The sequence below is a fragment of the Pezoporus occidentalis genome, unplaced genomic scaffold (genome assembly GCF_034315485.1).
Source record: "Pezoporus occidentalis ecotype Australia unplaced genomic scaffold, CSIRO_AGI_Poc_V1 ctg16, whole genome shotgun sequence".
Lineage (NCBI taxonomy): Eukaryota > Metazoa > Chordata > Aves > Psittaciformes > Psittacidae > Pezoporus > Pezoporus occidentalis.
Genome location: NW_026913425.1, coordinates 5,917,070 through 6,033,335, shown reverse-complemented (window position 1 = coordinate 6,033,335; position 116,266 = coordinate 5,917,070). Strand labels below are relative to the sequence as shown.

The following is a 116,266-nucleotide window of genomic DNA, read 5'->3' as shown; positions in this document are numbered from 1 at the left end:
AGTTCCAATATTTAACAGTTGGTCAGTAGCATGTAGACAATTCAGACAATTGCAAGTGTCTAGCACAGCTTCCATAGTGTAATTATTAAATTCATTAAAATGCATCTTTATAATTACATGTTAATAAAATAGAAAAATTAATTGCTGCATACTCAGCTGAAACTCTGCTTAATGAAGGACTTTGATTTCTGCCTCTGGAAAGGGAAGAAGGCTATGGGATATCTGTTAACAGCAGTGCAGGTGTGTAGAGACCAAGTTGATTAGCAGGAGAGCTCCTGTTGGCTGAGTGTACCAGCGGCTGTGTGGGAGGGCATGGGGTTACATTTTATTTTGCTTCCACTAGCCCTCACCAGTCCTGTGGGATACTGAGGATAGAACATCTTGCTGTCCAATGTTTTGTTCAAGTCTCCAGCTATCAGCTTATGGACTGATCTTAAGCTATGGCCTCTAATTTTGAGTCTGAGCATCTTGAATAAGTGAAATGAATGTTAGTGACTAAGTTTGTGGTCAGATTGCAATAGTGCAAAGCCCTGTACTTTCAAAATGGGTCATGCTATTTCTTTAATAAAAAAAATACATCTAATTTAAAGACAAATGAAAAAGTATTTCAGTAGGAATATTGTATAAAATATTTCATATATGTCAAGAGTAGATTTTAGTAGCTTTTGTTATCCCAGAATGACTTGCAATGAAATATACTGTTACATAAATAAATATGTAAAGTGCATTTCTTTCAGAGGTATTTACCCTTGGTTTGTATATGTGCAGTATATACCAAAAGACACCCAAATGTTAGTAACAGCAGGCTTAAAGTGATGTTGTTTCCAATACTCAGTCCACTTTTGAAGGAAAGTGTGGCGTATGAGGCACGGAATCCAGCTGTGGTGCAACTAAAGACGTTTACTGAGTGAGCTTACAGGCTTTTATAGTACTCTGCCTAGTGGTTAGTAGCGGTTAGCTCCTTCAGTACTTTTCCATCACGAAACAATGATCCTTCTCCATCGCACACCGTGTGTGTCTCCAGCCAATGGATCACGTGCCCTTTCAGCCAGTCGCATTAGTGTCCATGCTTCTTTGCTTAAGCAACTTTTTTTAACCAGATGCATGAACATGTTTCTCTGCTACCACTTCTTGCTACATTGTTACTTCCCATTCTTCTTGAGCACACCTTCTTTGTCCCCTTGGCCCACGGGAAAGCAAACCCAGTTATGCTGCACATACATGTAAGTGCAAGGTCCTGCACTTGGGTCAGGACAGTCTCAGGCACAGCTACAGGTTGGGCAGAGAAGAGATTCAGAGCAGCCCTGTGGAGAAGGACTTGGGGGTGTTGGTTGATGAGAAAATGAACATGAGCTGGCTTCAGTGTGTGCTCGCAGCCCAGAAAGCCAACTGTATCCTGGGCTGCATCAAAAGGAGCATGACCAGCAGGTCGAAGGAGGTGATCCTGCCCCTCTACTCTGCTCTCGTGAGACCTCACTTGGAGTATTGTGTGCAGTTCTGGTGTCCTCAACATAAAAAGGACATGGAACTGTTGGAACAAGTCCAGAGGAGGGCCACGAGGATGATCAGGGGACTGGAGCACCTCCCGTATGAAGACAGGCTGAGGAAGTTGGGGCTGTTCAGGCTGGAGAAGAGAAGGCTGCGTGGAGACCTCATAGCAGCCTTCCAGTATCTGAAGGGGGCCTATAGGGATGCTGGAGAGGGACACTTCATGAGGGACTGTAGTGATAGGACAAGGGGTAAAAGGTTTAAACTTAAGCAAGGGAAGTTCAGGTGAGATATAAGGAAGAAGTTCTTTACTGTAAGGGTGGTGAGGCACTGGAATGGGTTGCCCAAAGTGGTAAATGCTCCATCCCTGCCAGTGTTCAAGGCTGGGTTGGGCAGAGCCTTGGGTGACATGTTTTGGTGTGAGGTGTCCCTGCCCATGGCAGGGGGGTTGGAACGTGATGATCTTCAGGTCCTTTCCAACCCTAACTATTCTATGATTCTATGAAGCGATGGCATATAAGGAATTCCTTTTTGAAACATAGTTTTTAAGGGGGCTTTTGTGACAGCAATTCTTTTCTGCCAGACTTTTTTTTTTTTTGTAGCTTCAGGTATAAATCGTTTTTATTGAACCTTAATTTATATTTAAAATATGGAAATAAAACATGTCAAATACAACATTTTATGCCGACAGTTTTACCCAGTTTAACTTTTCTTATTGCCTCTTGGTAAAACGGATAGTCATACATTTCCTTTATTAAACATACAGGGGAACGTAAAGTCTTTCCCTGTGTTAACAGCGTACAAGTTAATTTGGGTGTGTAACTACTGCAGTATTAATATAATTGATATCAATATTTTAAATTTTTCTATGATTTCTCTCTGCACCCCCTGTGCTTAACCCAAATGCCAAATAGAGTTTTGTTTCTCTGGTAAAGCACTGTGTGCAATGAGAAATGATGTTAATTTGCCAGACCTTGAAATGACTGTCAAGGAATGCACTTACATGTATAGCATATTTAATCTGCAGTTTTCTCGGAATATCTTTCAGTTTTACATTCACACGGATTTGGTTAGGGGTGGCTTGTAGGTATTGAAACTGAAGGATTCCATTGTTACATTGAAATGTAATTGAAAAATGTAACATAGTGAATGTAATTGAAAATGTAACATAGTGAATGAGACCATAAAAAGATGGATGGCTTTTGACACTAACAACAGCAACAAAAAAAAAAAAAGGCAAATTGTTTTAAAACTAAATTCTGAGGTGATATTTTTCTTCCCACAATTGCATCTTGACCCAAGGCATCTTTCAGTGTCTTCCTTCAACTTTGTCATTATCTCAAAAGGAAATTTTGAGTCCTCTTACATGGTGATGGGTTTTTTTCTCCTTAACAAATTGATAGTCATTGTCTTACATACATATTTTTCATTCTGAAATGTACATGCTCAAATAAATATTTTGGAACCATGTCCCAACTAACCCTAGGCATGTATATACGTGCACATTTTCCTTCTAGTGGTAGTAAATACTTTGGAAAAACAGATTAATCACATGAAAAAGTAAGAATTCAAGTATTCATTTTCTTTAATTCTTTACAGACCTTAGCATAAGTGAGTAAGATAGTTGCATCCTTTTCTCAGTATTGTCCCATAGGAAGATTTACCTGATTTTATTTTTACTTATCCCCATTCTCCTTATTAAGCACTAAAACTGTTGTCACCTTTGGGCCAAAATGAGATGGAAGCTAGCTGGAACCTTAGACTGAAACTCTTGTTTGTTGCAAGCATTCACTCATCCGTCTGTTTCTCAGTCCATAAAATGGCAGTGATTAACAGGGCCCAACTCTGTTGGGCAAAGAACTGTCTAATGTAACAACTTAATATTTTAGTTTGTCTGATTAAGAACCATAGGCAGGTTTCTACTTTTTCTTTTTTTTTTTTCTCTCTCCAAAAAAAACCACCTGAATCTCAATATCTTAATTTCAAATTTGGCATAAATAACAAGATGTTAATTGATGTGTGTGAAGACAGGAAGCCCTCTATATTGCTACTAATACAAGTTTGCATATCTTCGTAAGCACTTAGGCTTTAAGACTTTTATCAAGGTGATAAGGACATTATGAAGTTCACGACTTTCTTCCAGCCACTCAAGCTGCTGGCTGCCATTAGTAAGCACAACCTAATCTATATATGGATGCAGTGAAGAATCAAAGGTAAGAATTATATATATTATAGCATGACTTCTGCCCCAATGCAAACCATTCACTGCCCATCCTGTTCATACTGCCATTCTGATTTTTAATATGCAATCCTAATTAAGTACCTGTATAATCAAATAATTTCAAACAGCTGCTTCTTGCCTAGGCAGCTAAATAAATCTGTGCAGACTAATACCTCTTTTTTGTTACTTCATTTACTATCTTTCAGAAATTTATTCTCAAACCTTTGCACTTCTTTGTTAGTATAGTAAATTATAAGTTGTATTTGATTTAATTAAGAACACAAGTGCCATTTATTCCACTATACTGTACTCAGTATAGTGTTTCTATAGTAATGCAACTTCTGAATATATTAGAAATCTCCCAGGATTTTTCTCATAGGCCTGGAGTGTGACTAGCAAAAGTCAAAATGCAAACTACAGCCATTAAAGTATTCCAGTTTGTCGTTACTAATGTTCACCAATGCTTTTTAATCCTTTTATATGACTGAAGGCTAATTAGACAAAACATACTTTTGGAAGCAACACAGCAGAAAAGTAATAAAGGTGGAGTACTGGCTCCAAGTGACTCATTGTGAAACAATCCTGTTGGGTTCATAATTCAAGTAACCAAAGTAATGAATGGGATGCAATATAGCTTGGTGACTAGATCAGTAGAATTGTGCATTTAAATATATAGTGAGTCAGATAAAGCAGCCTAATGGCATACATTGTTCCAGGGATTTTGAAAATTGTCATTAAAAATTGCTGTCAATCTTCAACAGAACACAGAAATCATCACTAACTTTGACAGAACTTTGATGAAGTATTGCACCAAGTTGAAAAAAAATCAGCTGATCTATTACTGCAATAAATATGGCTACCTGTAACTCTGTGCACAAGTATTTTTGCTTATCTAAAACTCAGAGAAGACTTTAGAAACATCCATCCTACCCAGAAGATATATATAACGTAGTCCATATATAATTATAAATCCATTTATATAAATATAAATCCAAAATAAATAAGATATATATAATGTAGTCCATAATCTCAACAGTGTTGTCTTGTCAGACAATTTGAGTTTTTACATGTACTTAAAGTGCTTAGCCTGCCTTAAGATTGTGATGGAGAACTGTCAGTACCCTTTGAATAAATATTTCAAGTTAGCTGCATTTACTGCTAATTTCATAATCTCTTTCTCCTACTCAAATATATCTTTCCCCTAAACTATTATAGCTTCAACTTCTGTCTGTAGGAGTTCATTACACTTTTTGTACAAAAAGGCTGCAATAAATGTCCAGTCATGAAGGTAACGTGTAGGTCATGAGCAAGTAAATTATTAAACTTCTGGGTAGTGCCTGCATGTGTTCACGTACAATTGCTTGGTTAGAACATAATGCTTTTTAAAATATGCTTTAAATCCTAAAAAGTAACCTGACTACATACCAAAGTTAAACAACTCTTGAAAGGGACTTTGCTAACAATTCACTTATCTTCCTTTTCCTCATCCCCATTTGTAAAAATCTCTGGATTTTTTAATTTCCTTTTGGTGCTCATAATCTTCAGAACATACCTCAATTGGCAGTAAAAATTCCTGTTTACCAATCAAGCTTCTTTGGGTAGTTAGTTTAACAAGGACAGTAAAGAAAGAAAATGCATTTTCCACGACATCCTCAATCCGATATATGAAATACATATATGGTGTATAAAATGGCCCCACCTCCATTTGCTTCTTTAGGTTCTCTTTAAAAATAAAGTGCAATGTTAAATTATCTATCTTACTTGAATCAGTTTCTTACTCAAGTTTAATTAATTAAGAGCTTTAAATATCAACTGGCTTTTTGGCAGTTCATTATAACATTAAGTAATGTCATTATCTAAATTATTTTTGGCAATTATTTGGATTCTTTATTCTTTTGTTCACCTTAAAATATTTAGTGTATTTAGTTGTAGGCTCATGTATCAAGTGCTTTACTAATAACTAAATTCAGTTCTTTTACCTAGAGTTCATAATAGATTTTTGAATGTCTAAGACAGAAGGAAAATTGACTTAGCTACTACAAGTAAAAATAAAATATACAATCTTTATTTGTCAATCATATTAATGCCTGTAGTCTAGACGCAATGTAGACTACATATATTTCATAGTATAAGCATCGTATTTGTCAAGTTAGTGTACATATAGCCTCATATTTGTCACACAACAACTTAGTGTACATATAGCCTCATATTTGTCAAGTTAACAACTTAGTGTATATAACGCCACATCTCAGATGATCTACACCCTTTAAAAGAACTTAACTTTTAAAGAACACCCTTTTGAAGACTGCTGAAAATAAGTTAATATTAACACTTATAAAACCAGAAGCTGGAAACATGGGAGGATGGATACATTGAGGAATCAGGAACGCTTTTCTGAAAGGGAAACCCTGAACTGAATAACTCCTTTCACATGTATGCAACCCACACTAATGACAATTGGCATAATTTTTCAAAAATTAGGATAATATTTGTGAAATATAACTGTTAACCTGTATGGCCAAAAAGTCTCTTTAAGTTCTTCAAACCCTTCCGGTGAGGTTTGTTGTTGTGGTTCTTCATCTACAGCCATGTAGATGACAAAAACAGGAGAGGAATTGCTTTTTCTTAACTCTCCACTAAAAAAAAATCAGTAATCCAGAAAACTACATGGGTCTTCCATGAACACTGCAGAAAATAGTCAATGGTAATGCTTGTTCTATTATACAGGATTAAATGTGAGGTTATGGCTATCAAAATACTGTTCCTTTCTGTTCACCCCCATTGCACCAGGAGAACAATGGAACAATTTTACTAAGACAAACAGTCTACCTAACCCAGTATCCTGTCCTTGGCAGCCAATACCCAAGAAAGAGGATAAGCTTAAAGTATATAAATGATACTATTGCAAAGTATTCTCACAGGCTTCACTAACTTGCAGACCAAGGGGCTTCCAATATGAGTGCTATTCCATTGATTTTGTATTTAGTGATCCTTTAACAATTTCTAGGGAAGCCTAGAAAATTTGTCCAGTTTCCCCTTTGTTCTAGCTTGACTGAATTCTCAGCTTGGGCTTTCACTAGGAGGTATTTTTAATTTTTAACTCACCTCTTCTAGTCTTACTTGTGAGTTCGCTACCTCATATTCTTTCTCAGTCATCTTTCCAGGCTGAAGAATTCTGGTTTACTTGGAGGCTGTTAGTTCCTACATCTTGGATTCTTTTTTTGTGGCTTTTATCTCAGTCTTCTGAGGGGCTTGGTTTTTATTGGTGGTGTTGGGCCTTTTTTGTGCTGTTGGGGTTTTGTTTGGTTTGTGGTTTTGGTTTGGTTTGGGGTGTTGGATTTGGTTTGGGTTTTTTTTTTGGTGGGGGGATGTTGGAGATTTTGGGGGTTTGTTTGGGGTTCTTGTTTGTGCGTTTGTTTTAGATAAGGGGTACTGGCACTGTGCGCAGCATTCATGGTACAGATGCCCATACACACAGGTTTACGCACTGGATGCAGTTCTCTCTTCCTTTCCTAATATGTGTAACAATTTGTTTTGAATATGACTGAGCTTCAATCCCTGCCTTTAAGTACTGTATATAGCTGGTCCCATAACCTCAAGACCTCATGTGAATGTTGTTTAGAGTATGTCAGCTTCTAGAATAAACTGGCTCAATATTGACACAGCATATAAAATCACCTCCTCATCACAACTCCATGTACTTACACTGAATTTTAAATTAAAACGTGAGATGCTGTGTGCTGGTATCTGCTAAAAGCTGCTGCTGGGTATTATGCAAGAAGCATGACTAAAAATATGTGGAAACACTGACTTGATGTTGCCATGGCACTGGCAAAGTGCATGGACTGATTCATTCTTCATTCATGATCATTACATAATGTCCAGCAGCACATAAAGCAAGGTGATCAGTAATCTAGGATTTTCTTACCAAGGCCAGTTTCCAAAGAAGCATGGGTTAACAAAGCTGCCCTTGGTAAGTATATGCTACTTTGGTGGGTAAGAGACAAGATTGCCATGAAGCAGGATAGGAAAGTTTAAAAACAGTCCTTTGGTGCTGGTAGCGCTCATTTTATGACAGCATGTGGAGTTAAAGTTCACTCCTTAGAAGTTAATTCTGTTGTGGGGAATTCCAGTGTGCCTTAAGAACACAGCTACTGATCCTGATCATCATCCCTATCAAAGTGGATTTCTATATAACTGTACCTATGCTGCACGATGCCGTGTTCTGCTCTATGCCTTCCCAGTGTCTTAGAGAATGAAGGCCAAACGACATTGGTATTAAGGCAGGCAAGATTTTCCAAATCAGAAATGATAGGGTTTCAATGAGTGGGAAGGGAAGACCTTGAACATCCAGAACAGAATATCAGCTTCTTACTTTTTGTATCTTCGATAAAGCTTTGTGCTGACAAAGCCATGATAAAGTGCTTACCACATGTTTGCAAAGGATGACAAGCTGCAGTCCTTCACATCACTGCTGAAACCTGGCCCTCTGGTTTTAGGCCATTATGAAAACCTAACTACTGTGCTGTGTTGGCCAACAAATCATCCCACCAAGGTAGAACAGGAACTCTTGGGGAGCCCAGAAAGAGCCCAGTGGTGCCAACTCTGCCATGAGGAGTGTATGGAGATCCTGTCACTGAAAAGCAGCACGTCAGGTACAAACTGGCCATAGACGGCACTTGAGCAGCTCTGTGTTCTGGTCCAGCCATCAGCATCATCCCAAAGGCTAATACATCAAGCAAATGAGGGTCTGGAAACTGAACTTCAGCTGAAGAGGAATGCTTGAAGCAAAGAGTTTCTCCAGGCTCTCTGGCTTCAGGTGAAGAGCATCGTTTTTTTTAGGAGCACGCCACAGGGACTGTAAAGCCCTGTGAGAGGAGGCAGCTGGGAGGATATGATGCAGTTTACCCACAAGGCTCCCAGCAGGACTGTTCTCGCACCCCGCGTCACCGAACACGATTTTACTACAGGTCCTTGGCCCAACGACGGCCGTGCTCCTGCAGAGCGCGGTGTCCCCCCTCAGCGGGTGACACTCCGCCCTTCCCAGCGGGCCGCCCGCGCCGCCACCACAGCGCCTCAATGCGCATGCGCTTCTGTGTGTTTGGGCGCTCACACGCGCACACACACGCCGTGCGCCTGCGCAGGCGGCTGGGGCCTGGCGGCGGTTGTGCGCACGCGCGGGCCGCGGGTGGCGGTCCCGTGTAGAAGGCGGCGGCTGCCCCGTCACGGGAAGGGCGGCGCGCCGCGGAGGCGCCCCTTTCCTCCGTCGCGTTTCCGCGCCTGCGGCGGCCGGGGCTGGGCCGGGCTCACCGGCTGCGGGCTGATGATGGCGTACTTCGTGGAGAGCTTCTGGGTAGGGAAGCGCTGCGGGATGTTCCGCCGCGCCGCGGGTGGAACGGGCAGGGCACTGCTCGGTTTGGTGCAGCTGGGGTGTCCGCCTGCGGGAGCAGCCTCGGCTCTTACGCCACCCCCGGGCCTGGGCCGGGGCCTTGCCGCGGGGCGTGCGGCGGGCAGCGTTGGCCGCCAGGGCTCGCTTCGGGCGGGTTGACCCGTGGGTGAAGCGGGGTACCTGTCTGCGCTGGCGCTGACCTCGCCCGAGTAGCTCGCGCGGGGGGACCGCCGCCCTCTGGCCCCGGCCGGGCCCAGCTCCGGTGCTCGGTGTGCGCGGGGGAGGGCCGGCGGGGGCCGCGAGGAGCCGGGCAGGGGATGCTCGGGGTCTCGCCGTCGCAGCAGCGCGGTGCGCAGATGTGGCTTGGGCTGCGGTCCGGTCTCTCCCCGTTAAGCCTCCCGAACAATGCGGTTGTCTAGGGGAACAGCATCGACTGTAGCAACTTAACAGTGGTATCACGCAAACTCCAAGCTGCGGCTCGGAGCTCTGTGCTTTTGTACCGGTGGGCTTGTCTGTATGTCAGAAGGTACAGCCTGAACCGGAGCCAGCTAGGGAAACAACAGGCGTTACAGTCTGCTTTAGAAACACCGTCTGTCAATCATTTCTGCACACAGGGATGTTTTTCCAGTGGGCAGAGATATATGGAGAAAATAGAAAATATGGATTTGGATTATTATTAACACTGACGTGGAATGGCAACTTGTTTTCATTGTTACTGTAGCTTGTCTGACGCGTTAAAGTAAGCGTTCTTGTAATCATCGGGCTGTTTACAATGTTGCTATTTCTTTGCGTATTTAAGCTTCAGCGTGCATCTCTACCAATAGGTGAAACACCAACATGGTATTTGTTGAGCCTGAAACAAAATGGAAGCAACAGTTGTCCTTAATGCTTCAGGAAAACTAATTTCGTGAATACAGTGTACTATTCTTGACTTTAAAGCATAGCTCAAGCCGGGTTTCATGTTCTGTTTGCAGCGTTGTGTTTAATTTTGACTGAGTTTTGCTTTCAACAATATTAAAAGCTAATGAAACAAGATATTAGATTTGCTCTTTTGGCATAGAGATCCACTTAATTTGAAGCCCCAGGGTGGGAGATCACTATTAAATTAATATATGGAATTTTTTTATCTTTCATAAAAATAAAATGGAAATTAATCCTAAAGATTAAAGCAGAACTGAAGGTTTTTATTCAACTGCCACAACTGAATTCAAAGACTTTTCTGAGAAAAAGTTAATATGGAAGTCAGTAGATTGCTGTTAAAATGTACTGAATGCATAATAACTAAAAATAATGAAAAGAAGTCCATAAGGAGAAAGAAAGGCAGTATTGTGTGAAACTTCGGAATAATTATCTTCTATTTCTTGATTTTTTGCCTTGCCCTTCTACATAACATCAGTCATAATATATTTATCACCTATGGGATGGGATGCTCATACTTTCTATGATGTGAAAATTATTCCAAAGCATAACTAATAGTGAATAATTTGAGGTACATGCTTCCACCAATTTGCCTCTGAAATTGTGCATTGGAAATGGAAGTCTGTATCTTGAGCTCTAAGATGCTCCCTTGATTTGATTATTTGCTGTAATTGATAAGACATCCAAAACTTGAAAGACTTAACTGATTTCTTTAGAAGAGGGGAGTGACATGTGAATGTGTATCAATTTCTTGCACACTGTTGGGGCTTAAGGACTTCACAAAAGTGTTTGTGTAAACAAGACAAATCTTAGCTTCTTTGTTGTAATAGTTTTCAAGCTTATATTTCAAGCTTACAATGAGACCTTCATCTTTTACTGCTTTTAGAAGTGTATTAGTAGTTGCAGTTTGTTGTCATTGTTGTTAGATGTAAGGAATCTGGATGCTTTATGGACCTGCCATTTGTTGGCTGCTTGTAAGAGGTCACAAACAAGACTGATTTCAGGATTTGTAAATTTGAAGTACAGAGACCTGTCGCTCAAAATTTTTTTTCTGTTGCTTTAAAACGGTAGGGGCCTGCTAATAGAGCACAGCAATCCAGAGGGGTAATTTTCAAAGTTGGTAGAATACAGTTAATTTTTTGTGGTATCAAAAATTGTGAACTAGTAGCACAGCCTATAAATGGCTTTGATTCTTGTGGCTGAGTTTTAGGCATTCAAGTCAGGTGGCCAAACATTCCTAACTCCTACTTAAGATGTTGTCATAAAACATTGGGTGCTTGCTGCTATGTATGTGCTACATCAAAACAGTGATGCAATTGAAAGGGAGCACTGACTGGTGCAGGTGATATATTTGTTCATTGTAAGTCTGTTAAAACTATGTCAAGTGAACAAAAAATAGCCCCTTCTAAGCCAGTCAGCATTAACTCATTGAGTGTTTTAAATTAATTTGATTAAACTATTGGAAATTTCATGTCTAGCTGGAGCTGGTCTCTGTGTAATCCTGTGCTTAGTAACTCTGGTAGTCCTGGCGTATAAAAATATGTGTTTAAATTTGCTTGGTGAATTCCTCTTATTTTATCTTTTTAATTGCTTGTGTTACAGCTTTTGAGAAAGGAATCCTCCTCACAGCCAGTCTTTTCATGAGCTTTTGTAACATGTAAAGGCTGCTGATATCTAGGATTAATAATATTAGTTTTGTGAAAGGCTTTCTCTAGTAAGTGTAAGACGTATTGTGTTATGCACTTACATGATATGAGTGACACTGAGACTTGTCAAGCATCCATCTGGAGTTCCATTCATGTTTACAAAGTGCTATTTTTCTGCTTGGCATAGAGGTGGATGTTCAGTTTCTGGGAGCTGTTGTGCAGTATTTGTTTAATCTCCTCCCTGTGCCTGTGTGCATCTAGCATGAGTTGGTGACTTTCCATCTTTATGTTCAAAAAATATTTTTAATTATCTAGTCATCGAGGAAAATATGTGCCCTTCATATATGTAGAGCTTTCCTGGAGCTGATATTTAATTTATTGAAGCCGGAAGAAGGAAATTGAAATTGCTGCATTCTTTTGTGTTCAAAAATTGCAGAACTTCCAGTACTGAAGAAGATACTGTGTCTGTGTAAACATTAGGTGACTGTATTTTCCCATGTTTCAATACTCTCAATATTCAGTAGCTCTTTCAGACACACGGAAATTGAAGTTTACTAATAGCTAGCTTTCAAAAATATAACAATATAATATTAATCACAGAAGTACTTTCATGGGTATGGGGCCCATAAAATTAAATAATTGCCTAAGTGGAATGGATGAAGCACATGCTGTTTATTTGAAACTGCATTACAGAACAGCAGTACAAAGAATGTTTTTCAGAGCATTGAAAATGAGTTTATACATCTGTCTTGGTTTCACCTGTAACCGTAATTTTTCTCCTTCCTAGTAGCTGGTGCAGTGCTGTGTTTCAGCTTTAGTCTGAGAACAGTGCTGGTAACACACCAATATTTTAGTTGTTGCTAGGCAATGCTTACCCTGATCAAGAACTTTTCAGTCTCTCATGCTCTGCCAGTAAGGAGGGACATGTTAAGCCAGGAGGCAGCAGACACAGGACACCTGACCCAAACTAGCCAAAGGAGTGTTCCATACCACAGCACATCGTGCCCAGTATATAAATGGGAGTGTCACCCGAAAGGCCCAGTTCGCTGCTGGTATCAGTTGATAGGTGGGGAAATTGTATTGTGCTTGTGTTTATTGATTTTTATTCCTTTCACCTTTTAGTTTTATATCTCTCCCCTTGTTATTTCCCTTATCATTATTATTAATAGTAGTGGTTTTATATTATACTTCAGTTACTGGGCTGTTCTTATCTCAACCCATGGGGTTTACATTCTTTCGATTCTCCTCCCCATCCTGCCTGGAGGTGGGAGGTGGGGAGGTTGAAGGGAAGAAAGGGGTGAGCAAGTGGTTGTGTGGTGCTAAGTTAGCAGCTGGGCTTAAACGATGACCAGCATCCCTGGATTTAGGAGAATTCCTAGTGCTTCATTTCTTTAAAGTGTTATTCTCTTGAGTGAATGAAAAGATGTTGACAGTACAGATGGACAAGCCATAATGAAGAGTGCACGTCTTCCTAAGTTTGTGAGGATTTGTTTCGGTTAATATTTGGAACTTACATTTTTAGAGTTGCAGGAATTAACAGTCTCTTCTTGTTCTGTTGCACTAATATCTGTGCATTAATTGTTAAAATAGGGTATCTTTCAAGCTGCATAAATCTTGCAGTTGCTGAACAGTTATACCTAGTTTCAGCAAATACTGAATCTTACCTGTATGAGGAAATTGTGCTCCCCTGGCTCACCTTGATGGATTGTCTACAGTTATTACCTGGCATATTGCTGCAACAGTAATTAAAGGGTAAAACTAGCTATAGGACAACTTCTCTGGACCTGACCAAAACAAGAGGCAAAGGATACAGTTTTTTCTAATGCTAAAAATTTAAGCAATTTGATCTCCCACATTTATTATTTTCTAGGCTTTTCTATTTAGCATTTATCTAACCAGATGGGAGGGGTGTTGGTCATATTTCATTGATATATCATGTTTGCCAAAGGCAGTTCTAAGGTTTAACTAGGATTTGGAAATTTAATTTGGAGATTTTCCAGTTTTCATTTTATGACAATTTGAAGTAAATTAGGAACCTAAATTTTCTTATAATTAAAAAGAAACCCTGTGATTAAGTTGCAGTACCACTTCCAAATACTTCAGTTTGAATATACGTCTGCCTGTTTCCTGGAGAAAAAGTTGTGGTTTGGTAGGTGATATGGTCATGTTTAAAGGGTTGAAGGAATGCTTGTGCATGCTTAACCACTGCTAATATGTATTCTAAAAGCATAGTTTGAAATGCCAGTAATTCACTTATTGTCAATGTTTCTTTACTTGCTGAATTTAGACAACATCAAACTTCTTTCATCAAACTTAAACATTTGACCAAAACAAGAATGTATTAAGATCTGCGTGTGCCTTTTATTGTGTCATATACTTAATTTTGCTGTGAAAACAGTATTTGCAGCTGTCCTTTTCTTGCTTCTAATGCTCTTGAAACAAGTAGTACATATCTGACCGATAATGGAAACTTTAGAATCACTTTAAAATTGAGAAACATTTGTTTATACTGGGTAAAAAGGCACTGCTATAATAGAGGCTATTCACTTTTTATACTATTAGACATTAATTTTGAATGGTTTTAGTCCAAAGTGACAGAGCTGGCACTCATACATTTTGGCAGAAACATAGGAAATACGTACTCCTTCTGATTGCCTGGAAGTTGCTACTTTACCAAATGTAGCCTTTAAATTCAGAATCATCTCTATATACAACACACAAATTTATTTTTAAGAATTTTCAAGGTCTGTTAAGTAGCTCAATGAAACAGGGTTCCTGTAATCTGCTTCCTGTTATGCACAAGTCATGGAAATGCTGAATTCTGACTTCACATTTGCTGACATTGTTACTTTCATTTCCATGAGGAGATCATTGCAGTTAGTTCTTATGACTGTCTGCCCATGCTTTCTGTGATTTTATTTTGTATTCAAGGTTGGCCAGTAATGCCTCACTATAGGGTTATTTAGTGAAGTGTTTACTTGTATTTGAAGTCCTGTTTCCTCTTATGACTTGCTGTCAGGGTCATAGACAAAATATCTCCCTTATGGCAGTACAAAATGGGAAAACTCAGCAAGAACACCAGCTTCTGAAGAGAGAGTTTTGTTAACTTTAGGGCAAAAGGAGAAAACTGCTAATGAACTTAAGTAATTAAATTGAGCCTATCTGGAGACGGGACCACTTATGTTTCGCATTCTCCTGCACAGTTTTACAGTTTTTTTTCTGTGGAGTGGTAACAGGATCATCCTTAACAGTGTTTTACCTCCAAAATGACATTCATAATAGCCTTTCAAGCTTACCTGGAAGTCTTTTGCATAGAACCTGATGTTACGCATCACAACAGAGGTTCCACTTTCTCAAAGATGCAACTTCTAGAAGAATCTGCATCTGACTTCACTGTCATAGCAGTGCTTCTGAATTGGAGTGGAAGGTCTTATCAATTCCCTCTGCCACATGCAGCATTTATTTGGTTTTGAGTGGGCTGGTACTGGGCTTTTAGTGATCCCAGTTGTTACTGTTGCCACCAGGAAGGAGCAGGTAAAAACACTTCATGAGGAAAAATTGGCTTGACACACAATTTCCATGTATAGAATTTTATACAATGTGTGGGGGAGGGGCAGTGTAGAGGAAAAGCAATCAAAACACAAATAAAATAGTGTTGATGGCCTATGTGTATATAAGAGAATACATACTTATTTTGTAAATTGAGCTACTTTTTCTCTTAGCCGCAGCATACATTTCTGTGTTTATCCTAAATACAGAGCCTTAACTTTGGAGCTTATTACATGAACTTTTTGAGCTACTCTTCAGGAACATAACTATTGTATGTTCTGTCCACAACCCCTTCATTCAGCTTTCCTAAGAAGAAAAACGTCTGCTCTCTGCACTGAGATTTCGTACTTAATTTGACATGAATATACATACGTATCCAAACACAAGTAGAAAATAACATAATTTATAGAATTCAAAGTAGGTTAATCATCAGAACTCTTGATCATGTAAATTATTGAACGGTTTTGAAGTCTAGATATTTGTTCTTATAGGTAGAGCCTGATATTGGTAAGAGAAGCTGCATTTGACAATATATTCACAAGTGAAAAAATGCCTTTTACTTCTGCCAGGCTTAAACCATATAGGCCCTCCAATCTCAGAGCCTGCTTTGGACTTGCTGCTTTGCTTAAACCTAAATATTTTTCTTACATAGCCTCTTAGCCTCTGATAACTACTGAAAATGTATAAAAGATGTGGCTTTCAGGGGACTTTTTTTTAATTGAGAAAAGTATTTGTTCTGTTTTTCTGTTGTGCTTTTTGCTATTCAGTGTGAAGTTAGGAAGAAGAGTAGGGCTGATTAATTTTTCCACTTAATTTAAGTTTTCTAGTTCATTTGCAGTAACCTTCAGTTACAGATAGGGAACAAGGTCACAATGGGAATTCGTTGTTCTGGCTCATTTCATTCTCCAAAGGTCTGCAAAGTTACATTTCTGACAGATTATCAGCTATCAGGAAGGCAGCAGCCAGAGGCTGGGTCATGCTATGCTGCTCTTCCTGTGTTTCTAAAGTGACAGGAAATTTATGGAGCTCTGGTATAGAAAAGTCCTCATTAAAGCTCCCATTATGAAAAGTTCAGAAGCAATCTCTGTTCAGCACTATTTTGATAGATGTGTTGATTTAGCTAGAAGAAGCACCTGAAGGGAAAGAACATTTCTTAAAGGAGAGTTTTCTATTAGTTATCTGGAAGAAGAACCTAACACTTGTAAACGTTTATCTCCAAATTTCGGTACTGTAAGAACTTTGGAGTAGTTAAATAGGAACTTTTTTTTTATTCAGTATTCTTATTGAAAATATTAGTGAAGTCTTAATTACAGATTATCCTGGTGTTTTTGTAATGTGGTGGCATTCAGGTTTTATACGGAATAAATACAGGAAGATAATAAGCTACTTATTAGTGCACCAATGGGTAAAATTATTGTGGGTTTCAGACTACAAGGAAAAATAGATGGGAATTAAACTGTTTAAACTGGTTCTTGAAAGTGTAAGACAACATTAAAAAAAAATTACATTTCTTACTAATTGGTGTTCTTATCCTTCTATTTTTCTAATTTATAAAAGATTTGCTCAGGGGGCGGTCCTCTTAGTTTGCTGTACTTTCATGTATTCAATTTAGTTCTGCTTGTAGTTTTAGGAGACCTTTCTGTAATTGCATTTATGCCAAACTGATCTGCATTTTGATGAACTTTTTCAGGTTAGAATTTGCTGCAGCCTTAGGAACTGTGATTTTATAGGTGTTTTTTTTTTGCTTGTTTGGTTTTGTGTTCCCTGATGCTTGAAAGAAGTAAAACGATTAATCTTGGCTAGTAATGTGAATCAAATTGCCTTCCATTATCTGTTATTTGTAAATTCATGTGTCTGTGCATGGTGCCTTTTAAGGCAACTTGCTGTATTATTGACTGTTGTATTATCTAGTGCTGTTAACACTTCAAAGGAGTGTGCCTGCTACAGTGGCTCCTACGAAGTTCTTCTGTCCACCCATGGCTGCTTCCACTTAAATAAACTGGCATATCACTGCCTGCCGCCTGCTCTTTGCTCCCACCTCTTCTGCTAAGCAATGCAGCTGTTTGTGTCCTCATAGTGATCTGGATCACCGATCTTTGTTCTTATTTGCCTTTCTTATACAGCTTTATTTTTCAGCTGTATAATTTCTCTAATCAGGTACACCTCATGGCTGCACAAACAAATTTTTCTGGAAAAGAAAGGACAGAAATACTTCTAGGGGTGTGTGAGCAAATTCTCAGGCTTCTCTCACTGGAGATGTAGAACTGCTCCTGTGAGAAGTCCAGGATTTTAAGAAGTATGTGAAGGTCCTTGAGTGCATCCAGAGGAAGGCAACAAAGCTGGTGAAAGGGCTGGAAGATATGTTCTGTGAGGAATGGCTGAGGGCTCTGATCTTGTCTAGTTTGGAGAAAGGAGGCTGAGGGGTAACCTCATTGCTCTTTGCAGTTTCCTGAGGAGGGCAAGTGGAGAGAGGTGCTGAGCTCTTCTCCTGAGATCCAGTGGCAGGAGGAAGTTTAGGCTGCACATTAGGGAGCATTTGTTTACCAGGAAGATGATCAAACACTGGAACAGGCTTCCTAGAGAGGTGGTTGATGCCTAAAGCCTGTCAAGTGTTTAATGGGCATTTGGACAATGCCCTTAACAACATGCTTTAACTTTTGGTGTGCCCTGAGGTGGTCAGGCAGTTGGACTAGATGACCATTGTAGGTTCCTTCCACTGAACTATTCTATCCTATTCCCTCTTCTTTCCCTTGTACTCTGAACATGCATGCAGTTTTCCTGAGGGCATACTTCTGTGTCTTTTGTAGCAGCTAGGTGGAGGGAAATGGATAGCTTGACAGGAAGACTTTTCTAGGAGCAGTGCTGTGTGCTGTGCCATGCCTTGCTTTCCTTTAATTTCTATTGTTGGTTTCTTGTGCTTGGAAGAAGTTCACCACAGTGCCAGAGGTGATAAGATGGCTGAATTTATCAGTGATGAGGGCAATGTCTCCGTTTTAATGGTGAGGCACACCTTACTGAAAAATACTTGTTTTAAAACTGGCCTCAAGAATGCACAAAGGGAAGATACTTGTGAGAAGGATGAGATTATTTTTTGGGTTTTTGTTGTTGGGTTTTCTGTTTTTTTTTTTTGACCAATTTTCGAAAAACAAGGTGATACATGAAGTGTGAGGAACTGGGGAAGTGGGATATCCAGTGATCTCAAAGTATGAATACTAATTGATAGAAAATAATGAAAGATACGAGAGAATGAAGAGAGAGTACAATATTTAATATGTGTTAAATAACATGGGAAGTTAAAGAATACAAGAACTGTAGAAATCTAAAAAAGAAATGGGTTTGAATATAGCCTAGAAATATGTAGTAGAAGAGTTGTCCCTGAAAGGGTAGTGGTAGCTGCTGAGATGGTTTTATTTTGTTTTACATATAGAGGATTGAAGTGAACTAATGGCATCTGGTAAAGTGGTGAAGCATTAGAAATCACTCAGGTCATATAAGTTGATCAATTACTGAAGTGCATAGCTTCTATATTTTGTTTTGTAATTGCTTTGGCATGTTGTGTTTCTTAGTTATACTTCCTTTTTATTTATCTTTAGGGGGAAAGGAACAATGGCTTTGATGTCCTCTATCACAACATGAAACATGGACATTTGTCAACAAAAGACTTAGCAGACTTTATAAGAGAAAGGTGAGCATTCATCCTTGGTAATCTTGGCTCTTTAATATGCTGGTTTTGTTTTTTATCTAAGTTTATTATCATGTTTAGCAGTAACATGCAAAATACATAAAAATCAATGAGCATTTTAAAATATGTCTTACATCCTATAAGAATATGTAGGTTTATTACATTCACTTTGAACTGAACAGTGACTCTTACGGATCAATTAATAATAAACTTCTAATTTTTCAGGTTTGAATTAAAAAACAAGTAAAAGCCTAGAATTGTCACATAGGTGTCCAACACTTTATTTAAATGAATCCCAAGTTTTCTTCATGTTTGGAAGAAAAGCTGTAATTCAAAGTAGCAGACTTTAGCAGGCTTTTTAGCAGTTTTTGTCTGTAGATGTAAAATAAAGGTGTTAGCAAGTGCGAGTATGATCTTAAAAATTATACTGTAAGATGATGAGAAACTAAGTTTTTGAAAGAAAAAGGAGTGATACACAGGGACAAGAAAATAATATGCAGAAAATAACACAAGTTCTTCTCTATGGGATTGAAAAGACAGAACCAAAATCTGCAAATGTCACAACTTCCAAAACAGATGACTTAGTGCTGGGTTTAGTTGTTTTGTGGAAGAAGACTGCTCTTGCTGCTACATTGAACGAAACAATTTTCATTCTGGACAAAATCAGTTGTATGTCTGCTTCAGAATTTTGTCTTAATTCAGTTACTCTCACCAGATGACACAAGGAGAAGTCTTGCAAGAGACTGATTGAAGACCTATTTCAGTGAAGGTTTCTTGCAGTAAAAGCTGTCCCACAAACCAGCTTTTTTTTCCTGGAATTTTTCATCAAATTTTAGTTTTGGTCTCAAATAGATCTTAAGAGAGTTTATTTTAAGTTTCCACAAAATTTAACAACCACAACAGGTACTCTGATGCACTGATATTTGCACAGTTTCAAAGTGAATTGGAGAAAATGACAAATCTTTCAACTAAGCCAGAAACAGGTGAGTTCGAGTGCATGTGTGATGGGCAGTCTTCTGTTAGAAGGACTACACAACACAAGGAATTTTGTGTTTCAAGAATTCCTGATTCCAGAGAGCACATTATGATGCTATATCTGGCTTGGATTCTTTGCTTGATTGTAGTGAATAAATAAAACTTAACAGTTAATTCTACACAAAATTCTTAGCAAAAAATAATGTGGTATTCTAGGGTTTTTTCACTCTGTAATTTTTTCCAAATGAAATTTTAAATGAGATGTGCCTTTGCAATCAATATATAAAATATTTAGACCTTTCCCCACATTTTAAAAGTGTTTCAGCTGAAGTTTCTGCTAAGTAATTCTAGTGGTTTGTAAATGAGACCTTTATTTTTCACCAGCTAAACAAGTTTAAATAACATTTAAGACGAAAGATATTCAAGACTAAAGACGTGAGGATCCATATGGGCATGTTATCCTCAGAGATCAAGAAATTTCTTTTCTGTTCTTGTGCACGAATAGGATGTGCCAAAGATAGATGCAGCCTTTTAACAGCATTTTTGGTAAAATATGTGGAAAATTTCATTTCTCATTAACAGACTGAAATTCACTAGACTCTTGGTGCTAAATTTTAATTTATTTGACAAGGCTTCAGTATCATTCCTTAAAAGTGGCTTGCCCTGAGTGAAAACTGAAAACTGCTGGATAGGTAGAGACAGGTCTGAGTGGGTGATAATACTTTCAACAAGTTAGAGTGCTCAATCTTTTATGTACTGTTTGACAGTAGTCACCTGGTTGGTCAGGATTGCTGGATCTCCAGACAAGGCACAGAATCTGGGTTTTTTTTGTGGAGCAGTCTCAGAGAGAAAGGGAAGGTGGTGGAGTGTATCTGGATGTGCAGACTGCATAGGGCACAAAAGACACATGTCTGTATGAAGCCAGTCTCTGTCACTTGCAGTGTTGAGAGTAGTGTTTTGGTTGTGTGCAGCCTATTTGGGGAAAAGTATTGTTCTCTTTTCTCCAGCCTTAGAAATAGTAATGAAAACAGAAAAACTGTATAGAATGTGGGAAAACTTTATTATAGTCAGCCTGAGAATTTTTTTTAAATATTTTTCTTTCAAATCTTCTGTAAGAACCTTCTAAAATTGCAGAATTTTTCATCTAAAAAAAAAAGTTTGAAATGTGTTTGTAATAATATTTCTATAGTATATCTGCTGTTCCAACTGGATATCCTTAGAAGGAGCAGAAGTTTTCCTTCTTGGCTGTGTCCATTTAGTCGATACCAATTCAATTTTCAACAGTGTTGTTTTACTTTTCATTTTGAGTATCTCTTAATGGTCAAGTACTAAGAGAACTGAGACGGTTGCGTCTGTGGTTCAGAAATATGTTGTCTGAAAGAGTGAATTTTGTGGCAGACAATCTGCTCAGTATTGGTAAGTCTTGAATGGAGCATGTTATCTGCTGTAAGATAGGTATCTTTGTTATGTTCTTGATAAAGCATGTAGGTTTGTTTTTTTTAAAGACGAGAAAATATAAGAAGTCTGGGCTGCCCCCTTTTATTGTTATATTTATTTAAATACTGGGAAGTTAGTGTCTTAATACTGTCAACTACTTTGAGGTGTTAAATACATGCAAACAATTCTTTACGTGTAAGAAACCACTCTTCACAGGTGGGAAGTTAATAGGTATTGTGTTGGCTTTTCTCCGCAGGTTTTTCAAATGTTTTTCCACACCACTTGTCTGAAAGTATCATAAAAAGATCAGAAGAAACTGTCAATGCATATATAGTGCCATTTAACTAAATGGGGGATGGTGAAGCACAGACCTTTGAAATGTAGAACACATTGATAGAAGTTACTGATAATTAACCAAAATACATTTTTCATCATAATAATTAAAAAAAATCACTCTGTCTTCTGGGTGTCTGTGCATATATGCGAGTTCCTATGCAGTGAGCAAGAATTCCAAGCCTTGGAAACTTGAACTTTTTCTTATTATTAAAATATATACAAATATAGAAGGAGGGTAAAGTTAATTGACTTTTTTTTGTGGCAAATAACTTCACAGTTATTTGTAGATGACCTTTAAAATGTAATTCAGTTGCTGCATTTTACAGTTTAATCTCCAAGTTGATTGTCCAACTGACTGGATAATTATTTTCAAATATCAGTAGGTTTAAATACATCTCCTTCTGTTTCAGGTGACTACTGCTGCTTTGTTTCATATTTTCATGAGAAAACTCTTTTTGGTTGCAAAATGTTGCTGTGAAGGAAAAATAAAAACTTCTGCCTTAGCCATAAGTGGTCAAGTTAGAACTTGAGAAAGGCATGAATTCTTAATCTCCTCTTTTTCCCTCTCTCTTTTTCCCTCGAATAGAGTAATTGCATAGCAGGAAAGAAACTGCTGCAAGCTTTTGCATTTTCAGGAAAAAACAATTACAGTATTCGTTCAAATCCAGGATGCTTCTAAATCTAAGTTGACACTACATATTGAATGTTGATTAAGGATAGAAAATTAAAAAAGTGTGTGTCTTTACTTCAGCAATAGCAGAATAAGCAAGATTGATGGGGGAAGAACTTGCAGGGAGTCACTCCTGTAACACTTTGTGTGTGACTGCTGTTCCCTGGTGCTTGCCCCAGCTGAGGTTCTAAGGAAGACATATATGCTGATCTTTGGATTTTGAATCTGCAAAGAGACAAGTAAAATTGTGGGTTTGAGTGTAGGAAAATATCATAAAACTTTATGGAGGAAGAGGTTTTCCAGAATAGATTGGAATGTATTGAGACAACCCTCTTTAAAAATGAATATAAACGGTAGAACACAGTATTTTATACTGCATGTTAATTTCAGTTTTACAGACTCAAATACCTTTATGCAAAGAACTTTAGTAAACAAAAAAACAGTTTGTTTATTTAAATTGTTTGTTTATGTAAATGTTTTAGTTACAAATGTATTTGATTTTGTTGTTCTGTGTATCTCTGGTGTTTAGACAGTGCTAGGCAGTTAATTGTTATGTCACTTTATTGTGACTGTTGCTAAATAGTGTTAACGGCAGAGAGGAAGAGCAAAGAGTATAGGAAGGAAGGAATCATCTTTTTCAAGTCTTGAATTCCTGGGTTTTACTTGTTTCTGTTCCCTGCAATATTTTATCACTGGGTTCTTAGATTTCTTTTTATTTTAATATACTTCTGATTTTGTATATAGTTTTTGAGGGGTCATTAAGTAAAAAGTCCTTTGTTTTGCACCTTTATGATGCATATTTATCTGTCTTCAAATATCTTCAAAATTTTGATTTTGCTTTTAATGTTTTTCTTTGACAGAGCTACAATAGAAGAGGCATATTCAAGGTCAATGGCAAAACTAGCCAAATCAGCAAGCAATTACACACAGCTTGGGTGAGTAGGTGTATATAAGAGATAAATAAATAACTACATACATGTTATCAATCAAGTTTGATTCTGAGTATTTTATTAATGAAGTTGAAGGTAGTACAACCTTACCACCTTTAACAATGTTTGTTAGTTCTTCAGTAACCATGCAAGTATTGTATAACTATATACACAACAAAGACAGTGCAGTTCTTTATTCAGAGTTCAAAACAAAAACCAACAAAGCCCAAACATGGAGGAACTGTTTCTCTGTCTAAGGTTGAGTTCCTTTCAGCATAATAAAGGACATGACTTTCTGTTCTGTCCTTCCAAGCCTATGATAGAGAGAACGTATGGTCTGCAAATGTGGCAGTAAATTTATTTATTTCTATTATTTCTGCTTTCTGGAGAGTTATTTCTGTCTTCAGAGATACTGAGAATGAGACTTCTCAATAGATTTATTCCACAGTTTAATGAAAGTCTTACCCATGGGGTCATGTTTTTAAAAACTGGAATGATTAGTGAGTGTTTTTTCATTAGAAAGATTATACCAACAAGAACTCGGACTTCTTAGATAAGATTTTTTTATTTGTAGCAATAGCAGCTAGAATTGTGGGCAGCTTTTGTCAGTGGATAATTTGATACCAGTTGTTGCTGCTCTTCAGAGGTTATCTATCAGTATCACTGATGTTAGTTTGAACATCAGTGCTTTAAAGTTTTAAACATGGAAAAAATCAGTAGATAAGATTCTAAGTACATCTGAAACATGAAATAAGGTTTTATAGCAGTTGTTAGGGGTTTTGTTTATTTCTGGTTTAGGAACAGAAGTGAACTTGTGGAAACTTATCAATTATACTTTACCACTATTAAAAAAATATATTTCATATTTTTTCAATCTAGGACATTTGCACCGGTTTGGGATGTTTTCAAAACTTCAACAGAAAAACTAGCAAGCTGCCACTTGGATCTTGTGCGGAGATTACAAGAGCTAATAAAAGAAGTTCACAAATACGGTGATGAACAAATCAAAGCTTATAAAAAGGTTATTAGTTTTTTCTTATGCATGTCCAATGACTTGTTAATGTTAAAATGGTTTGATTTTGACGACCATGTGATATTTGGCAGACTAAAGAAGACGTTTCAGGAACACTGGAAGCAGTGCAAAATATTCAAAGTATCACTCAGGCCTTACAGAAATCAAAGGAGAACTACAATGCCAAGTGTGTTGAACATGAACGTTTGAAAAAGGAAGGAGCAACACAGAGAGAAGTTGATAAGGTAGTGCTGTGGCATCTTAATTTAATTCATTGTGTTGTCAATCAGTAACACATTCACTACCTCATATTAGCTCACAGAGGGCTGAAAATAGTTAAAAGTGGTAGTTGTGGCTATTTTATAATGTGCATGATGTTTTGTTTTTTTCACAGTTCCTTATCTGTTCAAACTGCGCTGCAGTTTTAATTATTTTGTATATACCTGCATCATATGGTAATTTTGTTTATTGGCTTTTACAGAAGTTGTGTATAATTGTTTCAGCATCTGTTATGGTTTTGGATAAATTTCCTTGGGTAAATATGGAAGTACTCAGTCCTCTTCTTATTGAATTAAAGAGTAGAGGGATGTTCTCCCTTCAGTGAGACATAGTAGCTAATTATACAGTATCTGAAGTCTGTCCCATTAAGAAGAAAACCAAATTAACATTGCTTCCGGTGCTAATTTAAAAGATTCCAATTTCATGGACTAGAAACCTAAGGATGAGTATCTTACTGTTGTATTTAGTGCTGTGCTGGCTTATCAGGGAATTTGATCTATTCACAGAATCACAAAATTGTTCGAGGTTGGAAGGCACCTCTGGTCCAACCCGGCTGCTCAAGCAGGGCCACCTACAGCCAGTTGCCCACATCCAGATGACTTTTGAGTGTCTTCAAGAATGGAGAGTTTACCACCCCTCTGGGCAACCTATTCCATTGCTCACTCACCCTCGCAGGAAAAAAATGTTTCCTGATGATCAGAGGGAACCTTCTGTGTTTCTGTTTGTGCCCATTGCCTCTGGTCCTGTCACTGAAAAAAGCCAGTCTCTGTCTTCTATGTACCCTCGTGTCAGTTCTTTGTACTACTGATAAGATCCCCTGTAAGCCTTCCCTTCTCCAGTCTGAACAGTTCCAGCTCTCTCAGCCTTCTTCATAGGAGGGGTGCTCTAGCCTCTTTATCATCTTAGTGGTCTTTTACTGAACATTCTCAAGTATGTCCATGCCATTCTTGCAATGGACCACCCAGAACTGGACACAATACTCCAGGTGTGGCCTCACCAGTGCAGAGTAGAAGGGAAGGATCACTTCCCTTGACCTTTCCTGTTTCCAGGAGACTAGTAGAGGAAATAGGTCATGCTTCCCTGTCTCTGTGTCTTCTCATTTTAAATCTTGGTGCCTCTGCCTGTTCCCATTTCAATTACATGATTTTCGTAGGACTCTGTTCATGTGAGAATGATCTTGGTGCCTTTTATAATCCTATCTTGAAGGACCAGATAGAGCTGTTTATTGTCTTCACTGATAAAAAAAGTGATCTTGTTGACCATGTTCCGATTGTTTTATTTTTGATGTAAAGCTAGATTATTTTTTTTCTAGCTTCTGTCTCCAATGACAGTCAATGTTGGATTCTAGACATGAATCAGAAATATGTGGGTTGGCGGAAGTTTTCCTGCCAGTATGTTCGAAGTATAATTTTTCTGAATTCTTGTAAATAGAATGAAAGTTTTCAGTAGGAAAAGTTGACTTGATGGCAGGCATGTTATCAAGATCTAACATTATCCTTATTCAGCTGGATAAAAAAAAAGTTTCAGTCTGATGTCTGTGTGAGAAGGGAGAAAGAGGAAGCACTGGTGGGTGAAGGCCATTTTTTTCTATATGATGTCTTCCCTAGTTTGAACGATTAGTCCGTATTTGAATGCTCTGAAAGTACTTGACCAATGCTTCCAGCGGGAGCAAGTAACCATGACCGTCACCTCTTTCAATCTGAATCTTTCAATCCAGATTTACACTTGTAATTTCAGAAATGTGGTGGCAAAGTTTGTATTCATTTATTGTAACTTTGGCAGAGAATAGATTTGTTAATTTTTTTTATCAAAATCACAATAATTATCAGAAAGCAGGGAATCTGCACCAATATGCTAAGAGCTAATCATAAGGCGAAATATGTAGTGAAATACTTCATTGAAGAATCTGAGGAGGTATCTGAGTCCTTGCAATTTTCATTGCAACGGAAAGGTAGTGTTAACCTGTAATAATTTCCTGTTGTTCTTTTACATGTGAACTTCTCTATTTATAGTGACTTGACAAAAAATTGTTGACTGATCCTTATGTTCTCTTACAGTGAATTGCTAGAGTTCTAGCAATTGCTGCATCCAATTGAGAATAAACACATCCTGTTTTCAGAAGAGATTAGTAGTTAATCATACAATGTTCATGTGTTTCATCATTTTGTCTGGTCTGCTGTGTAGTTGTTTTTTGTAGATGCTCTTCAGAACATAACACTCACATTTTGCTTATCTTAAACATTATAAGAGACAGAATTTTTTGTTGTTTTTTTGTTGTTTGTTTTTTTTTTCAAAATCCATGCACTTGGGGTTAAGTAATGGTTTATGAAGAAACTTACTTTTGAAGTCTTTTAACTGGTCATTTCCTTCCTTTTTAATGTTTAAGGTTGGAATCATTTTATTGTAAAACAGATTCAATTATTTTAATTATTTTTTTAAAAAAGCAGGTGTTCAGAGAACGCCTTGTAATTTCAGCATACTAAATGGCATTTGGGAAACTAATTATGACCATTTTCTTCTTAGTAATTCCCTTGTGTGAATGCGCAAGAGTGAGAATCATGAAGTAAAATTCAGGAAAAGTAACTGATGGGAGTAATACAACCTGTCATGCTCTCCTTTTTTAATGCCTGAAGGATCCATATTCTTCAAACAGTGAAGCACTTTCAGGCTCTGTTATTCTGGGTGTATTTTTAAGAGAACTGTGCCTTCCTGATTTTTTATTTTTTTTTTTTTTTTAACCACTGACTCTCTCAGAATTCCACAAATAACTCTGCTCTGTATTCTGGTTTGGCTTTCTTCCTGTTTTCTGTTGCAGATCTAAATACTTGAAAAGAACTAGTTAGTTAACGTCAGCAGTACAGTTTTGATTTCAAAATAAGTATACTATAAATTCATTATTTCTGATAAGGGGAGGTGATTTAAATCAGGTAGGTGCCTTGTTACCATTTTATGTGGTTTATGTATAGCTTGAATAGAAATCTATAATGGCTTGAATCTGAGTTATTTGGTGGTGAAATTTTGTTACAACATTTCACTGTTTTAATATGCCCCTTGTAGATCACCCTAGGCTTTCTTTTAATGGTGTCTTTAAAAACCTTGGATCAGATTATATGTGTGACATTTGATACTTTTTTTGCACTGATCTGCAGGCAGCAGTTAAATCAAAAAAAGCTACAGATACCTATAAACTGTATGTGGAGAAATATGCTGCGTTTAAATCTGATTTTGAACAAAAAATGACAGAAACTGCACAGGTAAGTGCTATGTCAAATGAGTTACTTTTAAAATAACAGATGCTATTTTATGTCTGAACCCTTGATATCAAAGCTTTTGAAAAATTGATTCAAGATAGAATGATCTCCTTTGGAAACCAATATGAACAATAACATTAGAAGTAATACATTTGAAGGTAAACATTGACTGTGTATGTTGTGATGGCACTCTCCTTGAATGACACAATTGAATACTTAGATTTTAATTTTTTTTTTTTTTTTAAGAAATTTTTAGGAAGACAACAAAGTGAACTTCTGGAAGTATTGTAGGTGCATTGATGCACCTGCATACGTGATTATGTGGGAAGTCTTGTATCACTTATTTGTAAGTGTTCTAATATTGGGATCCATCATGGATTTCTTAGTGTCCTTCCAGCAAAACACTTCAGTTACAGCTTGTTAGAATGTCTTCCTTGGGTTTACTTGAGATTGTGAAAAGCACCTGCATCTGTTCAAATTTCTGGGGTTTGTTTGGCTTTTTGAAGACTTTTAGTCTGTGTTCCAGAGGATACCAAGTTCTCTGTATCATTGCATATGCTGCTTCTTGTTATGTTGTAAAGTTTCTTTTTCAAATCTGTTGATAACAGACTTTTTACCACTACTCCAGATTTCAAAAAGGAAACTTTATCATTTCTGTTTTTAGTAGTAATAGTTGAGAACTGTTTGGCATATTTATTTTTAGTTCTTGGTTTAGTAAAGCTTTTACAAGGTAGGAACTTTCTTTTTGTCTGAACATTCTTTTGATCTTTCCATTAGTGTCGAAGATTAATTTTCAGGTGGAGATGGAATTATTGGGGAGATTCATTCATACTCATGTTTTTAACATTTAAGTGGGAAAGTGTTAGGGTTTTCGGTAACTCCTTAGAAACTGAGATTTCACAGCTTGGAGATGTGTAGGCTGACATGTAAAAAGCTTGCCTGTCCTCCACTGTAAACTACTTTGTTACTTTGAGACCTTCATTAGAATTTGATCTAGTTAATCTCCAAATAGATACTCAACACAGCTGTTAGAGAAAGGATACCACATATATCACATACCAGAACTTTTCCCTCCCACTGCCCAGTCCAGGCATTTGCAACAAAGAAGTGCTCTACTGCAGAATTCTGATTGTAACACAACTGTTACTTTAGGAGTCTTGACAACCTTTCCATGAACAGTTGCAAAAAGCATGTTTTTGTGCACATCCTGACTTGGTTCTCGTTGAAGAAGCTGTGCTCCCGATGCTTTATACTGAGTTAAATTTGATTATGTACATTATGTTTCTCTCCTTTCTTTCAACAAGAAAATTCATGGGTACTGGTCTGTACCCCTGGCCTGTTGTACTTCTCAGCTGAACCCAGGACACGTGGAAATAGGACAACTGATAATTTTGGCAGCAAGCTAACTTGAAACATATGTTGAAAACACAGCTTCACACATCAGAGATGGAGAAGTACATGCTTCTTCCTTTGTCAAGTAATTGTGCAAGGAGTACGTTGTAGAACTAATCCAGCTAAAACTTTAAACCAGAAGAGACCTACAGGCTGGTTTGTTAAGAGATCACATAAGCATTTTTGCTGGCACAAAGGCAGTCAGCGTGGTACCAAGCTAGTTTAAACTGGTTTAACATGCGACACTGGCCTGGGCTCACTTGCATGTATGTCCACCATACACATTTACATCTGTTGCCTTAGCATTGTATGTCTCTTACTGTAACTTAAAATATTTGCATATCAGTTATCCCCAGGCAATTTGAGTGGGATAAGGATCGGAATTGGTATGCGTGATTACAATCGTTTGAGAATTTTGGGACTAGGCAACCTTTTTAAACTTTAAACTAGTATGTATCTTAATACAGTTCTTGGAAACAAGTATAATAAAAGGGTAACAAAAGAATCATTGAAGTGTACCATTACTCCTGGGGAGACAGGCATGGGACACATACTGCTGCTACTCAAAATGGTAACTTTTTTATACTGTTCCTGTTAATGTAATTATTATATTTCCTTAGTAAGCATTCCAGTAACTCCATTTTTGTGTGGTTTTGTATAAATTGCAATGCGCCCTGACTTTTTGCTGTAGACCTCACCTTCTGCTACAAAACAATCAAGTAATACCGGAAAAAAATACCGAACTGTTCCATTTATTTGTCTCAAATCGTATGCAAATGTGGCTTTTCTGGATCAAGAAGTTCATACCCTGTTTGTTATTTAGCTTGCTTTGGAAGTTACTGAACCCCCCACCAAAACAGATCTTGTGAATGCTTTTAATCCACTGCACAGCAAGTTCGGGCAGGTTGATTTAAATCTTTATTTAGTCTCACAAAAACTTCATGCTGCCCATTCCTTACCTTACAAGAAAGAGACTATGTTTATAGTAATTGTCTTGTTACTCTCTGAAACAATAAGAAAAAGCTTAAGTATGACTTCAATAAGCCGGCTTTGCTAAACTGCATTAAAAACTTGTCCCCAGTGAGCAAAAGTGTTGTGAATAATGAAAACGAGTTCTTTAAAATTGACAGAAGGTAAACATGAAATGGATTTTATCATCAGTGAATTAGTGAAGAAAAATGTAAGGGCTTTCAGCGAGCAAATTTGTTGGGCTTTTCATCATGTACTAAAAAAAATCCATTTAAATAATCCACTACAACAAAAGAATGAGAAAACTGACAGCTTATTTTTGTATTTAGAGACAGAATATGAAGATGCTCTTTGTTAATCTTTATTTGTATTATTGGGTAGGTATTGCATGTCTAAACCAGGCTGAGATGTAGAGAGGTGGGGGAACAAAAAAACCTTCCACCACACATTTTTGCTATAAGGGATGTTACAGATGGGAAAATCTCACCATGAGTTTGGGCTGCTTTGTATTTCTGTGTTTGGGGGTGGGAGGGCTGGAGATTTAGGATCATTTGGTTCATTCAGGTTTTTTTCCCCAATACAAAAACGGTACAAAGTTACCTCTCACCACAAACCACACTTGTTTAAATGTCCTTGGTTTCTTAATTGCAACTACCTTTTTGATTAATATTTAAATTTTTACCTTATGTGATAATAGACACCTGGAAATTCTCCACACGTGACCACTCTAGAAATACTGCCATTCTGCCAGTATGTCATATTTTGGAAATTTGTTTTTAGTGTAGTAGTGTAGCTGCATCTACAATTTGGGTGCAGAAGACCTACTTTAAAGATGACCTGATAGGAAAAATAACATGTACGAATATGTGGAAGCCTACTTTTGTATGAAGCACACCCTGTATTATCTTAATTTAGAGTACATTTCACTTGAAATATATTCATTTGGAAAACAGTCAATGGGGAGTGTAAGCATTCTCAACTGTTTCAGTGCAAAATCAGTTGTCTTAGCTTAAATATATTTTATACTGTTTGCATACTATTTTTCTGAGGATAAACATTTTTAATTGCTGTGGTATTCAAGGTACTAATGTAATAATGTAATTACCTACATTACTAATGTAGTAACGTGAGTAACGTACTCACTTAGCTGTACTTTTTTCTTAGTCAGACTCCACTGAGGTTTTTTTACCTGTTTTTCCTCTTTTGTCATTTTACCTGCAGTTATCAAAGTGACTTGTGATACATGACTTTGAGAGGCTGAATTTTAAAACATAGAGTCTTTCTAATCTTGAATTGCAAGTTACGGTTTTTGCTGTGATAAACACGGAAGGTTTCATTTTGATTAAAGAAGCAGGAAAATACAGTTCGCTGTTGTTTAGAAATGGGATTTAATAGAAATTCCTCATTGATTTTTCTGAGTAAAGCTGTCGGTTTTTTAGCAATTGCATAGGATTTCATAGTACAACATGATGTCTTATTTGCCAGATTTTTACCTTGTGAGAAGCTTTTTTTTTTAATTATTATTTTTGACTGCACAGCACAGTCAATTATTGGAACCCATGAAATAGCTGAAAGTGCTAAATTATTATTTCAAAGTTAGAACTGAGTAGAGTTGTGTTGATTTTGCGTTTGAGCAGCCTGCATATAAATAATGTTCAGGAATGAATAATAGTTCATTTAAAAAAAAAAATTAAAACTTACAGGAAAATACATGTTTATAAAAAGGAGTAATGTTTTTCTTAAACTCTGTATACCAAGTTGGACAGCTAATGATCCTGTCTAGTGATTTTTCATCATTATTTTAGCTTAAAATGCTAAAAAGTGGCTTGCAATTGTTGGGTCATTAACATTACAGATTCATTTCAGTAAATCTTTTAAAAATGGACTGATCTTTCAAAAGGGAAAGTAAACAAGTTGGTTAATGATTATGTCTGTGATATGAACTATGTGGTTGTATCATAGTACCTAGCTTTATTCTTTGATCAGAACCTCTTTGTATTATGTACTGTACAAGGCCAAGAGAGCTCTACTTCAAAGGCTTCACATCTTAAGTATAAAACAATAAAAAAACAAGGAAACAATTGGAGGACGGGAATGCTTTCCACTGAGTTAAAAAAAAAAAAAAAAGTCTCTAAATGGCAAACTTTTTGATAGTCATTGTAGAGCAGAGTTTAAAGGAGACTGGTACCTCTGTTTTGCGGAGTTTTACGGGGATCTCAAACCAAACATGAGGGAAACATTGGCATAATTTCAAAAGTTGACTTTGTGTTTAGGTTAAAATCAGGTAGTGGAAAAAGGCACACATTGGAAGGACACATTGTGCACGTGTGTTGACACCCTGATAGCAAGTGACTGTAGAGATGGAACATAGATAGTTTTGAAAGCAGATAATGCAGTTTATATAATAAGGCAACGAATACAAGAAGTAATGTCATAGAGTACGCTACGGAGGATGACCATATCCTTTGTTATTAAAGAGTAAGGCTGCTGGAAAAAAAAAAGTAAAATCTGATTGATGGCTGCAGAGTTATATCAATATGGCAAAAGAAAAACTGAGATTTTTAGAGGTTAGATACTTGTCTGTATGGAGATGTTTTTGGGAATCAGAGTAGCAGGAGGTGTGAAATGTGAAGGTATGATCTTCAGAGAACCTTGTACAAATTGAAGAGAGGATTAAGTGGTGCTCTAAAGTTTGGACACACTTGAAAGGACAGTTACAGAAATAGGAAGAGAAGTAAGAGCAGGAGTGAACAAATATTTCAAGACAATTATGGTTGATTGTTGGGGAGGGTGGAACATTCTGATCTCTGGCTAGGGAAGGGTCATTAAAAACATTGGAAGTGCTTTTAAAATGGCTGTTACCTGGAAGTGTAAAATGGAGCAAACCTGAAAGATTATATGCAGTGAGTTTAAAGATCAAAGAAATTAATCATGATTGAAGAATCAAAGGATATAGGTTTAGCTAGAAAAAGAGAAAGCATGTGTATATTTTGACCAGAAGGAGAGAGTGCTAAGAAGGAAGTGCAAAACAGATTAAGAAATAAGATTTCTGGGTTTAGATGGAAAAACGAAGCTTCAGTAATGGAGAAAAGAGGGTTTGGTTTGTTTTTTTTTTAACACTTTCTAACACTATTTGGTAGAAATACTGAAGATATATAAAAATTTAAAGAGCAAGTAAAAAAATTTGTAGTGATTCTAAAAGAATATATTGTAATTTAATGTACATTATTTCATAACTGAATTCTGCACCTTTCTTTCATTAACATTGTAATTACCCAAAACAAAACCAAGCAAGCAAGCAAACAAGAAAATAAATGGGTGGGTTTTTGGGGGGTGGGAGGGTATTTTTGCTTGTTTTGAGGTTTTTTAGTTTGGTTGGTTTGGTTTTGTTTTTTTCCTTAATTATGTAATTGTTAATTATGTGTACTTATTAAAATTTAAGGTTTAGTCTTTCAAGAAATCTTTTCAGTATGATTTCATTACAGTTTCTTGTATTTGTTTACAGAAATTTCAAGACATTGAGGAAACACATCTTCTTCGTATGAAAGAGATTATAGAATCATTGTCAAACACCATAAAAGAAGTTCATTTACAAATAGGAGAGGTAAAATGTTTTTTGGGTTTTTTTTTATGCTATATATTTTTTTTAACTATTAAGTGGAAGATTTCTTACTGTGTTTATAGTAATTACAAGGTCACTGCTTTCAAATGATGGTAAATTGAATATAAGCTCAAATTTGTATGGCTTCCCATTGCATTTATAAGTTTAGCATCACAAAATTTACAGAATAAGCCTAAAAAACTTTAGTCTCAACAGAACAAAATATTTTGACAATATGAAGAATTTTTAGGATCTTTCAAATTTCTGTTCTCTAGGTATTATATTAGCACTCATTTCACACATAATTGTGCTATTCTTTGTTTAAAACCTGAAACTATCAGTCTGAAGTTTCCAGGTTTTTGTCAGTAATGGAAGATTTTGTTATTTCTTTAGTTGGTTTAATTAATAATCCTTAGAAATAATTCTTAATTTTTGGATTTTTTGAAATGGAGTTTTTATTTGCATGCTGTTAGAGTCACTATATTTTTCAGTTTAGAGGTTTTCTGCTAGTGAATAGTGGTCACAAGGGTCATACTATTTATTTCTAAAGCGTATACATATAGTGTTGTTGGAAAAGCTTCTTAAGAGTAGGTGGTTGTTCCTTTGTCATACCAAAAACGTTACAACAGTAATGGTTTCACTCGAGCAGGTGGGAGTTGTGATAATACAGTAGTAGGAGTTCACGCCCTTAACTTGTACTGGCTTAGGAGACTACTTGTCTTGCTGACATTGTAATGGGTCATGCTGCTGACAAATTCAGAAAGTTATGCACACAAGTCATTTTAGATGGAGGAAACGGAAGTAAATTCTAGACCCTTCATCAAACTCTATTCTTTCATTCTTAATTTGTATCTGCATTGTACAAACACTTGCTAATACTGAAATGCCTGTTCATTTCTCGAAGCTCTGTAATATATTTTAGAGGCAAGTATTTTGAACTCCAGCTCTAGAGAAAACTACTTCTTACTTACATTCCTTCAATTACTGTTTTTTAAATTCCTTTTGTGTGTGGTGTGGTTTTTCTGAAGGTGCATGAAGAGTTTATCATTAACATGACAAATACTACAGTTGAGAGTTTGATCCAGAAATTTGCTGAGTCAAAAGGAACTGGCAAGGAAAGACCTGGTAAGAGATTAAAAGTAACAGAGTAGGAAATGTTAATTTTAAAACTTTAGGTTTCCACTCTTAATAAAAGGTTAAACCCCTGTTTGTTAGTGTGCTGTATTTTTAAGGTACTTAGACAAAATCATGTGTTATCAAGTTCTATGAATAATTTTATATCAAAACTAGTGAATTCTGAGAATTTGAAATTGTATGTGTAGTATTTGTGTTCATAAAGCATGGCATTTTTTTAGTTCCTCTACGTAGATCTTCAAGGAAACTTTTCAACTATGTTGTTCCTTAGTACGTCAGTGAAATTTGTCAAGAAACGAAGTTCCTTGCACAAACTATGTGTTGTTTTCTGTGTGTTTCTGCATAAATTATATTTCAGAACTCAAATATAGATTTATAAAAAAATTTATATTCAGAGCAGATGTCTATAAAGCTGCTTATCAAACTTTTGTAAGAGTTGCATCAGTTTATTTGATTAGTTTACAAAACTGTCCATTTGAATAAATTGTATATAGATTGTTTCTTCACTAAGCAGCAAACTGACTAGTGCTTTCTGAATTTACTGTTTGTTGGGTGTGGTGTATAGGACTTCCTTAAAAAAAACATCTCACAGTACTGTTTTTCTACCATTATAGGAAGAATGAAGTGTTTAGTATTTGGGCATGAATACGCAGTCGCTAGGTGTATGAATACAGGAATTCAGTAGTATTGTTTTCTGTTTTCTTCAGCGCTGAGAGTCCTGACTAGCATCTCTCTCCTCCAGTATAGAAACACAAATGTCTTTTTGAGACCAAGGATGTGCATAACACAGTAGATCTTAAGAATTTGTATTAAATTATTAAATATTACTATTAGGTATCTGTTAGGTGTTTTTAATATAACATTGTTTCATATTCTCTCTGTGATTCCCCCAATGCTGGTATCCATGTGGGCTGAGATCAGACAGTATATGGAACAATTTTCAAATCTTTCCTGCATATTTTGCAATTTTTCAATAAACGAAGAAAAAGTATGAACTTAACAGATTGAAGTTACATGAGTCTGAAATCTGGAAATTTAGTGGTTTTACCTGTGTTTAGACTAGCTATCGTGCGCTGTCAGTCACTAGGGATCTCCATCTTGCATTTACGATTCTGATTACCTGGGTTACAAAGACACTTCTTAATGTATGCTAGAGCACTCTGTACTTCAAGTCATCCATGTTGTGACGGTAGGTGTTTTTTGCTAGAAAACCCAATAATAGCACGAAAGGTTAATACTTCACTTTTTAATGGGAGAAGTTATACATGGTCTGTACTTGCTGTTTTAAGGAGTTCTTCGAAAGGCATTTGTATTCTCTGGGGCCAAATAAAAGTTTTGGCAAATTACATTTCTTCCTTTTATAAGCAAAGTATTCTAAGGAAAGATAGCATGTTTAGTCTGGAGATGTATGCATTCTGAATTTTCAGTGTTAAATTATTTTATTGATACCAACTTTCTAAAGCAGTCACGGTGCAGAGGGAAAGCACATGCAAATTCAGCAGTATAAGAATACAAATTCACAAGAAGTTGTGAAGTGTCAAAGACTAGAAACACCAACTGCCAGTGATGTTAATTATGGTTACTGTTTCTATTATATTTGTGTATCAAGTTATAATCATGCAGCTTTGACAGTTACAAAGATTTGGAAGTCAAAGTGAGGTATCAGCCATCTAAGAATGAAGTGGAAGCATTCAGTGTCATAAGGTCTGCTTTTTCTTGATTAAAAATATTCTGCCTTTGAGGATTGTTCTTAATGGAAAGGTAACTTGTGCACCAAATGTTGGAAGTTCTTGTGCATGATATAATTGTTAATTAGACTGGAGAAAGAGATGCCTTCTCAGATAAATCTAAATATTCAATGTAAAAATTATACTGACTTGGCATACAAAACAAATGTAGAAAAGATGTCTTACATACTTAACTGTTGCTTAAGATTCCAGTCCTAAATCTGTTTGAAGAAAATGCATAAAAATCCCTTAGGACTATGTAGGCCTTCTCCCATACTGTTTATGGGCTACTATACCAAGATAGATGATAGGCTGCTTTCTGAAATACTGAATTTTGAGAACAAAGTAAACTAAAAAGGTAATGCATAACAAAGTATGTTGATTTACTTCAGTATATTCTAGCTTTAGTTGTAGTTCTTCATAGCAGAGTTCACTTGCTTTTTCTTATATCTATAAAAATAAGAATTAATCTGAAATGAAGTACTGAAGAGGGCTGTTTTATTGTGTGTACTATAAAAAGTTTCAGTAAAGTTTTCTAGATATAGGCAATTATTTTGTTAAACTTTGACCTGCATATCTAAATTTTCCCTTTGTACATTGGTGTCCTTTGGACTAGATTACGTGGGCTCCCTCTGGCGGCTAATTTCTGTCACCTGTAATCATAACATATAGGGACTTCTAGAGTTATAAGGCTGGTTTGGCTAATACAGGCAACATTTCTTTCAAGCCATAATGCTTTGTGAGACTTTTAAATTGACCTGTGGATTTCTTTTAAATGGCTGGTTTTTAACTGCTACCTAAATAACTTACCTGGTCAGCTGTATCACCTGCTTCTTACTGAATTTATTTTAAATATTTATTTAAATTTTAGTTTAGCTTTTAGTTTATAATTTTTAGTAATACAGTATTTGAAGAAATTGTATTCATTATTTGTTTCTTCCATTCAGTGTAATTAATACAGCCATGTCCACTTGCAGGTATTTTAACTGATCTAAAAAAAACAAATAATAAAAAAAAAAATCACTATAAAATAATGAAAAACAGAAAGAGAGCTGGCAGGACTTGCAATAAGCAATGAAGCTTCAGGTCAGAATTTAGTGTGCTCTGAACAGTTTCTAAAACCCAGAGGGACCTGAACAAGCTTGAGAAGTGGGCCTCTGCAAACCTTGTGAGGTTCAGCAAGACCAAGTGCACCTGGGTTGGTGAACATGAGCCAGCAGTGTGTGATTGTAGCCCAGAAAACCACATCCTCACTCCAAAGACAGAGTGACCAGCAGGTCGAAGGAGGTGATTCTGCCCCTCTGCTCTGCTCTGGTGAGAGCCCACTTGGAGTGCTGCATTTAGCTGTAGGGCCCCAGCATAGGAAGGACATGGACCTGTTGGAGCAGGTCCAGAGGAGGTCATGAAGGATGATCAGAGGGCTGGAGCACTTCTCCTGTGAAGGCAGGCTGAGAGAGCTGGGGTTGTTCCACCTGGAGAAGGCTCCAGGAAGACCTTATTATGTCTTTTCAGTACTTAGAGATAAAAGTATAAAATATGTATGATAAAAATATAAGAAAGATGGGGACAGACTTTTTATCAGGGCTTATAGTGACAGAACAAGGGTCAATGGTTTTAACTGAAAGCAGATAGTTTTAGGTTAGGTGTTAGTAAGAAATATGTTACAATGAGGGTGGTGAAACACTGGATGGAAGAGGTTCCCAGAGAACTTATGGGTGCCCATCTCTGGAAACATCCAAGATAGGCTGGACAGGGCTCTCAGCAACCTGATCTACTTGAACATGGCCTTGCTTATTGTAGGAGGGATTGGAACTAGATGACTTTTAAAAATCCCTTCCAACTCAGGCTGTTATATCATTCTATGATATGTTCCTGCTGTTAGATCTAATAGCAGGTTTGATACCATCAGTGGAAGATGCTTTTATGATTCACATGATCCTGCAGTGTTCATCAAAACTTGTTGGCCACTTCTGATGAATCAGTTTTCTGTTTGTGATAGGCTATTGCTCCTTGTTCCTCAGAAAATTCATTTATTGCATGGCAGAAAATGTCCTTTTCTTCTACTTAAAGCATAGGTTAAATCAATAACTGAAATGATGTCTATTCAAGGTTAATGACTTATCAATAAGTTCTAGCTATATTTACTTAATCTTCTAATAATCTATTAAAAATTAGTTTGTTCCAGTATGTGTTTGTCCATGTATTAGTTTTTGCCCACTACACAGTTTACCAAGAAAGTACCTTGAAGGCCAAATAAGACTCAGCTGTGATACATTGTCCAAAAAAAAGAAAAAGCAACCCAGTAACAAAATCAAATCTAGATGATTTGGTTTCATTAATTTGCTCTGGTATCAGTGTTAGTGGCTGTTGGTAATTAAGTTGTTTCTCTTGTTTTTGCATGTTTTTCTTAAAAATCTAGTGAAGAAGAAAACAAAACTTTTTGTAATGCAGACAAAAAAATGAAAAGACGTAATCTTTACTGGCTCCTTGGGCATCCAATAAAACAGTGATCTGCAGATGGCTGTTATTATATATCCTGTGCCATTAATCAGTGTGAGAGAGGCACTGGGTCATCTATTCACTATAATTAAAAATAATTCATTGGTTTGTGGAAGATGGATCAAGCAAGCACAAATCTGAATAAGCCAGAACATGATTTGAAGTTGCAACACACTAGTAGGCAGTGGAAATCTGGCAAAAAAGGACAGACACGTACAACTTGTGTTTACCAGTAAAAACGTCTAGAATTTGAGCTGTGGAAAACACAAGCCTGTAAAAATACTTCTTGTCTCCTGTCATTAACTATCCAACAAATCTGAACTTTATGGAGGGACTAGAAGTAGTTTGCATATTTTAAAATGTTGTAAAATTAGTTACTGCAATACATCAGCTCTTTGGATTAAATATTAACATTACTTTACAGTATTTATTGTCCGTGATTGCTGTCAATCAGCCATCAGTGGCTCTTGCACGTATAGTAAGGTGTTTGACTGCTGTTCCTTTTATCCTTTTAGATATTAGGAATAATAGTGTAAGTCCTTTTAAGCAAATGGTGTGTCCACAGATAACAAGATTCAGAACAGGGCAGATGTAAGATTCCTACTCTGTTTCTTCTTTCACCAAATCCAGAAATTAGTAATTTGGTCACTAATTAAGCAGTAATGCTGGTTAAAAAACGGTTTGGCCTGTTGCTTTTGGAACTGCTGAAACCTATTTCTTTGCCCATACCGAAACAATTATCTCGAGGCTCCTGGTAACTCCAGCCATCAGAAAGTTTAAGGTCATGGGTGTCAAATGGAGACATTAATTCAGGACTTTTTTTTTCTTTAATCATTCTGAAATTCTTTCTGGCGAGACCATCAAACAGTCTAGAGTTAGTAGGTATATCAGTGACTTAGGACAGCTATAATCATAGAAACAACTCAGTTGGAAAAGACCTTTAAGATCATCAAAGTCCAACCTCTACCCCAGGAGTGCCAAGACCACCACTAAACCATGTCACCGGGGGCCTCATCTACACAGTTTTTGAACACTTCCAGGGACGGTGGCTCCACCACTTCCCTGGGCTGCCTGTTCCAATGCCTGAGCACCCTCTCTGTGAAGAAATTCTTCCTAATATCCAGTCTAAACCTCCCGTGGTGCAGCTTGAGGCTGTTACCTCTTGTCCTGTCACTTGTTACTTGAGAGAAGAGACTGACCCACATCTCACTCCATCTTCTTTTCAGGTAGTTGTAGAGAGCAGTATGGTTTCCCCTGAGCCTTCTCTTCTATAGACTAAACAAACCCAGTTCCCTCAGCAGTTCCTCATCACACTTGTGCTCCAGACCCTTCACCACCTTTATTGCTTTCTCTGAACCTGCTCCAGTGACTGAATATCACTGTAGTTAGGGACCCAGAACTGAACACAGTATTTGAGGTGCAGCCTTACCTGTGCCCAGTACAGGGGGGTGATCACTTCCCTGTCCCTGCTGGACACATTATTTCTGATACAGGCCAGGATGCCATTGGCCTGGTTGGCTGCCAGTTTTTAATTCAGAGAAGTACATGCCTTTCCAGGCCATGACCAGCCAGTTTCTCCAGGAGTATGCTGTGGGAGATAGTTACGATTGCATTATAAGGTTCAGATAGACAATGTCCACAGCCTTTCATCAACCAGGTGGGTCACCTTGTCATATAGAATGAGATCAGATTGTTCGAGCCCTTCATGAACCCATGCTGACTGATCCTGATATCTCTTTTTTTCCCTGCACTTGCTGTGTGATCTCATTCAGGATGATCTGCTCCATGGCCTTCCCAAGCCCTGAGGTCATGCTGACAGGCCTGTAGTTTCTGGGGTCAAGATGTCCACTACCTCACAAAGGAGCGTGTAACAAAAAAATACCCTGGCATCCTTGTCAGTGTGCTAGTGATCCTTGTCTGTTCTGAGTGAATACATTTAAGAGCTCAGTTCCTGAGAAGCAAACACATGTATTTTGAAGTCTTAAAAAATAACGGTTATTTAGCAATGTGGACTTTTCACAGGCTTCAAAACTGACCGTGATGTTTACTATTTGAATGGCAAGCAAAGCAGTTTAATCTGGATTATTTACAAATTCATTAATGCTGCTGACATTGAGTATTACCAGAATCATAAATCATGAAAGCTTCAATTTAGTAAATATTTTAAAAATTAGTTTTACATAGGCTTTAATTCAGCTGATTTCTGATTCTGTGAATTCAACTGAGTTATTATTCGATTAGAATAATGTTTCATGTTGCTGTTTAGCAGTGGTGGGGGCTTAGTGCAAAGTTTGGTGTGAGTTTATGACTTACTATCTGGTCTGTTCTAATTGTTTATGTGGGCATTTTAGTCCTAAATGCCTATTTAGCAGCATACTGCTTATGTTTTTTTCCAAAGTGAATACGAAGGCAATAAAGTGAACTGCACCGCAATTGGGAAGCTAATGCAAATACTGTAAGTGCACAGTCTTATTCCATGTTAATATTCCTATTTAGTTAGTGTGTTGTGTTAAACTACATGTTTTCTGTCTAATGCAGAAATATACAAGATGAACAGGATAAATTAAAAAAATAATAATTAAAAAAGGTTTTAGATAACTGTATTAATAACTCCTAAGAAATTTTAGAAACAAATTAGTCCTTTGCAGAGATTGAGATGCCAAACAAGGGCCATAGAGTATTGAAGCTTGCTTTGATTCAAGCTACTAGCTTTTTATGTGCGTAAATAATGAACTCTGGTTTGAAGGAAAAGATTTGAAACAGTGCTGGGTGTGGCATTTATTTTTTTGAAGGGTTTGGAAACCTATTTATGAACATCTGTACATGTAGTTTATTTGTCGTAGACTGCAGTGTTAGAGAAGAGCAATGGCCTGAGTCCTGTAACCCAAGCTTTTTGAGGAAAACTGTACCTTAGAAAGGCAAACACAGGAAGCTAAAGTTGGACTTAAAAGAAAACCCGAAACCACCTATGTTACCTACTTTTCTAATAAAATTGAAATAAAGCCTAAACTGTACTTATAATAGTCTATCTAGTATTAGTGGTCACTAAGTTGTGTTGCACAGCATCCCGCTTCTAATTAATTCATAATTTAGTAAACAATGATAGCAACATGATATTACACTATACCACCACAAGCTACCACTGGAAAATTCTGTGTCGGATTGACTGTCTGGTCAACTAGGTCTCTACGCCATACTCTCTTGAACACAAATATTTATTCTGGCATTTAAAAGCGACTTCTCACTTGGCTTGTATTTGACCTTGTGTGTTCATAGTGGTTCACAGGAAGTTGAAAATCTCTTCTGCTTTGTCTTCATTATCATTTTTATTATTGTCCTAATTGTTACAGATCACCTGGGTGGCCTTCTGTGTCAGTAATTCATTTTTAGATTATGGATATTAATTTGTCTTCATTTTGGCAGTGTAAGATACGGTGGGGTACCCTTTGACCTGTTGTCTGCGTAGTATGAGGGTAGGAAAAAGGAAGGTGTCCAAGCACTAGCTAATCCAGCTAGCTGTGCAGACCTAAGCCCAGGTTTAGCCATAACAATAAAATTTCAAGTTTGTATCTTTTTTGATAGTGTCTATAATTTTAATTATTTATTTAATAATGAAATTTTGTTTTGAAGATTTGCTCTCTCAGGGGAAAGGGGATATCTAGATAAACAGTATAAGGAATGCTGTTACTGTCATTAAACTTCTTCCTCAGCCTTGGATATTTAGCTTCAGGAAGTCCCTCTCTGTTTCACTATCATAGTGGATACAATCCTTCAGAGGATTGTGTAGTTCTGCATAATTTTGGATAGCCTGGTTCAGGAAGAACAGACAGGAGTAGAAAGTTGGGGTCTTGTCACATGCGTTTCTCCTCTTTGCAAGCAGTGATTTGCAAATTATCCATATTTTATGGACAATATTGGATAATAGTATGCATATTTTGTGTCTTTAAATGCTGAGATATGTTTCAAGGTCAGAGCTACCCTGTTTTGGGCTCCAAGTAGCTCTTTGGGCATAACTAGGAAAGGTAGATTTTTATAGTAATCTTTAATAACACGTCTCTCAATGTTTTCCTGTAGTTTCAGTTTTTTTCCCCCACAAAGAAGTGTCTCAAACTCGCCATAAGCTGCAGAAAAAGCGCACCATGAAGAAGTTCACATTGACTTTATTTGCTTATTGATGGTACCTGTGTGGAAACTGTTACAAGCTGATTAATACTTCCCATTTTACAGCTGGGGTGAAGAGATGGTTAAGCATGTATACTTTTTCTTTCTTTCCCCCACAAAATATATTTTCTGTACAAATAAGTAGGAAAGTCACTTTAAAAGCACTACTAAGCAGGAAAACGTTCCCATGGAAAGGATTTTGTCTTACTGAAAAAGACTTTCCTATCTGAAAAAAAAAAGAAGTCCGAATATTGAAAAATGCATTATCCACTTCTTTCTGTTTAGGAAACGGTCCCATTAAATGCCTTAACCTCTGATGATTTCATGGGCTTAAGTTTAGTAAGAATCCATACCCATCTTGGATTACAGGGACAGTAGGTGATTTACAGAGGTGTGGTTCTTTGAAGCAGTCTTTAAAGATGAGGCCTAGAATTTAGTAGGTTCATGATATCTCGTATTGATAGACTTGATAAAAATGAGGAGTCAGAGAAGGACCCAACCTAGTCATGCTATATAAGGAAAAAGCAGTCTTAACAATTATAAATTTGGAGAGTCAGCAGAGAGCTGTGTGTATTTGTATCTATGTGTTATCCAGTCAGTTAACCTGTGTATAGTTCAAAACTAGCCACAGCTCACATCCTGTTGTTTATGCAGCCAGAGAGGAAATATGGGGTGAATATATATATTTTTATAAATATATATAATGTGAAAAGCAGGAGAAGAGTAGAAAAGGATAAAAAAATGTGGATGACAAGAGTTGGGGAATGTAGTGTTCTGCAGATTGATGTCTTAGCTGACATTAATTTTGCTTCTCACAGATACCATGCTTTCATAAATTGTGGCTGAAAGTTCCAGCATTTATTTTCCTATTTCGGTGCCTGTAAGCTAGTTGGATTTCTAAGTTGAAATGTTGCCTTGGGTATGTGTTCAGTGTCTCTTGCTGAAAATTTTGTGTTGTCTGAGCAATAAGCATTACTTTCTTTTGTAATTAAAGATGTTTGCCAACTTTTTGCTTAGAAAAAAAAAAATCTTCTCTCTTCTTCTGATAAACATAGTAATTGATAGTAACTATTTTAAAGCTACTCAGATAACGATCCTCTTCTGCTTTGATTTTGCTCTGTAAGCCACATAGGAAATCTTGCCTCTTGAGAGTAGGAGAGTAGTGCTTGCTGTATTCATGAGCTTGTACCGATAGAACCAGAAGAGCCTGAGATGAATGTTTCCTTTGATCCCGTGAACTGACTGCAGGGCTGGAAGCCTAGTAGCAGAATGAGGGTTAGAACTGATTGCTTGTTTAGTAGATACTCTCCTTGTATGTAATATCTTCATCTAAAAAAGAGACTTTGCTTGGCAGATCTACACATGTTACTAGTTAAGCTGATATATATGCTCTGTATTTGTAGAAGTAGATTAAAGCATACAGTTTTACCAGGATTGTTTCAGTATTTTCCCTCAGATTGTTAATAGGCCAGTTATGTTTTCTGCCCTTTAGCCTCTTTTTGGCAAAGTAGGCCTGACCAAATACACAAACTGACATTTGCTGCGACAGTCTGGTACTAGCATGATAAATATATCACAAGTATGTTTTTTACCTCAAAGATGGTAACAGCCATTCATCTTTAGTCTTTATTCCTACAAATAAGATACACCAGAATAAGAAGTACTTTTGCAGGGAAAAATGAAATTCTCCTTACTTTTTATAAAATCACTTCTCTGCTTTGGACAGGCAATAAAAAGAAGTTAGTGTTAAAAAAAGTAGTGTTCAGAAAATGTATTTTGTCTTCCTGGCTTCTAAATCTGAAAGCCTGAAATCTTTTGATAAACGTGTCACAGGATAAGTTGATAGCAAGAAAGATTGCTTATATGTTTGTGTACATATAAAATTGACCTTTGTGATGCAGCTTGACATCTAAACACTAAAAGCAGTCATTTGTTTTGACAGCAGAATTAATTGAGGCTAAAATATCGAAATTCCACTTGTATCAAGCTGTTCATTAGGAGTTGCTGTCTGGCTTTAGCGCTGTCAGAAAAATAACCTATTCTGCTATGATTAAATAGCAGAATGATGGTCGGTCCACTGAATTTGAGAGAGAGGTTGAATAAACTTTCTACTGCGGAAACAATTCAGAAGTGACACGCTGCAAGGGGGGTCAGAATGTGCATTGATATCCAGCTGAGCTGTCAGCTGGCACTGAGCCAGGCACGCAAAGCTTTACCATTTGAACCAGCATGTGAAGCATATGCAGTTAAAAAAAAATTGTCCTCCTTTCATGCATGATTTACTCTGAGAAAACTTTTGTTTTTATCAAAACCAAGAATATGTTTTGTTATCATATTTGTGACTACAAGTACAGATCTACAGAGTCCTTTTTGAAAGCTTTTGCTTGGAACAGATATGTTAATGTTTCCAGTTACTTGGGAATTAAGTGTAGCTGATAAAAATTTATGTTTGGGAGGGATAAAGTTTCTTTCTGTCATGCATATTCCCCTTAAACTAGAAAGGAGACAGTCTGCAAAAGCAGATGCATTCTTAGTTGATTTGTTGACTTCTTGATTTGTTTACCTTTTTAGCTCTGCAGGACTTTCCAATTAATTGACACACTTACTGGGGACTCTTTTACAGCTTGTGATATATTATTATGTTGTTTTCCTTCCTAGTAATAGTGGTTGGCTTTTGTATTTGCCTCGTTTGTTTAAGAATACAAACAGAAAAATTCTGGTCCCCCTCCAGCACACACACACACACACACTGAGGAAAGTGTGAATTATTTTATTATTTTTACCTTAGCAAAAGTTTCTCCCAACGTCTTCCTCACAGAGATTTTGTGTAAGAGATACACAGATAGCTTAGAAAACGTAGCTCTAGGATTTTGTGGAGGTAGGTTTTATAATTCTTTTCAAGGCTGTTGACAACATGCTTAACTGTCTTCAAGATAATTAGTGTCACTGTAGATGAATTAAGTAGCAGGTGTAAGGTTGCTATTTATAAACTCTTTTTCTGTAGTTGCTTTGTGTATGCTCTGAAAATGCTGTTCCGATAGATGTGAGCTAAATATGTAGTGGATACTACTATAGCAGTAGATAAATATGTAGTGACATAATTTACAGAGTAATTACATTTTCTTCATTTCATATTTCGTCTTTAGAGAAGATCAGTATCTCCTTAGCCATCCACTTTACCTCTTAGTGTATGAAAGCCCACATATTCACATGCATCTTGTATCAAGCAAAACAGTACTTGAGTTTTCCGAACAGCCTGGGAGGTGCATCCCAAGCTGCAGACTTGCTGGTGCTTAATTTATGCCTGTGCCACTTATTGTAAGTTATTAAATTAATTAAAATATTTCCATTTATTCAAATTATTTGAATAATTTGGCTTTTCTGTTCTAGCAAACCAAAACTTTCTCATTTTCAAGAGTAAGAACTTACCTGTTCTTGATTTATTTGCTTAAGTCTCATGTCAAATAACAGATACCTGCTTGCATGTGTCTGTAAAACCACCATCCATTTGCTTTTCTTCATGTTCATATCTGTCCTGACTGGTAGAATTCTGTGAGCTGCAGCAGCTTGCCTTGGAAAATGCTTTAGGATGATGCTTGGTGGGAATGTTTACATACAATTAGAGGAGCTTACCGATTTTTGCAGAATGCTAAGTTCTCATTATGTATGTATCCTTAAGTGACTGAAACAGCACTTGATACTCGTATCTTTTTCTGCTATAAAGGCTAACTGCTATAAAGGTCATTTCATTTATGCACTGTATTATTTTTGTCTGTTCTGTGTGTGTACAGTAACAAATACTTTCAAGTCAATGTATGGCTACTTGTGATGCCTAAGCCACAGTTACCATTCTGTGGATCAATGTAGTAATAGGCAGACAAGACTGTAAAAATGCTATCTTGAGCCTGAAGCTATCCGTGCTTAAACCAACAGAACACTAATTCAGACAGTTTCGCAAGGGTTGAACTAGATCTCAGCTATAGCTTTTCACTTACTCTGGCAGGTGTCTTAAAATGCTTTTTTTTTTTTTTTTTCTTATATGGTGCTGCTTTAGTTCTAATATTTTATTTTGTATCCATATGAATGCTTGAGAATAGGCTTCCTTCTTGGTTCGCATTGTTGTCTTGTCATAAGAAAAAGAGCAAAGGAAACCTTGATGCTTTGACTGTAATACTGCAGACTATCATTATGATCATCATTACTGCAGTATGGCAGCATCTAGATGGTCCTTTTCAGTGCTTTGGGCTACCATTTGGCGGGGCTCTGGAGACTGCTTCGAGGATTACTTCAGTCCCCAACATTCACAACATTTCTTAAATGTGAAACAGCTGCTTTTCTCACCTTGGATGTTGCAACAAACAGCGAATCTGTGTGTACTTGCTTCAGAAATTTTGGCCATGATAATCTTCCAGATTTTGAGCTGAAATCCTTGTTGGTATTAAGCCTTTGTCTATACTTCAATTATTGGGCACAAGTCTGTTAAAAAAACTTTCCTGCCTTGCACAGGCCTGTTTAAAAAGCTTTTCTGTCTCATAGAGAAGAGGTAATGCATTCACCTTAAAATCTTTGTATAGCTATTACAAAAGTGATACCTGAACATGAGTTAGTATTCTTTGACTGCATGTCTATATTAATACCTGCCTGGCCGTCTCCATTAACACCAACACACTGGGAGTTTGGGAATTGGAAAGATAGCTGTTAATGGTAGTTCAGAGAAGAAACATTTTGAGGATTTTTTGTAGTGATAGTGCAGATGCTTTTGTTTCCATATACAGAGATACAACGGACAATGCAGGGGAACTAGGTCAGAAAGCATCCAAATTCCATATAGTTCCATATAGATGCTGTGCTTCCATAGCAGTATGTGGTCACAGTACACACTTCTGGCTTGAATACAGTAGTATTACCTCTTGGGCACAAAGACATCTGCCCACAGGAGACTCCAGCTGTTACGTAGGCTACCAAAAGCTCGTCACAGCTATCCTGTTTTCTAAATTGGTTCACCACACAATGCCACAAAAAATGTCTATTTCTGTAATGTTATTTTTATTTTAAAATACTGCTCCCCAGGCAAAACATGGTATTCTTTAGAGCAAGCATGTAGAGAACATATGTTACAAAACAAAAGTGTAAGAAAATTAAAAACTGCTACAAATGTGAATGTACTTCCACTCAAAAAGGCAAAATGTATGAATTTGCCTTTGCTGCAAGCAAATAATGCAACATGTGTTATATTGGTGGGGGTGAGTTATGTGGAAATTTAACAAAACCAGCAAACATCTTCAGGCTTTGGAGGAAAATGCTGAACTTGATTTTTTTTTTTCTTTTTTTTTTAATGTTTCCAGATTCATTAGGGACAGCCACTGGTGTCTTGAACTTCTGAGATTCCAAAGGGTGAAGGGCCTTATAGAAATACGAGCTAAGTTAGGAAAAACAAGATAGGATCAAGTGATGCTTTTGAACTACAACAGATTCGCAAAATTTATTGTAAGAAATTGCTGTTTTCATGATTGTAGTTTATCTTTCCTGCTGTAAAGCAGCTAATAGATGCTGGGGGAGAAAAAGGTGTATTGTGGGAGGAGAAAGTACTCCAATGATAACTGCTCTTTTTGGTGAAGGATAAAATAAGCTACTAGGTATCATTAAGAAGAAAGTGTATTTAACATTTCCAAGTCAACTTCATATACCTTAGTGAAAAGTGGAACCTGGCTTACTGAAATTTTTGCACGGCTTCCACCACATTACTATCTCAGGTAATTCTTGAGTAACTGAGATTTTTCAGATTGCATTTTATAGTCTTCCCTATGAAAAAGAATAGATTGTTGCCACAGTGAAGTAAACCCTTTTGGAGGCAAACAAGCCTTTGTTAAACCTAATTGATAATGCTAATCTGATCTTCATGTCTCTGTATCTGTTTCCTAAGCATGAATGTTTGTATCTTCAAATAGAAAGCTTATCAAGCTATTTAAAAAAAAAAAAAAGAAAAGGACCTTCAAAGACAAGTGTTAGAGTGTTAGGCAAACATAATGGACAAAATAGAGAAACTTGGATGTGGTGTTAAAATCTCTGCTTTCTGATTGTGTTAGAATTGAAAGTTGGAGATACTGATCTGAAATGAGGAGGAATATTTATTTTAATCATTAGTATAAAAGTTTTAAAAGTGTGAGGATCAGTCTTAGTAGCTGGAAAGGGTAAAAAACCCATTGTATTCTGCAAAAGCTCGAGTGTTGTTTTTCTCTAAAAATATGTTTAAGTCTCTTGTTTATAATTTTTTCCTCCTGTTTTTGTTTTGGAGATGACTACTTGTGGTTGGTTTGGCTTTTGTGTTTTTTTCTTGCCCAAATGGGAATATGTATAGAAGCAAGAAACAGAAGTAGTTGAATCCTCAGCAAAGTGATGAAAAATGTATTGTCCTGAAGTGTAGTGATGAAGAGGTAATGGATTTGTTCTTCAGCTTCTGTGTTTTATGGTGATTTTCTTGCTCAATGTATTTTGAACAATAGACTTTAAATTCCTAAAACGTTGAGGAAATCAGTGTGGCGATATAGACATACACAGTTCTCTAAATCCATTTTTCTGGATTCTTTGTGCTGGTTTGTGTTTCGTGAATTAGCAAAATTTGCTGATCTTTTTTGGACCATCCTGACTTTATTTTACTGTGAATTTAGTGGAGAGCAAAGAAGAAAGGATTTTAAGACCAGCTTAAAACACCCATGTATTGGCAGTATTTAGTAGCGTGCGTAACTTGTTAGGAATTTGTATTTTGTCTTTTTATAGTGAATAATTAGACTTGGTTTTGGAAAGCAGTTTTTACTAGCAGGTGTGTTTGGGTGCATGAATGAAAGCAATTTCTGCATTTGAGGTTTGCACAATTGTTTTGCTTCCAGTTTATTTTAATTGAAGTTTTCAAGATTTTAAACTGTCACGTGAAGTAGCTGCATAAGGAGTGGAAGGACAGATTTTGGCTGCCTTGGAGTATTTTTTTTCCCGCTATCTGTAATGTGCTTATATATAACTCCCTAAAAATGATTATGGAAACCATGCTAAGACACATGAAAAACAATGAGGTGGTTGATGGCAGCCAGCATGGCTTCACTAAGGGCAAACCATGCCTGATGAATTTGGTGGCCTTCTATGATGGGGCTACAGAATCGATGGACAGGGGCAGAGCAGTTGACATCATTACCTGGCCTTGTGCAAAGCATTTGACACTGTCCTACACAGCATTCTTGTCTCTAAATTAGAGAGACATCAATTTGATGGATAGACCACTCAGTGGATAAAGAATTGGCTGGATGGCCACACGCAAAGAGTCGTAGTCAATGGCTGAGTGTCCAACTGGAGATCAGTAACGAGCGGTGTCTCTTAGGGCTCAGTGTTGGGGTCGACCCTGTTCAGCATCTTCATTGGTGACGTGGGATTGATGTGCCCTCAGCAAGTTTGCTGATGACACCAAGCTGTGTGATTTGGTTGATACGCTGGAGGGAAAGAATGCCATCCAGAGGGACCTTGACATGCTTGTGAGGTGGGCTGATGTCAACGTTATGAAGTTTAACCATGCCAAGTGCAAGGTCCTACACCTGGGTCAGAGCAATCCCAGGCACAGCCGCAGGTTGGGCAGAAGTGATTCAGAGCAGCCCTGCAGAGAAGAGCTTGGCGTGTCAGTCAATGAGAAACTTAACATGAGCCAATTTCAGTGTGCGCTCGCAGCCAAGAAAACCAACCATATCCTGGGCTGCATCAAAAGGAGCATGACCAGCAGGTCAAAGGAGGTGATCCTGCCCTTCTACTCTGCTCTCATGACACCCCACTTGGAGTGCCATGTATAGAGTTCTGGTGTCCTTAATATAAGAACAACATGGAGCAAGTCCAGAGGAGCGCCATGAGGATGATCAGGGGTCTGGAGCACCTTCCGTATGAAGACAGGCTGAGGAAGTTGGGGCTGTTCAGCCTGGAGAAGAGATGCTGTGTGGAGACCTTCCAGTATCTGAAGGGGGCCTATAGGGATGCTGGAGAGGGACTCTTCATTAGGGACTATAGCAATAGGACAAGGGGTAATGGGTTTACATTTAAACAGGGGAAGTTTAGGTGAGATACAAGGAAGAAGTTCTTTTCTGTGAGACTGGTGAAACACTGGAACAGGTTGCCCAAAGTGGTAAATGCCCCACCCCTGGCAGTGTTCAAGGCCAGATTGGACAGAGCCTTGGGTGACATGGACTAGTGTGAGGTGTCCCTGCCAATGGCAGGGGGGTTGGAGCTAGATGATCTTCAGGTCCTTTCCAATGCTAAGCATTCCATGAATCTATGAGTAATAAGTGCTCTGTCACAGTGGTGGCATGCTAAACTTTGGGTTTTGTTCTGTGGATACTGTTGCAAGCAAACAGGGCAAAATGGTTATTCTTTTAGTGTGGGCTGAAGTAATGGCACCTGCATGCATGTGCTCTCAGTTTTCTTTGTATTTGCACAAGTGCTGGTCTGATTCTGCCATTCCCTGAACAAGGTTGTACAGAAAATAATTGTTTTCTGCAAGTTTGCTCCTTAAAATGGCTCATAATGGCTTAAACAAATTCTAGACCTGGGCAGATTGAAGAAATATTAGAACTTCACTTTGCAATGACCGTTGACTGTCATCTTCTGTAAACTGTGGTGGGAAGCCGTAATAATGCATTTATTTAGATACAGTACTTAACTATTATTCTCTGTTTGTTTGTTCTGTTTAGTCTTAATGATTTCTTAAGATTTTTTTCTTTTAACCTTCATATTGCTGTGTTAAAGATTCTGCATGCCACTTTTAAATGGCTATGAAGAAGAAACAGAAGAACTGACAATAGAGTTAGCGAAAGTGCGGATCTGAAAGTTAGGGCCATAGCTGTGCTTTTTTCCTTTTTTATTTTTTCTTTATATAGCTCTTGTTCATAAAAAGATAAATTGAAAGCTTTAATTTAAAGATACTATACAATGTTTGCAATTTTGAATGAGGACACCAATTAGGTGTTTCGTGTGGTTACAGTAACATAGGTAACTGAGTAGTATTTGGACAGTGTGCACTAGTACTTTGTTTTTTCAGTATAAAAGAATGAAAATATTTAATGATTTGTTGTACATGTATGATTTTGCAATCTGTTTTACCATTGGCAGGGTTAATTGTGCCTTTCAGATACCACCTAAAGATTTATAATTACGTTATCTAGTATTTTCAAGAAATATTGATAGCTTATCTTCATTGTAATTTCTTTAAGGCCCTATTGAATTTGAAGAATGTGACACATCCAGTGCTGTTGAAGGTGAGTTGTTGTAGCATAGTTATTTATGTAAGGATGCTGTGGGTAAGGACCTAAAACTGTGGAGTGAGGGGCATTGAGTATTTTTTAAAGTAGAACTTTAAAGTACTCCAGTAGACTAAAAAGCAGTTTTCCTTTTGAGAAACTTCAACAAAAATAAGACTTTATGCTCAATAAGCCTAATGGAAAAGGTCAGGAAATTTCAATGTTTCTTACAGAATATACTTTGGCTAGGACCCTGTCTTTGCAGAGGTTTGGATTTGATTCACTTACGACTGTACTGTAACTTAATTTGCAAGTGTCTAAACATGGCCTAGTCTCTTTCCATTGTTACCATGTTTTTATACCAAGTTTAATGCAGTGTTATGGTCACAGAGCCTTTCTTTCCTGGCATAGCTTATTTTGCTTAGGGATTGTTTTAAGTGGTTAAGAACTGCTCTATATGCATAAGCTATGTATTTACTTTTAGGACAGAGGAGCTGACAATATAGCTATAGCAGCCGACAACTGTTGTCAACATTGCATCTTAGACGTAAAATTTTCTTTGACTGAAGCAGAGAGGATCCATTTTCAGAAACTATTTTTGTACTCCATTTGTCATTGTTTTGGGCTACATAAGTCCCAGAAAGAAAATAAATCCCAGACTAGCATTTAAAAATAATTTTAGAATATTATTTAGACAATATAATATATGGATGAGTTTAAAAATACCTGTTTTGAAAAGTTTTTCAGTTATTTAATATGTAAGAGTGTGCTGCATAATGTATTTCTGTAAAGGGGAATATAATTATTTTTATTTTTTAATGATGTGCTTGAATTGTCAACTTCAGGTTGTTAAATTTTTGAAACCAAATTATTTCCACTATTTTGCTCGAAAGCATGCTGTCAGGAGTATCATGCATCAAAATGAAATTGTAGACTAGTTGGATCAGTCACTTGCACTTAGTCATTTTAGTCTGGCAGTCTACTTTGCTTCAGCAAAAAGATAGGGATAGAAGCAGACGTGAGTGCAATTCTGATACAATCGTTAAATGTATTTTAACTTTAGTACATTAAACAGGTATAAGAGCAACCTTTTTCTTTCTTCTTTCTGCACTATAGTTATGTGTCCAGTGCTAAAAATGGGGAAGCAATAATAGAGTTGAGGCATGGTTCCAAACTCAGTAAGAGGAGCTAGCCTGCAAGCTGGCTAGAGCGCTGAGAAATCATAAACTCTGTATCAGCTGGAAAGCAAAGAGACATTCTCTTTCTTTACATGACCAAGACCCTGCTTCTTAAGAAAGACAGGAGCTTGCAACTGCCATAAACATGCAGGGAAATAACAGGGTGTTGAACTGTAGTAGCTGTGGGAGACAGGGTTCAGCTTCTGGTCCAAGTACATAGGCTATTCAGAATTAGCTGGAGCAATAGCTCCTGTTAAGTTTCTGTGAGCAGAGTACCTGTCCTCAAAATTGGTAGTACAGCCATTTTTTTTTTGTAGGGGTGAAGTGACAGTCTGCATACCCAACTTGGAGAGTTGGATGTAAAGTGAAAATTAGTTTTATAAGGAGTTGTTAATGTGTTGAACCATACTTTAATTTACTTTTTGATGGGTGCTACTTAACAAATTGAAATAATTCCCTTAGTTTGGCTCCGTATGTGTATGCACTGTTAGATTTTTCTATCGCTTGTGGCAGCATTTGAAATGTATGCTCTTTGGTATGTACCCATGTTTGACACTGCTAAATACACACATATCTCTGATATTTAAATGAAAGCTCTTTGTTCCATAGGGGTAAAACCACGGAAGAGGAAGCCTTTTGGTTTATCAGGAATAATGAAAAAAGAAAAAGATACTGAATCTGTGTAAGTATATTTCCATCCTGAAGCCTTATCCTGTACTTTACTGGTAAAATTATAGGTATAAACATTAGTTGTTGCTTAAAAAAAAAAAAAGGGTTTATAGCAGAAGTTTACAATGCTATAAATGTGAAAACATCAGTTATTAAGACTTTTGTAACTAAGGATTTTAAAGAAATAAGATAAATGTATTCACAGTAGTCTGCTAATGTTTCATCCTTTCCTGTGCATAGATTAGTAGTTCTGGCTTGTATTACAGATGTACAGTATAGATGTGCAGATGAACAGTGTGGATAATGTGATCCTCATGTGTGCTCCTAATAAAATAATAACTCCATACATGGAAAAAGTGCTGGGTGTCTGTCTTTGCAGAATTGAAACTTCAGTTATTCTTTTATTAGAAAAAACTTCTGTGTACAGTATTGAAGGACAGAAAAATACTTCAATGTTTTTTCAGTACATCATGTGCACACTCATTTTTGAAAGTCCATCTCTCTAAGTGATGTTTCAGCTATACCCTTTGCCATATTCATTGCATGTGGTCAGCCTCCCATGAGTTAAAACTCTCAAAGTGACTTTGAATCAAAGTTCTTATAAGATGGACTTATTGCTGTCTGTGTATTAGTAGTTGTGACCACTATGTTCCAGTGTATTTTTTTCGCAATTTCTAGATGTGTTATCTCAATAGAAGCATTTGATTTAACATAAAAATAACCTACAATTTCACAAAGTTAGCAGTACAGAAATATTCTGAGAGGCAATATCTGCTTACGTACTTTTAAAAATTACTTTAAAAAAATCTGTTACCAGTTTTATTTTCTAATATAATGCTGAAAAAATAATGACCTAAGAACTGCAGGTGCTAATTATTTGCACATGTAAAGTGCCTCGTAGCTATTTTTCTTTTAATGTTTAATTTTGAGAGTGATGCACTTCTAAACCGTGCTTTTTCTTCTCTGTTATGATGCCTTTAGGGCTCTAAGCTGTTGGTTTTTAAGTCATTCCTCTCTGTTTCTGCCCTTTCTGTGATTTAGTCTTTCCCCCACCCTCTCTTCCGTACGTTATTAAGCTGGAGTAATTGGTGAGAGAAGAGTTGTATATAGTGTGATTTTGATCAGCAGTAATATGAGAATACTATTTTGTTACAAAGAATTGTTTTTTCTGATGAATGTTTAATTTAAAATAATAAAATACTATAAATATTTTAAGACATCCATGTTTTAAACAGCTTTAGTGCTCTTTCTTAAAGTAATTAATTCTCTCTGGAAAGTTATTTACTATACTTTTTCTGTGATGCTAAACAGCTGTAGTATCAAACAGCAGCAAACACATACACAAAATGTAAATAATCAAAGGTATTTTACTTAGTAAATTGCAAAGGAGTGATTTTGATAGTACTGAGTACTATTATATGATTGAACTCTGTAGCTGTCAGCTTCTCTTCAACGAAATAATTGAGTTGCCACCATATGGGTTATTACTTAGGATAATCTCATGTTATGTATGCTATAAGTCTTTTTGCAAACCAGGCATCTCTTTCATCCCAGGTCTGTGACTCAATATATCCTTACTCAGAGATCATGTTTTTCTTTGACTTACAACACAAAGAAAATTTTGTTATGCATTGAGGGTGAAAACCGGCTTCTACACAATGTGAAATAGTTTCAGTCTTTATATGCTTACCTATTGTAGGACCTGAATGCTTTTCTTAAATACATTTACAATTCTAAAATACATTTACAAATACATCTTATTTAACGTTGAAAGGTGGTATTACTGTTTCTCCTCCAAAAATTTTGGTTTTCATGGCACAGTGATGTCATCAGAAAATATAAATCAGCTCAGATACTCTGAAATAGAAAAAAAAATTGCCTTGCTTTCAACCAGTTGGACCGAAATTTGATTTATACTGTTTTGTTTATATATATACAAACAATAACAAAAATTAGTAGGTTCTTAGGTCAGAAAGAAGGAAGTATGACAGCATGATATTGACCTGAGATATTGGTCATTTGTGGTGAGACATTTGAACAGATTGCCCAGAGGGAAAATGACATCTTAAGTAACACATGCCACAGGCTTTTATAAAGATTCTTGCATTAATCCATAACTTGTGAATGAACTAAAATATCACAAAGAAACAACAGAGGATTCATTATGTTGCTGAAATGTTACTGTGTCCTAAAATGCATGACCTATTTTTTCAGTCTTAAAAGGAAGATCGTACATCTAGTGATGTAAAAGCACATCTGTCTAATACCTGATGTCCTCATTCTCCATTTCACCAGCATCTGCAGTCTATTGAGTTTTCCTTTGTATCTCAAGAATGGATTCTGGGAGGTTCTGTTGGTGCTCTTCTGTATGATACTAGATCTGCCATTACTTTTTGAGATCGATTAGCTCGCTAATGTTGAAAATCTTCATTATGGGTTAAATTACTTCCATTGTGGTTTGCCTCACATCTTTCAAATTTCTTTACCTTTATGGACTTCAGACTGTCTTGTCTGCATACAGACACTTTTTTAAACCACATGTCAAGAAATCAGTTTGTTATCTTTTGCGAGAAGTCTAATACTTTCTCTTGGAGCTGTAAAATAGCTTTTAAAGTAGCTTTTTCTGTTGCTGTGAATTCAGTTTAGCCAGCAGAGGGAGGTAAGATGTAAGTCAGTTATAAACTTGGTTACGTGTATTTTCTTTAGTGTGAGGCCTTTTAAAGGATATGGGATCCTTCACCTCACTGTCAATTCCTTAACAGGCAATACTGAATTTCGTATTAATGCTGCCATGATAGCAAGTTTTCGTATATTTTTTTAAATGACGCTGGAGTTTTTATATTTAATATGCTTAGGCTTTCAGAGAAGATGAATTAGATTTAAATACATTTTGGGGGAGAGGTGTCCTCTATTCTCTGTAAGTGCAGGTTTTAGTATATAAAGTCTCTGTTGTTCAGTTACACTGGCATTTCTGACTTTGTCAGGTTGCAAATTAGAGGACTTGTATGCTACTCAAGATTCCCACATTCTGTAAGTGTAATTGCTTCTGCTTTTTGCAGACATCGGGGAGAATCAGTGTTGTTTGTTTGGGTTTTTTTGTTTTTTTTTTTAAAATACTGCTGCTAAAATCAAAGTTATAGTGGAAAAATATAGTACTTCTGAGTAATGTGCTTGTAATCACTGCCTTTAAGCTGATGAGGTTTTTGTTTGTTTGTTTTAAAAAGTGCTTATTAGGAGGGTACTATTACTGTTTTTTTCATCATCTTCTAGTGCTTAACTGCAACTGTGCTTGACAAACATGGACTAAGAATGAAGTTCCAAAAAAGGGAAGCTCCAAATTCCCCTAAGAATAGTCGTAATTTCTTTGGAAACCGGCTATTGCCCAGAATGTTTTGCGGTTGCATGTGGACCATTTCATTAAGATTGGTGACTTCTACTTAATGTGCTCATCCGCCACAGTGTTAATATATATTGATTTAGAATACAGTGGGGCACTCCTGGCTTTGCTTGGTTGGAGTCTTTTAGGTTGGGTTTGGGTTTTTTTCACTGTGACATGAGCTTGAGTTTTTCACCATTTCTTTTGAGTTTTTCTTCTGCAGTGTTTTGAGCATAAACTTTCACCTTTTATTTAAATCTCACTCAGTTGAATGTGGATTATTTATAGTGAAAATATTAACGGACTCTGACAGGCAAAACAGTCAATTGCAGTGTTTCAGATTAATTGAAAATACTAAAGGAAGTACCAGAACTGTATGAATAAAATAATTTGTGCATTTTGTAATTGTATATTTTCCTTTTTGTTTGTTTGTTTGTTTCCTAGGGAGTGTCCAGATGCAGACTCAGTTGTAAGTAGACTTCTTTCCAAAACAAATGCATATGCTAATATTATCAAGCATGGCAATCTGATTAAACTTATGTACTGTCCCTGCAATGCATTATTTATCTGATAGAGGATTTATTGTTTTGATAACATAGCTGAAGTGTTCATTTTGCTCAGTACATAATCTTTAGCAATATATACAAATGTGTCAGTAATACACCTATCCTTCCTAACATTTTAGGTTTTAAACAAGGTGTTTTTACTGCAAGTACTTGCTACTTCATTTTCCAAGTTAATGGTTGGCTAATAGGTTCTAAAAAAAAAAAGGTTCAGTTTAATGTGCACCCAAATTTGCATTATGATATTCATTTGCTTACTACTGTTTCCTTTGAGAAATCCTTCTAATATCAATGGAGTTCTGCTTTATCACTGGAAATAGAGTATAGGAATATACTTTTTAAAATATGGCCTTAAATGCAGTATTTCTAGATGCACTTCATTAATGGCCTGGTTTTCCTTGCTGTCAATTTGACCTGTGATACATCTTACAATTTTATTTATTAAATTCAAATAAGTGACAGCTGCAAATTAAATTGGAATGTTAATACTTTACTTTCTTAACTGAGCCTTTTCTTTTTATTTAGACCTGTATGTTGTCTTAAATTAAACCTCTCTATAGGAAGATTGCATCTACCTATAGCTATATTAGCTAGTGATTTGTAGAATAATTTCATTGACTTTCTGTAGACTGTTTTTCAGTTCACTTATTTAGGTGCCAATTATATTAAACAATATAAGTTTTCATGTTCACCTATTGTGGGGATTTTCTTCTTTGCATTTAATACCTGGGAGTTTCGGTACCTAATATTAAATTTTCTTTTAAGAAGTATGGTTTGAATAATCTAGTAGAACCATTTTTCTAAATAAGGAAAATTAAGTTTGGCACATAATAGAACTACGTGTGTAAGAACAGCCTGTAAGCATCATCAGGAGAGTTATTTTGTCTTGTGCAGAGTCATCTTGACTTGGAGCAAATTTCATTTCTTGGGTGTATTTAAGGTAAAGTAACTTTAGAAATAGGCCTGTAATTATCAGGCTTTTCATGGAAACAGTGTCTTTTGACAGTTCAAGTTGAATCACTGGAGTGACCCACAACTGAGATTGGCTTGCAATGTTTATTTTCCTCTTTGCTTATTTTGGTTTCTACATTTTGTAAAAATAATTAGTTCAAAAAATTTGACTGTAAATGTGTTTGACATTCTTTCTGGCCGCATGGGGCACACCGTATGATCTTCTAAGTTACTTGTTCTGCCTAGATGTAATTTATATTTTGTTAAAAAAAAAAAAAAATCAACTTGCATAGTGTTCAGCAACAAAATTAATACTTTTATTGTATTTTTTTTATGCCAAATTTTTTATGACTGCATTTGAATTTAAAATTAGGTCTATCATTTCTTCTTGCTTTTTACAAGTAACAGTATTATTCTGAATGGTACAGTGCTTTTAATAGCAGAAGCCATTAGTTATTCTTGTGGAAAAAAACTATGTAGCATGCCATAAATAAGATTCATTTCAAAACTTACAAACAAGCACCCCAGAGTGCTTTATATTTTAAATTTGGTGTCCTCTTTTGGAAGATCTTCTTTCAGATGCTTTTCATTTGGGTCTTATTTTGAGATTCCCTTTCTCTTTAGTTTTCCAAACTTTGTCTAAATAGTTGTAGACATCGATATTGTTATTTCTGAGAATTTGGTTTTTATGAATCTTTGCAATAAATTACATATTTCAGGAAATTAAACTTAGAAAATTGTTACTGAAAAAAAAAATTGAAAGAAGTTATCATTTGTGGTTGATTGATAGAAAATTATGAGGACCAGCCCTTAGAAAATTCAGGTTGTTTAAAGTTGCTATGATTTTCGCGAGCTTTGGTCACTCACAGAAAAAGTGTCTGGCTTTTGTGTTATTAACATGATTTTTTTTTTAAAGGTGGCTTTTGTTTATTTGTCGAGAATTCTAATTGTGTGAAAAGAATGTAAAAGATAACCACTCTAGAATTATTTATAATGATAAGCACTGATGTAAATATTGAAATTTTAGAATTTAAGGATCCGATAAGAACTGAGTTCAATACTTTTATCTACCAGTTCTACATAATATTATGGATCTTTGAACATGCTGTGTGTAGTCAGTATTATTAGGGCCTTCTCACTAGTCCAAAATGTATAATGCAGTGTGTTCAAACTCGTATTCTCTGTTTCCAGAAGACAAAACAGTGAGATGGCCCTTAAAAATGTCTTTTGTAACAAAATGGATGTTCTCAAATTGATTTGTGGCAAGCCATCTGCTTACGCTCATCCTTTCTGTAACTGCCAGATTGTGTACATTGAAAAATGTAATGCATTTGAATCAGTTGTTAATATCTGTCAAATTCTGTAACTGCTGTAAGAGGTTTTTATGTGTAGGAATGCAGCTGTGAACTGAGAACTGGTATTTGTTAAAAAGGTTAACCACTTCAATAAGCAGTCTCTGTTTAAATATAGATGACAGTATGTGTCTTAAGTTTTAAAATTCCTGTGTTGCTGTATGTCAGTCTACACATGTAATGTCGATTAAATGAAGCCTTCATAATTAAGAAAAGTAGAAAGTTAACTGTGTGTACACTAGAAAAAAATAGCAACTGAAGTCTAGCTTAGTGTGTTTATTACCTAGAAAGCTTTTCTAAAGGCAGAGCCCACTGTCGTTTCCCATGGGTGTGCCCTGTCTCTATGGCCCATAGGAACATACGAGCCCTATAGAAACTTTTCCTCTAAGGAAGCATTTACAGGGTTCCTCTTATGTCCAGTAAGATCTGAGTTTGGATTGCAGCCCTGACCTTGGCTGGGATACTTTTAGATCTGCTTACTTAAAAGATGCACTGCTATACACAACATAGGATATAATTTGGTAACTAGGAGTTTGGAGAAGGGAATAAGAATTAGTCAAATAAATGTAAATGCCTTCGTTAACAACAGATTCATGAATATGTCTGTCTCTCAAAATGATATGTCCTCTATCGTTATTATAAAGTGTAAATTAGTAAATAAAATTCTGATGTTTCAGAAAACTGAACCATTCATCAGTTCAACTGTTCAAAATATTGAAAACATTATTCTAAAATTACTACTTAACCTGTAACATTTTGGGATACCTTTTTGCTTGCCTTTGACACAATCTATCTTTGTAGATACAAAGGTAAATTCAGTATCTCTTCCAGACTATTCTTCTGTTGGTTTACACAAAAATATAAATTGATGAAAGCAGAAGGTGTTTTAAGAATTATTATAAATTGATACAAAATTAATCTGAATCATTGACAAAAGTGGAAATACAAAGAAGATGATTTCCGACTCTGTATACACTGTGTAGTCAGGTGTTTTAAATAACACCTATTTAAACTTTAGAAGTGGGGGGAAGTATAAATTTAGTATAAATTAGTATACATTTCTGCACCTTGTTAGAAAAAAAGCCTGCTGAAAAAAAAAAGGCAAGGAATTCTTCAGTTTCTGTGTTCATAACTTCAGCTGTAAAGCATCCATCTCTGTTAACATGTACGTAACTCTGACTTTTAGTCTGAATTTATGAATACAGGCTACATGGTAAATTGCTATTTCTGTAGAGTAGATGAGCCAAATATTTTTTCAAGATCAGAAATAATTAACATGAAAATATTAAGAAATAAACTTAGTATTTTAAGAACTTTTAAGATTTTAGTACTTTCTAAGTATTTACTTTATCCAAGAGATTAGTTAGTAAATTAAAATAATGCAATGAAAATAACTTCTGCAAAGTTCTTTCACAGTTTTATGTCAAAATAGTCAAATTTTCCATCTATGTTGTGCATGCTATGTGTGCCCAGTAATAATATCCTTTACGTATATGGCTCAGCTGGAGGAAAAACTAAATGTTGTATATTTAAAGATTTTTGTTGGTTTTCAATTCATCTTAACCATGAATGATCCTGATCTGTTTAAAATTGCCCAGTATGACAATTAAAATAATTTCAGAATTCAGAAGTTACAGTATTGTAGGAAAATGTACCTACCCTCTAGCTATGTTTTTATTCTGTTTACTTTGATGTCAAGTTTCATTAGTGTTTTTTGGTATATAAACAAGGTCAGCCTGAGGTCAAGCATAGCTAAAAACTCTGATTTGAGCAAGTAGAGCTACGATACTGGACCTACTCTTATGATTTTTTTCTTTTTTTTTTTTTTTTAATTAAAAAACCAAATCAAATAAGTGTGCAGTCCGGATCTTACAACTATTTCAGGAAATTGCATCTGTATGTTCCGTATTTTAAGGTTTGTGCTAAAAAATCAGATCTGGCCTTAGTTTGATGTGCTATTTAGTAGCGTACAGTATTACATCTCCTGTATGGGATTGTATTTCTTACTCTTTTTACTAAAATATTTGTTTAAATTCATTCTATTTAATTCAATAAAAAATCAGACGTCTCATTTATGATATTTGCAAAGGAAATAGAGGGAAAAATACCTTTTTTGTTTATATTTTCTTCTGTAATTCAAAAGCTCTTCAAAGTGACTATCTCTTTAAATTTGATTTCATATTTCAGCTGAAGTGGTTCCTTTCTAGTCCATTTGAAATTTCAAGTGGAAGTTATTGTATCTTGTTCCCCCAGCACAAGAGGGATGTATACCTGCTCAAGTGTGTCCAGAGGAGGGCCATGAGGGTGCTCATGGCTGTGGGAGTTGGACTTGTTCAGCCTGGAGAAGAGAAGGCTTTGGGGAGACCTTAGAGCAGTCTTTCAATACCTAAAGGGGGCCTACAAGGAATCTGGAGAGGGACTTTTTTTCAAGCGCATATAGTGACAGGACAATAGGGAATGGCTTTAAACTGCAAGGGGGTAGATCTAGATTAGACATTGGGAAAAAATTCTTTACTATGAGGTGAGGCACTGACACAGGTTGCCCAGAGAAGTTGTGGCTGCCCCATTCCTGAAAGTGGTTAAAACCAGGTTGGATGGATCTTTGCGCAACCAGCTCTAGAGAAAGGTGTCCTTGCCTGTGGCAGGGATTAGAACTGCATGATCTTTAAAGTCCCTTTCAACCCAAACCATTCTATGATCTTGTGCCTTATAACAGCAAAGTATACTTTGGTCCTACTGTATATATAATCTCTATTAGCTAAACTACTTCCCAGTACCCAAATTCTAGAACAATAACCTGATTGGTACACTAAAACAAATCACTTTTTTATATGAATCTTGTAACTTTTATGAGAAACTTATAACTGGTGAAATCACTGCATCTTTCAGCCACTTGAGTTGTGAATTTTTGTAATAAACTTACAAGGCATCTGAGCAGTCCCTATGGACTAACTCTGGATACACAGTAATGTGTGGATTTTTCTGTCCTTATTAGCTTAGAAAATCCAGGATGGGTGTAGGAGATATGTAAAAGAAGCTTTAGAATCCAATTTTGAGCACTTGCCATGTAAGTTTCATCCATGCCTTTTAATTATTGTGGATATTCTTTGCTAAAGCAACAGTGCTTACTGTCTTTTCAAGAGGAGGGGAAGTTGCAACCTGTATAATCTAGAATGCTTTTACTCGCATATTGAAGTGTTGACTAGTACTTAGAAGAGGTTTTGCTCCTGCATTATCAGAGACTAAAGTAACTTAGCTGAGAGAATTAAAAGTAGAAACTGGGAAAATTTTTGGTGCAAGAGAATTGTAGGCTTATTTAACACTCGGCGGTAAAGCTAAAATGTTGCTGTTGGTTCCTTTTCATGGAATACCAGTATAAGCAGATGCATTCAAACTTGCCAGTTCTTACGGTAAATTTGGAGGTTGTTTTGTTCTATTCTATTCCTGAAGTATCTTGTGACACTAATTTTGAACTACTTATCATAACTTGAGATAACTATAATAATGAATGGTTAAGAACAATTACTTTAATGAGCTGTTGTAATCAAATTTTAGTTTATCAATCATGTAAATCCAGTCTGATGTAAGAACAACTTGAAGGGTTTTTTAGTTATTTGTCAAGATAATATTTTCTGTTGTTGTTTTTAGAACATTCCTGATGTAGATGATGAAGGATACAGCATTAAACCAGAAGCAACCCACGATATCCTTTTTACTATTATTGTGCTAAGTTATTTGTTGTTATTGCAATTTTTTGGAGACAGGAAACACTGACTAAAGTATTAAGTAAAGGAAGATGAATGACACTTACGCTTATGTTCCAACATAAGAAATTTTCATAGCTTTTTCAAAATGTGCAGAATTTCAGTTTTCTTAGATTTTGTATATATGCAGATGTTAAATATTAGATCAGCTGCCTTGAGAACTTTTAAGAGAATGGCTTTTGTATGATAGTAGAAAAAAAAAACTGAACAAAAGCTTTAATGTGAAAATCTTTCTCCCTGAAAAGTTCTGTGACAGTTTATAAAGTAAAGATTGTAAACTTTTTTTAAGTAGAGTGGTTATCTGTTCTATACCTGCACCTTCCCACTTCTTTATAGCACCATTAAAAAGACTGGGAGCTCCAGCAGTCAACAAATAAAATTTCTTTTCCTTAATAAAGTAATTACACCTCATGCTGTTTCTAATTGGTGCTTCTAGCTTTTACTGTGTTTTTATTAATGGCTTTGATATGCTGAATAGATTTTTCTAACGAGTTATTATTTATGGAGGCTCATGATTCTTCTTTGCTCTTCCTTCGAAGGAAAAAATTCTTCATGTTCTTCTTTTTTCCTCCCATCAGAAACAGAGAGAAGCCCTACCTAAGAGCTGGGAATAATTTCTGTAGATCTAAGCAAGCCTAATATATCAGTAAGATAGCTCATCTTTGAAAATCTGTTCACTGAATTCTGTGGGTACTGCAAATAAAAGGTAAACTTACGCTTTCCAATTACCATAAATTTTGAAAACTTTTAAGCAGTAAACAGCACCTTAAAGTGAACAAGTCCATCATCGTAGCTTCTCTGTTTTCATCAGCTTTGTAGAATATGCATCTATTGCCCCAGTAAAGATACCTGCACCAATAAAAGCAGCTCCTTTTTACAAAATTGATATAAAAGTGACAGAGAAAATGAACAAGAGCCAGCTGCAGTGTGCTCTTGCAGCCCAGGAAGCCAACCGGGCTGCATCAAAAGGAGCGTGACCAGCAGGTCGAAGGAGGTGATCCTGCCCCTTTACTCTGCTCTTGTGAGACCTCACTTGGAGTATTGTGTGCAGTTCTGGTGTCCTCAACATAAAAAGGACATGGAACTGTTGGAACAAGTCCAGAGAAGGGCCACGAGGATGATCAGGGGACTGGAGCACCTCCTGTATGAAGACAGGCTGAGGAAGTTGGGGCTGTTCAGCCTGGAGAAAAGAAGGCTGCGTGGAGACCTCATAGCAGCCTTCCAGAATCTGAAGGGAGCCTATAGGGATGCTGGGGTGGGACTCTTCATCAGGGACTGTAGTGATAGGACAAGGGGTAATGGGTTAGAACTTAAAACAGGGGAAGTTTGGATTGGATATAAGGAGGAAATTCTTTCCTGTTAGGGTGTTGAGGCACTGGAATAGGTTGCCAAGGGGTGTTGTGAGTGCTCCATCCCTGGCAGTGTTCAAGACCAGGTTGGACGAAGCCTTGGGTGATATGATTTAGCGTAAGGTATCCCTGCCCATGGCAGGGGGGTTGGAACTTGGTGATCTTAAGGTCCTTTCCAACCCTAACTATTCTACGATTCTATGACTTTTATCTGGTTCTGAGAGGGGCATTATTTCATGCTTTGCATATATTTAGGAGAGGGAGAGAGGAGTGAATAAAATTCATGCTTTGTAAGTTATTGATCTGGGCATCCTTTTCTACATTATGCTTCCTGTTGTGAAACAGTAGGAAAAGAGATACACTCAGTGAAAAAGCTTAGTGATTTGCAATCCCTGTCAGCCAGGTAGTTCAGCTTCTGAAAATCTTTACCAGATTCAGGAATTCATCAATTCTCTTCCTCTTTTTTTCCCTCAGCTTCCAAGAGTGAATATTTGTTCTATTGTTTGGAATTCTTCAGATGGTTTATTGGAGGAAATTATTTAACCATAATGGAAGTTAGTCTTAATAAGTCCAGTCTTAAGTGTTGGAAGAGCATTTTACAAGAGCTGTCTGGTTCATAGGAAATAAATCTTGAAACTTGGTGATAATTTCCAAGACCAGAAATGTTTTGATGAAATGAAAAGTGACTTGTCTTTGAAGCTTACTTTTCTAGGTATGATCCATTTTGGGAGACAGATAAGCTGTAAGATGAAGACATTTGACTTCAGGGTTTCTTTCAGCTGAAATGGATTTGGAATGTCTTTAGGGTTCAGGTTTAATTTTTGTCAGGCAATAGTTTGAAGATATTTAATACAAATGGCTGGTATATTTCCAAGTGAAAATAGCAGAAGCAAGTTTTGGAATGTGTGTGCTTCTCCTAGGTGATACAAAACTTTTAAGTAAAGGAAAATTTTCAAATTCTTTTTTGTCAAAACAGCTGTATCTTTTAAGACTCAGCATAGGTCTTTCAGAGCTTTTCTTCAGTGCTGCTCTTGTGCATATAAAGAACTAATGCTAAATTCATCTGCATATTTTGATTGAGGGCTGAGTTATCTTCAGTTCTTTTTTTTTTTTTTTTTTTCAAAGATGATAGTTTTAAGGAACTGACATTCAGTTTGCTGTGCAGCCTTCTGTGTAACTTGCATCCTTTCTTGCAGAAATTTTAGTGTCAGTTGACAGAAGAGGCAAGTAATGCTGGCTGCCATTTCCTCTGTTGTTAATGCTTTGTACAGTTACTGTGGGCATTTCACTGCTAACTGAAAAGGCTAGGACTTTCCTTCACATGGTTTAAAAGGATTATTGCATTTTTAGTATGTGTGTTAGAGTCCCTGGTTTTGTCTTAAAAGTAATAAATTTAACATGAAGAACCGTTGCTACTGTAGTATCTTTAATTTATACTGATGCCTTAAAATATGCTGATAATTCAGTTTTGAACATAGTTACCTTTTAGAACAGAATACCATTATGAAGATGAATGAAAATTTTAACTCTTGAGTTACGAATTTTGGACATTGGGTGTATTTGAAGTGTCTGTATAACCACAGAAAGAGGTTAGGCAGCATTATTTATCTGGGGTGTTGACATAATATGAGCATTTTGTTGAGTGTAATTATGAAGTGGATTAAGCAGATGAACTTGAAGTATTTCTACCTTAACTGAGAAAAACATTCCAAAGAGAACCATTTCTATTCAAGCAGTGATTCTGATTCTGAAGATGATGAACCCAGAAGGTTCCATGTAGAAATAAAACCTGTCCAGCCAAATAATAGCTCTCAATATACTGTGCCTTCTTTGGATGAATTAAAAGTATCTATAGGGAACATCACTCTTTCTCCAGCAATATCTGTAAGTGGCTTTGTTCCTGGTATTTTTAATGTGCAGAACAGTGGTAAAGAGTCTGTACTATAAACGTATGTCTTACTGTTCAAAATTTATTCTAGGTTAAAGTTCAGTGATTCTGTTTTTTCTTGTGTACTAGGTCATCTTTGGTACACTTTATTGCAGTGTAACATTGAGTAATTCTCCCTTCTCAGATTTTAACTTTCCTTTGAGTCTTGGGTGTGCTCAGTCCTTGTCTTTCTGCTGTTGCCACCCCAAGACATTTGACTACATTGTGGAGTTAGCTGAGCATACTTTTAACATAGTCTACTTATTAGTATTCAGTAATATACAGAACTTTAAAACAGAACATATAATAGAGATACATGTAACATTTACAGTGCAGTTTTATTGATGTATTCTGCCAGTCCACAGAATGATTACCCTTTATATCATGAGATGGTATTACAAATAGATAGTAGTAAAGTATGGTAGTGCAATGTTCAGATCAAGGTAAGAATGGTTCTGATATTAAGAAAATATTGTGCATAATATATATAAATAATAATGATTTTTTTTTTTCCTCACATTTTGAAAGCAGAGACACAGTCCTGTAAGTACAGTATGGCTCTTTATTCACGTTTTTTAGATTAAACCCAAGTAGGTGTAATATGTGAGGGGAGTCACTGGGAGAACCTTAGGAATGTTTCTTTTCATATATACCATGTGATATATAAGCTGTTTAATTTTACTGTCCCAGCCTGTAAAGGGATTTAGTAATGCAGCTCCCCAGTGTTAATTCCTGGCTTGCCTTACTGGTGTGGCAGGTGTGCACTGGTTGCTCTGTCTTGACTTATGTTCTGGTCCTCTGCAAGCTGAGAATGTTTTGCCTGGCACTGAAAGCAAAGTGTCTCATAGAAAGTTAGTGGAAATAAGAACCCTGGGACAATAGACTATTCCTAATTTATTTTTTCCTGTTTCAGGCACAAATGAATCAAAATTTATCCAGTAAGTATGAATCTTTAACTTTTAGTCTATTTATGTTAGTTTTTTAACATAACATCAAAATAGGTTTTTTAATTGTTGAAGAAATAAACTTCTTAAATATCTATGTATTAAATAAAAAGAAGTCTCTTGTCAGTTCTAGATACCTGTTCTTTTCCAATATACTTGGGTGTTCCCTATTCTGATAAACAGATGAGTTTGGCTGTGACAGTGATAGGGAACATATCCAAGAGCCAAAGGGAGGACTCTGTGGAAAAGGCTACTGTGGAAGTTCTTAAAACCCTTCTACCTACTCAAGTTTAGTATGATCCAAAAACTAGCAAAGCACACTCTCTCTGTTTTATAGTCAAACACATAAAAGGTGGCTCTGGAGACAGAGGACAGAGCCTTAGTCTCTATGCTGTAGGGTTTCTTCCAGTGGGAAATCGGGCCAGATTTGCTGAAGAATTATTGAAGTAAGCGGTATAATTCAAGAAAGACATTTCAAGTGAAAAACACTTCCTCCAGAAATGCATTGCTTTGTGTAGTCCTCTCTTATTGGAATGTATTTCAGGACTACCTGAATTTATATTATGAAAAAAAAAACGCATTTTCTCTTTGTCACTTTAATAATTCATAATTAGTTTTGAACTGCAACTGTTAATTATAGAATTAACTAGGTTGTAAAAGACATTTAAGATCAAGTCCAACTGTTACACCAGGACTGCCAAGTCCACAACTAAGCCATGTCACTGAGGGCATCTACACTGGTTTTGAACATTTCCAGAGATTCCACCACTTCCTTGGGAGGCCTGTTCCAATGCCTTACCACCCTTCCAGTGAAGAAGTCTTTTTAATGGTTATATTCTCTATCTTCTTACCATGAAACTGTTTGTTTTAGATTGTCACAGCTTTGGCAATAATACTGTGTCTTTTGTTTAGGTGAAGAATTAACAAAATCAAAGCTTTCTGCTCCAACTAATGAGTAAGTTCAAATTTAAAATTCTGTCAGAAAGTTTCATGAGAATTTGGTCTTATTTTGATATAATACTCAGAAATTCATTGGAAATATCCTCTGACTGCTGTTTTAATTCAGGCATCTGTTGCATCAGAAGGAGTAAATTATGTAACAGTGGAGGTTTCTATTAATTTGTTTCTCCTTTCTAATGTACTTGCTTCATTGTCATCCGTCTGAATTGTTACTTATAATGACATGATTGCAAAATACTGGGTTTTATTAAAATCTCAAGTTTTAAATAAGACAGCTTTAGTTTTTATCCTATAGTATTCCATGGTAAAGTGTTTAAGATTACAAGCCCCATATTTGGACAGGTCTGTATACATTGTTTGTAAATGTATATACAGAAATACTTGAATGTCTCTTTAAAAATTATAATCCCTTAACTGACATTATTAAGTACATCCACACACAAAATTGCATCAAGGTGTCAGTTCAGTTAGTCTCCTTATCAGTTCCTCGACCTGCTGTAAGTACGTCTTATTTTTATATGCAAAGACTAACTGATGATGAAGAATTTATCACATTTATCATGTTTATTATATTATCAAACTACTAGCAAAGTTGTATTTGATATTTATTAATATCTACATCTTTCATTTATATTCCAATTGTAACTCCTAATATAGAAAGATGAACAGTGACCTCCTGGCATGGGACCCACTTTTCAGCAGTTCTCTTGAATCTTCCTCTTCAGCTTCCTTGGCATCCTCATCCTCCTCAGGTAAAATGTTTTATAGTAGAAAACATTTTGTCTATATACATCAAGGTGTTCTGTTGTTGCTTTTTTAGTTATTGCAAGGGGACATGCTTAGACTATTGACAGAATTTTGTAAAGCAGTATACTTTTATTTTCAGTCTACCTTCTGTGTGTCTGTTTTCCAGCCTTTCCTGTCTTAATGTAGAGACTCCTCCCACATGCCTGAGGAAGGAATTGTTCACTGTTTCTTTTGTTTATATACCAAAAATTATAATAGACCTCCCTTTGTTCACAGTCATGACTTTCTAGCTGTTTTCCTCTATACATGTATCAATAGGGGAATTCTGCAAAACTGAAGTTAATTCTTCTCAGCCTTAGTAATGTCCTTTTAGCAGCAAACAGTATTGCTGTGTAACCCTTCAGATTTTAAGTAGAACTTACTCGTTCATTATAAATTTATGTTCCTTTAAATTTTTATTTTTAACAAATCTAGCTTTTGAAAATCATCAGATTTAGGTAACCAGTCATTTCCAATCTGTAGCATATTTAAGGATAAATTATACAGAAATATGTATTACTTGAATATACTGAAAAGAAGTGGTTCTTTCCCAAAAGCTGTTTTGCTAGCTTTTGGTCTCATGTTAAGAGTCTGCAGAACAAGGCCAATGACACAATTTGGCCTTGTGTCTTTGGCCAAATTGTGGTTGTTACTGTATCCAGTTGTTCGTGGCCGGAAATTCAAAGCAGGAAAAAATTAGGAGATGCTGGTACAGTCCTTCCTCTACACAGTTCTGCTGCCTTCCTATCAGCAGAACTGTGGAGAAAGTGGTCTCTAGTTTATGAGTAATGACAGATAATTGGGATCTGTAACACTCTCTGAAGCCACATCTTGGGGAGTCACCTACCCAAGCCATCATATGTGAAAAAGGCTTATGCACAGACCCCTACATTTAATTGAAATTGGTGGAATATATCCTGTGAGAAAGCTGGTATCAGGCATCTGTGCTTTGGGAAACTTTATCTGCTCAATAATTATTTAAAGGATTGTTGTTCTAGGAGTTAACTAAGATATTTACACTTGTGAAATGATCCATGGAGTTAAGTAGAAAGTAAGTGTCCAAACGTATAACAAATTACTAATATGTTCTGGGGGGGGAAAAATACTGGATTGATGTAGTTTATATTGTTGTTTAAATCAAGTTCTGATGCTCACTAACCTGCACCTTATTTCTAAAAAATTGAAGAAATGCTTTGATCTGATTGTATTTTCTAGAAATCAGTGTTTTATCTTCAACTTGAAGGTTAATATAGATAAATTGATGCTTTAAGCTTTGAAAAATCTCCATCAAAATTTTAAATTACATGAATTAGTTGTTCTGTATACAGCCTATCTGTGTATCCCGGTGTAGCATGTCCCACAGATTACTGTTCTCTTTTTACTGTTGAAACATTTCTTTAGCTATTCTTTTGTAACTCTGTGTTAATCATTGAACACTTAAACTGCCCCATGGTATTTGAGCAGACAGTGGTTTATGCAGCACAGAAGTAAACTTTGGTCATCCATGAATAGTCCTGCTTTATTAGAAGTTTAAGCTAACTTTGTTATCTTGAACAAACAAAACAGACATTTTTTTAGCCAGCTATTGATATGCTAAGATTGGTTCTTTTTATTTATCTTCCTCATTTTCATCCATATGTATTTTTAAAATAGTTTTGAACATTTTCACATTGGTTTTGGAATAGGTTTTTTAGTAGTACTTTAAAGCCCTTGAGTAATATTTAAAATATTTATTAGAAGAGGAAAGCCGTGTTTATGTTGGCTTAGATTATGCACTTGTTCATAGCAAAAGGGCCACTGTAAAGAGGACACCTATACTTTTTATCTGAACTTTTAAACATGTTGCTGTTTTTTGATTCTGTATGTCACTCTGCCATTGCTCCTAGCTTTGCCAATCTGCAAGATGTTGAGAACTGACTAACCTTTGCTTTTTATGCTTCTTTTGTCATCTACTGCAACAGGCAACAGCCAAATGCAGGGAATACTTGTGGAAAACTCCTGTTTTCCAACAGCCTGAAGACTATAGGATGAGAGAGGAAATAAACTGGTGTGGATCATGCCTTATACATATAGTAACTCACTAGATACAGGTTGATACAGATAGAATATCAAACAGGATCTCATGACTGCATTGTCTGCACTCATTCACTGGACAGCCATTTATGTTGGGCCTTCACATTACAAATATTAAGGGTAAGAAGATAACATTTTGAAGGAACAGGATAGAATAGTTTTGATTAAATAACTTTGAAATAAATGAAAAGAAGAAAGCTAGAGTAGGACGCCAGAACAAAAACACAAAGATGAGTGGAAGTTAAAGCATGACAGGGATGAAGTTGGAGGAATAAGGAAAGTAGGGCCTTAAGTGCAGAGAAACACATATTACTTTTTGGCTCACTTAAAAAACGGGAAGTGACGTGGTTGGCAGTATGAATGAAGTACATGTGGTATGTGGCTGGGGTTTTTTTCTTTTATTTCTTAAGTGGGATTTTTAGCCTAGTAGAGCAGTTATTTTTCATGCTGGCTAGTCTCATGCAGTGGATGTTGAATACTTTTTTGAATATTGACATTTTTTATCTTTTCAATGTTGGTCCTAGTTTCAATTCTTCCCTTTTCCTTCAGCTACACTAAGAGAGCACAATAGGAGCTCCTCCTCATCTACCACTGATTTGCCTGGGTGTAGAGTATGTCAGTCTTTGCTTGGACACCAGACAGATTCTGGGTCTGCAACCCCATCCTCACCAGACTTTAGCATTGGCATTTTGTGCAAATCTGGTGTTACAGCAGCGCCATCAGAGAGTACCAGTACTTCATGGTCTCAGAGTCAGTGGATTTCCTTTGCTGATGAACTTCTTACAATTAGACATACAAATGCAGACAAGAAGGAACCCCAAAGATTGCATTTTAAAACTGAAAGTGCCTGCGTTGCCTCTTCTGCTTTGCTTGGGACTTCTTCCAACAGCTGTGCTTCTGAGGATCAAAGTGACCTTTTCAATAATGCTCTATGCCGTGAACAATTATTCATTGAAGAAACTGTCACTGCTGCTGAAATTTCTTCCACATCATCTTCAGCACTACTGGACTGTAGTTTAGTGTCTTCTTGTGGTCATACAAATAAGGGTATGGCAAGCATGCATCGTGTACTGCTCTTTGCTAATAACTGACTCCAGAAAGCAAGCTTTGGACTCATTTTTCTTTTTGTTATTATTGTTAACCTGACGTTAAAATTAACTCATCTTCTTACTTAGAATGTACTAAACTGCTTGTTAGCACCAGCATCTGTGATAGTTAGAACAATGAAGTAAATATTCAGCTTGAGATAAGAAGATTTCAAATTATTCAATTAAAGGCATTGCTTTCTCTTAACTATGCAGAGCTTTACTTTTCTAGAAATAGGAATGTATTTTTGTGGGATGTCAGACAGCAGATCTCAAAGATTAAGTGATTGATTTTGCAAAAACAATTCCATTCTTAAGTAGCTTTGTATAGATTAGATTTCAGATTAAATAAATTGAATTTAAAACTGTTCCTTTTTAACACCCCGTATTTTGAAGTGTGGATGGTATCATGGTAATGCTACATACTAAGAGGGCAAAGGAAAAGCGCATATGGGCAAGTGTGCCATGACTCACTGAATACACCTGTAGTAATGCAGCAGACTGCTTAGTGTTTAGCATGCACTGTCATCTTGGAGCATAATAAGAATTTTAAAGGAATTATGGGTATTTTAGAAATTACTTATTTTGGGAACATTTGAGTTTGCAACGCTTAAGATGAATGAGATCAGTATTAGCCTAAGTTCTTTCTTCCCAAGTAAGTGATGAAACTCCCATATTTAAATGAAAAACCTCCATATTTAAAGTTGTATTTTAAATATCATTAACTGATTTAATTAAGTGTCATCCAGAATAATCTGAGGAAGATAGTAGAATGTGCTGCAACAGCATAGTTGTACATACATTAACATTTCACTCTATTTTGAAGTTAATTTTACATCTGGCATATTTATTGGATGGCATCTAACATTTTGAAATATAATTCTATTCAGAAAAGTGACTTTGTAAAAGTGGCATCTTTGTACTGCTGCCACCATCTGTGAGTTGTTTCTGTTAGGTTTAGAAGAACATGGAACAGCTTCTACTAGAAACATAACTTCCAGTTATTCAATTCAAATGAGTACATATTAATGTTCAGTGTGATCTTTCTAATATTTATTTCCTTAAATTTGCTTTCTTTCAGCAAGGCCCACAACTCCTCTTTCTATAGGCACCATTGTACCCCCTCCAAGGCCAGCTTCAAGACCAAAGCTGTCTACCGGGAAACTTAGTGGGATTAATGAAATAGTATGTATTAATTGGGATTTTTTAACTTTCCATTGTAACTTGATGTCAGAGATACCATTCATTTATGCCGTTACAGTGGAGCTGCTTTGCGGCTAATGTTCAAATATTCAAGCAGATTTTCAGCATTGCCAGACAGGCATGGATATTGTTTGTCATAATAACGTTACTGTAACAAAATAATTCTTAAAAGAACTACAGAGGTCTAAAACATAATTTTTGCATCAGCTGAATGTTTTTAATTGAATAAATCAGTAATTTAATGAAAGGCTAGCATGTGTGTAAAATTGAAGTTCTCAAAATGTTAAATACTGTTGAAGTTATTAACAATGCTCCATTGATTTAGGGATATCCCCAAAGCTTTGGGGAATGAATGGTATTAAATGGATCTTTATCAAGTTATTTGTTGACACAAGTAACCCTGCTGTGACTTCTCCCTACCCTTTGTGTTGGTTGGTAGAGAAGGTAGGTGCAGCAGCTGCCCATCAGGGATAGTGAGAGGTTGCACACTGCTCACTGCCTGCAGTGTGGGTCCACCTGCTGATAAGGAACGTGGCAAAGACTGCAAACAACCAGACAACGTATCACACTAAGCCACACTTAATCTTCTCTGTGGATTCTTTAAGTTTCATTTGACTTCAAGACCAGGCTGGACGAGGGCTTGGGTGATAAGGTTTAGTGTGAGGTGTCCCTGCCCATGGCAGGGGGGTTGGAACTAGATGATCTTAAGGTCCTTTCCAACCCTAACTGTTCTATGATTCTATGACTTACTGACTTGGAAAAAAGTTACCGTGGTTAAGATCCTCTTACTGTCTTTCAAAGTAGCAAGTATTTTCATCATACTCTTGTTATGGGCAAAATTATGGTCTTAAGCTTTGACAAAACTAAGATATTTTTAAACTGTTTTGCATTTCTGTAAAGTCAGAATAGGATTAATTTTGAAATTCTTATTCCAATATAAAACTGTAGTAATTGCTCTTAGACCGAGTACTCTGTTCTTTATGTTGTAATTAAATAGAAGAATTCAGCTACTACTGTTCTACTATGAAGTATGATTCTGCACAAAGCTACATTCTTTTTATATTGCTGTTTTAGAAATTGGCATTATCTGGATACAGGTGGAAGATTGTCAGTTCTTGTCATTATATATAAACTCCTTTTACAATTTCCATAATCTGCATAAAAGTCACATAACCAGCAACAACTGTGATAGAACTAAAATAAAAATAAACAGCCAAAATAGATGCTTCAGGGGTTCCAGTACCTTCTAGATAGGTTAATCCCAAAATAATCATTAATTAGCTTAATACCTTAACAGTTAACCAACTCATAAAAACTTCTATAGATTTAGGATGGAAGGAACATTTTAAGATCTCTAGGCCAGCCTCCTGCGTAAAAAAGGGCTGACTTCAAAATTGCATCATGTTGCTCAGGGACATGCTGAGTTTTGAAAATCTCTGGAAAGGAAAATCTTACAATCTCTTTGGGCAAGCCTGTCCCAGGGTTTAACCATGAGGGTACAAGAAGAAATGTTTTTGCCAAGTTCAGCTGAAATTTCCTTTGCTGTAGCTCTTGCATCTCTGAGAAGAACCTGATGCCGCCTTCTTTGTAAACCCTTTTAGCAAGTGAAAGACTGCTTCTAGATCTCTCCTTAGGCTTCTGTGCTCCAGGCTGAACAAACCCAGGTTCTTCAGCCTATCTCCCTCTCATGTACTTCAGTTCCAGCTATTTTATTTGGCCTCTGCTGGACTCACTTCCAGTTTGTTAGTAGCTCTCCTTCAGCTCTATAAATCCACATTTGCTGCACACATACACAAGGCTGTAGGTTTAGGTTCTGCTACTGTGTTACTGCACAGTTATTGACAGGTTGCTACATAATCAAATGTATTAGATTTAACTACCCAGGCAAAAACTTCATAATGGTAATCTATGAAATAATGGAATTGATTATAATGGGAAATGTGGTTTCTCGGATTTACACAAAATATTAGGGTAGATAAAGCATTAAAGAAGCTATGCTGTGAAACACTGTGAAACTGATTGGGGAATGAAATGAAGACCTCTTCTATTTACAGTCTTTTGTTTCATCACTTTAGAATCACTTTGTGTAATGCTCTTGTAATCTCTTTTCTTCAGCCTAGGCCATTCAGCCCTCCACTGACCTCTAACTCCAGTCCACCTCCTGCAGCTCCCTTGGCACGTGCTGAAAGCATTTCCTCCATATCCTCTTCTGCTTCTCTCAGTGCAGCAAACACACCTACAGTTGGTAAGTTAAATTAACGATTTTAACTTATTTTAGAAATAGCATAATTCTGCCACTAGGTTCCATCTGTTAGGAAAGCCACTCATTGGAGTTAGGTGTTCCGTATGTGAGTCCAGTCCAGGTACTTCAAGCATCCTTGCAATGCCTGCATCTAAATGGCACTGACAGGGGATTTAATTGGATTAGACCATACATCCAATTACGTCATGTTCTTTAAGGAAATATTTTTCAAAATTAATATTCTGAGTTCTTATTTTGTATGCTTATACATTCATTCATCCAGCACAACATGTTATCATATATTTGTTCAGAAGATTATATGTCAGTTATGTAAGTACATAAGAAGATGATTATATAAGTGCAGACATATTTTGGGAACTGAAAAGTTTGAATGAACATAAATGTTTACAAAATTTAGTTATGTTCTTTTGTTGTTGTTATCCTGTAATTGCATTTTCCAAATAATGAAAGTAATGCGTCTTTTTCTTCAAGTTAGTGAAGTATGTAAGCTAAAGAGGTGTTTAGTAAAAGCAAAAAATCCAAAAAAATATGACGATGAAAAGCAAATTAGTTTTCATGTGTTGCCACTAATTTCAGAAGGTTTTCTCATATTTTTAAATGAAAGTCCTTTAGAGTTGATATTTGGGTATAACAAATTAAACGGAAGCTTATTAGGGGATAGTTTTTGTGTGGTCGGTTTTGCTTTTTTAAAGACATTTAACTTGTTTCTGTAGCAGAATTGAAATGTTTTAGTCCTGATTATATTACCACTTCAGTCCCAAGCCAAATCAGATTTTTGAGTTAGCAGTTATCTGTGAATGTTACTGGTGCCAAGGATTCCTCACCCCCAGGCTCAGCAGCTCAGGAGAGCACCTCACAGCTTCTAGTGGGAGTAGTGCCAGTTCTGCACTGAAAATAGTGCAACTGTTTCCAACTGTGCAAGGCAAAAGCTAATAAGGTTTGCCTAGCCTTAGCTGCTACAATTTAGTGTCCACCAGTTTCCCAAATGCTGAGAAGCATCATAGAAACATAGGTTGCCAAAGTTCATCCAGGCTCACATCCTTAGGCCTCAGCACCAAGGAACCCAAAGTTGGTGGCAGCAGCATCAATAGCCCCAGCTGTGAGTGTGTGTGTTATTGGAGACAGTGACAGAGTGACCTTCATGAGGTGAAGGAGAAGGTAAGGAGGTGTGTGCTGACACTGAGGTTTGACAGGTTTATTCACTGGGCCTAGAAAAAGTAAACAAGGACAGTTCTGTCTGCATTGACTGTAATAACTAAATAGTCCTGAAGAGCTGGGAAGGACAGTGCAGATAGCTGAAAGACTATGGGCATGAGAATATACTCTGCACTAGTGTCTATATTCTTTTGACTTTTGCACAATACAGTGTTTCTGTTACCCCATTTGTTCAAAATAATAGAGCTGACTCTAATGATCTTTTTCCAAGTTAACTTTAAGGCATGCATAATGGAATGTTTCTTTTATGCTTTAGCCTTAATTTGCAAATTATTTATGTATATATTAATTTTTAACATTATTTTTGCTTGAAATACTTTGTTTTCTTGCAATGTTTTGTTTTATTTAAATGTAATAGAGGATGATCTTTTGATTGGAAATCTTCCTACAATTGAAAAGCTTTGTGAGACACCACCAGGTATTGTATTCAAAGCAGATTTACATGTTAACTAATCATCCTAATATACTGCACCTAATAAAGTTGTACTTTTGAAACAAGTTTGTCCAGCTATAGTATCTGGCAGATACAAGTAGCCTGAAAACTCAACTACATAGCAAGTTATATGTTGCTGAAATCACCAAAACTTGATGTAACTGCTTTTATATAACATAATCTTCTGTCTATCCCTTCTTCTCTGTCCCAAACAAACTGGAACTTGCTCTTGCTTCTTTGGTTTGTCAATACTACTTTCTTTCAAGTAGAGTGAATACTTTCGTACTTTGACAATCATAAGACAAGTAGTAAAAATGTTTCTATACTTACATGTAATACAGTTCTTTGAAAATACAGATGACAAAGGTAACTGTTGTAAAATATTTTTTTTTCATGACAGCCTTTTAGCCAGTATTAAAATTGTCTGAATCATTGCTCCTAAACTGAACTAAAACCATTTGATGAGGTTTGTTTTCCCTTTTTATGACCAGCAATGCAGTCTTTTATTCTGCAGCTTGGCAACCTCCCTGAGTGTGTCACTGCAACTGTTTACATGTTCGTGTCAGTAGGTCTTGTGTCAGCACAGCTCAGGGGCTGTTTATGGTGGCTGGGGCAGAGACAGGTGGCAGGGTGTAGAAGTCACCTTTGCTGTCACTGCTGAAGGTGCTATAACTGGAGCCTTGGGCTGAGCTGCAGCCTGCGATGCAGCAAGGCTCCCTTGACACAGCCTCCCTCTTGAGATCTCACAGCAGGTGTGGAAGGCCCTGAAGCTGGATATTACTGCATTGCTTTGTCTCTTCAGCAGCAAGGCAACAAAACAATGGCTTACAGAATTAGGCAGTTATGTTTGTTTCAATTTACTAGGTTTTACAGAAGCACATAGATTTTGATGAATCAATGGGTGATAAACAGTGAGGGCAGAGCAAATTAGGGAGAAAAGCTGTCTTATTTGTAGTCCCTCAAATACATCTCAGAGAAATTTATATACTTATATTTGTTTGCTTTGGTGTTTCCAAAAAAAACCCTGAAAATAGTGTTGTTAATAAAATTCACTCTTCAGTCAAGAAATCAGTATTTGTCTTTTATGCATAAGAGTATCATGTATATATTTGCATAACTCTGCACTGCAGTTATCAATATAAAAATATACACAAAGACATGATAAGTAAAAGATTTTAAAATATGCATCTGTAAACAATCTGACATAACACACGGTAATCACCTCCTGTCTGCTTGCAACGGTTTGTTCTTCCTTTGTAAATTGGGAGAAAAAGAAGGTAAAACACCCAGGCAACCATAGTGCCAAAACCATTGAGTGCATATTTCCACTTTAGGTGGAAAATACTTCTGGAATTCAATATTTCACCAAACAGAATTTCTGGCTACTGTTAACTTATTATTTTATTGCACATTTACTTCTTGAAATCGTGATTTCTAGATTCCTGAGATTATTGAGAATCACAACTTTTATTGGTAGGCTTCAGGGAGAAAAAGAAAACTTTGGAATCATGACCTGTGTATTGTCTGAAAGAATAAATAAACCCAACCTACTGTTCATACTGAGAAAATAAATACAGCAGTGTTTTGGAGTGAGCATCATAATATTTCATTCAGCTAAGAATTTCTGAACACCTGTGACTAGAGTATCACTTTCAATATAAGGAGGACTCAGTGTTGCACTAAATGTTTTTCTTTCATGATGCTGAGAGTATTTAGAGCATTTTACTACGTTAGGCAAGAAACCACGATGAAGAGTAAGGTATAAGGTAGCAGAGTAAGACCAACTCCTGTCTTTCACTCTCTTGTTGTTACTACTTCTTTCACTTATCTCTGGATTTAAGGTCTAGGATTTCATATTAGCCGCTGTGACTAACAGGACCTGAAGAACAAGGTCCTAGCTTCATTTTTGCTTCTGAAAGAGCTCACAAGGCACGGCCACTGTTTTAGAGTAAATAGAATTAGTTTGCCATGAGAAATATTATATTGAAGTATTTTGTTCCTGCCTTTTGGTATAAGAGAAAAATTCTCATTTTGCTCATGAAAAAGAAAGATTGTGCTTCCTTTGTGATAGTTAATATTATGTGATACAGGACATTTCAGCAGTGATATAAGAAATTAGTAAGATGCCCTACACTGCTGTACTAATAAAAATATAGAACTTCCAGTATTGTCTTTTATATTTGGTACACATATAGAGAATTGGTGAAATGTAAAATCCTATGACAGCAGTTTCATTATTTGTACACATGCATTTCAAAAAGTCTTACCATGAGATCTGAGTTCATTTTTCTAGCTTTTCATTGGAACTGTGTTGTGTTGGCCAAGCATCTGTAAAGGCTTCTCCAACAACTTCTGCTTGGGAACCTTTGTTGTCGGAAATAATTAGAAGAATGTTTAACAGATAACTTATAATGCATAATATTAATGTATCTGCATTTAAGCTCATGCATACAGTAAGTGAATTCTTTGCATTTCCATGACCATTTTATCATACATTTTTCCATACAGTAAGCATACAGTAGGGATTTTTTTAAGTGTTCTAGTCAATGTCTGATTCCCTTTGGATCTGTTTATTTCACTTTCACCAATAGCTATTCTAATGATGTGTTCCTTTGTCTCACGTATTTTCTTGTGTCTGTCCATTTACATAATGTCATACTGATAGTCCTGTTTCCTTAGGCTGCGAAGCAGTGTTTTGATGGTATGATTGTACTGTACTATGTATTTTTTTCTACACACTTTTCAAGTAATACTTCAGATGCTACTGTAATCTTGATAGCAAAAACCTCTTGTGAAAATTACAGATGTAGTCAACTGTTCTGAAATCTGTTGTTAAGCTTTTTGAAAATTAAACCTATACACTGTATGTATTCTAGGTGTTTCAGGTGGTCCCAGCCCTGTCAGCCTTGGAAACCAGGACACCTTGCCTGTTGCAGTAGCCCTTACTGAATCTGTAAACGCCTACTTTAAAGGAGCAGATCCCACAAAGTTAGTTAAATAGTGAATTGTTTTGAATAATAAGTGACAGTAAGAAAACACACTGGGTTTACTTGTAATATTTTTGGGAAAACTATTAGAAGGGGAATTCAGACGGTTAGTTGTTGGGTTTGGTTTTGTTTTTTTTTTCCCTGATATAAGTGACAGTAGTGACTTACTGCTCTGTATTGGCTGGCATCCCACTAGGAGTTCATATATCCTTGCTTTACAAAACTGTGTCCAATGAGAAAACTGAAAATGAGAAGGGTTTTTATCATAGTCAGGTAGCTGCTAGAAGTAAATTTGGCCAGCTAAAAGCCTCTCATTCCATCACATCCCTTGCTATGCTACTTAGGCCTTGCCTAAGCATAGCAGTGCCATGTTTACAAAGCCTAAAAAACATCCGCAAAGACTACTGTATGCTTTAACCAGCTAAAGTTTTTTCTTATTTCATCTAACTTTCAAGCTGAAAGTGACGCTATGTTGTCACATTACCCTCATTTGAAATTGATTTTCTGTTTTTAATTTAGATCATCAGATTTTGAAAGTACAGTGATTGCTTTGAAATTAGTATTAAAGCTAGGCAGAATTGAGTTGCAATGAAACTTATGTTTTCATTGTTTTCTAGATGTATTGTGAAGATTACTGGTGATATGACGGTATCATTCCCAAGTGGGATTGTTAAGGTATTCACCAGCAACCCATCTCCAGCTGTGCTCTGCTTCAGGATGAAGAACACAAGCAAACTAGAGCAGATACTTCCAAATGCGCAACTTGTATACAGGTTTTGTATACTTTTAATAAAAAAGTAAACTACATGATTTGTAAAATGTCAGTTATCTATGTAAATTGGAATTCTCTACAGTCTTGTTGATTTGCTTATACACGGTTTCGTTTCCTGAATTAATCGTATTCACCTCAGTTCTCTCCAATGCCACCATTAAAAAAATCTTAGTGAGTATTTGACTTGAAACTTGTGCTGAGTGTAACAGGAGCTGTAAAAAAAAATAGTTTGTAAATGCTGCTGGGTTTACATGCATTTTATAAATTTTTCTTTACACAGTAGTAACAGTGGTAGGATTAAATGATGAAACAGTAGCCTTACATGGAAGACAAGTAGTAAGAGCTACACCTAATCTCATTCATCATCTACTTGTGTATTTTTAGAGATGTACAATTTCTACACTAGATTGGATGCATTATATAGCTGTATTTCTCAAGTGTTTAGCAGCACACTTGGGAGAATTCTTAAGAAAAAAGGGTGCTGATTGTACAGGATAATTGTTGAAATCACAGCACTCAGAGCTCGTAAAAAATTATAAAAGTTCAAATTATTTAGCAGAGATCTGTTTCAGCTAAGCAGTATCTAATTTATTGAAGAAAATATTTGAAAAAGTTAAATGCTTTTTGATGTTACATTTTTTAAATTACTAAAAGAATCAAACTGTACGCATCCATTCTTTTGCATTTAATTTCATTTTTATCATTCATATGTAATGAATGATTCATACAAAATTAATCACTCTTTGACATGCTAGTTTATAACTGAAATGGTAGCACAGCTGTATCAGACAGAGTGAGATCTACAGGAAAAGTAGATTTTAAAAAAGTGAAAGTGTCTAGTATTTAAGTGCTGTAACACTTCGCCTCTAATTAGAAAGGATACATATATGGATATTTACAAAGTTAAACTCATATAGTAATATTTTGATTTTTTTATCGTATACTGCAAAGGATTTAATTTGCTTGGTATTTATGGAGATTAAAGTTTTTAATGAGAGTGATATTTCTATTTCTAGTGATGTCAGAATTTCTGGTTTGAATTGCACTTGTTTGTGGAGCAACAGAAAGGTTTTACTACTAGTTTCATTTATTTAAATGTGGAAGGCCTCTTTAGTGATAAGTGTTTATATTTTTTACTGAAAATGGAAATTTCATTAATCGCAGTAGTGTATCAAGAAGCAATATCTGAGTAAATTGGACAGACTACTGGTACGTAAGTCACAGTTCTAAGACATTCAACCCACTGCAGTCATATTTACTATGTTGTAGGTACTCATTGTCAGCTTTCACTCTGCAGACACACTCTGCATTCCTTAAGAATGGATGCAGTTCTTCACTGTATCCACAGACAATCAGAAGAGGTCTTTGGTTCTTAAGTGATTTAAATTTGGGGTTTTGAATCAGTTTTCTTAAATGCTTCATCCTTATTCAAAATCAAACTGATGCAACCAGAGCTGAAAATATTCTTGATCTGCAGAACACCATGTTCCAGTAGCTTCCAAACAGCTTCTGCAATCATGTGCACTCTTACCTACATATAGAAATGATACAATAAAATGTTAGTAAGATTGAATGCAGCTATAATTATCTAAGAAACAACTGATTATAAGAATTTGAAAATCACTTTTAATTAAAAAAAAACTTTGAAAGCTTACATTCTCTAGAAATACATGAAAGTATGGTAAGAGACATGGCACAAATCTTAATTCGGTACATTAGTGAAGCTATGTCATATCCCAGACCAGTTATAATTTTAGGATTTATTCCAAATTGGATAACATTCCTTTTCAAATATCACTTTCACCCCCACGTCCCACACATCCTCACAGCACCTAGTTGTATTAAAATCGTGGTTTATTAAAAGTAAAATCCAAATTCAGCATGAGCTCCATCTTGTGATGTAGATCATCAGTGGAGAAAACTCACACTGCTCCACACACTTAAAGGAGAATTTTTCTATAACAAGCAGTTAATTTGTCTTAATATTTAGAAAGATACAGTTATGTATTAGAAAGCATTAGAGCAAATTCTTGCTTAAATAACAAAGAAAGGGAAGGATCTAATCTCCCATTTTTTTAGACGTACAAATAATAAAACTCAGTGTTGCCTTCTGACTCCTACCTTTCTTTTTCATTGTAGTGATCAGTCACAAAGTGACTCCAGTACTATGGATTTCTGGATGAACATGCAAGCTATAACTTTCTACCTCAAGAAATTATCAGAGCAGAATCCATCTGCATCCTATTACAATGTGGATGTTTTAAAGTATCAGGTAAACGCTTTTTTTCCTTGGGAATTTTTTAAGGAATTCTGGCAGATTTGATAATACACAGGAATTAAAAGAATCATTCTTTGCCTGCTAGCATGCTGATGAACTGTCATCCCTCATCTAGACAAATTCTGGGTATACCACTGTGTAGAGTGCATAGGCTCTGTCCAGGCTTAGTGCATTCCTTCCATGCTTCGTGTCATTCCCTTGGATTCGTGAGCTGTTTCAGCTTGCTCTCACATCATTCTCAATTCATGTGTGCAAGGGTCTGACACTGCTTTTGTATATATTTGTTGGCAAAGTCAAATTCTCCTTGAATTTAGGGTTTTGATGGGGAGTTATCTGAGTTTGTAGTTGTACTGCCTTTGATTTTTGTAATTTCGTAAGTTTTGGGTGCTATAGTTGATGAATCGTAATATATGAGAACATACAACTTTCCAATCTCTCACAATATAATGGAACATTTCGTCCTGGAAAGCATTTACAGGCACACAAAGGACAAGGACTTCAGGGGTATTCAGCATGAATTTAGCAAGGGAAAGTCATGCTTGACCAGCTTGATAAACTTCTATGATGACATGACTGTGATGAGGGGAGGGCGGTTGATACTGTCTGCTTCAGGAAGGTGTTTGACAATGTCTCCCATAGCATCCTCATAGAAAAGTTGGTGAAGTATGCACTGAATGAGCAGATGTTGAGGTGGATTGAAAACTGGCTGAACAGCCAGGCCCAGGGAGTGACTGTCACTGTTGTGAAGTCCATCTGGAGACCAGTAACTAGCAGTATGCCCCGGGGGTCAGTACTGAATTTACAATCCTGCTTAACAGCTTCATTGATAATCTGGATGGTAGAGCAGAGTATACCCTCAGCAAGGCTTCTGATGACACAGAACTGGGAGGATGACCTGGATACTCTGGAAGTCATTCTGCCCTCCAGAGGGACCTCAGCTGGCTGGAGAAATGAACTGACAGGAACCTGATGAAGTTCAACAAGAAGTACACCTGGGGAGGAGCAACCCCATGCACTGATATATGCTGGGGCCCACACAGCTGGAAATCAGCTTGGAAGTAAAAAGACCTGTGGGATACCATATTGAACATGAGCTAACAATGTGCCCTTGCTGTAAAGGTGGCAAATGGTCTCTTGGGCTGCATTAGGCAAAGTACTGCTAGTAGGTCAAGGGAGGTGATCCTTCCCCTGTACTGAGCACTGATAAGGTCACACCTGGATTACTGGGTCCAGTTCTGGGTTGTCCATTGCAAGAAAGGCATGGACATACTGGAGAGAGTTCAGTGAAGGGCCACTAAGATGATGAAGGGTGTGGAGCACCCCTCCTATGAGAAAAGGCTGAGAAAGCTGGGACTGTTCAGCCTGGAGAAGGCTCACAGGGGATCTTATCAGTAGTACAAAGAACTGACACGAGGGTACATAGAAAACAGACACAGGCGCTTTTCACTGGTGCCCAGTGACAGGACCAGAGGCAACAGGCACAAAGAGAAACACAGGAGGTTCCCTCTGAACATCAGGAAATATTTTTTTCCTGTGAGGGTGACTGAGCAATGGAATGGGTTGCCAGAGGGGTGGTGGAGTCTCCATCCTTGGAGATACTCAAAGGCTATTTGGACATGGTCCTGGGCATGTAGGTTGCCCTGCTTCAGCAGGAGGGTTGGACCAGATGACCTTTCCAACCTCAGCTGTTCTGAATCTGTGAGAAGATGTTCTGGCTGTCAGTAAAAAATCTTTGTGAAAATTCAAAACAGACACCTCAAAGGAAGAGAGATTTGCTAGGCCTGCACTAAAATGGTTGAACATCTGGGGCAACTGTCCACATCAAAAACCAAAATAACCTGTCAGTCCAGCTATTAATACCATTATGGTTTCCAAATTCTCCCAATATAGTTTAAAATCTTGGCATACTGAATCTATAAAAAGCATGTTAGACACACACAATTCCTGAGAAGAAAAATGGAAGGAACAAAACTTTTCTTCAGATAGCAGAAATGAGTACTATGGAAGAATACTATGACTTTAAGATCTTTACTGTCAGGGGAATATGATGCATTGGCATGCGGAAGCCGTGGCAGATAGAAAAGTTTCTGGGCTGCCAAGGAAAGGTGAGAGGGGACACCAGAACAGAGAAAGGTCCTCATGGAGATTAGGGAGATGATGGAGATGCAGCAGGGGAGTAGCACAAGCTCAGCTAAAGAAGCAGCATCCAACCCTTCTACTGCAGGAAAATAATGCTTTGAATACTTAACTGTTTTGCTGGCTCCCTATCCCATAACGACAGGTATTGATAGCCCTGTGCTGCTGGCTGCTTGGACATTGAATTGGTATGGCACACAGGTGCTAAGGATGAAGTCATTTTGCCACAAGCGTGCTTCACATGTGAGGCAGAACGCAAGACTAAAACAAAACGATTTTGACTTAGAATAGCCAGGAAGGAGCCTCATAGACCAGAAAGCATTTAAACCTTTTCTTTAAATATTCATAGGATCATAGAATGGTTTGGGTTGGAAAGGACCTTAAGATCATCAAGTTGCAACCCCCCCTGTCATGGGCAGGGACGCCTCACCCTAGACTGTGTCACCCAAGGCTCTGTCCAACCTGGCCTTTAACACTGACAGGGATGGAGCATTTAACTCTTCTTTAGGCAACCTGTTCCACCACCTCACCCCCTTCACAGTAAAGAACTTCTTTCATATGTCTAACCTGAAATTCCTCTTCAAGCTTAAACCCATCACCCCTTGTCATATCACTACAGTCCTCTTTGAAGAGTCTCTTCTCATTTTAATTTAAAAGAACAAGAATTAATTTTAGGCTGCAAGTCTTAAGAATTGTGCAATTAAGGACTCAGAGATCAGTTGTTCTCTTGATCTTTTGCAGGATTTGTTACTATCATTCCTTAATTATGCCAAAGAGGAGAATTCCTTAATTAAGCTACTTTCAATGGTTTATTCTTTCACAGGTATCTTCAAATGGCATCCAGTCCACTCCCTTGAATCTTGCAACTTACTGGAAATGTAATGCTAGCACTACTGATGTTAGAGTTGACTATAAATACAATCCAGAGTCCATGAATATGCCTAGCATGCTGTCTAACGTCCAGGTTGTGGTACCAGTAGATGGAGGAGTAACAAACATGCAATCACTTCCACCTGCAAAATGGTAATATTAACACTTTTCAGTATTACTTCAGATTCATTTCAGTGTATTCATTAATGTCAGTCTGAAAATTTTCATTGAAACAGCTATTTTTTTTTTCTCTTGATAAAATGTGTAATATCAGATGTTTACAGATCATGTGCAGCCAATTCACATAAACTGAGCCAATATGCACCTGTTCTAACCATGTAATACAAGCCTTTATGAAATCTCCAATGTTTGCTTTCTTTTGGCTAATAGAACAGGCATTTTTAATACAGTAATTTGAAACCAAAATATCTTAATGCTTAAAAAGCATTGTGTGTGTGTATAGATATATCCATATATTTGGATTATATAAGGAGATTAGAAAAAAAAGCATTTCTTAAAAAGATTACTTGATTGTTCTGGCTTAAAAATCAACTTTTAATTGAAATGGTTTTAAGACAAACCTCAGTAACTGAGGAGCAATTCATAAGCCAGGTAGCATTCTCTTTCAGTTCAAGCGGCATACAGATTATTATCTGACTAGCAACTATCTGCCATTGCCTTCTAAGCCTGCATACACAGTAGCCCCTGAAAGTGAGACACAGATCTCAGGTAATTATGCTTCTACAAGTCTGTGAAAAGAAGAGAGTGGGACTAGGCAGGGCAGTACAGCTGTGGAGCAAAAGATGAGCAGAATTCAAGCACTGCACCTGCAGCTTAGCACATAGGTACTTGCCCAGCTGTAATGTAATTCCTGGGCTGTGTATTTCCAAGAGGGTCTTTTTAACATGAAGAAGGTAAAGAATACCAGGTTGAAGGCATTTCACTTTGACTGCAAGGCCTTGTTAACCTTGTTACTTACAGATCAGTTTACCTTATAAAGCAAGGTTCAGAAGGAAAATAAACCTGACCCATTTGTTAAATGGGTTCTGATACTTCTGGAGGCAATACATTTAAATGTATTAATTGAACAAAGCAGTAATCCAATATCACTTTAAGTCAAAAATATCCTGGCCAGACTGAATCTTTCTTGACTTGGTATTTTAAGGGAGCAATACTTTAAATCAAATCACTGTTAAAGGTTATTCTGAGTAAGGGCAGGTTCAGTATCCTGCCTGAACAACATGACTAGAACATCTGGTGAAGCCAATCTCCCTGCCCAGGCTTCTTCCACAAAACCCTCTGTAAGGAAGCCTGAGTGAGAGCAGGAGCACCCACCTAGAACACCTAGCGTTAGCTAGGAAGACTCAATGACAGTTTCATTACAGATTCATCACATGAAGGCACATGAACTCAGATTCTCTGTTTTGCACAGGCAACTCCCCAAGGATGGAATTTTGAGCCTGGCAAGCTGACCAGGAAAAAAATTAGTTATGTCCCAGCAGCTCCAGTGTTGTGTTGGGCTGCGTGTTTGAGGGAGTGGATTGGGTGGTCAGGTTTGGGGGGGGGTGTGTTACTGTGCTACTTGCGTGAGCATTTCATTCCTGCTACACCAATGCCAAAAGCAATTTCAAGCCTATCAGCACTTCATGCTGCTTGCAGTTTTAAGTTGTTGACTTTTTCTTTGGCGGAACTGCAGCAAAATGCTCCAGGAATTAAAATGCTGTGTGCTTGGTGCCCTTTTCTGCCCCTTTACAGCATAAGAAGTTAGTTTAAACCCTGTTACGCCCACCAGTTTTACTAGAATGGAAATGGTATAAAATTAATGCTGCCAGGAGTCTTACATAGAGAAAGGCAACCAGCATGGCTTCCCCTCATAGCGTCATCATGAAGCATAAAGACATAGCTTTCAAATTACTTCAGTGGGTTTTGGCCTGTCCTTACCCTTTGAGGTTACAGAGGGTTTTGAGTTGTCAAGCCATAGATGGGGCACTAGGCAGTCTTAACTATGTAAAAAAGTGGTGTGTATTACTGAGTGCTGCTGCTCTGGGGGAGTAGAAACACACCTTTCTTTTTTCCTGATTGCATTATATAGTTTTCCACAAACTTATCTAAAAATTATTAAGCATTTTTGTAAATATCCATTTAATGATATCTGTAAGATACCAGTGTAAATCTAGAGAAATAACTTACTAAAACTGGTGCTTATAACATACTGTTCTTTTACAGGAATGCAGACCAGATGAAAGCATATTGGAAAATATCTAGCATTTCAGAGAAGTCTGAGAATGGAGGCAAGTAGAACTCTTGTTTTGTTTTCTTGTACAGGAAAGTTACAACAGGAAAAAGTTGATCAGCTTTAGCCTCTACACCCTCATGCCTGTTCACACATCTTTTCATGCTGTATGTTGTTTACCAGTTCACCTTCTCAATCAATCTAACAGTGAGATATCAAAATGTGAATTTATTAATTAGTTGTAAAAGGAAAACAAAAAGATACAAAAGTCCTGTCCTGAGGTAACAACAGATGATTCTTGATCAGCATTTTGAGGGTCTTTGTTTTGACCATATATGACTCCAAGAAAAAAAATGAACCTATGCACATCTGCTCAGAGTGGTAATTTATGTAGCATTTTGTAAGGTATCAAGAGTTGTCCTCTGCCCAGCTGCCTTTCCCTGAGGTCCAGTTGATGTTACAGCCCTTGCAGCCTCTTCAGATGCATTTTTTTTTCTGAATCAGAAAAACAGGAGCTAAAAGGAGGCATCTCATCCCCAAGGCCTCTGTGGAGAAACGAATTCAGGGTGTAAAGGAAAGGCTTTCAGCCCTGTTAAGAATTTAATGAAGGCCATTATGAAATCATAGATTTGCTTTTAAGTATGACTGGTTTCATACAGAAATCATCACAAACCTGGAAAGGGAGGACTTCTATGCCTGCAAAGGCTGCAAAGTTGTGGTCAGTGATTCAAACTAAATCAAGAGAGAATTATTGCTGTAGCCTGGTGTCTTTTGTCCTTCAGTGACCTTGCAGTTCTGTCTTCCACTATGGTTACACATGGGTAGTCCTCTTTTTCTCCCTTTTCCAAACTGTGGAGCTTCTTTTAAAATAAGTCATACTAAAACACAAATGCAGCCCGAGGAAGAGCTATTGTGCACCTGCAGAGCAACATAGAATGTGCTGCTTAGCGATGCGGATTGCACCTTGCATATGTTCAGTAGATTTGCACCCCAGTGTTCCTGCTATATTCCCTTCTCTTGACACCATCTTTCTTTTCCTTTTCCTTGAATATAAACACATAGTACTCACAATTCAGTGTTGAAGAGGAAGTAATACTGTGCTGGTCTTAGAGAAACAAAGGGAGAAGTTGCACAAACATTTTTAATATTAGGGCAAATATCTTGAAGTCATCTTTATTCTGGTATACAGGGTGGTATGATGTTTTGGGATTTTTTTTATGGTCCAACACATTATGTGAGCTCTCAAGTGGAGATGGAGATAAAAACAAACTTTCAAATCACTTGAATATATCAGTTTCTATACTTCAAGTGGAAAGATGCGCCAATTTATCCAAACTATGACCTACTGAAAAAATAAAGTGGACCTTAAGCCAAATTTATCAACAAGTCATGGCATAAAACAATTCCATTCATTAATTCCCACTTTTAAACCAGTAATACCTCAGTTACTAACTTTACTCATCATTTAGCAGTTTCTGTTGCCTACAAATAGCAAGTTGTTTTAAAGAAGCAAAAATAGTTTATTTTTGTTATTCCATTGTTAATTATTTAAATAAATATAATTTTTGCCCATCAGATATTTCAAGTAATAAGTGATTAGCAGGCTGATACACACATCATATATATATATAATCTTGCAGATGTGTGTCATTTCTCTGTAAATTATTCACTAGTCATTGTCTTCAGTATTGCTTAAGAAAAAACATATTTGCTCTCTCACCGCTTTTGAACATTTATGTAGGACTGCCATTAGGAATAGATTTCAGTGGTCATCACTTTAGTTTCACTTCTAATACTAAAAATTTTGAGAGATCATCTTGTTCTTGCACAACAGCAGCTTTTCAGTTTTGGTATTTTATAGGTTCTGGATCCCTCAGGGCAAAATTTGAAGTTTCAGAAGGACCCAGTAAACCAGCAACACTTGCAGTGCAATTCATTAGTGAAGGAAGCACCCTTTCAGGAGTAGATGTAGAGCTCGTAGGCACTGGCTATCGGCTGTCCCTCCTCAAGAAGAGATTTGCCACTGGTAAGGCGCTGACATGCTTATATATTCATAATGGATATTATATATTCTGTAGTGTTAAATTACAAAATATGAAACTGTTAAGTGGTACATAGTTATTCTTCATTAAAACATGGCTGAAAACTGTCTCACAGGTATTTTGTTTTTCCATAGTTGCTCAAACTGCTCCCCAGGAAAATACTGACAAAATCTGTTTTATCTACTGACTGCAAAAAAAACTATGTTTATTTTTCAGGACGTTACATGGCAGACTGCTGATGTACCTGTGAAAGTCTTTGGATCAAAGGAGTGCAAGAAGCTCACTCTGCCTCTACCTGTTAAACACTATTTTAGCACGCATTACTTTTTTCAAAATGTTGACCTGCTTTGAAGCTGAACTACAGAACAGAAAATGCACTTTTAAAAGTCATTTTGCAAACTTTTTTTACTTTAAAATAGCACTGAAGTTAACTTCAACACTGTCTGTAAATGATCAACTGCAATATTTGGGAAAATTTGTTGAAATTTTAGTAAATTTATATAGATGAAGTCAAAATAGTAATCCATAGTTGTAATATGAAATCGTATGTTATACTGTAAACATTAAGCCTAAAAATGTAGGAGAGGGAGTAAGAAATATTTGAGCTTTCCATAAGTAATATTAATTTTTCAGATTCTTAGTTGCCAGTTTTTTGAAGAAAGAAGAGGCAAAGTCTCTTGTAGTTCTTTTATCTACACATGCCACAAAACCAGCTGAGTTTGAGATGTATAAATGTAACTTGATGCCCACGTATCATATATTATTAACATGTAAGTCATTTTATATAGGTTTTTTTTCCTAAGTGCAATGTGTTACAAAATTGCAAAAGAAAGCAGAGATTTACTTCTGCAGTTAGTAAATTTTGTGGGTGTTGTGATTGTTTGAATTAATGCTGTAGATTTAATTTATTTTTCTATGAACTGCATAACATTTGTGCCTTTTAAAAAAAGCCGGTGCCTATCCAATTTGTTATTCATGTGCCTCACTTCCTTTTACAAAGTTCGGCTCTTCATCAAGAAAGCACGGAGTTTCTATAATACAGACAACTTTATAAAAATTCTTTTGACTGGGATTTATTTAGAAGGCAGATTTGCAAAAACTGGAGATTATTTTAAAAGAGGCTTAAAATACTGGATTACTTCCTCATGGGGTAATTGCAATAAATGTGACTGTAGTAAAGGGAGATGCACCAAGCAGGACTTTGAAACTTTGAGATAGTAACTTTAATGTTACCAAAGACAAGAATACTGAAAAATCACTGAAGATGGTAAAAGCAAACAGCATTTCTCTTCACTTTGACTGCAAGTCTTTGTACTTTGAGTGCTTTTGGGGATGTGATTGTAACATAGTACTTTAGGAGGAATAGCATTTTAGAATTGTATTTCTTGGCAGCAGGATAACAAGTACTGCTATTTGTATTAGGTTATTTTTTTTCTATAACCACCAATTTTAATATGTGTATTGTCATCTAGTCTTGACATTCCCACAGCCTAAGCACAGGGAAGTGACATAGTAGTCACTACTTCATAAAATCTTTTATGTATTTGTGTTATTAAGAGTTTTTTGAGTGCTGAAATCAAAAGTATTGGGGCAAAATAATTCAGTAACCTGCACGTGGGAATTTTACATTACCATTTTGAATACCAGTATCTATTTCAAATTCTCTATTAAAACAATAAAATGTGTTTGAATTAATTTATGCAAAACCAGTAATGAATTGGATTGCTGAGGCAGTCTTTACAAGAAATTAAGCTTTGTAGAGGCTACATAAATGCTAATGTATACTACACACTTGCAGATGAGAGTTCCATTGCTAACATTAAGTACATACTGTACTGTAGAGTTGATTGGAAGAGTGTATTTGGCTCTTAATTTGCTAATCTTACTGAAAGGTAAATTTCTAACTCATAAAATGGTACAGTCTTTTTACTGGAATCTTAATTGTAATCTGCTTTGCAGTCAAACCATAGATAACATGACTGTTTCATTAACAAAAACCCAAAACTGTATTGCTATCCTTAATCAAGTATTACTTTAATTTCTAAGTTAAATGAAGTAGTTATATTTCAGCACTTTTAAACTAGCCTTCATTCAGGTGATTATACGTACATTTACATTGGGTGCAGGTTACAATTTTGAAGCCATACAAATTTGTTTAAACATTTTGTAAAGACATTCAAAACCAATGTAAAAAGTACATGTAGCTATCTGATGAAAAGAAACATATGTAGCAAGCTGGTTCTTGCTTATGTATACAGCAATATCCATTGTAGCTGCCTCCTAAGAAAATTAGTTTGTAAACACAACTCTAAAGGATCTGAATTTTTATGAATTGTTACTTCGTCAGACTGTAAATTAGAGCATACAAGCTTGTCTTACAAAAATTGTAAATACTTCTGACTTTTCATAAAATGTAAATTAAAAAAATGCACCCATAATAAACATGTAATATATAACTTAAATGCTTTATATTGCCTATACTTTTGCAGTTAGTGCCACACAGCTACTAAGAAGTAAGATAACAGAACAAAATTATGCCTGTATTGAACATTCTGAAAGTGTTGATTTGACTCTTCAAAAGGGACTGTAGTGACAGGACAAGGGGTCATGGTTTTAAACTTAAAGAGGTGAAGTTCAGGTTAGATATAAGGAAGAATTTCTTTACTGTGAGGGTAGTGAGGCACTGGAACAGGTTGCACAAGGAAGCTGTGAATGCTCCATCCCTGGCAGTGTCCAAGGCCAGGTTGGACAGAGCCTTAGGCAACATGGTCTAGTGTGAGGTGTCCCTGCCCGTGGCAGGGGGGATGGAACTAAATGATCTTAAGGTCCTTTCCAACCCAACCCATTCTGTGATACAATTTTTAGATGATATGGGGTAGAGATAATATATGACCTCTTTTATATACATAAATCAGAAAAGGTGGGTGGAAAGATGACTTCCACAGAGTTGCATTTTTACTAAACTGGAATGCCCAAGTCATTTGCAATGGCTAATGGCTCTACTGAGTTGATATGCTTAAACTAATAACTTGGATTAGGCAAAACTGCAGATGTGTTTATCAGAAAAATCTCAACTTTGTAGACATGAGCTGCTCTCCTTAAATAATATTATCAAATGCTGTACATTCCCTAACTTCCTTAATAAGCCTATGTTTTGTTGAATGCACAGGAAAAAAATCAGTGGCAAGATAGAAGTAGTTCTTTCTGATTTCTTATTTTCCACCAGTCTGAAAAAGTAGATGATTTAAGTACTACTTGATCAGTCTCAGAACACTCCTTCTAAGCTGCAACCACAGAAACAGAAGTTGAAACTGAGCAAATGTGTCTGAATTGGTTTCCTTCCTCCTAACCCCACAGCCTGTGTAAGTTTAGTCAGCAATGACTTATTAAATTGACTTTCTCAGATGGCTGGATATCACTGCAATAAGTACCATTCCTGTCATACTGGAAATTAATAGTCCAAGAGCTTGATTCTTATCTTCTGCTGGAAGGCAAGAGTGAAGAATACAAGTGCTTTACAGTCACACAAAATCATAGAATGGGTGGGTTGGAAGGGACATTAAAGATCATCTGGTTCTAACTCCCTATCACAGGTAGGGACACCTCCCACTAGACCAGGTTGCTCAAAGCCCCGAACAACCTGACCCTTCATGCTTCCAGGGATGGGGTAGCAGTAAGTGCTCTGGGCAGCCTGTTCCAGTGCTTCACCATCCTTGCAGTAAAGAATTTCTTCTTTATATCTAAACTAAATCTACCCTCTGTCAGTTAAAAGCCATTCCCCCTTGTTCTGTCACTACATGGCCTTGTACCTCTCCAGATTCCTTTAGGTAGAGGAAGCTCCTTTAAAGTCTCTCCAGAGCCTTCTCTTATCCAGACTGAACAAACCCAACTCTCTCAGCCTGTCTCCACAGCAGAGGTGCTCCAGCCCTCTGATCATCTTCATGGCCTCCTCTGGACTCACTCAAGCAGGTCCACGTCTTGGAGCCCCAGGGCTGGATGCAGTACTGCAGGTGGGGGTTTCATGAGAGCAGAGTAGAAGGGGAGAACCTGTTAGTCATGCTCCTTTTGATGCAGCCCAGGATATTTATGGTTGGTTTGGAATGATCCATCTAGCCCATGTGTCTTCACCAATGACCAGAGAACAGGCTATGCTATGGAGAGTTCACAATCCATTTCCTTTCCATCTATCTCCCCAGCATCCTCAGTTATCAATTAGGGATGTAAAAGGCTATAAGGCTGCTCAGTTCTTCTAGTGTTCATTGAACCTAAAGTGTCAGAGATCACTTACTCTGGCACTTCTGTTAACATTTGACTTTTGTTACTGTATACCAGTGCCCATGTACTATTCACAACTACTATAAACTGGATTATACTGCCCAAGCAGGTTTGTGATTATCTAAGTACATGATCAGGTAGTTTTTCAGGGATAACTGACTACCTCTACCACTGCCAATTAATATTTATGTAGGGTATTTGAAGGAGCTAAGTTATTTGATTATCAACTGGAACAGCATGGGAGTTAAAACAATGGTAGATTTTGCTAAGTAGAAGGGAAGGTCTTGCAGCATGCCAAAAAGGATTACATTTCAAGTGTTGTGTGTTTGAGAAGCTTAAGATAGGTATCTTAATATCTGTGTATGTTTTGTTTTCTTGGAATTGCTAGATAATTGTTTCCATTTCAGTTGTCATGAAAGGGCAGTTTTACTTTAGAGCATGCAAGAAAAAACTCAGGAATTCCTCCAAGGATAGAGTAAGCTAAAAACAGTTCAAGGTACTAAAGCAGCAGATAACATATTTGGAAAATATATTTTGTGGTGCCCTTGACTGGACCAATTACCAGGCCTCTTAATTGAAAAATTAATGTTTATCTTCAACTGTGCATATTATTACATGACTGAGTATTCCTTCTCAACTCAGTTTGACGTTACTGTTTGCTGACATGTTGATTTTTACATATGTTCGTCCTTAGTTCATTCAGTAACCAATAGAAAGTATACAGTCTTTAAAATATTCTTAAAAACCCAAGAGGCCTCTTCTGGATTACTTATTAAACATATAATACTCAAATTCTGCATTTTCTGGAGCTGCTTTCACTTCCTTTGGAATTAGTTCCTTCTGTTTTTAAATCTGGGATGTCTATTTAATTATTATAACTGAAAGTATGATTTTTGTTTGCCATTGTCCCAGATGTATTTCTTTTAAAAAGCCTTGTTCCTTAACTTGCCTTTTTTTTTTTTTTTAGAACTGAGCTGTTTATTTTTTAAAAGTTAGGTTAATAATCAAAGCCATAAATCATGCCGACTTCACCATTCTGATTATGATTAAACTTTTCCTCTTACCATCACCCAACCTACCTTCTTGAAGTTCTCATTTCCTAAGTCATGTTTTCTGCTCCAGGAAGTTAACAGTGGTAATTGTGATGGCTCAGAATTCAGTGATGAGTCAACTCTTTCTTCATCGTGTTTAAATGAAGCAGCCCATTTTTAAAACAACTGCTGATTCTCCCCTCCAGATGTCACCCCCCCATTGTAATGAGATAAACTCCGTATATAATACCCACAGCATTCCTTTCCACTTCCCACTCCTGTCACTGGCAGGTTATACGAATAGCCATCACCAATACAGAAGTAGTAAAGCTGCCCCAGTGTTAGTACTGATACGACACTGGATCCAGGCATGATGCACCAATAAAACTTGGGAGGGAAAAAAATCAAACCACACTAACTGAAGCTCAAAAACTCACCTTCCACTTGCTTTGCACCCTATTTTTCTGGAGTCTTACGGGATTGTGGATTTTGACAGAGAACCAAAGTCTGAACAGACACAACTTTTGACCTCTGACTGAGCACATCAGAATCCCTCGGCCTCTGTGTGTGAGTCCCTTTTTGTTTCTGAGCAGTTCCCAGATTGACAACACAGCCTAAGTACTTGAGTATGTGAGCACAGGAGAAGTGTTACAGTCTGTGATCTGCCACCTCTGGTGCTGACATCTCTCCAGTCTCACCAGTCTGTTGCCTGCTCCTGCTGCAGCTTTTCTCCTGCTGCAATCAGAATTCCATGTTCTGGTAACAAGCAGTAGGCTGGCTGTCCACTTCTAGTCAGAAGATAGGATGATTTAATTTTATTGAAGGTCTAAAATGCAGGCAGTTGCTTAAGAATTGCATCTTGTATATCTAGGACAAGACACTTAACCTAAAACATGCTGTTACTCTGGCATAACTTCAGTATAAACTTCAAGGTAATATAACGCAAACACTACACTCACAGGAGGCAGAACAAGGAAATTACATGGGAAATTGGATGTGGGCTCCAATGTTCCCATATTAAGGGGGAGAATATGTATTTTGCACAACTCTCAACTGAAGGAGTTCAAACTGAAAAACAAGAAAGGGGATGGGCCATTACATCTATTCTCTTGGCATTTTGCAAGCTATTTGAGGAGATCCTAAACCATCTCAACTTGTGTTTCTCTGTTGTGTCTTTAATTCTATGGGAGGACACTCAGGACGTCTTCCCATTCAAGAAGTGCTGTCTGTCTTCATGTAGCTAAGAGCTACGTCTTGGCACTGCTGTACTCAGTGCTTACTGAACGTGGGTTGCACATGTCACTTAAGCATCTGCCCTTGCTTCCAGGCAACAGTAACTCCCCTAGAGGGAGAAGCAGGGAACCTATACCCTCATTTCGTGAGCTATGACTTCTCCAGATTGCTTAAGGTGGCAGCACTTTTTCCAGCTGAACCCTAAGAGATGCCACAAAAACACACATTAGAATTCAGAAGTTTTTTGGGAAATACCATTTAGCCTTTCCTCCAAGGGATCATCCAGCTTAAAACAGTCCTACAAGAACCTGGTTTTGGTCAACGAGTAAAACTATAACCTGTGTTTCAGGAAGCAGTTTGTCCCCTGTGTTATAGGCAGCAGCAGTGCAGTCTCCTGCTTCTCTTGCCACTGACAGTGAAAAGCAGCTCTCTTTGGCCTGCCACTTTCCTGAGTTAAGAATTACTCTGCTCTGATAATCTGCAGTACAGCAGCTGCTTTCCTCTAAGAGGGTCCTTAACTCTCCAGAAAGTCCCATGCTTGCTGACTGTGATCAGATTATGTGCAATTCATTTGCAGTGCCCTGTACTGAGCTCAGGACTGGAGGTCGGAGCATAGAGATTGTGGACAGAAATAAACTAAACACTCTCTGATGTAGTTGCCAAACAAAGAATTTTAAATTACACTTCATTTTAAGATGTCTGCCTGGACTGCACAACCAAATATTAGTGACAACTTAGTCACTCACCATTACTTGACTGCATTTGTTGTTTAGAACCAGGTTCAAACAGAATGGGCATGCGGTACCCAGAAAGCCAACCGTATCCTGGGCTGCATCAAAAGGAGTGTGATAAGCAGGTCGAAGGAGGTGATCCTGCCCCTCTAATCTGCTCTTGTGAGACCTCACCTGGAGTATTGTGTGCAGTTCTGGTGTCCTCAACATAAGAAGGACATGGAACTGTTGGAACAAGTCCAGAGAAGGGCCACGAGGATGATCGGGTTACTGGAGCACCTCCCGTATGAAGACAGGCTGGGAAAGTTGGGGCTGTTCAGCCTGGAGAAGAGAAGGCTGCGTGGAGACCTCATAGCAGCCTTCCAGTATCTGAAGGGGGCCTATAGGGATGCTGGGGAGGGACTCTTCATTAGGGACTGTAGTGATAGGACAAGGGGTAATGGGTTAAAGCTTAAAACAGGGGAAGTTTAGATTGGATATAAGGAGGAAATTCTGTCCTGTTAGGGTGGTGAGGCACTGGAATGGGTTGCTCAGGGAGGTTGTGAATGCTCCATCCCTGGCAGTGTTCAAGGCCAGGTTGGACAGAGCCTTGGGTGGCATGGTTTAGTGTGAGGTGTCCCTGCCCATGGCAGGGGGGTTGGAACCTGATGATCTTAAGGTCCTTTCCAACCCTAACTATTCTATGATTCTATGATTCTACTTCAAAAGGTCAACTTTTAGATTTTCTAGGTGCTCATAAAGCAATAATTCCATGATTGAGATGCCTACACTAATAAAAAGCAACCAAACTGGCTTAGGATACAGCTTCATGATAAACCAGTAGAACAGTTCAATATTGCCAAAAGACATAGACCATGCTCTCCATCTTCACCCACCACACCTTGTACCATCTCTGGCATGCATCATTATCTGCTTCAGTCAGCTCACCAACCACATACGCATCAAATGCAGCGCGGGAGTCAGGAGAGGAGAAGAAAATATTTATGGTAAATTAAGCCAACTGAACCAGTGTGCAGCAGAGCCTGGCAAAAACCGAGCACAGGAATCCCCAGCCTAACTGCAGGGAAGGGGGCAGGGAATGAGATCTCCCCCTTTTGGCAGCAACAAAACAAACAGCTCAGCTGTTCATTAAACCACAGCCAGAGAGGGGAACTAAAAGCAGCTGGCTCCAGTGACATAACAGGAGACTTCTCTTAATAGTTGCTACAAACCCTGAAGTCATAAACTGCAAGAGACTGATAAGTAAAGTAAATAAACACAGGGGGTAGGAAAGTCTATGTAGAATGTTTAACTGAGAGTGATAAAAAGGAGTTTGCTCTAAAAAGTAACAACAAAAATGTTTCACTTCCACTGTGTTACTGGACCCATACTGGCTGGAAATGCCAGAATGAGTAAGAACACAAAACAGGGAGAAAGCAAAGTGATCAATAAACATTTTGCCACATTTCTTAAAGGATATCTAGATTATGTAGTCACATGGTAAAACTACTTTGCAATCCAACAGTATCTAAAGAGAGATGTTAACACATGATCTAGTCAAGCTAAATATTTTTAAACCAGCAGATCAGATAACAACATCCAAGAATTTAGGAAGTTGAATAAGGCATACTATGGATCATTAATTTTTATTTCAGTGAGTCTTAAAATGCTGGAAAGTATTTGAAGATTAAGAAAAAGCTAACACTGAACCATTAAGAAAAAAAAAAAAAAGGTGATAATCCAAATAACTAATATAGAACTTGGTAAGAAAATTAAAATACAGTTAATTAGTATCAGTCATGGATGTACTGAATAGAGGTCTTAAAATAATTTAGGATTAGGTTGAAAATCTGGATCATAAGAATAATAGGGTCAAAGGAAAAAAAGATTTATGTAAGATACCTGGTTTAGTAATACACAACATTTTGGTTTATAAGTAGAGCAATGCAAGAACATAATAGACTGAAAAACTGATCTTTAGACGTAACTAAGCAGGGAATCAAATTTAAGCACACTTCTTGTAGATTCCTGCAGAATTAATATTTTTCCAGTTACCTCATGTTAAAAATCCTGAAGTTTTGCAGATTAAAAAGACTGGAGGAAAATAAATAGGGTAGATTTCATCATCACACGAAATGGCAAGAACAGACTTACGATCAAATAAATAAGGACAAAAAAATTTCTATCATTTTAGGATAACTAAGGACTTTTCTGAACTATTCCTAAGATACATCCAGGGGTAGAACCGCTGACAACAAATCTGCAGATCTTCACAAGATCAGAGAACTGAGGCTCTGGAGATCATTTAACCATTTCCCCTGCTCAAAGCAGGGATAAAGACCTGACATCTTACCAATCTAATGAACTCTTCAGAGCTTAAAATGTGGATTTTAACATAAAAAGGTCAAAAAAAGAGTGACTTCTTTAGAACCAATCAGTCCCCATTTACTAGTACAATCTTCTCTATGCTATTCTGGCTTTCTGGACCTTCCATTAGTTCACTGAAGATCTATTTAACTATCATCTCACCTTATTCTTTTCCTCCTTTGATTTACACGCACTTGATTGAAGTTCCATTCTCAACATCTTTCTATTGAAGACACAAGTTTTCTGAAGAAAGCTTGATTTCACTTGACCTCAGTGGAATAGTGAGGTAAACCTTTGTTTTTATTTACTATTTTCCACCTCAACAAAATTTATTATCTGGCACCTTTTACTTCAGCTAGAATGACTGGGAAAGACATAGGGCAGTGTGACAGATCTGCTTACAGAAGAGTTCTGGAGGCAAGGTTCACTTCAGACTCACCTAAAGTTCCTACCAAAAGGTAGCTTCTGAGCTTCACCTAGTCCAAACTACCCCTCTCTATAACCCATTCGAAATCTTGTTCATCCACAACAGAAGCAACACTCTCCATCCTTCACACTGACATGCTTGGATTTTCTTTATTTAGACAGAATATTGCAACTTTCTGTCCAAGGATTTTCCTGGGTCTCCCTCTTTTCCCTTTAAGATGATCAAATTCAACCATTAAGCTAACACTGCCAAGCCCACCACTAAACCATGTCTAAGCACCACATCTACACATCTTGTAAATATCTCCAGGAATGGCCACTCAACCACTTCCCTGGGCTGCCTGTTCCAGTGCTTGATAACCCTTTTAACAAAGAAATTTTTTCTAATATCCAATCTAAACTTCCCCTGGCATAACTTCCAGGTAGTTGTAGAGAGCGATAAGGTCTCCCCTGAGGCTCTGTTTCTCCAGGCTAAACCACCCCAGTTCCCTCAGCCATTCCTCATCACACTTGTGCTCCAGACCCTTCACCAGCTTTGCTGCCCTTCTCTGGACCTGCTCCAGCACCTCAATGTCTTTCTTGCAGTGAGGGGTTTCTCCTGGAAAGTGTAACACCACAGTGTTTCTCACTGTACTTAGTCCTTCCTCCCAGACTGGGGCCACTTACTCTTTTACCTTCAAAAGTTACTTGAAGTCAGCAATGACACACCATCAAGATACATTTTCTCCTGTTTAAGTGTATATTGGTCATGTGCTCCTTTTAAGTAACAGCACTGATGATGAACTCTTGAAGCAGAAAATTACCCTATACTGATAGATGCAGCACGCAGAAGCATTCACAGGGCTTACCTTCGTTTTCTGACCCCCGTGCCATCACAGAGCTTAAGTTTCTGTCATGCCTTTCTCTTAAAAATAAAATGCATGTGTGATAAGCAAACCCAGTAAAAGATTCAGATGTGAGATTTGGCTCTATCTCTCCTAGCAAAAAAAAAACTATTTCATTTTTATTAGGGTTAATGCTTAACCTGTTTGAATGCTATTAATTTTTAGTCACTTCTCTTTAAATATCTTTATTTCCTTTCAAGACTTAAAGAGGACTTATAAGAAAGATGGGGAAAAGTAGGGCTGTTGCAACTAAAAAAAGGTAGAGTCAGACTAGATATAAGGACGGAATTTTTTACAGTAAGGGTGGTGAAACACTGGAACAGAGGGGAAACAGATGCCCCACACCTATAAATATTCAAGGTCACACTGGGTGGGACTCTGAGCAACCTGCTCTGGTTGAAAATCCCTGCTCATTGCAGAGGCGTTAGACTAGATGGCCTTCAAAGGTCTAAACCCCAACCATTCCACAGTTCTACAATTTAGTGCCAGAAATACTGTTGCATTTACACACTTTTTAGAGGAGAGTGAGAGGGGAAGGTGGGAAAGTTTTATGAAGAGGAGGAAGTGACCGCCAGCCAAGCTGTGAACACTCCTGCCCTGCCCAGGCCCTGAAAAGAACAGTCATCTTGGTTTTGTTATTGCATCTCTCCCAGTTCCTCCTGAAGGAATGATCTTTACAGGTCACTAGAGTATACTGCATGAGCACAACACCACAGGCGCAGTTGGCTGCTGGTTTGGAGGAGGGTTTCAATGCCTAGTCCACCCTCCCTGCCAGTACATCCAGCATGAAACTTTTTTCTGTGGCTCTTTTGTAGCCATCTGCCAAACTGCAAAGAACTATTTCAGGGTTAATTAAGTTTGGTTCAAAAGCTTACTGAATGTTGGCAGCAATGCTTCTGTCATTTTTGAGCCTATAAATTCACAATTCTAATAAAACAAAAATTTTTATATCCTAAGTATAGCTCTTTTGAGTCTACCAGAACATAAAAAAACAAAACATACAGTTGTTAGCCATTCAGCTGAGCTTTACAGTCTCTATACACACAAAGCTCTTGCTGTGAACTGGCTGTACACAACTTAATGAGAGCTGGAGAACTGTACCGCTGTTGACTTCCGAACCATCATCTCACTTGGCCCCCAACATCACAGAAAGCAAGTTGCACTTTATAAAGTAAAATTTACTATTTACCTCTATGTGTTTTTCAGCAGCTCTTGTTTCAAAGTATACTAATGAAAGGTCTGCTCTGACTAAAACAAAGCAAACAGCACCAGCCTAGACTCAAAGATCTTGTACGATTTCAGAAAAACGTTAACAGGAAGAAAGTCCTAACTGCTACGAATGATAAACACTAAGTATTTCTCCAATGGTTACATTCTCATCAGGACAGTTTAGGACAGGCTGAATTCTCTCACTGTGTTTTGAAACATCTGAACAAGTTCTGCAAATCACATTTTGCGTTTTGAACTGAGGCACAATCCCAGCACATCCAGTATTTCACGTCTAATTTCAAAAGAGAAAAATTAGTCTAACAACTGTGATTTTATTGGCCAGCCTCATATTGCCATAACGGATAAACATATCTTCCGCAACGTGGAATTTTATTCTAGAAATGATGGGCATTTAGTATTACGGCACTTGCAACCTCATTTCTAGAAGCCATGATTAGGCAAACAATCCAAGCCACATAAATGGGTTTGCCATTTATAAGCATGTTTGCTCATTAAAATAATAAAATAATAAAAAGGAATATGAAATGAGAAATTTTCATTCATATTTAATCCGTTTATTGCCCTAAGTAGTGGCTTCCATCAAAGCAGCCTTGACCAATTCCCAACCAATAAATTACAAATAACCGTATTTCTCTGCTCCTGGTCCTAAAATCTTATTGGCAGTGTCTCCACAAGTGTTACTGATTTTGACCACAGAAATAATTTCAAAAGCAGTAACATTCTGGTATTTCTGGGTTCCCCACTATAGTCCAGGTGCTGTATGTACTGTACTGTACTGTAATGTACTGTAGCTTTCCATAGTTCCAGGACTGCTTTCCATGCCATTCCAAAATACTTTACTTTTTCTATTAACATCAACGTCCAAAACACACTATCACACAATGATATCCAGACTTAGCACAAACAACTCTCTTGGTACCTTCTTGTATGGCAAAAACATTTTACCTCTATTATTGACAAATATTACCACTTACAATCTGGAATTAAAGTATGCATTTCTCACAGTTAAACAGTTACTATATCAAAAGCTAAAAAAAGTAGTTAAGAAAATAATTTTTCTCTTAAATCACAGATACGTTTCGAGATTATAGTTTTATGACTGTAGCCATGACAGGAACCAGTATCTACTTAATCTGCTGAAAAAGCACACCAGGCTGAGTCAGAATCTCACTAACTGAAGAATGATATTCCTGAAATCCCTTCTTTCATCACTGGTGTCAAATCCTGAAGCCCAACACTACAAGAAACCCAAGTGGTGGATGGAGGGGAAAAGCTTGTGACAAGCTTTGGAAAGAGAAATCATTAATCATTTGCATGTAGATGCTAGCCAGCAAACATGACAACTTTCGTCAAGCCTGACTTTTTTTTTTTTAAGTGAAATCCTTAGGACATGTTAGGTTTGGCATGAGAAATATCTACATAAAAGGAATTAAGTATTTACATAACAGGAAAAGAGAGCACAGTAGTGGTTGAATCATTTAATGGTATCAGACAACTGAAAAAACCTTAGCCTGATGAAATACTTCATATAGAAATGAGCACCACATAAATATTTTTTATTGTTATTATTACATCTTCATGTTGGAAGAAAAATAGAACCAGAATCAGGTATTAGAAAACTGGTACATAAACATAATTAAATCTCTTGTCACTGTTGTCACATATCATAAAATAGCCTGACTATACATTTTTTACACTCTTCCACTCTTTGTAAGACTTAAGCTTCAACGTGTATTCATAACAATCAGTGCTCACCTTTTGTTCTCTTCAGGCATTTTTTTTATTCCCTGCTTTTATACTTCAATAAAATATTTCACTCTTCACAGAATACAGGAATTATTACTTCGAAGTCTCTCCTTACCCTAAGACTCTTCACAACAGCATACAAGTGTTTAACAACTGAAGCCCACCTTGCAGTCAGTGGGAGCTGGACTGGGACATAAAACAGTCAAGACAGCAATGGGCCAATAAAATCCAGGAATCTTCAAGCTCTGGAAAGCTTAGAGCCTTATAGCCCATCACAAGCTCCTTCCTACACCCCACATATATTTTCATACACTCTTTGGTTCTTCATCGAATTCCAAGTTTTCCCTACTTCTCTACCTGAATCTAGATCCCCTCCAAAACCCCATTATCCCATTTCCCCCCAGTCTCACCATATAACCAAACTATCATCCTGTCAACCAAAACTTTGATACACTCTCTTTCCTCCTGCCATCTATTTTCTGGGCATCACTCCACCTTTCAGCCCTGTTCTGGCTCCCCTTGTTTTGACTCACATAACTCCAAGTGGCTTTCCTCACACTTCACCAGCTACCAGGCTGTGATTAACCAGTAGAGCAGCTTTAGTCCCACTGTCATTCAGGTCTTACCACTGCTACACCCGCTTACATGTGGCACAACCTAGCCCATCTCCCCTGGCTCCTTGTCGTCTCACACAGCCGCTCCTTGCACTTCACAGCTCTTGTCTCTGCTACCAAAGCCAGCTTCTTCCTCCACACTGCCTGCACCTAGCAAGTAAGAGAGAAACCAACTTCTCCCATGTCCAGTGGCTAAACTGGCCATCACTGAAAGAAATTCTGAATTTCATAGAAATTCATCACAATTTGAGAGAGCTGCAATTGTTCAGCCTGGAGAAGAGAAGGCTCTGGGGAGACCTTAGAGCAGCTTCCAGTACTTGAAGGGGGTACATGAAATCTGTAAAAGGATTTTTTACACAGGCATGTAGAGACAGGACAAAGGAAAGTGGCTTTAAGCTGAAAGAAGGTAGACCTAGATTAGACATCAGGAAGGAATTCTTTAAGGGTGGTGAGATGCTGGCACAGGTTCCCCAGAGAAACTGTGGCTGCCCGATCCCTGGAAGTATTCAAGGCCAGGTTGGACTCTGAGCAACCTGCTCTAGTGAAAGACATCCCTGCCCATGGCAGGGGCAGTGGAACCAGATGATCTTTAAGGTCCCTTCCAAACCATTCTATGACTCTATGAAATCAGTCACATCTAAGCTTGGCCTGCATCTAATACCGGTCAAGTTCCCAAGTGTGCAGAAGGCTAAGGCTGGCAAGCATAAAGTGACCAAAGGGCTCCTGAAACGGGAGATGTGGCACAACCTCCCCAAGAGGGCTGCTCACCTGCCTCACCTCGAAGCCACCGGTACTTCAGAGGCACGACAGACCACGGCCACCTACACATGACTCCAGGGACACATGCAACGGCCCTGCCCAAAGAGCTGAGCGTCCATTCCATGAGCTGAGAAACCTCCCAGCGGCGCAGCAACCTCCCGCACCGCCGCAGGACGCTGGTACCTCAGCGCCGGCCTCGAGCGGGGTGACCAAGACAGGGCCGCCTCGCACCCGCACCTTCTCCTCCTCACCCGTCAAGGGCGCGGGCAAAGCCCAACGCGGACCCGTCCGCTGGCACAGCCCCGCGGCGGGGCTGCCCTGTGGGCAACGTACGGCGGAGCCGGCCCCCACCCTGCGGGCCGCGGGAAGCGCCCTGTCTGCGACCGGACGAGCCGGCTCGGCGGAGAGGTGACGCCGGGCCACCGAGGCCACAGCCGGGCGGGGCGCTCGGCTCCAGGGGAGGCGGTGCCTCAGCAGCCACGGCGGCCGCACGGTCCCCAGGGGCGGTGCGGCCCGGCCCGGCCGTGCCCTGCCCCGCCCAGGTGCGCGCTGCCTGGCGAAGGTGCTTAAATAGCGTCGCCCGCCGCGCCACCCCAGTCCCTCGCACCGCGGCCAGGTAAGGCAGGATGCTCGGAGGCCTTCGCCGGGGACCCTTTCCCGCTCCGCGCTGCCTACCGCGGGGGGCCGAGGCCGTGGGAAGGCGCTTCTCTGGCTGCCGGGGCAGTCACAGCTTCCGCCGCGAGTTGAAAGCAGCGACCAGGCGGGCGCGAAAGCAGGGAGTGTCCCCCGGCCGGCCCTCCGCGGCACGGGGAGCCTGGGAGTGCTGGTGCGAGGGGAGGCAGGCGCGGTGCGGAGAGGGGCACCCTGGCAGGCACGCTTTGTGTCGGAAGGCGGGCGCTGCTGGAGGGCGGCTCGTCCCCCGGCTGACCCCGGGAGGGGCCGCGGCTGGGCGGGTGGGCTTGTGCCGTGTCTTCCCGCTGCCGCTGCTGTTGCTGTGTTTTTCACTCCCTCAAGCGTGGAGGCTAGGGCATTGGCTCTGCGTCTCGCTTATCCGGGGTATAAACATCCTGCGGCAAGGAAAGCCTTATCTCCCTGGAGAGCCCGCCGCTCCCCACACCGCTTCCCCCCAGTGTGACCTTGACGCCATTAGAGTGAGAGGATGAGATGTCTCTGACGGGGCCTTTACAAATTATTCTGCTGATATACCGTGGTACAGTTACTGCTGGTGGCACACACCTGGGAAGGCACTGATAAGAAGGCGCTTGCTGGGGTGATGGGCTGGCCCCACACCGGCCAAGTGCTGCTCCCTCACAGGAGTGGGTAAACGGGCAGCCCGGTGGCACTCCTTGCTCCAGCATGGGAGCTGTGTTCTCCGGGCATGATCTGCCCTCCTGAAGACCTTAACGTGACTTAAAAGAGTTAGTGTCTAGCAGAGAGCATGCCAGATGGGCTGATGCATGAGGAGGGTTATCCCATGGGATGCTGTATTCACCAGATGGAGTAACAGCTTAATTGCTTGTCTGTGAGTTGGTTGTGATTTAATGCTCCAAGCCAACCTCAAGAAACCAGGACAGGAAGGCTTTGAGTAGCTTTTGGAGACTTGCATCTTCCTGATGGTCACTGACCTACCCTCTGGAAGATCTTCCTGTGGCTTTTGCAACTCTGAGGTACATCAGACTCGTGGGACAGACTTTCCCTGAACTTGCCAGCAATTGGTCTGTCTTGTGTTACCTGTTTGAAGAAATTCAGCTCTGGCTTTACCTGTGTCTGTCTGTCTTCTCTCCAGCCTTCCATGAGGTACTGCAGAAAGTAGGAGCTGCTTTGTCCCAGCTCTTGGGTCCACCAGTGAGTCCTGTAAAAAGCATCCCACCTACATGCATGGGAACCTTCAGAGCATGTTATTGAATCTAGGTGCCGTCCTAGTTACGTGCAAGGCATCTAATCAGTGGGTTACCAAATCGTGCTTTGCAAGCTCCTCTGTGTCCAGACACATCCGTTTGGGGTCCTCACATCCAACTGTGTCATCAGGGCTTTCTTGCCTGCCAGAGTGATTGGGGAACATTTGTGAACCAACTTTTACTCCAGCTGTTTTTCTCTTGTGGCCCACAGGTTAGCAGCTTCTTCATGGAGCACATTTCTGCCTGGTAGAGGTCAGAATCTCTGACTGCCGGTTTGTGGTGAGAAAGATAGTTGGCACACGTGTCTGGAGACTGTCAGGATTCATCCCATCTTCTGGAAATTCCTGCTGCAGCTGCTTTCCTTCACTTCTCCAGACATTGACTTCTGCCCCACCTTCAGTGGTCGTAAATAACAGCATTACTCTTCTTACAGTGTGAGCTAACACAATCATTTTGTCAGTCCATATGGGCAGTTTTTTTTCTGTGGCATCCACTCCCTGTTTAGAGAAATCCTCCTGGGATATCAGAGTTGTATGTTCCATGAGATGAGAGCACTGTTAGGCACTGATCCAAGAGTGTGTAAGCAAGAGATCAAATCGGTTGTGTTTGGCATCTCAGAACCTGTTAGTCCTTGTAGCGTTAATGTTGCTTGAAAGTAGAAAACTGGAAGTTCAACCTGTCAAGCATTTCCCCCTAGCTCTTAATACAAATGATTAAAAACACCATGGGGAGGGAATACTGTGGGAATAAAGGCAGTGGACTCCAGTTTAGTGCGGTTTAACCAGCTGTACTTATGGATGGGTGCTCTGCTGAATGTCAAGTTCAGAGTGCAATCTGGAGGAAAATTGTGATATGATAACAGGAAATGGCATGGGTACAGAGGGAGTTAAGAATGGAGGAGGGAACTGGATACAGAGAGTGAGAGGAAGTGGAGAGCTGTTCATGTTTTGATATGGAAGTTAAACTGAATGAAGTTGACAGGACTTTTCCTTCCAGGTAGCTTGTCCTGTCAGAAGTCATGGTTTTACTTGAAACCTGTGAAGAAAACAAAAAACCACCACCAAACCAAACAAAACCAAGCAAACAAACAAAAACACCACAAAAAAAAAAAACCACACACCCCCCCAAGAAAAAAAACAACAAAAACCCACCCAGCCACAGTGGCAGTGGCAACTTCCCAGTAGCTGCTCAAAAATTGAAAGTATGGGTTAAAACACTTAAATAGAAAAATCTTGAAAAGGGTGGCTTGTGACTTCTAATGGGTTTACATTGTGGACTACAACTGACAGGGTATTGTAATTTTTGAAATAAAAAACACAGGATAGATCTCATCCTTCTGCATGAAATCATTTGGGTGCTTTTGCAAGCAAAAGAGCAGGAATGGGGCCTTCTCTGGGAAACATAAAACAGAGGGACAGCAGCATTTTAATTCTTCCAATGCTTTTTTCTTTTAATCCTCAGTTCCTGAATTCATGTAATTGCACCTGGCTGTCAAATTTCATATGGGTAAGGGGGAGTAAATTTATAGCCTGGTGTTTGCAGTGGAAATCTTGGACAATATGAACTCTGAATGTTCAAGCAAAAAGCAAAAAGTCCCTGTTCTGTCATTAAAACGTGTATTTTAAAATTCTTGGAGTTGTGCATAATGTGAATTTTGTAATGCAAGTATTATACAGAAAATTGATGAGATGATTGTGATGTTATTTCGTGTTGAATATACCTGGCTTGGGCTAGACTTACAAAAGGATAACACAGTTTTAAGCTCATAACCAGACTTCCTTTACAAGCTATGTTTCAGTTCCCTCTTTCCTCATCCTTAGCTGCCTCCACACTAACAGATCTTCTAGCAGTTTCTGACCCAGTATTTCCATGTCTGCTCTCAGACTTTGGGTCAGTATAAAAGGAAAATTCTCTTATGTCTATGCCTCTGCATATATCGGATTTAATGGAAGTATTTCAAGCACATAGTCAATATAAGGCTTACTTCTTTCTTAAAATACTTCTTCTTGAAACACAAGAAATAAAGCTTAATCTTGCATTGTTTTTTTTAGTTGAAATTTGGTGGTAGCATAAATGAAAATTAGTCCTCCTTTCAATTTCGCAGCATTAAATCTGTGGCTTTCATCTTCAAAGCCACAACAGACTGTTCTGAATGTTCCTTCTTTTGTGGCCTGAAAGAATGAAGAAAATATGCACGTGCTTCATTTCTAATGTGTGTTTTAATCTCATAACAAGACTGGTGGAAGAAAAGCAGACACTGTGCTGGTGTAATGAGAACAAATTTACAGATATTTCTTTTTAGGGGCTAAATGTTTGGATTTTGTTTTTAGAATCGTAGAATAGAATCGTAGAATAGTTAGGGTTGGAAAGGACCTTAACATCATCTAGTTCCAACCCCCCTGCCATGGGCAGGGACACCTCACACTAAACCATCTCACCCAAGGCTTCATTCAACCTGGTCCCTTCATTATTTCCTTTTGTCCTAATTCACTTGTACTTGTTCATGTTTTCTTCCCTGGAGCGAAATGCAAAAGAAGGATTCAGAGTTATCTCTAATTATAGTGTATTATTGCTGTTATAATGATTAATGTGCCTCAGCAAAAAGTATCTCAAGACAGGTGAGTCTGAAACTGGGCTTTGATGGGATTTTTTCTTTTTTGTATTTCAGAAGCCCTTTATTCAGTTTTGTGCATTTGTAGAACAGTAAATCTGAGCCACTTCAGATCAGTTATAAAAACAGGGAAATTCCTAGATGTGAAGGATTATGAGAAATGATGTGCAGCTATGAGAAACAGTTGTATTAATTTCAGAAAGACCAGTGAAATCAAGGAAGGAGGAGTGACTAAACTAATCCAATTTCTCTGCTCAGAAGGAAAGCCTTCAAACTGACTCCAGCTCATGCAGTTTTGAAAGTGTGCTTGGCTAATGGTATTCAGGTTGAAATCAATCATAATTTCTTTAATTTCTTTTTGTTGATATACTGTCCTATCTTTAGTATTCTTTACATTTTTTTTTCCAGACTGAAACTGTGACTCTTCTACCAGGGGAACCTCAGCTAGCAGGTTTTCGAATCATAGCAGGTACATAGACTGAATCCAGAACAGTGAAGAAACACTTAGCAGGCACAGTTTACAAATTAATTGACCACAGTGATGGGATGCATTAAGGGAGGTCTCTCAGTTTTGGTATTCAAGGTAGCCAGCTGGGAGACTTTGTTTCTTCCTGCAGTGAGGCCTTCTTGCTGCTGCTGGTATAGCCTGTTTGCTTGCCTGTTGAGCTTAGCACTTCTTGTGCCTTTTACCTGCATGCTACTCTCTGCCTTATCCCATGCTGCTGGCAGTCTAGTTTGACGTTGAGCAGTAATACATCTAAGAAATTCACCATTCATGTGTCTGCTCAGCCAGTTCTTTAAGTGGGTCCTGCTCTTACAAGTGGCTAAGTAAAATGACTTGATAGATTGTTTTGCATTGCAAACAGATAATTACATGTTTGACTGACGCATGGGTTTTTATGGTTGCGTTTTGTTTTCATCCCAGTGGGGCGCTGCAGTTACTAGGGAGTGATGGGAAGCTTGTTGTGGCTGACATATGTTCAACAGTTTGTTTACAAAAATCACATAATACTTTGTTTTTCTTGTGGAATAACTGTTACGAGGCACATGTAAGGAGGAGTCAATCTAACATGACTTCTAGCTTCTGGTCATCTGAATGAGTAGCAGGCCAGTGGAAGCTGGTAGAGGAAAGTCTGTATGTTAACTAACTAATAACAGTAACTAAGTAGAGTCCCTGCTTCTATCTGTGACAAACTCCTCCAGTCCATATTTATCCTTTCTGATACATCCAGTATATCCTGATATTACCCACCAAGTAATAGATGAGGTTGTCTGTCATGGGAGGTTGTGGGTGAAGGGAAGAGGGCAGTGTTGAAACGCTGCAATATGAGCACACATAAGTAACTCCTATACTTGTTAGGGAACAGCTTTCTTGTGGTTTATCCAGATTTTATTTTCCATAGTCTGAAATTCCCCTGGGTTTCAGGTTGACTTTTGATGGATGTAGCCACTTGGACCTGAGATCTCATGGTTGCTAGTCACTGTAGTATAGAGTACAGATGTCCTTATGACCCCTGTAGTCCAAAGTGTCAGAGCAGCACAAACTTCCTTGTGCATAATGTCAGAAATAATTTTTGATTTTGTTTTCCTTAGAGCTCACTGAATGGCACTAGGTCCTAACTTTGTCAGGCTTTGCCTGTCCCGGTTTATCCACATCCAGCAGATTTGTCATCCATACTACCATATGGACTAGCCTCAGCACTAGTTTATATTTTCTTCTCTTTTACTGCTGAATTTTTCCTCCTGTGGGCTCAGAAGCCTTCTGGGAGTCACTTTTGTTATATTTCTTTTTAAAGCTTTCTTGTAGCAGAGACAAAGAATTCAGGAGTATGGGAAGTTTAAAGAAAGTGTGGGAGCAGTATGCTTACCAACTCTAACTATTGAATCGGTGAGAGATGAAGTACACAGTCTTTAGTATGGCTTTTTAAATTGTCTTTTTTTTTCTTTAATCTTTTCAGAACAGAACCAGAATCTTCTGTATGCTTGCTCTTGAAGCTGTATAGGACCAGAAGCTGATTTAAGAAACAGAAAAGCTTTTATTGCCTGTGGAAGGAGAAGCAAGATTTATATGCTTTGAAAAGGTATGCATTAGAAGATTTAAAGTCCAATAATCATCAGTGTTCATTTGCATGAAGTTTCTTTCTCTCAAGAGCTCTCATTTTCTGCCATTCACTGCAGAAATTTCCCGTAGCTTTCTGCTTTCAAGAGGAAAGGTAGCCTGTCCTTATTCCCCAGATTCAGCCTTTGAAAATAATGTCCCCTTATTTGTAAGACCGTGTATCTAAATAAACAATTCATTTAGATGTGCAGCAGCAATTGCAGGGTTTTTTTTCAGTCTACCTGTAAAGCAGGTTCTGTCTTTTCATCAGCATTCAATGGCACCAGACTGAAATAGGCCCTTTAATCCATAATGGGGGTACTACAAAACAGAAAATAGACCAAGTATATACAATATAGGCCAAGTAGCAAATGCAGAAATAAATATTGTAATGTAGCTAGTCCCGCTGTTGGGTTTTTTTTTCTTCTTATTTTTATTAATGTATTTTCCTGTTCACAGATCTACTGTAGTTTTCTGCCACTTAATGCTAACAGGAAAAACAGTCAACCAAAAAAACCCCAACTCATCTGCTTAAGAAGACTCTGTTGTAATGTATCCAGTGGCTGTTCCTGCACCAGGGGGTGAAGGAAATAATGAACAACATGGGAAACTTATTTTTTTCCTTTTTGTTTGTGGAGCTGTGTTGCTATGTGCTGGATTCCTGCTTTCAGTCTGTATTCTGCAGTCATGCCCATCTGGAACATTCAGTGACTGTAACGAGGTCCTTAAGGCTGCTGGGCCTGTTTTGGCTGTAAGTGGACTGGTTTGTATTTTACTGGCAAGATCAAGGGCCAGGTTGTATATAAGACAAAGACAGTTGCAGAACGAACAGGTGTACAGTCTTGTTTTTTGTCGTGGGAACTGTCAGTTTGCCCAGTTTCTCATATTTGGATTCCTGTTTTTAACTAGTGGAATGCTAATTAGCATCTTGGGCATTTGGGTTCCTGGCTGCAGCCCCAGCTGGCACACCATACAGCTCAACCACACTGGCAGTTCTGATGTGGACCTCCAGGGCTGTGGATTCCTGTCTCTTCAAATCATGGGACCTTTGATTGTGCTCACTGGGTTGTGTTTCTTCGTGATAGCTCATGTTAAAAAGAAACAAAACTTAAATCTCAGCCAAGAATCTTGTGAAAGTGAAGAACAACCTCAGAGGCCTGAACCTTTTCAGGTTACAGTAGGTGGGTAAATAGTGTGTGAACTTTACATTTGAGAGTTAGTAATAAGGGGGGGTTTCCCACTAATTATTTACCTCTGAATATTACTTATTTGAGGTCTAAGCATGTCAGTTCTGATCTGTCAAACCAGCCAAAACAGAAAAATGTTACTTTGTCTCTTACATTTTTTTGTAAGATCAGTTCAGTTACCTTTCTCTAAAAGGCAAAACCTTTGAGAGAGCAAAGGGTCTTACTGCCTGTGCAAAAGAAGCCATGTAATCCAACACAAATGAGTCCAATCCAATTTCCTTTCCAGAGGGTGTAGCTGACACTGCAAATCACAGGTGTGTTGACTTCTATGACTTTATTTAAGATTTATTTTAGCCTTAAGCTCTGACCCCCAAACCCAGAAAAATCTGTTTTGTAAGAAGTGTGCTGTATTTCTTCTAATCATGGCCAGAGATGTAATTGCAAAATGCTTCTGTAATTGCACAGTATTTGAGTAGATGTGGTACGATGGCAGGGAATGCTCCCTTGCATATACCACTGCTTTTAATAGCCCATGAACACATTCTATACATAGGTTATTCTGGTAACTTTCTACCTCTCAAAAATGATTAGTCAATCATAATATTGCTTGACTGTCATCTGACTCACTATACTTGAAATTTGTTATGCAAAACCTTTTTCCTTCTGCCTGTCAAACCGGTGTACAGACCTCTAACCTGGTGACCCTTAGAAGATGTGAAGGTATAAAGTCAGTTTTCCAGACACCAGGACAAATGAAAGGGTCATAAAAAGAAATTCACATTGTTTTTAAAGGCAAGGAAGCAAAATTAGTGGATTCCTTTTATATTTCCATGAGGAACAGGAAAACTGGCAGGCTGAAGGCTGAGGTCTGGTTGACATTGTGGCATTCTGGAACAATAGTGACACAGCTAGAAAATACCGCCACCTTACTCAATATATTTGATGCTCTTTGACCTGTCCCTGCAGAGAAATTACCAAGGAAGAAAGGTGCCAGGCAGCTGTGAATGTCAGTATAAATCACGTAGTGAATGATAGATACAAACTTTCTATTTAAATTAAAAATTAAATAATTGAAAATCTTTGATTAGGAAGTTAAAATTGGCAGATATGCTGCTCAGTACACTTAATTATGTATCAATAGCATTGTGGTATTGATATGACTCGAATACTTTTGTTATAACTCTGCAGTACTGTGGAAAAACTTAAGATGCACTATTTTAGATATGTGAGGAAAACTAAACACTTGCCTATCCTTAA

The 116,266-nt window shown here is 37.6% G+C and overlaps 2 protein-coding genes across 8 annotated transcripts in view; both read left to right on the top strand.

The window, feature by feature from the left end:
- The first annotated feature begins 8,881 nt into the window (after nt 1–8,881).
- FCHO2 (FCH and mu domain containing endocytic adaptor 2) lies at nt 8,882–94,402 on the top strand. 3 transcript variants are annotated; one of them, XM_062612467.1, is made up of 27 exons: nt 8,882–9,062; nt 18,805–18,896; nt 23,172–23,246; nt 24,120–24,261; nt 24,345–24,497; nt 27,681–27,785; nt 33,649–33,747; nt 34,773–34,869; nt 52,505–52,549; nt 54,319–54,391; nt 58,199–58,223; nt 64,269–64,325; nt 67,441–67,617; nt 68,574–68,598; nt 69,517–69,559; nt 70,222–70,316; nt 72,973–73,470; nt 74,590–74,693; nt 76,827–76,956; nt 78,548–78,607; nt 81,499–81,610; nt 82,227–82,382; nt 84,521–84,653; nt 87,619–87,818; nt 89,892–89,956; nt 91,760–91,924; nt 92,157–94,402. In XM_062612467.1, exons 1-27 carry the CDS (start codon nt 9,033–9,035, stop codon nt 92,177–92,179), a joined length of 2,979 nt encoding a protein of 992 aa, XP_062468451.1. In that variant the 5' UTR covers nt 8,882–9,032; the 3' UTR covers nt 92,180–94,402. The 3 variants fall into 3 exon arrangements, with proteins under 3 accessions (XP_062468451.1, XP_062468452.1, XP_062468453.1); XM_062612468.1 differs by lacking the exon at nt 72,973–73,470 and having other exon boundaries at nt 67,441–67,629; XM_062612469.1 differs by lacking the exons at nt 72,973–73,470; nt 78,548–78,607 and having other exon boundaries at nt 67,441–67,629.
- Nucleotides 94,403–107,715: 13,313 nt separating this feature from the next.
- Nucleotides 107,716–116,266, top strand: part of TMEM171 (transmembrane protein 171) — a 13,716-nt gene continuing 5,165 nt past the window's right edge. The window contains exons 1-3 of one of the 5 annotated variants that reach the window (XM_062612466.1): nt 107,716–107,831; nt 113,683–113,805; nt 114,732–115,003. In XM_062612466.1, the coding sequence (XP_062468450.1) occupies nt 114,736–115,003 (268 nt within the window). In that variant the 5' untranslated portion in view covers nt 107,716–107,831; nt 113,683–113,805; nt 114,732–114,735. Of the gene's footprint in view, nt 107,832–109,001; nt 109,263–109,336; nt 109,693–113,682; nt 113,806–114,281; nt 115,004–116,266 lie in introns of those variants that run through there. The other 4 variants (XM_062612463.1, XM_062612462.1, XM_062612465.1 and 1 more) reach the window with 4 other exon arrangements.

Bases quoted from the DNA above. Each gene is read 5' to 3' on its own strand.
- FCHO2 (XM_062612467.1), top strand. From the start codon at position 9,033: ATGATGGCGTACTTCGTGGAGAGCTTCTGG. The intron at 24,498-27,680 runs GTAGTGCTGTGG...ACTGATCTGCAG, and splicing joins CACAGAGAGAAGTTGATAAG to GCAGCAGTTAAATCAAAAAA. The intron at 58,224-64,268 runs GTAAGTAGACTT...TGTTGTTTTTAG, and splicing joins GTCCAGATGCAGACTCAGTT to AACATTCCTGATGTAGATGA.